Raw genomic sequence first — 144179 nt, 5'->3', positions numbered from 1 at the left:
GTTACACTCCCATTGGTTCGTTAATAGTTACCAGGCAGAACAGAAAAAGGCGGATGTCCATATATGGGTTTTCTACAAGTTTCTCAAACATTTAACAAAGTTTTTGTAACACAGTATATTTGGGTAGAAAGAACGAGTTTCATCTGGTATGGAACTGACCTTGGATGCCAGACCCACACAGGCCTGGTATCTGTATGAGAGACAAAGGCACCTAGCACAGGGCAGCACGCATCCATGCAAACACATAAGAGTTCATATAGCATGTTTTAACCCTTCACTAGGGAAATAGAAATATTCACTTTTACACTGTAACTATTATAAGGAAATTGATCATATAAAAAGTAATATTTACAAAGACAGAAGAGGTAACCCTTCAATCCCCTCTTAGAATCATGATTATTATATGACATGATTCTTGAGTGAGGCTCCTTTCTTGTTCCTCCAGTTCTTGAGATATTGGACATAATCGTCGGGTCCCTTACTATCAGAGGAGGTGACAGGACTGGTGGTTATATCATAGTACATCAGGGCCTTATCAATGCCTTTGGAGGTAAGTTTCTTTCCACAGGGGATTACACAATAAACTATAATGCCTACAAGAATTAAAGTTACAAGTATGAATATGCTTATTTGCACAATACCCTGGTGGGAAGGTTTTTAAATTTCTCCCTGTGGTGGTGTTAGATGTATAACAAGTGTAGTTTCCAGGATATATAGTTATGGTGCTTCCTGGGTTGGGATTTTTTGACAATATGGGATATTCCCTTTTCCACATTTCGCACTGACTGTCATTTGTTTTGGTGTCATTAAAAAGGCTGAAAAAAAAAACAATTTTCCTGTTCTAGGGGTATATTAAGGGGCACTGTACCTAGGTGGGGCCTAGATTTGCCACAGACATAACAGTTGCTTTTATTGTGTTTGTTAGCACTATACTTCATCCATTCCAACCAAAAATTAATGTCAGGGAAACCAGTTTCAATAGCTAGGGTGTCTTCAAAGGTAGGGTTAGTAATAGCCACCATATCTTTAGAAGTGGCAATATGGGGCTTTAAAGGTTTGTTTTGGGTTTTTATACATGTCCCACAAATAAAACATTTGCCTTGCACTATAGTACCCTGCTTGCCACCATATACCAAGTACATAAGTCTCATTGTCGCTTCTGCTAGGGTTCACTATGTTTAGTCTAAACCTGTATGAATTTGGGCCTTCATCCATCTTATGAATGGATAGTCTAGAAAGTAGGGGTACTCCATATTTGCTCCATCTATTTTTTTTGCAAATGATGGGCCATATTTCCAATCTACTCCTGTATTCCACCCCACATATTCCCAGGAATTACAATTAGATCCATAATATCTAATGTCATAGTACCATTCGTCAGTAACACAAATATATACTGTCTCAGACATTCCTGATTTCCTTCTTTGTTGTATATAACATAAAATAGTCAAGGATATATGTGGCTACGTGTGTGTTAGAGGAATTATACCACAAGGTGGGGATCCCATTAGTGTGTGTAATATCAACCTCACATATTGTGTGGTGAGTGAGGGCCAGTAGGGCTATCAAGGTAGTCCCCAGGATAAAGATAGGGGACAGGTTCCTCATCTTCTTCTGTTCTTCTTTCTTCGCTAGGTGGGAGGTCAGGGCTGTCTGCCCCGGTTCGTACCTCACTGGAATCACTTGCTTCCCTCTCTAGGTCTGGTCTAGGAACCTTTTTTACTCGGGATGCATGGATCCAGGCAGGACTTTCCTCTGTCAGGACTGCTGTTCGGGTAACTGCTACGACCTCTGTCTCTGGACCATAGGTGAAGTCTCCTGGGCTCTTGTTCCTGGGGAGCACCTTCACCACGACTCTGTCTCTGACTTTAAAGGGGTGTGTAGGTTCCTGTGGATTCAAAGGGTTTTTACAAACAACCTCATGTTCAATTTCATTCAGTTTTGTTATCAGGGACCTGACATACTCTTCTCTGATGAGTTCTAGATCTCCTTCCTGTATTACTAGTGGTTTCTTAGCCCAGGGTGTAGGAAAAGGGTCTGCCCATTAGTATTTCAAATAGGGAGTAACCTAGAGTCTTTTGTGGGGTATTCAAGATGCTGGTGTTTAGCTTTATTAGGGTTGTTCCTGAGGCAAGTGATGCATCTGCTAACATACTGGTCCACAAGTGATTTGGCATTAGTAACATAAAAATCATTGGTTAGTAGGAGGAGTGTTGTGGCTTCACCACGGTGACCAACACCACGGCACTGGGCAACGAGCAAAGGGGCACTGGACTGGGGTATACAGGGTTTCCCCTCTTTGCAGATTAATCCTGATTTAGGATTTTTTCTGCAGAATTGGGTAAGTCCAGTCGGAGAGATCAGCATTAGTCGCAGCAGCTTGAAGTTGAGTGAGCAGATGGACGTTGTCAAGGGAGGGACATGCTCTAGTGAGTGCAACGAGTTCTGCAGCTTGCGCGGACTGATAAGGTATTGGTAGGGTTTCCAACACAGTATCAGGGAGGGTGACAATGGCATAGCCAGCCTGGTATGTATTGTCATTGGGCCTACTACATGAGCCGTCAACAAAAACTACGTCTGCGCCTGGTATGGGAACGGGAGACATGTCAAGTCTGGGAGAAGTTTCAGCTTCAATGGAAGCAGCACAGTCATGTAGGTCGGGTGGTTCATCCTCGGGACCTTTCAAGCCTAAAAGGGCATTGAGAATGGGTGCAGGGCCAGAAGAACTAGCAGTGTACTTAATGGTAAGGGTAGGGTTACTCAAAAGGAGTACTTCATATCCACTAAGGCGTTGTGCTGACATGTACTGTGTGTGTAAGCCTTTAAGTATTGCCAGGACATCATGTGTGGTGTGGAGTACTGTGATGTGGCCTAAAGTGAGGGTAGTGGCCATTTCTGCAACCATTGCACAGGCTGCCAAAGCCCTGAGGCAGGCAGGCATACCTTGCACAGACACTGGCATGACTTTGGAAAAAAAATGCACGGGGCGCAACTTCCCTCCATGAAACTGTGTGAGCACCCCCGCCATGGTTTTACAATTGTCCCTTGCATATAGATGGAAAGGTAGCACATAACTGGGGAGGCCAAGTGCCGGACTTTTTATCAACATACATTTTAAACTTTCATATGCAGTTAACATTTCTTGTGACCATTGTACAGTTTTAGGCTTGTCCTTCAGTGTGGCTTGTCTCAAAATGTTATCATAATAAGAGCAATCAGATATCCACTGTCTGCAGTAATTTACCATACCCAGGAAGGACAGTAGTTCCTTCTGGGTAGTTGGGGTGACCAGGCCCAATACAGACTGTATGCGTTGTGGACTGATTTTCCTCTCTCCCTGAGTGAGCACAAAACCTAAGTAATCAACATGCTTTTTACACCATTGCATTTTTATTTTGGACACCTTGTGTCCACATTCACAAAGCCAGTTTAGTAATGAAACACCATCCTCTCGGCAGGCCTCCTCAGTTTTACTACAGAGCAGCAGATCATCTGCATACTGTAGCAGGACTGAACCATGGTGAGGTTGCCAGGGCCTCAATGTGGCCTGGAGACAACAGGTGCGTCAATAATCTGCACCAGGTAAGTTGTTTACCCTCAAAAGAAAAGGCAAAAAGTAATTGTGTCTGTGAATCTACAGGTATGCTGAAAAAAAGGCATTCTTCAAATCAATTACAGAGAAGAACGCAGCATCTGCAGGGATTGCAGAAATGAGTGAGTTTACATCTGGAACAATTGGTGCAATCGGGACAATTGGCTGATTGATCGCTCTGAGATTCTGTACAAATCTTATACTGCCATCAGCTTTGGCAACAGGGTTCACAGGAGTACAGTATGGTGATACAATATGTCTGAGAATACCCTGTTGTAAGAATTGCTGTATCACGGGGCGGAGACCTTCTATCTTTTCTGGTGAGAGGGGATACTGCATAAGTCAGAACACAAAACACTGGTTGTTGCACCGCTGTCCACTAAAAAGGGAATTTTACTTCCATTTATAATAAGTGGCAGCAGAGGTGAATCTTTACTATGACGGGAGAGTTGAATAAAGGCTGGGATACCCTCCTCCGGGCCCCGTCAGTGCGCGGGGTCTTTGGAATCTTCCCTGACTGCGGGGTTGGCTCTGTCTGTCAAAGCGTCCGGAGCTCTGATAGGCATGAGTGGGTGGGGAAATGAGTAAGCTTTCTGAGTTAAGCAAAGGTAAGCCAGCGTCATCTGTCCAGCAGTCCTTAAACCTTTTCCAAAACGCAGTAACAGACTATGAAGGTTTCTGTTTACAAGCCACAGCGACAGGCAAAAAAAAAGCACAGGCAAAGGAGCACGGGTTTTAAAGACCTCCTTCATATGTGTATAGCTGCGTCCTTTGCAAGCTTTGCGCAAATAAGATATACAGCCATCGAGGGTAATGGTGGGCTTGGGACAGTGTTTTACTATTATCTAAACTCTGGGTTATTGGTGCTATGGATAGAGCTAGTGGACGCACCCTCCAGCAGTGAAGTTGGAGGCGATCCCATCTAGTGTGAAAGGGTTACTGCTGCCAAGAGATTTGTGTCTCTGAGCGCAGGATACATTGGAATGCAAGGGGGGGAGGCGAGAGGGATTTTAAAAGATTTACAGTTCTCTGCAGTTTCGCTTCTGTGCTAAACTGACATTTTTTCTTAAATCTCCATATAGAAAGGGTAATTACTGCCTTCCCGTAGGAATGGGTCCTGTCCTGCTTTCTCTGTCCATCCCGCTAAATTATCCACCCATGGGTTAACTAAGTAATACTCTGAGGTAGAGTTGCGGGCGACATACATCTTGCATGTCTCACCAGGGAGGGGCGGGGGATAAATGACTGTCTTACTCTGACCCCCTCCCATAGTAAATGCAATCTACACCAGCTTTCTACGCAATTTCCACAACAACTTACAACAACTGTCTATGCAATATCACAACAAAAATGCAGTTTACAAAAAAAAAAAAACCTTCTATGCAATTTCACAACAAAAAATGCAATTTACAAAAACTTTCTATGCATGCATTAGCTAACACCAGTTAATTAGTCATTGACAATATCACAATATTATCTGTATAATGAGAACATGAAATCTTTTGACGGGTACGCTTACCATTCGTACAAGATGTCAGAAAAATACAGCGTTTTAAACAGGAAGCAAGAAAAGTGTTTGAGTAAAGATATCTGGCAGACGAAAACTTACCAGCCGTCTGAACCAAATATAAGAACTTATCTCACTACAACATACAAGAATATATATATAGACGATCAGATCGAGGTATAATCTACGTTATGTATAGACCCCAGGTCTATTTTTTTTTAAGTATCCCAGATACTAACGTCTTTGGAGAATTGCGCTTGGACGCCTGGTCCTTTCTCAGACGTATCTTTAAGTCCCAGACATTAAAGATTCTATGGTATCCCTGATACCTGTTTTATGCTTTTACATAAAACTTCGTAATATTAAGTCCCGGACTTAAATATTACCTTGTCACGTGTTCCCGGAACACTGACACGGATTCAGCTTCAGTGTATGACCGCAATCCTGTATGGCAAAGACAGACAATAAATTCTCTATTTTTACCATTCAGGGACGATCACTGAATTCCGGACATAGCCCCCAGCTGAAAGGATTTGCCCTTATACCTTAACCCTCGATGTGATGGCCTCTTAGACGTCTGGAGTGTAAACTTTAACCACAAGGTACATGCACAACACAAGCAGTAAAAATTCACACTGTTTATTATGAAGTTAACAAAAGTATATATGACAATGCATATGGGTGTAACTGACATGTCGTTACACTCCCATTGGTTCGTTAATAGTTACCAGGCAGAACAGAAAAAGGCGGATGTCCATATATGGGTTTTCTACAAGTTTCTCAAACATTTAACAAAGTTTTTGTAACACAGTATATTTGGGTAGAAAGAACGAGTTTCATCTGGTATGGAACTGACCTTGGATGCCAGACCCACACAGGCCTGGTATCTGTATGAGAGACAAAGGCACCTAGCACAGGGCAGCACGCATCCATGCAAACACATAAGAGTTCATATAGCATGTTTTAACCCTTCACTAGGGAAATAGAAATATTCACTTTTACACTGTAACTATTATAAGGAAATTGATCATATAAAAAGTAATATTTACAAAGACAGAAGAGGTAACCCTTCAATGCTGCTGCTCATCCCCCCCAGATAGTGTGCATGCTGCTGCTCATCCCCCCCAGATAGTGTACATGCTGCTGCTCATCCACCCCAGATAGTGTGCATGCTGCTGCTCATCCCCCCCAGATAGTGTGCATGCCTACTGCTCATCCACCCCAGATAGTGTGCATGCTGCTGCTCATCCACCCCAGATAGTGTGCATGCTGCTGCTCATCCACCCCAGATAGTGTGCATGCTGCTGCTCATCCACCCCAGATAGTGTGCATGCTGCTGCTCATTCACCCCAGATAGTGTGCATGCTGCTGCTCATCCACCCCAGATAGTGTGCATGCTGCTGCTCATCCCCCCCAGATAGTGTGCATGCTGCTGCTCATCCACCTCAGATAGTGTGCATGCTGCTGCTCATCCCCCCCAGATAGTGTGCATGCTGCTGCTCATCCCCCCCAGATAGTGTGCATGCTGCTGCTCATCCACCCCAGATAGTGTGCATGCTGCTGCTCATCCCCCCCAGATAGTGTGCATGCTGCTGCTCATCCCCCCCAGATAGTGTGCATGCTGCTGCTCATCCCCCCCAGATAGTGTGCATGCTGCTGCTCATCAACCCCAGATAGTGTGCATGCTGCTGCTCATCCCCCCCAGATAGTGTGCATGCTGCTGCTCATCCACCCCAGATAGTGTGCATGCTGCTGCTCATTCACCCCAGATAGTGTGCATGCTGCTGCTCATCCACCCCAGATAGTGTGCATGCTGCTGCTCATCCACCCCAGATAGTGTGCATGCTGCTGCTCATCCCCCCCAGATAGTGTGCATGCCTGCTGCTCATCCACCCCAGATAGTGTGCATGCCTGCTGCTCATCCCCCCCAGATAGTGTGCATGCTGCTGCTCATCCACCTCAGATAGTGTGCATGCTGCTGCTCATCCCCCCCAGATAGTGTGCATGCTGCTGCTCATCCACCCCAGATAGTGTGCATGCTGCTGCTCATCCCCCCCAGATAGTGTGCATGCTGCTGCTCATCCCCCCCCAGATAGTGTGCATGCTGCTGCTCATCCACCCCAGATAGTGTGCATGCTGCTGCTCATCCCCCCCCAGATAGTGTGCATGCTGCTGCTCATCCACCTCAGATAGTGTGCATGCTGCTGCTCATCCCCCCCCAGATAGTGTGCATGCTGCTGCTCATCCCCCCCAGATAGTGTGCATGCTGCTGCTCATCCCCCCCAGATAGTGTGCATGCTGCTGCTCATCCCCCCCAGATAGTGTGCATGCCTGCTGCTCATCCACCCCAGATAGTGTGCATGCTGCTCCTCATCCCCCCAGATAGTGTGCATGGCTGCTGCTCATCCCCCCCAGATAGTGTGCATGCTGCTGCTCATCCACCTCAGATAGTGTGCATGCTGCTGCTCATCCCCCCCAGATAGTGTGCATGCTGCTGCTCATCCCCCCCAGATAGTGTGCATGCTGCTGCTCATCCCCCCCAGATAGTGTGCATGCTGCTTCTCATCTCAGCACCCGCCCCCAAAGACTGCTGCTCTCCCCCTCTTTCCTTATCAAATGCGGACAGTGCACTGTGTAGCCTCCTCACCTGCAGGCTGCGATGCAGAGATGGGACTGAGTAGTCTGTGAAAGAGCCTGGAATGAAGAGCAGCACCGCATGTCACCCTGCAATACAGGAGCTTGGCAGTCGTGGCTACTGTAGATAAGAGTGCTGGGGGGATTGCGGTGGTTGTGAGAGGTAGGACTACGCTACCTTTTTCATGCAACTGTAACAGGCCGCCTCCTCAGGTCCCGGCGCCCCTAGGCAGCTGCCTAAAGCTGCCTAGTGGAAGCTCCGGCCCTGGGAGGAAATGTGATGACAGCCGGCGCATTGTGTCGCACAGTGGTAAACGCCACGTGGTTACATTCCTAGCCCTCGTCCTACCCACGGACTCGACTAATTGCCAGTATGTATTTAGTTATATGCTAGGCAATATTGTATTGTGTTATTATATTGTACAGTTATATTGTATCTGTTATATTGGAAACATGTATTTTGTTTGGTTATACAGGTACTGTGTTCAGTGTATGTAATTATTAACAGGAATAAGTCTAGGCCAGAGTGTTAGTAACATGGTTAAACAATTCATTGTAATGTAAGTCCCCTAGCTGTACAATCAGATGTGATTAGGAGGAGCAGGTAAGTAGTAACCAGGTTATGTATGGAGCTGCAGGTAATCTGATCCTATACACCCCATTGTGTACAGGAGCCCAGACACCTCGTCTCCACTCCTCTGTGACCTCCTCACTGACCAGCTTGTGTGATGAATAGACAGGGGAGGGTATAACAAGAGGAGTGACCTCTACTGGTGAGGGAGAGATCTGCACAGAAGGTCAGAGAGTGGATGTACCTCTGAAGCGCAGACACTGACTAGGCATTGCAGTGCCGTCAGTGGCGAGAATCTGTGGCGCAGGAAGCTGTGTGAGCTGGTATCCCAGACCAGGGGACACAGAACCACGGCCAGTGTGTAACAGCAGGAGACTGTAATCACATACTACTGTGTGGACTTAGTATGTAAGACACCATCCTGGCGTGCAATTGTTAATGTTATTGTGTACTGTGTGTGTATATTTACAATAAAGGGCATTTGCCACTTTACTAAACTCTTTGCCTGAGTGATCACTGAATCCGTATCCTCACACTCTCCACACTCCCTCTTGCTCTGCCCTCACTCTCTCTCTCTCACACACACATACTCTCCACTCACTCTCTTGCTCTGCCCTCACTCTCTCTCTCTAACACACATACTCTCCACTCACTCTCTTGCTCTGCCCTCACTCTCTCTCTCTCACACACACATACTCTCCACTCACTCTCTTGCTCTGCCCTCACTCTCTCTCTCTCACACACACATACTCTCCACTCACTCTCTTGCTCCTCTCTCGCTCTCTGAAACTCTCTCCACACTCCATCTTGCTCATCTCTCTCTCTGACACTCCTCTCTCTCTCTCTGACACACCCTCTCTTGCTCCCCCCTCTCTCAGACACTCTCTACTCTCTCTCTCTGACAAACACTCATACTCTTAGCTTCTCTCTCTCTCTCTCTCTGACACTCTTCACTTTCTCTCTGATGCTCTCTATTGCTCCCCCTGTCTCTGACATTCTCTCTCTAACACACTCTCTCTTGCTCTCCTCTTTCAATCTCTCTGACACTCTATCTCTTGCTCCTCTCTCTCTGACAATCTTTCTCTATCTGACATGCTCTCTGTTGCTCTCTCTGTCGCTCTCTTGCTCCTCTCTCTCTCTGAGTCTCTACACTCTTTCTTGCCTCTCTATCCATATTTCTCATGCTCCCCCCTCGCTCTCTGTATTGCTTCTTCCTCTCCATCTCTCTTACTCCTCAATCTCTCTGACACACTCTCTTGCTCCCCCACCCTCTCTATCCATCTCAGTCTTTCTTTCCCTGACACCCTCTCTCTCTCTTTCTCTCTCCCCTCTCTCTCTTACTCCTCTTTCTCTTGCTCCCCTTCTCTCTCCTTCAAACCCCCCTCTCTCTTTGGCTCGCTCGCTCCCTCTCTCTCTCCATGACACACTCTCTTTCTCTTGCTTCTCTCTCCCTCTCCCTGTCTCAGTGTCTCTCTCCCTGTGTTGGTCTTTCTCTCCCTGACACCTTCTGTCTGTATTCCACTCGTTCATCTCTCCCTTTCTCTCTCTTTCTCTTTCTCTCTCTCTCTCTTTTTCTTTCTCTCTCTTTCTCTGACACCCTCTCTTTGTCTCTCTCACTCCCCTTCTCTCTCTGAAACCCTCTCTCTCTTGCTATTCCCTTTCTCTTCACGTATCCCTCTCTTTCCCTGACACCCTCTCTCTCTCCCTCTCTTTCTTACTCCTCTCTCTCTTTCCCTGACACCTTTTCTCTTTCTCTGACAATCTCTTTTTCTCCATCACTCTTCTCTTTTACCCTGATAACATCTCTCTCCCTATTCTTCCCCTCTTTCTCCCCTGCTCCTCTCTTTCTCTCTCCCTGACACCCTCTTTATCTCTCTCTCACTCCCCTCACTCTCTATCCTGCCCCACTAAGGTGCATAGTAGACATCTTCATTGTCCTGGGGACTCTGCTAGCCTTAACTCAGCCCTGTACGGCTGGGCTCACAGTAGACACGAACAGAGGTTGCTTGTCTGTGGCTGATGATTGTATTATACAGCAGAGAGGACAGGCTAGCCTCAGGCAGTGCACAGTGAATAGGGCAGACCAGCAGTCACACAATGACCATTACAGAGACTGATATTCAATTAAGCTAATACTTGTTTGAGATAGATAGATAGATAGATAGATAGATAGATAGAGAGATAGATAGATAGATAGATAGATAGATAGATAGATAGATAGATAGATAGATAGATTGGGCACCATCAATTTTTTGCCTCTGGGAGACTGTGAGGAACCTACGCCACTACTTGAGCTCATATATTGTGTGTAATTTTGTCTCTCATACTAGCCAATGCCCCCTCAGCCATTTACCTCATCTCACCTCCCTGGTCTGAAGTACAGTATTGCATAAACTGCATTTTTTGGGGGGCAGACTATAGCTTGTTACATGCTAATTATACATCCTTCATGGGCTTGCAACAATAGCTCTAAAATCAGCCATTTGGAGACCCCCCTCCAGAATCCTGCATTTGCCCATGTAACTATTGTATTAGCCTGTATAATATATACTGTCATAATACGCATGTAAATACTAGATGTGCACTAGACCATTTGTAATGGTTTCAGTTCTAATTCATCATCCACATTTAGTTTTGGATTTGGATTTGAATTTGAGCTGTGACTGGTTTTGTTTTGATTTGAATTTTTTCCAAAAATGTATTTAAAAAATGCTAAAATCTCATCATTTGGGCCTTTTTTGTTTCTAGATTATTAGTAACTTCAATAAAATAAATTTCCACTCATTTACAGTCAATTTTGACCACCTCACAATTCACAATATTTTTTCATCCGCTTTAGGCCAAAGGCTGCAGCAATCCTGCATGTTACTAAGTGATAGAGCAACAGAACAAACATACGGTAGTTTATATCACATCTTAGAAACATTGCCTCACAGCAGTGGCAGAAATAAAAAGTAGAGCAGGATGGAATTGTCCTTAGGCCTTCTCACCCACCCTTATGTTGGATATTAAAAAGGACATGCATAGTTTAACAGACCAAGCACTTCAGCAACAGGGCTGCCACTTTTGTGGCTGAAGTGCTTGGTTTGTTTGGGCCCCCACAAAACAATTTTTGGAAGGACTACCTCTGATCACTAATGAAGAGGTTGATGATGAGGGTGTTAATTACAGTATAATCTTGTAAAATAAATTTCATGAACTTGTTGCAAATGACATAACATGGAGGAGATGCCTAGATGTCTAATGTCCCTAATTCTACTAACTTTAGACTGACAAATGGAGTATATGCCTTCACAAACATTGTCAAGACTTGGGAAAAAATAATTCTGCACCCCAAAAATGACTTTTTTGGTCTTATACCCAGACATCACAATGGTTTCTTTTAATCATGGGCAGGAACTGCAGCCACTGGTGGCTGATTTACCAAACAAGATCATTAACATCCTCAGTGTCAGATAGTAGTAGTACAGACATATTTCCCTCATCCTGTTCCACTTCTACATGAGCATCCTCAATTTCTATTATGTCCTCATCACTATCTGTACTTGTACTGCTCACCACATGTGCAGATGATGCAGAAATGGTGGAAGGAGGTGAAAGAGGATTCTCCATGAGGACAGTGTGAGAAATGTCAGCCACACACATACAGTAGCTAACGTTGATGTCACGACACACTCCTCAGGGATGTGTGATGTTTCTGAATGCACAGTTTGGTCTACTGCCTTAGGGGTTTTCATTTTTTTACACCTCTTCTAGACTCTGAGTGAAAAGTTCTTGCATCGATGAGAGGTAGAGGAAGATGCCTCACTGACAGTTACAGAACCACCACTGTGCCGCCAAGGCCTGACTCTTTCCTTGCCACTAAATGTGGTGAATGGCATGTTGGCAAATTTATGTTTCTGCACCAAACTTTCCCTTTATTAGAGGTGTTTTTTTCTTTATCACTCTATATTGTTTTTGTTGTTATTTTAGATACCCTCAGTTAGACCAGCTTGGTTCAAACTGTATGGAGTCACAGGGCACTGAACAAAGCACACTAGACTAAAGGGCACCAAACAGTAAAAACAATAGCACTTAAATATATATATATATATATATATATATATATATATATTATTTTTATTTTTTTAACTCACACCTTGGTTCAAACTACAAGGAGTCACGGGGCTTTGAACAAACTGCTCTGAGGTTTAAGCGCACAACACTGTACAAACAACAACAGAAGAATTTATTTATTTTCAATTCGCAGCACACTGTGCCAATTCAATGGGCTTTTGTTTTATTATGTACATGAATAATAAATACATGAGAGGACAGCACACACATATAGATTGTTTCTTTTAAAAATTGTTAAACTTTTTTTTTACTTTTCACAACTGACAAATAAAATACATACTGTAGTGCTGTGTGTAAACACACAGCCACTGTAGATGGACACAGCACAGTCCATTTAACCAACAGAGTACTGCACAGCACACAGCAGTGTGCCCCTTGTATACACTGACTATACACACAGCTCAACCAATTTACAGCAGAGTACAGCACAGCACACAGCAGTGTGCCCCTTGTATACACTGACTATACACACAGCTCAACCAATTTACAGCAGAATACAGCACAGCATACAGCAGTGTGCCCCTTGTATACACTGACTACACACACAGCTCAGCCAATTTACAGCAGAGTACTGCACAGCACACAGCAGTGTGCCCCTTGTATACACTGACTACACACACAGCTCAACCAATTTACAGCAGAGTACTGCACAACAGAGAGCAGTGTGCCCCTTGTATACACTGACTATACACACAGCTCAGCCAATTTACAGCAGAGTACTGCACAACAGAGAGCAGTGTGCCCCTTGTATACACTGACTACACACACAGCTCAGCCAATTTACAGCAGAGTACAGCACAGCATACAGCAGTGTGCCCCTTGTATACACTGACTACACACACAGCTCAGCCAATTTACAGCAGAGTACAGCACAGCATACAGCAGTGTGCCCCTTGTATACACTGACTACACACACAGCTCAGCCAATTTACAACAGAGTACTGCACAGCACACAGCAGTGTGCACCTTGTATACACTGACTATACACACAGCTCAGCCAATTTACAGCAGAGTACAGCACAGCACACAGCAGCATGCCCCTTGTATACACTGACTATACACACAGCTCAGCCAATTTACAGCAGAGTACAGCACACAGCAGTGTGACCCTTGTACACTGACTACACACACAGCTCAGCCAATTTAAAGCAAAGTACAGCACACAGCAGTGTGCTCCTTGTATACACTGACTATACACACAGCTCAGCCAATTTACAGCAGAATACAGCACAGCATACAGCAGTGTGCCCCTTGTATACACTGACTATACACACAGCTCAACCAATTTACAGCAGAATACAGCACAGCATACAGCAGTGTGCCCCTTGTATACACTGACTATACACACAGCTCAACCAATTTACAGCAGAGTACTGCACAACAGAGAGCAGTGTGCCCCTTGTATACACTGACTACACACACAGCTCAGCCAATTTACAGCAGAGTACAGCACAGCATACAGCAGTGTGCCCCTTGTATACACTGACTATACACACAGCTCAACCAATTTACAGCAGAGTACAGCACACAGCAGTGTGACCCTTGTACACTGACTATACACACAGCTCAGCCAATTTACAACAGAGTACTGCACAGCACACAGCAGTGTGCACCTTGTATACACTGACTATACACACAGCTCAGCCAATTTACAGCAGAGTACAGCACAGCACACAGCAGCATGCCCCTTGTATACACTGACTATACACACAGCTCAGCCAATTTACAGCAGAGTACAGCACACAGCAGTGTGACCCTTGTACACTGACTACACACACAGCTCAGCCAATTTAAAGCAAAGTACAGCACACAGCAGTGTGCTCCTTGTATACACTGACTATACACACAGCTCAGCCAATTTACAGCAGAGTACAGCACAGCACACAGCAGCATGCCCCTTGTATACACTGACTATACACACAGCTCAGCCAATTTACAGCAGAGTACAGCACACAGCAGCGTGCCCCTTGTATACACTGACTACACACAGCTCAAGCAATTTACAACAGAGTACAGTGCAGCATACAGCTGTGTGCCCCTTGTATACACTTACTACACACAAAGCTCAGCCAATTTACAAGAGTACTGCACAGCACACAGCAGTGTGCTCCTTGTATACACTGACTATACACACAGCTCAGCTAATTTACAACAGAGTACTGCACAGCACACAGCAGCGTGCCAGAGCAGAGTGGAACGTCCCGAGTCCCGGCCATGGCACCCTTATAAAAACCTAAAACCCACAAGAATCCGATGCCAGGAGGATGATGTTTTGCCTCGATGTGGAATACGAGCCTGGTGGGACACCCCAAGCTGCGGCTTGGGTACATTTTGGTCCTGGAAGTTTGGAGTGGTTCAGATTCCAGGTAATTCAAACTGCTCATCTCTAGCAAATACCCACATGTCATGATCTGGCTATGTTATGTTGTGTCATGTCATGCCATTCTGTATGTATTGTCACATGTCATGATCTGGCTATGTTATGTTGTGTCATGTCATGCCATTCTGTATGTATTGTCACATGTCATGATCTGGCTATGTTATGTTGTGTCATGTCATGCCATTCTGTATGTATTGTCACATGTCATGATCTGGCTATGTTATGTTGTGTCATGTCATGCCATTCTGTATGTATTGTCACATGTCATGATCTGGCTATGTTATGTTGTGTCATGTCATGCCATTCTGTATGTATTGTCACATGTCATGATCTGGCTATGTTATGTTGTGTCATGTCATGCCATTCTGTATGTATTGTCACATGTCATGATCTAGCTATGTTATGTTGTGTCATGTCACGCCATTCTGTATGTATTGTCACATGTCATGATCTGGCTATGTTATGTTGTGTTTTGTTATGGCATGCCATTCTGTATGTATTGTCACATGTTAAGTATTTGTAAATTATCATTGATTTGTCTAATGTATCCATATGTCAACCTGGGGTGGGATGTACTAAAGGGAAAATGTGGTAAAATCCCTGTTTTCGGGGGTTTTACCGCAGTTTCATATGTACTAACCCCCGGCCGCCGGGTTTTCGCCCCTGAGGGTATCACCAACTTTTGATGGCGATACCCTATAGAAGCCTATGGGCTTCTTACCAACGGCCGCCACATCCCACAACCTCCGTGATCCTGCGCTGGTCATGCTGAGCCCCCTCCCCACGGCATATCTGTGTGAAGGCAGCCCTGGTCCCAGAACCCAAATTCCTCCTCCCCTTAGGAACACTGCCGGAGGTCCTTCCAGCTGCAGGGAGAAGGAGGAGGAGCCCGAGACTCAAGTCTGCCTCCTTGCCAGTGGGAGACCCCAGGGAGGTGATGGAGATCCCGCACAACAGGTATCGCGGGGGTCTCTGTCACCGCATTGCAATGTTAATGGCTTACGTTAGCACATATGCGATTAGCATCGCTGCGGTGGATGGTGAGGGGCAGCGATGTATTTTAATACATCCCGCCCCTGGTCTGGTCAAATAGGCCAGGTTGTTTACCCTACTCAGTGCTGTCAGTTTTGCTTCATGCTGTGGATTATTTTTATTACCAGTTATTTATATAGCATCAGTCCTTGCCCCAGTGGAGCTTACAATCTTAGGACCTTATTCAGAGATGGATCACTGCATGCGCAGCCAGATCTGCGTCCATCTCCGCACATGCTAGGGGCCACGCAGCACAGGCAAAGGCTGCCCTGCATATGTGACGGGCTGCCTCCTGAAGCATCCATGATTACATTGTGGACGCATCAAATTAAGGTTGACCCCTGGCAGCCTGGCTGCGCTGTCAGGCAGTCCTCCGCCATTTTTTTAGTCGGAGCATCTGTGTGTGATGTCATGTAGCAGCCCAAAAAATGCTCCCACCCCACTGGACCTGCCACATTCTCCCCAATGCCATGTTGCCACCCCCATGAACACTCACACAAGGGATCATTTTTATTGGGGAGCCAATTAAACTACCAGTATTTTATTGGATTGTGGGAGGAAGCTGGAGTACCCAGGAAACCCACACAAGTAGGGGGAGAATATACAAACTCCACACAGTTAGGGCCATGGTGGGAATGGAACCCATGACCTCAGTGCTGTGAGGCAGTAATACTAACCATCACACCATTCGTGCTGGATCAGCTTTTCTCAATCATATTGCATCCTGGCATGCCCTGTGGTTCCTTGTGCATGCCATGTCTCCTGGATCACCATATGTATGCCATTCCCTGCATTGCTTCTGTTTCCTGTTTGACAGTGTCATACCTCCCAGCTGTCTCTAATTCAGTGTGACAGTCCACCTATTTGGACACTGTCCCACTGTCCATGGGCTACAGTGTCCAGTGATCACAAGAAGAAAGAGAGCCAGTGATCACTAAATAGATGCTGTGCTCATGTGCACAGCATCTAACAGTGCCTGGTGGTAAGTCGGGGGCTGCCCAGCTGCTCAGGAAGAGCTGGCCATGCCCCCAAAATTATGAACTGGGGGTTGTGTGGTGAGGCTTTGCCCCTCCTCCTGAGGTCCTGCCTGCTTTACCACCAGAGGGGTACCATACTTTGTATCACAAAATGATTTATTGTACTGTGTTGCTTATTTGCAGGGTATAAGGGTAGCACAGTTGTTGGTTCCCCAAAAACATGAGCAGATGGTAATGAGGTTAGCTTACACTCATCTGTGGGGTGGACATTTAGGGGAGGAGAAAACTCTCCAGTGTATACAATTAAGGTTCTTTTGGCCAGGCATTTATGCAGCATTAAAGAAATAGTGTCAAGAATGCCCAGTTTGTCAGAAGCCAGCAATCTCCATGCCTTTTGAGTGAATTGATATGGATCTTATAGGAGCAGTACAAAAATTCTGCTCATGGGCATCAATATATATTAGTAGTGGTTTACTATGCCACCAGATACCGGGAGGCTATACCACTATGTAATATGAAGTGTAGTAGTATTGTCTGGGAATTACTAATTCTATGGTCCCGGTTGGGAATACCAAAAGAGGTCCTGATGGACCAGGGTACCCCTTTTGTCTCAAAATTAATGAAAGATCTTGGTCGTCTGTTAGGGGTGGATCGAATAACTACTTCAGTTTACCACCCACAGACAGATGGCCTGGTTGAACGCTTTAACCGAACCCTTAAGCAAATGATAAAAAGGGCGGTGTCTCATGAGATGCATGATTGGGATATACAGTACTCCTACCCTATCTGATGTTTGCAGTTCAAGAGGTACCCCAAGCCTCTATGGGGTTTAGCCCCTTTGAACTTCTCTTTGGTTGACAACCCAGGGGAATTTTAGATCTGGTAAACCTAAGAGCCTAACATCGTTCAGTTTGTGCCACAATTGTATGGCTGTTTAAGGCAAATTGAGCAACTTAACAACAACCACTTGAACAGGGCTCAACAGCGTCAAAAACGTAGTTACAGTATGATGTTACTGCAGTTAGCCGGTCTTTTAAACTTGGAGATAAGATAATGGTTCTTGTACCCACCACTGAAAGTGAAATGTATACCCAGTGGAGTGGCCGTTTTGAGATCATATAGTTGGTGGGACCTATTAACTATAAGGTTCAGCAAGGGGGTAGAAGGAAGGAAATCCAAATCTACCATGTGAATTTACTAAAACCCTGGAAAGAAAGCACCCATTGACCCTCTTTAATGGCTATGAAAACCCCAGATTGTCAGATTCCTTTGGAGGTCACCTTGAATCCCAGCCAGAATGGTAGATTTAGTAGCACAGTACCAGGATGTGTTCTCGGCCATCCCAGGAAAAACCCAAATCATACATCATGATATTGTTACTCCACCCGAGGTGGTGATAAAACAGGCAATATGGGCAGCAGTAAAACATGAAGTGGAGGGAGTGCTGCGTCTAGGGGTCATAGAGGAGCCAAGCAGTGATTGGAATATTTCCATTGTCTTAGTGCCTATGCCTTCGGGAGCCATAAGATTCTGTAATGATTGAAAAAAAAATTCTCAGTTTGGCTCCTATTAGTAGAAAATGTAGCAAAAAGTCAGTATCTCAGTACTCTTCACAAGAACACACACTTACACCAGGCGCTAGTAAAATGTAAAATTACTTCATAATTAGTACTGATATAAATCAGCCGCAGGAGGGTTTATGACCTGGGGTCAGCAGGTCAATCTATATGCACCAGAAACAACTGGTGCAATAAACTGCAAACAAAAATAATTACTCTCCTGCGCTAAATTAGAATATATATTTGATATGGCTGACAATAATATCAAAACTTCTATTTATTTAGTATAATAAAGATTTTTTATTCATAAATGAAGAAATACCACAATAAAAAGCAAGACCGGTCTTAATATCATTGATAACCTTTGAATAAAAGAGTAAATATATATTTTTCGTTCTACACTAAAAGGAGGTGGACTTAAGCATAATCTGTGCACAGAATTAGATAGACTGTCTCTGTAAATATAAAACTCAGTCCATATAAAAAGTCAATGGTTAACTCGTAGCAGCTGCCAGTAGAACCCGTATAATGATTCAGTATCCGCAATTTGTTACTTTATATCATAGTTCTTTCACAAATGTAACCATCCAATATAACACATTTGGCTGTGTGAGAGCCGTTCCCAGCAGAATCTTACGTGAGGCTATGCAGTCAGCAGAACGATGATCCCAGTAACTACCATGGTGGTTTCTGGCTGTAGGGAGAGCGGCACCTGAACTGGCGCCTGCCCTGATGTATTATGTGTGGCTTTTATGCTCCCCGTATCCACACCTCTACGTGCCGTTTGCAGGCACCGCTGGGCGGCTTCTTTCCTCCCGGCAATAATACTTAGCGACAACGGAGGATTAAGAGATGATATAAAGTACGGGTCCAATTCAAGCAGGGGTCCAAATCCAAAACTACCGACGCGTTTCGCTCCTCCCACAGGGGCTTTATCAAAGACAGTCTATCTAATTCTGTGCACAGATTATGCTTAAATCCACCTCCTTTTAGTGTAGAACGAAAAATATATATTTACTCTTTTATTCGAAGGTTATTAATGATATTAAGACCGGTCTTGCTTTTTATTGTGGTATTTCTTCATTTATGAATAAAAAATCTTTATTATACTAAATAAATAGAAGTTTTGATATTATTGTCAGCCATATCATATATATCTTCTAATTTAGCGCAGTAGAGTAATGATCTCAGTACTCTTGACTTAATAAAAGGCTCCTTGAAAATTAATTTGACTGAAGCTTCCAAGGTTAAGGCACAATTTCCACCCCAGAGGGTCTCTATCAGTATAAAGGGGTGTAGTACGGCTGACCGGCGGTCTCCTGACCGCCGGTCAGCTTACCGATGCCGGGATCCCAGCAGCATACCGATGCCGGGATCCCGGCGGGTAGGGGCGAGTGCAGCAAGCCCCTTGCGGGCTCGGTGGCGACCTGCGGTTCTATTCGCACTCTATGGGTGTCGTGGACACCCACGAGTAGAAATAGTCCCTGTTGGTCGGCATGCCGACCATCGGGACAGTGACCCATCGGGCTGGTGGAGGAGGTCATGTGACTGTCGGTCAGCTGACCGGCGGTCACATGAATACCACCCAGTATAAAGTACTATACTTCAGTTTACATGGAGTGTGTGCAACTTACCAAAGTGCTATAAACAAGTTGCTCTGACCTCATAGAGAATATGTCGCCACATATTTAGATGATGTAATTTTCAGCTCTGACTGGGAGTCGCACCTTCTGAAGAAGGAAGCAGTGTTACAGTCTCTATGGTCACAGTGTTTCGCAGCTAACCCAGAGAAGTGTGCCATCGGAATGGTGGAGGTGAAGTATGTGCGTTATATTGTAGGCAGAGGGCAAGTTAAGTCTCAATCTAATAAAGTAGAAGCAGTGTTCACATGGCCTAAACCAAAATGTAAGTCACAACGCAGGACATTTCTGCTATTATCACAGAATTTTTCATGATTTTGCAACACTGCCTGAAGGCATAAAAAAAGGATGTTAAAAGTAAGCGCAAACACCATAAACAAATCCTTACATAAGAGTCCTTATGGAAAGACAGGAGTGAAATCTCAATTCTATGTATTCAGTGTTCTGAAGTCCCTTGTCCACACAGACTCAATGGGGTACATTTACTAAGATTCGTATTTTCCAAATTCATGTCCAAGTTCAATCACGAATGACATCGACAGTGTAAAATTGCAACTTTTTGAATTGATTACGATGGATTTACTAAGCTGTCGTATTCGGGTTTTTCTTTTGTTCCGATGTCGATGTCATTCGTGGTTTTTTACCTATTTTTACGGCAGTGATTAGCAAAACACTGCCGACTTTTTTTACAATCAATCTCGGCCGGATCTGTGTGATCCGTGCTGGGGTTTATTTTTTTTTTAATTAAACACTGTAAAATAATAAAAAAAGATACGTGGGGTCCCCCCTCCTAAGCATAACCAGCCTCGGGCTCTTTGAGCCGATCCTGGTTGCAAAAATATGGGGGGGAAAATGACAGGGGTTCCCCCATATTTAAGCAACCAGCATCGGGCTCTGCGCCTGGTCCTGGTCCCAAAAATACGGGGGACAAAAAGAGTAGGGGTCCCCCGTATTTTTAAAACCAGCACCGGGCTCCACTAGCTGGACAGATAATGCCACAGCCGGGGGTCACTTTTATATAGTGCCCTGCGGCCGTGGCATCAAAAATCCAACTAGTCACTCCTGGCCGGGGTACCCTGGGGGAGTGGGGACCCCTTCAATCAAGGGGTCCCCCCCCCCAGCCACCCAAGGGCCAGGGGTGAAGCCCGAGGCTGTCCCCCCCCATCCAATGGGCTGCGGATGGGGAGGCTGATAGCCTTTGTTGTAAAAGAAAAGATATTGTTTTTAGTAGCAGTACTACAAGGCCCAGCAAGCCTCCCCCGCATGCTGGTACTTGGAGAACCACAAGTACCAGCATGCGACGGAAAAACGGGCCCGCTGGTACCTGTAGTACTACTACTAAAAAAATACCCAAAAAAAGACAAGACACACACACCGTGAAAGTATAATTTTATTACATACATACACACATACATACATACTTACCTTAAGTTCCCACGCAGGTCGGTCCTCTTCTCCAGTAGAATCCAAGGGGTACCTGTTGAAGAAATTATACTCACGAGATCCAGGGGTCCAGGCTCCTCGGGAAATCCAGGGGTAATCCACGTACTTGACAAAAAAAACAAAACGGTGTCCCGACCACGAACTGAAAGGGGACCCATGTTTGCACATGGGTCACCTTTCCACGAATGCCAGAAACCCACTTTGACTTCTGTCTAAGTGGGTTTCTTCAGCCAATCAGGGAGCGCCACGTTGTAGCACTCTCCTGATCAGCTGTGTGGTCCTGTCCTCACTGACAGGCAGCACACGGCAGTGTTACAATGTAGCGCCTATGCGCTACATTGTAACCAATGATGGGAACTTTCTGCTCAGCGGTGACGTCACTTTAGGTCAACCGCAGGGCAGAAAGTTCCCATCATTGGTTACAATGTAGCGCATAGGCGCTACATTGTAACACTGCCGTGTGCTGCCTGTCAGTGAGGACAGGACCACACAGCTGATCAGGAGAGTGCTACAACGTGGCGCTCCCTGATTGGCTGAAGAAACCCACTTAGACAGAAGTCAAAGTGGGTTTCTGGCATTCGTGGAAAGGTGACCCATGTGCAAACATGGGTCCCCTTTCAGTTCGTGGTCGGGACACCGTTTTGTTTTTTTTGTCAAGTACGTGGATTACCCCTGGATTTCCCGAGGAGCCTGGACCCCTGGATCTCGTGAGTATAATTTCTTCAACAGGTACCCCTTGGATTCTACTGGAGAAGAGGACCGACCTGCGTGGGAACTTAAGGTAAGTATGTATGTATGTGTGTATGTATGTAATTAAATTATACTTTCACGGTGTGTGTGTCTTGTCTTTTTTTGGGTATTTTTTTAGTAGTAGTACTACAGGTACCAGCGGGCCCGTTTTTCCGTCGCATGCTGGTACTTGTGGTTCTCCAAGTACCAGCATGCGGGGGAGGCTTGCTGGGCCTTGTAGTACTGCTACTAAAAACAATATATTTTCTTTTACAACAAAGGCTATCAGCCTCCCCATCCGCAGCCCATTGGATGGGGGGGACAGCCTCGGGCTTCACCCCTGGCCCTTGGGTGGCTGGGGGGGGGGGACCCCTTGATTGAAGGGGTCCCCACTCCCCCAGGGTACCCCGGCCAGGAGTGACTAGTTGGATTTTTGATGCCACGGCCGCAGGGCACTATATAAAAGTGACCCCCGGCTGTGGCATTATCTGTCCAGCTAGTGGAGCCCGGTGCTGGTTTTAAAAATACGGGGGACCCCTACTCTTTTTGTCCCCCGTATTTTTGGGACCAGGACCAGGCGCAGAGCCCGATGCTGGTTGCTTAAATATGGGGGAACCCCTGTCATTTTTTCCCCCATATTTCTGCAACCAGGATCGGCTCAAAGAGCCCGAGGCTGGTTATGCTTAGGAGGGGGGACCCCACGCAATTTTTTTAAATAAAATAACAACTTTCCCACCCCTTCCCACTGATATACATGCACGGATCTCATGGATCCCTGCATGCCTATCCAATCACGGGAAAAAAAAGTAGGTCTGTTTTTTTTTAGCACTTTTTTACGAGTTGTAATTTTTCACGGCAGTGTTTGTTTGTTTTTTGCTTTGCACTTCTTAGTAAATGACCGAGATTCATACTTAAACAGCCGCGTTTTGACCGATGGTGTATTCATTCGTAATTTTTTACCTGAACTTGCAAAAAATTACGAATGCCCTCATCACTGCCGTGATTAGTGCTTAGTAAATTACCGAGATGACACTTTGATGAAAAAACGGCATCTCGGTCAAAATCGGGAGCTTAGTAAATTTCCCCCAATGATGTGAAGTAATTCTTTCTCTCAATAAAGAAGAAAAAGTCATAGTGCAGATCAGCTTGACAGGGACAACGGATTTATTTTACATAGAACACTCACAAGATTCATAATAAAACAAGCATGTAACCACTGCAAGTGGATAACAAGGGGGTGCTGATTATTAAGGAACGACAGAGTACAGTTGAATTATTAAACAATGAAATCTCTAAAATGCAATTATTGGTAACTCCATGTAGAGAATTGGAGGATTTTAAAGAAGCAGAAATTGAAATCGTGAGGAAATTAAATAAAGAGACACGGGAACTGAGGGAGAAAAAAGTAAAGAAATTCCGTAGAGATAAGGAAAGTTATAGAACTAGTGAGGAAATAAGGACTGTCCCTGAGGTTAAAATGAATGAACCCTTGGAAAAAAGGAAAACCCTTTATCCTCAGTGGAGAAAAGTGGAAAGGAAAGGGACTAATTTGAGAAAACCCTTTATTAAAGAAAACTGGAGATATAATAGAAGGGAGGAATGGAGACCGAATCGACAGTATGAAGATAGATGGGGCGAAAGAAATGAAAGAAAGAATAGGAACTACCCGTTATGGGAAGATTTTCCCACTAATAGGAATAAATTTCAACCGCTAGAAAGGGACGAGGAAGTTCACACCCCTTTTTTAGATTGGGGACCCAAGTCTGTAAGAAGGAGGTTTTAATAAGAAAGTGTAAAAGGGGAAAGAGGGCAGGAGTTAAAAATAAAAAGAAAACTAAACCGATTGATAGCAGTCAAATTGATCAGAATAATGATCAGAAATTATCTACTATGAAAATATTTAATCTTAGTAAAAGGGAGCTCTCTAAATATGAAGAAAATGTTTTAAAAAAGCGCTTAAAGTATGCCCCTACAAGTAAAAGTGATCCTTTTGAATTTTATGTAGATTTGGAAAAGTTCACTCGTAAGTTAACGATTAAAAAATTCTTTTTAAATAAAGATGGTGATAAAGCACTGGAAACTGTGAATGAAGGACCCTTAAATTCAGGTTTTAAACCCAAGTCTACTTTTTATCCCACCCATTGCAAAGGTAGCTTTATAGACTGCTTTGGTAAGATAGTAAATTAAGAGGTGGAGAATATTTTACAGAAAAAAAACAATAAAAAATGTAACCTTACGAGTAAAGAACGTCTTGCTTTGAAGTCTCTAAAAGATGACAAAGAGTTAATAATTAAACCTGCTGACAAGGGTGGAGGGGTTGTACTTATGGACAAAAGTGAATATATGGCGGAAATTGATAGACAGTTATCTACAGGTAATACATATAAAAAGTTGAAAAGTGATCCAACTATGAGAATTAAAAATGATTTACTTAACCTTACTAAGGAGGCAGTATTAAAAAGAGCTCTTAGTCAATCCGAATCAGACTTTGATGAGGGCATTCGTAATATTTTGGAAGTCCTAGGAAAAAATCACGAATCAATACACCATCGGTCAAATACGCCTGCAATTTGCTAGAAATCGGTAATTTACTAAAAAGTGCAAAACACAAACACTGCCGACAATAGCCAAACACTGCCGTGCTGAAATACAAATCGTGAAAAAGTGCTAAAAAAAACCAGACCTGCTTTTTTATCCCGTGTTTGTATAGGCATGCACGGATCCATGAGATCCGTGCATGTTTTTCAGTGGGAAGGGGGGGGAAATGTTCTAAATTTTCTGAAAAAAAATTGCGTGGAGTCCCCCCTCCTAAACCAAACCAGCCTCGGGCTCTTTGAGCCGATCCTGGTTGCAGAAATATGGGGAAAAAATGGACAGGGGTTCCCCCATATTTAAGCAACCAGCATCGGGCTCTGCGCCTGGTCCTGGTTCCAAAAATACGGGGGACAAAAAGAGTAGGGGTCCCCCGTATTTTTGAAACCAGTACCGGGCTCCACTAGCTGGACAGATAATGCCACAGCCGGGGGTCACTTTTATACAGTGCCTTGCGGCCGTGGCATCAAATATCCAACTAGTCACCCCTGGCCGGGGTACCCTGGGGGAGTGGGGACCCCTTCAATCAAGGGGTGTCCCCCCCCAGCCACCCAAGGGCCAGGGGTGAAGCCCAAGGCTGTCCCCCCCATCCAATGGGCTGCGGATGGGGGGCTGATAGCCTTTGTGATAAGTGTTTGATATTGTTTTTAGTAGCAGTACTACAAGGCCCAGCAAGCCTCCCCCGCAAGCTGGTACTTGGAGAACCACAAGTACCAGCATGCGGCGGAAAAATGGGCCCGCTGGTACCTGTAGTACTACTACTAAAAAAATACCCCAATAAAGACATTACACACACACCTTGAAAGTATAACTTTAATACATCCATCCACACCTCCATATACACATACTTACCTTATGTTCCCACGCAGGTCGGTCCTCTTCTCCAGTAGAATCCATGGTGTACCTGTAGAAAAAATTATACTCACATAATCCATGGTTGAAGGCTCCTCTGCTTGTAATCCTTTTGTAATCCACGTACTTGAAAAAATAAAAAAACGGATACCCGACCACGAACTGAAAGGGGACCCATGTTTTCACATGGGACCCCTTTCCCTGAATGCCAGAAACCCCCTCTGACTGATGTCTAAGTGGGTTTCTTCAGCCAATCAGGGAGCGCCACGTTGTGGCACCCTCCTGATCGGCTGTGTGCTCCTGTACTGTATGACAGGCGGCACACGGCAGTGTTACAATGTAGCGCCTATGCGCTCCATTGTAACCAATGGTGGGAACTTTCAGGTCAGCGGTGAGGTCACTTTCGGTCAACCGCTGACCTGAAAGTTCCCACCATTGGTTACAATGGAGCGCATAGGCGCTACATTGTAACACTGCCGTGTGCCGCCTGTCATACACTACAGGAGCACACAGCCGATCAGGAGGGTGCCACAACGTGGCACTCCCTGATTGACTGAAGAAACCCACTTAGACATCAGTCAGAGTGGGTTTCTGGCATTCGGGGAAAGGGGTCCCATGTGAAAACATGGGTCCCCTTTCAGTTCGTGGTCGGGTATCCGTTTTTTTATTTTTTCAAGTACGTGGATTACAAAAGGATTTACAGAGGAGCCGAAAACACTGGATTATGTGAGTATAATTTTTTCTACAGGTACACCATGGATTCTACTGGAGAAGAGGACCGACCTGCATGGGAACATAAGGTAAGTATGTGTATATGGAGGTGTGGATGGATGTATTAAAGTTATACTTTCAAGGTGTGTGTGTGTTGTCTTTATTGGGGTATTTTTTTAGTAGTAGTACTACAGGTACCAGCGGGCCCGTTTTTCCGCCGCATGCTGGTACTTGTGGTTCTCCAAGTACCAGCTTGCGGGGGAGGCTTGCTGGGCCTTGTAGTACTGCTACTAAAAACAATATCAATCACTTTTCACAAAGGCTATCAGCCCCCCATCCGCAGCCTATTGGATGGGGGGGACAGCCTCGGGCTTCACCCCTGGCCCTTGGGTGGCTGGGGGGGGGGACCCCTTGATTGAAGGGGTCCCCACTCCCCCAGGGTACCCCGGCCAGGGGTGACTAATTGGATATTTGATGCCACGGCCGCAAGGCACTGTATAAAAGTGACCCCCGGCTGTGGCATTGTCTGTCCAGCTAGTGGAGCCCGGTGCTGGTTTAAAAAATACGGGGGACCCCTACTCTTTTTGTCCCCCGTATTTTTGGAACCAGGATCAGGCGCAGAGCCCGATGCTGGTTGCTTAAATATGGGGGAGCCCCTGTCCATTTTTTTCCCATATTTCTGCAACCAGGATCGGCTCAAAGAGCCCGAGGCTGGTTTGCCTTAGGAGGGGGGACCCCACGCAATTTTTTTTTTACATTTAAACTTTATTTATTTTTTTAACAAAGTGCACAATGAAGCCCAGCACGGATCTCTCAGATCCGGCAGAGATTCATTGTATTAAAGTCGACAGTGTTTTACAAGTCACTCACGTAAAACACTGCCAAAAAAAACGAATGACATCGACATCGGAAAACCCGAAAATGCAGAATACGGCAGCTTAGTAAATTAGTCGTAATCAATTCAAAAAGTTGCATATTTACACTTTCGATGTCATTCGTGATTGAACTTTGACCTCAAAAGGGAAAACACGAATCTTAGTAAATTTACCCCACTGTCGGTCGCTGATACCCCTATATCCCCCCTCCCATATATATATTAAATTATATTGTAGCCAGTATGAGGTCATCCCCCCACCCTCCGCCACCTTCCCTTTCCCCTCTCCTGTGAGATTGATGTGCGCCATGAACATTGCTAAGGCTTCCAATTAATCAAACCCAAAGTGAATACTCATATGAGTTCAGTATGTGTGACTGCCGGACAGGATGGCAGCGGTCACAATACCTATGTCGGCATCCCAATCTGTGAAATCCTGACAGGGGTATACCCCTTCTCCCCTACCTCCTACCCCTCCCTTCCTGCAGAATAACTCTAATCTCCCCCATTAGTGCCTAACCCTAACCTCCCCCCAGTAGTGCCTATCCCAAACCCCCACACGCTAAACCTAACCCCCACCCCGCCCCAGCCCTAACCCGTCTAATATACTTACGGCCGGGATGCCGGCTGTTGGGATTCTGGCATCCGTCTCCTGACCATGTCGGGATTCCAGCGTCGACCTTCAGATGGGTATTGGAATTCCGTCATCGGTATTCTGGCTGCCGGGATCCTGAGAGCCGCATCCCACAGTAAGCGCTGATATGGTAGTGCTGCATGTTGGAGGATCACTCCTATAACTGAGAAGTGACACATGTGAACAGGGCGGCTGGAGGGCTGTGCTAGCAGAGTAGCTAATTACATAGAAACATCATTTGAGGACCACTTGGCCCATCTACACTCCCAACAGTGCCAGATACACATACGCATCCAGCAGTGCCAGATACACATACGCTCCCAGCAGTGCCAGATACACATACGCTCCCAGCAGTGCCAGATACACATACGCTCCCAACAGTGCCAGATACACATACGCTCCCAACAGTGCCAGATACACATACGCTCCCAACAGTGCCAGATACACATACGCTCCCAACAGTGCCAGATAAAAATATGCCCCCATTAGTACCAGATACACATACGCTCTCAGCAGTGCCAGATACACATACGCTCCCAGCAGTGCCAGATACACATACGCTCCCAGCAGTGCCAGATACACATACGCTCCCAACAGTGCCAGATACACATACGCTCCCAACAGTGCCAGATAAAAATATGCCCCCATTAGTACCAGATACACGTATGCCCCCAGAAGTGCCTGATACACATATGCCCCCAGTATTGTAGAGCCAGATAAACATATGCCCTCAGTAGTGCCAGATACATATAGACCCCAGTGGTACCAGATACATATACGCCCACAGCAGTGACAGATACACATATGCCCCTAGTAGTGCCAGATACTCCTATGCCTCCAGCATTGCCAGATACACATATGCCCCCAGCAGTGCCTGATACACATATGCCTACAGTATTGTAGAGCCAGATACACATATGCCCTCAGTAGTGCCAGATACTCATATGCCTCCAGCAGTGACAGATACACATACGCCCCCAGCAGTGCCAGATGCACATACGCTCAAAGCAGTGACAGATAAAAATATGCACCCATTAGTGCCAGATACACATATGCCCCCAGCAGTGACAGATAAAAATATGCCCCCTTTAGTACCAGATACACATATGCTCCAGTAGTGCCAGAAACACATACACTCCCAGCAGTGCCAGATACACATATGCTCCCAGCAGTGACAGATAAAAATATGCCCCCTTTAGTGCCAGATACACATATGCTCCAGTAGTGCCAGAAACACATACACTCCCAGCAGTGCCTGATACACATATACCCCCAGCAGTGCCAGAAATACATATGCCCACAGTAGTTCCAGACACAAATATGCCCCCATTAGTGCAGTGCCAGATACACATACGCCCCCAGTAGTGCCAGAAACACATACGCTCCCAGCAGTGCCAGAAACACATACGCTCAAAGCAGTGACAGATAAAAATATGCACCCATTAGTGCCAGATACACATATGCCCCCAGCAGTGACAGATAAAAATATGCCCCCTTTAGTGCCAGATACACATATGCTCCAGTAGTGCCAGAAACACATACACTCCCAGCAGTGCCTGATACACATATACCCCCAGCAGTGCCAGATACACACATGCAAATGGTAGTGCCAAATACATATACGCCCCAGTAGTGCAGTGCCAGATACACATACGCCCCCAGTAGTGCCAGAAATACATATGCCCACAGTAGTTCCAGACACAAATATGCCCCCATTAGTGCAGTGCCAGATACACATACACCCCCAGTAGTGCCAGATACACATACACCCCCAGTAGTACCAGAAACATGCCCCCCAGTAGTTACAGATACACATACGATCCCTGCAGTTCCGGATATACATATGCCCTTAATAGTGCCAGATACACATATGATCCCTGCAGTGCCAGATACACATATGATCCCTGCAGTGCCAGATACACAAATTCCCCCAAAAGTGTCACATACACATACGCCCCCAGTAGTGCAGTGCCAGATACACATACACCCCCTGTAGTCCAGTGCCAGATACACATAAGCTCCCAGCAGTGCCAGATAAAAATATGCCCCCATTAGTACCAGATACACGTATGCCCCCAGCAGTGCCTGATACACATATGCCCACAGTATTGTAGTGCCAGATTAACATATGCCCTCAGTAGTGCCAGATACACATAGACCCCAGTGGTGCCAGATACATATACGCCCACAGCAGTGACAGATACACATATGCCCCCAGTAGTGCCAGATACTCCTATGCCTCCAGCATTGCCAGATACACATATGCCCCCAGCAGTGACAGATACACATACGCCCCCAGTAGTGCCAGAAACACATACGCTCCCAGCAGTGCCAGAAACACATACGCTCAAAGCAGTGACAGATAAAAATATGCACCTATTAGTGCCAGATACACATATGCCCCCAGCAGTGACAGATAAATATATGCCCCCTTTAGTGCCAGATACACATATGCTCCAGTAGTGCCAGAAACACATACACTCCCAGCAGTGCCAGATACACATATGCTCCCAGCAGTGACAGATAAAAATATGCCCCCTTTAGTACCAGATACACATATGCTCCAGTAGTGCCAGAAACACATACACTCCCAGCAGTGCCTGATACACATATACCCCCAGCAGTGCCAGATACACACATGCACCAAGTAGTGCCAAATACATATACGCCCCAGTAGTGCAGTGCCAGATACACATACGCCCCCAGTAGTGCCAGAAATACATATGCCCACAGTAGTTCCAGACACAAATATGCCCCCATTAGTGCAGTGCCAGATACACATACACCCCCAGTAGTGCCAGATACACATACACCCCCAGTAGTACCAGAAACATGCCCCCAGTAGTTACAGATACACATACGATCCCTGCAGTTCCAGATATACATATGCCCTTAATAGTGCCAGATACACATATGATCCCTGCAGTGCCAGATACACATATGATCCCTGCAGTGCCAGATACACAAATGCCCCCAAAAGTGTCACATACACATACGCCCCCAGTAGTGCAGTGCCAGATACACATACACCCCCTGTAGTCCAGTGCCAGATACACATAAGCTCCCAGTAGTGCAGTTCCAGATACACATACTCCCCCAGCAGTTTCAGATACACATACTCCCCCAGCAGTGAAAGATACACATACGCCCCCAGCAGTGACAGATAAACATACACCCCCAGCAGTGACAGATACACATACACTCTCCGCAGTGACAGATACACATATGCTCCCAGCAGTGACAGATACTTATATGCCCCCAAAAGTGACAGCTACACATATGCCTCAAGCAGTGACAGATACACATATGCCCCCAGTAGTGCCAGATACACATATGCACCCAGCAGTTCTGGATACACATATGCTCACAGCAGTTTTAGATAAAAATATGCCCCCATTAGAGCCAGATACACAGATGCCCCCAGCAGTTCCTGATACACATATGCCCTCTGCAGTCCAGATACACATATGCCTCCAATAGTGCCAGATACTGTATACATATGCCCCCAGTAGTGCCAGATACACATTTGCCTGCAGCAATGCCAGATACACCCCCCACCCCAGAAGTGCCAGATACTCATATGCCCCAAGTAGTGCTAGATACACATATGCCCCAGTAGTGCCAGACACACACACGATCCCTGAAGTGCCAGATATACATATGCTTCCAGCAGTGCTAGATACACAAATGTCCCCAGTAGTGTCAGATACACATATGCCCCCAGTAGTGCAGTGCCAGATACACATATGCCCCCAGTAGTGCAGTGCCAGATACACATATGCTCCCAGTAGTGCAGTGCCAGATACTCATATGCCCCCAGCAGTGCAGTACCAGATACTCATATGCCCCCAGTAGTGCAGTGCCAGATACACATATGCCCCCAGTAGGGTAGTGCCAGATACACATATGCTCCCAGTAGTGCAGTGCCAGATACTCATACACCCCCAGCAGTCCCAGATACACATACACCTCCAGCAGTGCCAGATACACATACTCCTTCAGCATTTTCAGATACACATATGCCCCCAGCAGTGACAGTTACATCTACGCTCCCAGCATTTCCAGATACATATACGCTCCCAGCATTTCCAGATACACATACTCCCCCTTCAGTTTCAGATACACATACGCCCCCAGCAGTGCTAGATACACATATGCCCCCAGCAGTGCCAAATACAGCTACTCTCCCAGCAGTGCCAGATATACATACACTCAGCAGAGTCAGATACACATATACTCCCAGCAGTGTCAGATACACATATGCTCCCAGCATTGCCAGAATTACATATGCCCCTAGCAGTGAGAGAAACACATACACCCCCAGAAGTGACAGATACACATACGCTCTCAGCAGTGCTAGGTACACATATGCCCCCAGAAGTGACAGATGCACATACGCTCCCAGCAGTGCTAGATAGACATATTCTCCTAGCAGTGACAGATGCACATATGCTCCCAGCAGTACTAGATACACATACCCCTCAGCAGTGCCATATACACATATGCCCCCAGTAGTAACAGAAACACGTATACTCCCAACAGTGTCAGATCCACATATGCCCCCAGCAGTGACAGATACACATATGCCTCCAGCAGTGACAGATACACATATATCCCCAGCAGTGACAGCTACACATATGCCTCCAGCAGTGCTAGATACACATATGCCCCCAGCAGTGACAGATACACATTTATCCCCAGCAGTGACAGCTACACATATGCCTCCAGCAGTGCTAGATACACATATGCCCCCAGCAGTGACAGCTACACATATATCCCCAGCAGTGACAGCTACACATATGCCTCCAGCAGTGACAGATACACATATATCCCCAGCAGTGACAGCTACACATACGCCCCCAGCAGTGACAGCTACACATATATCCCCAGCAGTGACAGATACACATACATCCCCAGCAGTGACAGCTACACATATGCCTCCAGCAGTGACAGCTACACATATGCCTCCAGCAGTGACAGATACACATATATCCCCAGCAGTGACAGCTACACATATGCCTCCAGCAGTGACAGATACACATATATCCCCAGCAGTGACAGCTACACATATATCCCCAGCAGTGACAGCTACACATATATCCCTAGCAGTGACAGATACACATATGCCTCCAGCAGTGACAGATACACATACCCCTCAGCAGTGCCATATACACATATGCCCCCAGTAGTGCCAGATACAAGTATACTCCCAACAGTGTCAGATCCACATAAGCCCCCAGCAGTGACAGATACACATACACCCCCAGCAGTGACAGCTACACATACGTTCTCAGCAATGACAGATACACATATGCTCACAGCAATGCCAGAAATACATATGCCCCTAGCAGTGACAGATACACATACACCCCCAGCAGTGACAGATACACATACGCTCTCAGCAGTGACAGATGCACATACGCCCCCCAGCAGTGACAGATACATATATGCTTCCAGCAGTGCTGGATACACATACCCCTCAGCAGTGCCATATACACATATGCCCCCAGCAGTGACAGATACACATATGCCCCCAGCAGTGCCAGATACTGTACACATATACTCCCAACAGTGCCAGATCCACATATGCCCCCAGCAGTGACAGCTATACATATGCCTCCAGCAGTGACAGATACACATACATCCCCAGCAGTGACAGATACACATATGCCTCCAGCAGTGACAGATACACATATATCCCCAGCAGTGACAGCTACACATATGCCTCCAGCAGTGCTAGATACACATATGCCCCCAGCAGTGACAGATACACATATATCCCCAGCAGTGACAGCTACACATATGCCTCCAGCAGTGCTAGATACACATATGCCCCCAGCAGTGACAGCTACACCTATATCCCCAGCAGTGACAGCTACACATATGCCTCCAGCAGTGACAGATACACATATATCCCCAGCAGTGACAGCTACACATACGCCCCCAGCAGTGACAGCTACACATATATCCCCAGCAGTGACAGATACACATATATCCCCAACAGTGACAGCTACACATATGCCTCAAGCAGTCACAGATACACATATATCCCCAGCAGTGACAGCTACACATATATCCCTAGCAGTGACAGATACACATATGCCTCCAGCAGTGACAGATACACATACATCCCCAGCAGTGACAGCTACACATATGCCTCCAGCAGTGACAGATACACATATATTCCCAGCAGTGACAGATACACATATGCCTCCAGCAGTGACAGATACACATATATCCCCAGCAGTGACAGCTACACATATGCCTCCAGCAGTGACAGATACACATATATCCCCAGCCATGACAGCTACACATACGCCCCCAGCAGTGACAGCTACACATATATCCCCAGCAGTGACAGATACACATATATCCCCAACAGTGACAGCTACACATATGCCTCCAGCAGTGACAGATACACATATATCCCCAGCAGTGACAGCTACACATATATCCCTAGCAGTGACAGATACACATATGCCTCCAGCAGTGACAGATACACATACATCCCCAGCAGTGACAGCTACACATATGCCTCCAGCAGTGACAGATACACATATATTCCCAGCAGTGACAGATACACATATGCCTCCAGCAGTGACAGATACACATATATCCCCAGCAGTGACAGCTACACATATGCCTCCAGCAGTGACAGATACACATATATCCCCAGCAGTGACAGCTACACATATGCCCCCAGCAGTGAGAGAAACACATACACCCCCAGAAGTGACAGATACACATATATCCCCAGCAGTGAGAGAAACACATACACCCCCAGAAGTGACAGATGCACATACGCTCCCAGCAGTGCTAAATAGACATATTCTCATAGCAGTGACAGATGCACATATGCTCCCAGCAGTACTAGATACACATACCCCTCAGCAGTGCCATATACACATATGCCCCCAGTAGTGCCAGATACACGTATACTCCCAACAGTGTCAGATCCACATATGCCCCCAGCAGTGACAGATACACATACACCCCCAGCAGTGACAGCTACACATACGTTCTCAGCAATGACAGATACACATATGCTCACAGCAATGCCAGAAATACATATGCCCCTAGCAGTGACAGATACACATACACCCCCAGCAGTGACAGATACACATACGCTCTCAGCAGTGACAGATGCACATACGCCCCCAGCAGTGACAGATACATATATGCTTCCAGCAGTGCTGGATACACATACCCCTCAGCAGTGCCATATACACATATGCCCCCAGCAGTGACAGATACACATATGCCCCCAGCAGTGCCAGATACTGTACACATATACTCCCAACAGTGCCAGATCCACATATGCCCCCAGCAGTGACAGCTATACATATGCCTCCAGCAGTGACAGATACACATATATCCCCAGCAGTGACAGATACACATATGCCTCCAGCAGTGACAGATACACATATATCCCCAGCAGTGACAGCTACACATATGCCTCCAGCAGTGCTAGATACACATATGCCCCCAGCAGTGACAGATACACATATATCCCCAGCAGTGACAGCTACACATATGCCTCCAGCAGTGCTAGATACACATATGCCCCCAGCAGTGACAGCTACACATATATCCCCAGCAGTGACAGCTACACATATGCCTCCAGCTGTGACAGATACACATATATCCCCAGCAGTGACAGCTACACATACGCCCCCAGCAGTGACAGCTACACATATATCCCCAGCAGTGACAGATATACATATATCCCCAACAGTGACAGCTACACATATGCCTCCAGCAGTCACAGATACACATATATCCCCAGCAGTGACAGCTACACATATATCCCTAGCAGTGACAGATACACATATGCCTCCAGCAGTGACAGATACACATACATCCCCAGCAGTGACAGCTACACATATGCCTCCAGCAGTGACAGATACACATATATTCCCAGCAGTGACAGATACACATATGCCTCCAGCAGTGACAGATACACATATATCCCCAGCAGTGACAGCTACACATATGCCTCCAGCAGTGACAGATACACATATATCCCCAGCAGTGACAGCTACACATACGCCCCCAGCAGTGACAGCTACACATATATCCCCAGCAGTGACAGATACACATATATCCCCAACAGTGACAGCTACACATATGCCTCCAGCAGTGACAGATACACATATATCCCCAGCAGTGACAGCTACACATATATCCCTAGCAGTGACAGATACACATATGCCTCCAGCAGTGACAGATACACATACATCCCCAGCAGTGACAGCTACACATATGCCTCCAGCAGTGACAGATACACATATATTCCCAGCAGTGACAGATACACATATGCCTCCAGCAGTGACAGATACACATATATCACCAGCAGTGACAGCTACACATATGCCTCCAGCAGTGACAGATACACATATATCCCCAGCAGTGACAGCTACACATATGCCCCCAGCAGTGAGAGAAACACATACACCCCCAGATGTGACAGATACACATATATCCCCAGCAGTGAGAGAAACACATACACCCCCAGAAGTGACAGATGCACATACGCTCCCAGCAGTGCTAGATAGACATATTCTCCTAGCAGTGACAGATGCACATATGCTCCCAGCAGTACTAGATACACATACCCCTCAGCAGTGCCATATACACATATGCCCCCAGTAGTGCCAGATACACGTATACTCCCAACAGTGTCAGATCCACATATGCCCCCAGCAGTGACAGATACACATACACCCCCAGCAGTGACAGCTACACATACGTTCTCAGCAATAACAGATACACATATGCTCACAGCAATGCCAGAAATACATATGCCCCTAGCAGTGACAGATACACATACACCCCCAGCAGTGACAGATACACATACGCTCTCAGCAGTGACAGATGCACATACGCCCCCAGCAGTGACAGATACATATATGCTTCCAGCAGTGCTGGATACACATACCCCTCAGCAGTGCCATATACACATATGCCCCCAGCAGTGATAGATACACATATGCCCTCAGCAGTGCCAGATACTGTACACATATACTCCCAACAGTGCCAGATACACATATGCCCCCAGCAGTGACAGCTACACATATGCCTCCAGCAGTGACAGATACACATATATCCCCAGCAGTGACAGATACACATATGCCTCCAGCAGTGACAGATACACATATATCCCCAGCAGTGACAGCTACACATATGCCTCCAGCAGTGCTAGATACACATATGCCCCCAGCAGTGACAGATACACATATATCCCCAGCAGTGACAGCTACACATATGCCTCCAGCAGTGCTAGTTACACATATGCCCCCAGCAGTGACAGCTACACATATATCCCCAGCAGTGACAGCTACACATATGCCCCCAGCAGTGACAGATACACATATATCCCCAGCAGTGACAGCTACACATACGCCCCCAGCAGTGACAGATACACATATATCCCCTGCAGTGACAGCTGCACATATGCCTCCAGCAGTGACAGATACACATATATCCCCAGCAGTGACAGCTACACATATATCCCCAGCAGTGACAGCTACACATATATCCCTAGCAGTGACAGATACACATATGCCTCCAGCAGTGACAGATACACATACATCCCCAGCAGTGACAGCTACACATATGCCTCCAGCAGTGACAGATACACATATATCCCCAGCAGTGACAGATACACATATGCCTCCAGCAGTGACAGATACACATATATCCCCAGCAGTGACAGCTACACATATGCCTCCAGCAGTGACAGATACACATATATCCCCAGCAGTGACAGCTACACATATATCCCCAGCAGTGACAGCTACACATATGCCCCCAGCAGTGAGAGAAACACATACACCCCCAGAAGTGACAGATACACATATATCCCCAGCAGTGAGAGAAACACATACACCCCCAGAAGTGACAGATGCACATACGCTCCCAGCAGTGCTAGATAGACATATTCTCCTAGCAGTGACAGATGCACATATGCTCCCAGCAGTTCTAGATACACATACCCCTCAGCAGTGCCATATACACATATGCCCCCAGTAGTGCCAGATACACGTATACTCCCAACAGTGTCAGATCCACATATGCCCCCAGCAGTGACAGATACACATACACCCCCAGCAGTGACAGCTACACATACGTTCTCAGCAATGACAGATACACATATGCTCACAGCAATGCCAGAAATAAATATGCCCCTAGCAGTGAAAGATACACATACACCCCCAGCAGTGACAGATACACATACGCTCTCAGCAGTGACAGATGCACATACGCCCCCAGCAGTGACAGATACATATATGCTTCCAGCAGTGCTGGATACACATACCCCTCAGCAGTGCCATATACACATATGCCCCCAGCAGTGACAGATACACATATACCCCCAGCAGTGCCAGATACTGCACACATATACTCCCAACAGTGCCAGATCCACATATGCCCCCAGCAGTGACAGCTATACATATGCCTCCAGCAGTGACAGATACACATACATCCCCAGCAGTGACAGATACACATATGCCTCCAGCAGTGACAGATACACATACATCCCCAGCAGTGACAGCTACACATATGCCTCCAGCAGTGCTAGATACACATATGCCCCCAGCAGTGACAGATACACATATATCCCCAGCAGTGACAGCTACACATTTGCCTCCAGCAGTCACAGATACACATATATCCCCAGCAGTGACAGCTACACATATGCCTCCAGCAGTGACAGATACACATATATCCCCAGCAGTGACAGCTACACATATATCCCCAGCAGTGACAGCTACACATATATCCCCAGCAGTGAGAGAAACACATACACCCCCAGAAGTGACAGATGCACTTACGCTCCCAGCAGTGCTAGATAGACATATTCTCCTAGCAGTGACAGATGCACATATGCTCCCAGCAGTACTAGATACACATACCCATCAGCAGTGCCATATACACATATGCCCCCAGTAGTGCCAGATACACGTATACTACCAACAGTGTCAGATCCACATATGCCCCCAGCAGTGACAGATACACATACACCCCCAGCAGTGACAGCTACACATACGTTCTCAGCAATGACAGATACACATATGCTCACAGCAATGCCAGAAATACATATGCCCCTAGCAGTGAGAGAAACATATACACCCCCAGAAGTGACAGATACACATACGCTCCCAGCAGTGCTAGATACACATATGCCCCTAGCAGTGACAGATACACATACACCCCCAGCAGTGATAGATACTCATACGCTCTCAGCAGTGACAGATGCACATACGCCCCCAGCAGTGACAGATACATATATGCTTCCAGCAGTGCTGGATACACATACCCCTCAGCAGTGCCATATACACATATGCCCCCAGCAGTGACAGATACACATATGCCCCCAGCAGTGCCAGATACTGTACACATATACTCCCAACAGTGCCAGATCCACATATGCCCCCAGCAGTGACAGCTATAAATATGCCTCCAGCAGTGACAGATACACATACATCCCCAGCAGTGACAGATACACATATGCCTCCAGCAGTGACAGATACACATACATCCCCAGCAGTGACAGCTACACAAATGCCTCCTGCAGTGACAGATACACATATATCCCCAGCAGTGACAGCTACACATATATCCCCAGCAGTGACAGCTACACATATATCCCCAGCAGTGACAGCTACACATACATCCCCAGCAGTGACAGATACACATATATCCCCAGCAGTGTCAGATACACATATACTCCCAGCAGTGTCAGATACACATATACTCCCAGCAGTGTCAGATACACATATGCTCCCAGCAATACCAGAATTATATATGCCCCTAGCAGTAGGAGAAACACATACACCCCCAGAAGTGACAGATAAACATATGCTCCCAGAATTGCTAGATACACATACGCTCTCAGCAGTGCTAGGTACACATATGCCCCTAGCAGTGACAGATGCACATACGCCCCCAGCAGTGACAGATACATATATGCTTCCAGCAGTGCTGGATACACATACCCCTCAGCAGTGCCATATACACATATGCCCCCAGCAGTGCCAGATACTGTACACATATACTCCCAACAGTGCCAGATCCACATATGCTACCAGCAGTGACAGATACACATATGCCTCCAGCACTGCCAGATACTCATATGCCCCCAGCAGTGACAGCTATACATATGCCTCCAGCAGTGACAGATACACATATGCCTCCAGCAGTGACAGATACAAATACATCCCCAGCAGTGACAGCTACACATATGCCTCCAGCAGTGACAGATACACATATATCCCCAGCAGTGACAGCTACACATATATCCCCAGCAGTGACAGATACACATATGCCTCCAGCAGTGACAGCTACACATATGCCTCCAGCAGTGACAGCTACACATACGCCTCCAGCAGTGACAGCTACACATATGCCTCCAGCAGTGACAGATACACATATATCCCCAGCAGTGACAGATACATATATGCCTCCAGCAGTGACAGCTACACATATGCCTCCAGCAGTGACAGCTACACATATGCCTCCAGCAGTGACAGCTACACATATGCCTCCAGCAGTGACAGATACACATATATCCCCAGCAGTGACAGCTACACATACATCCCCAGCAGTGACAGCTACACATATGCCTCCGGCAGTGACAGATACACATATGCCTCCAGCAGTGACAGCTACACATATATCCCCAGCAGTGACAGCTACACATATATCCCCAGCAGTGACAGATACACATATGCCTCCAGCAGTGACAGCTACACATATATCCCCAGCAGTGACAGATACACATATGCCTCCAGCAGTGACAGATACACATACATCCCCAGCAGTGACAGATACACATATATCCCCAGCAGTGACAGCTACACATATGCCTCCAGCAGTGACAGATACACATATATCCCCAGCAGTGACAGATACACATATATCCCCAGCAGTGACAGTTACACATATGCCTCCAGCAGTGACAGATACTCATACGCCCCCAGCAGTGACAGATACACATATATCCCCAGCAGTGACAGCTACACATATGCCTCCAGCAGTGACAGATACACATATATCCCCAGCAGTGACAGCTACACATATATCCCTAGCAGTGACAGATACACATATGCCTCCAGCAGTGACAGATACACATACATCCCCAGCAGTGACAGCTACACATATGCCTCCAGCAGTGACAGATACACATATATTCCCAGCAGTGACAGATACACATATGCCTCCAGCAGTGACAGATACACATATATCCCCAGCAGTGACAGCTACACATATGCCTCCAGCAGTGACAGATACACATATATCCCCAGCAGTGACAGCTACACATATGCCCCCAGCAGTGAGAGAAACACATACACCCCCAGAAGTGACAGATACACATATATCCCCAGCAGTGAGAGAAACACATACACCCCCAGAAGTGACAGATGCACATACGCTCCCAGCAGTGCTAAATAGACATATTCTCATAGCAGTGACAGATGCACATATGCTCCCAGCAGTACTAGATACACATACCCCTCAGCAGTGCCATATACACATATGCCCCCAGTAGTGCCAGATACACGTATACTCCCAACAGTGTCAGATCCACATATGCCCCCAGCAGTGACAGATACACATACACCCCCAGCAGTGACAGCTACACATACGTTCTCAGCAATGACAGATACACATATGCTCACAGCAATGCCAGAAATACATATGCCCCTAGCAGTGACAGATACACATACACCCCCAGCAGTGACAGATACACATACGCTCTCAGCAGTGACAGATGCACATACGCCCCCAGCAGTGACAGATACATATATGCTTCCAGCAGTGCTGGATACACATACCCCTCAGCAGTGCCATATACACATATGCCCCCAGCAGTGACAGATACACATATGCCCCCAGCAGTGCCAGATACTGTACACATATACTCCCAACAGTGCCAGATCCACATATGCCCCCAGCAGTGACAGCTATACATATGCCTCCAGCAGTGACAGATACACATATATCCCCAGCAGTGACAGATACACATATGCCTCCAGCAGTGACAGATACACATATATCCCCAGCAGTGACAGCTACACATATGCCTCCAGCAGTGCTAGATACACATATGCCCCCAGCAGTGACAGATACACATATATCCCCAGCAGTGACAGCTACACATATGCCTCCAGCAGTGCTAGATACACATATGCCCCCAGCAGTGACAGCTACACATATATCCCCAGCAGTGACAGCTACACATATGCCTCCAGCTGTGACAGATACACATATATCCCCAGCAGTGACAGCTACACATACGCCCCCAGCAGTGACAGCTACACATATATCCCCAGCAGTGACAGATATACATATATCCCCAACAGTGACAGCTACACATATGCCTCCAGCAGTCACAGATACACATATATCCCCAGCAGTGACAGCTACACATATATCCCTAGCAGTGACAGATACACATATGCCTCCAGCAGTGACAGATACACATACATCCCCAGCAGTGACAGCTACACATATGCCTCCAGCAGTGACAGATACACATATATTCCCAGCAGTGACAGATACACATATGCCTCCAGCAGTGACAGATACACATATATCCCCAGCAGTGACAGCTACACATATGCCTCCAGCAGTGACAGATACACATATATCCCCAGCAGTGACAGCTACACATACGCCCCCAGCAGTGACAGCTACACATATATCCCCAGCAGTGACAGATACACATATATCCCCAACAGTGACAGCTACACATATGCCTCCAGCAGTGACAGATACACATATATCCCCAGCAGTGACAGCTACACATATATCCCTAGCAGTGACAGATACACATATGCCTCCAGCAGTGACAGATACACATACATCCCCAGCAGTGACAGCTACACATATGCCTCCAGCAGTGACAGATACACATATATTCCCAGCAGTGACAGATACACATATGCCTCCAGCAGTGACAGATACACATATATCACCAGCAGTGACAGCTACACATATGCCTCCAGCAGTGACAGATACACATATATCCCCAGCAGTGACAGCTACACATATGCCCCCAGCAGTGAGAGAAACACATACACCCCCAGATGTGACAGATACACATATATCCCCAGCAGTGAGAGAAACACATACACCCCCAGAAGTGACAGATGCACATACGCTCCCAGCAGTGCTAGATAGACATATTCTCCTAGCAGTGACAGATGCACATATGCTCCCAGCAGTACTAGATACACATACCCCTCAGCAGTGCCATATACACATATGCCCCCAGTAGTGCCAGATACACGTATACTCCCAACAGTGTCAGATCCACATATGCCCCCAGCAGTGACAGATACACATACACCCCCAGCAGTGACAGCTACACATACGTTCTCAGCAATAACAGATACACATATGCTCACAGCAATGCCAGAAATACATATGCCCCTAGCAGTGACAGATACACATACACCCCCAGCAGTGACAGATACACATACGCTCTCAGCAGTGACAGATGCACATACGCCCCCAGCAGTGACAGATACATATATGCTTCCAGCAGTGCTGGATACACATACCCCTCAGCAGTGCCATATACACATATGCCCCCAGCAGTGATAGATACACATATGCCCTCAGCAGTGCCAGATACTGTACACATATACTCCCAACAGTGCCAGATACACATATGCCCCCAGCAGTGACAGCTACACATATGCCTCCAGCAGTGACAGATACACATATATCCCCAGCAGTGACAGATACACATATGCCTCCAGCAGTGACAGATACACATATATCCCCAGCAGTGACAGCTACACATATGCCTCCAGCAGTGCTAGATACACATATGCCCCCAGCAGTGACAGATACACATATATCCCCAGCAGTGACAGCTACACATATGCCTCCAGCAGTGCTAGTTACACATATGCCCCCAGCAGTGACAGCTACACATATATCCCCAGCAGTGACAGCTACACATATGCCCCCAGCAGTGACAGATACACATATATCCCCAGCAGTGACAGCTACACATACGCCCCCAGCAGTGACAGATACACATATATCCCCTGCAGTGACAGCTGCACATATGCCTCCAGCAGTGACAGATACACATATATCCCCAGCAGTGACAGCTACACATATATCCCCAGCAGTGACAGCTACACATATATCCCTAGCAGTGACAGATACACATATGCCTCCAGCAGTGACAGATACACATACATCCCCAGCAGTGACAGCTACACATATGCCTCCAGCAGTGACAGATACACATATATCCCCAGCAGTGACAGATACACATATGCCTCCAGCAGTGACAGATACACATATATCCCCAGCAGTGACAGCTACACATATGCCTCCAGCAGTGACAGATACACATATATCCCCAGCAGTGACAGCTACACATATATCCCCAGCAGTGACAGCTACACATATGCCCCCAGCAGTGAGAGAAACACATACACCCCCAGAAGTGACAGATACACATATATCCCCAGCAGTGAGAGAAACACATACACCCCCAGAAGTGACAGATGCACATACGCTCCCAGCAGTGCTAGATAGACATATTCTCCTAGCAGTGACAGATGCACATATGCTCCCAGCAGTTCTAGATACACATACCCCTCAGCAGTGCCATATACACATATGCCCCCAGTAGTGCCAGATACACGTATACTCCCAACAGTGTCAGATCCACATATGCCCCCAGCAGTGACAGATACACATACACCCCCAGCAGTGACAGCTACACATACGTTCTCAGCAATGACAGATACACATATGCTCACAGCAATGCCAGAAATAAATATGCCCCTAGCAGTGAAAGATACACATACACCCCCAGCAGTGACAGATACACATACGCTCTCAGCAGTGACAGATGCACATACGCCCCCAGCAGTGACAGATACATATATGCTTCCAGCAGTGCTGGATACACATACCCCTCAGCAGTGCCATATACACATATGCCCCCAGCAGTGACAGATACACATATACCCCCAGCAGTGCCAGATACTGCACACATATACTCCCAACAGTGCCAGATCCACATATGCCCCCAGCAGTGACAGCTATACATATGCCTCCAGCAGTGACAGATACACATACATCCCCAGCAGTGACAGATACACATATGCCTCCAGCAGTGACAGATACACATACATCCCCAGCAGTGACAGCTACACATATGCCTCCAGCAGTGCTAGATACACATATGCCCCCAGCAGTGACAGATACACATATATCCCCAGCAGTGACAGCTACACATTTGCCTCCAGCAGTCACAGATACACATATATCCCCAGCAGTGACAGCTACACATATGCCTCCAGCAGTGACAGATACACATATATCCCCAGCAGTGACAGCTACACATATATCCCCAGCAGTGACAGCTACACATATATCCCCAGCAGTGAGAGAAACACATACACCCCCAGAAGTGACAGATGCACTTACGCTCCCAGCAGTGCTAGATAGACATATTCTCCTAGCAGTGACAGATGCACATATGCTCCCAGCAGTACTAGATACACATACCCATCAGCAGTGCCATATACACATATGCCCCCAGTAGTGCCAGATACACGTATACTACCAACAGTGTCAGATCCACATATGCCCCCAGCAGTGACAGATACACATACACCCCCAGCAGTGACAGCTACACATACGTTCTCAGCAATGACAGATACACATATGCTCACAGCAATGCCAGAAATACATATGCCCCTAGCAGTGAGAGAAACATATACACCCCCAGAAGTGACAGATACACATACGCTCCCAGCAGTGCTAGATACACATATGCCCCTAGCAGTGACAGATACACATACACCCCCAGCAGTGATAGATACTCATACGCTCTCAGCAGTGACAGATGCACATACGCCCCCAGCAGTGACAGATACATATATGCTTCCAGCAGTGCTGGATACACATACCCCTCAGCAGTGCCATATACACATATGCCCCCAGCAGTGACAGATACACATATGCCCCCAGCAGTGCCAGATACTGTACACATATACTCCCAACAGTGCCAGATCCACATATGCCCCCAGCAGTGACAGCTATAAATATGCCTCCAGCAGTGACAGATACACATACATCCCCAGCAGTGACAGATACACATATGCCTCCAGCAGTGACAGATACACATACATCCCCAGCAGTGACAGCTACACAAATGCCTCCTGCAGTGACAGATACACATATATCCCCAGCAGTGACAGCTACACATATATCCCCAGCAGTGACAGCTACACATATATCCCCAGCAGTGACAGCTACACATACATCCCCAGCAGTGACAGATACACATATATCCCCAGCAGTGTCAGATACACATATACTCCCAGCAGTGTCAGATACACATATACTCCCAGCAGTGTCAGATACACATATGCTCCCAGCAATACCAGAATTATATATGCCCCTAGCAGTAGGAGAAACACATACACCCCCAGAAGTGACAGATAAACATATGCTCCCAGAATTGCTAGATACACATACGCTCTCAGCAGTGCTAGGTACACATATGCCCCTAGCAGTGACAGATGCACATACGCCCCCAGCAGTGACAGATACATATATGCTTCCAGCAGTGCTGGATACACATACCCCTCAGCAGTGCCATATACACATATGCCCCCAGCAGTGCCAGATACTGTACACATATACTCCCAACAGTGCCAGATCCACATATGCTACCAGCAGTGACAGATACACATATGCCTCCAGCACTGCCAGATACTCATATGCCCCCAGCAGTGACAGCTATACATATGCCTCCAGCAGTGACAGATACACATATGCCTCCAGCAGTGACAGATACAAATACATCCCCAGCAGTGACAGCTACACATATGCCTCCAGCAGTGACAGATACACATATATCCCCAGCAGTGACAGCTACACATATATCCCCAGCAGTGACAGATACACATATGCCTCCAGCAGTGACAGCTACACATATGCCTCCAGCAGTGACAGCTACACATACGCCTCCAGCAGTGACAGCTACACATATGCCTCCAGCAGTGACAGATACACATATATCCCCAGCAGTGACAGATACATATATGCCTCCAGCAGTGACAGCTACACATATGCCTCCAGCAGTGACAGCTACACATATGCCTCCAGCAGTGACAGCTACACATATGCCTCCAGCAGTGACAGATACACATATATCCCCAGCAGTGACAGCTACACATACATCCCCAGCAGTGACAGCTACACATATGCCTCCAGCAGTGACAGATACACATATGCCTCCAGCAGTGACAGCTACACATATATCCCCAGCAGTGACAGCTACACATATATCCCCAGCAGTGACAGATACACATATGCCTCCAGCAGTGACAGCTACACATATATCCCCAGCAGTGACAGATACACATATGCCTCCAGCAGTGACAGATACACATACATCCCCAGCAGTGACAGATACACATATATCCCCAGCAGTGACAGCTACACATATGCCTCCAGCAGTGACAGATACACATATATCCCCAGCAGTGACAGATACACATATATCCCCAGCAGTGACAGTTACACATATGCCTCCAGCAGTGACAGATACTCATACGCCCCCAGCAGTGACAGATACACATATATCCCCAGCAGTGACAGCTACACATATGCCTCCAGCAGTGACAGATACACATATATCCCCAGCAGTGACAGCTACACATATATCCCTAGCAGTGACAGATACACATATGCCTCCAGCAGTGACAGCTACACATATGCCTCCAGCAGTGACCGCTACACATATGCTGCCAGCAGTGACAGATACACATATATCCCCAGCAGTGACAGCTACACATATATCCCCAGCAGTGACAGATACACATATGCCTCCAGCAGTGACAGCTACACATATATCCCCAGCAGTGACAGATACACACACATCCCCAGCAGTGACAGCTACACATATGCTGCCAGCAGTGACAGATACACATATATCCCCAACAGTGACAGCTACACATATATCCCCAGCAGTGACAGCTACACATATGCCTCCAGCAGTGACAGCTACACATATGCCTCCAGCAGTGACAGATACACATATATCCCCAGCAGTTACAGCTACACATATATCCCTAGCAGTGACAGATACACATATGCCTCCAGCAGTGACAGCTACACATATATCCCCAGCAGTGACAGATACACATATATCCCCAGCAGTGACAGATACACATACATCCCCAGCAGTGACAGATACACATACATCCCCAGCAGTGACAGATACTCATACGCCCCCAGCAGTGACAGATACACATATGCCTCCAGCAGTGACAGATACACATACATCCCCAGCAGTGACAGATACACATATGCCTCCAGCAGTGACAGCTACACATATGCAGCCAGCAGTGACAGCTACACATATGGCTCCAGCAGTGACAGATACACATATATCCCCAGCAGTGACAGATACACATATATACCCAGCAGTGACAGATACACATATGCCTCCAGCAGTGACAGATACACATATGCCCCCAGCAGTGACAGCTACACATATGCCTCCAGCAGTGACAGATACACATATGCCTCCAGCAGTGACAGATACACATATGCCTCCAGCAGTGACAGATACACATATACCTCCAGCAGTGACAGATACACATATGCCTCCAGCAGTGAAAGATACACATACATCCCCAGCAGTGACAGCTACACATATGCCTCCAGCAGTGACAGATACACATATGCCCCCAGCAGTGACAACTACACATAAACCCCCAGCAGTGACAGCTACACATATGCCTCCAGTAGTGACAGATACACATATATCCCAAGCAGTGACAGCTACACATATGCCCCCAGCAGTGACAGATACACATATATCCCCAGCAGTGACAGCTACACATATGCCCCCAGCAGTGACAGATACACATACATCCCCAGCAGTGACAGCTACACATATGCCTCCAGCAGTGACAGATACACATATGCCCCCAGCAGTGACAGCTACACATATGCCTCCAGCAGTGACAGATACACATATGCTTCCAGCAGTGACAGATACACATATGCCTCCAGCAGTGACAGATACACATATGCCTCCAGCAGTGACAGATACACATACATCCCCAGCAGTGACAGCTACACATATGCCTCCAGCAGTGACAGATACACATATGCCCCCAGCAGTGACAGCTACACATATGCCCCCAGCAGTGACAGCTACACATATGCCTCCAGTAGTGACAGATACACATATATCCCAAGCAGTGACAGCTACACATATGCCCCCAGCAGTGACAGATACACATATATCCCCAGCAGTGACAGCTACATATATGCCTCCAGCAGTGACAGATACACATATATCCCCAGCAGTGACAGATACACATACATCCCCAGCAGTGACAGCTACACATATGCCTCCAGCAGTGACAGATACACATATATCCCCAACAGTGACAGATACACATACATCCCCAGCAGTGACAGCTACACATATGCCTCCAGCAGTGACAGATACACATATATCCCCAGCAGTGACAGCTACACATATGTCTCCAGCAGTGACAGATACACATATATCCCCAGCAGTGACAGCTACACATATGCCTCCAGCAGTGACAGATACACATATATCCCCAGCAGTGACAGCTACACATATGCCTCCAGCAGTGACAGATACACATATATCCCCAGCAGTGACAGCTACACATATATCCCCAGCAGTGACAGCTACACATATGCCCCCAGCAGTGAGAGAAACACATACACCCCCAGAAGTGACAGATACACATATATCCCCAGCAGTGAGAGAAACACATACACCCCCAGAAGTGACAGATGCACATACGCTCCCAGCAGTGCTAGATAGACATATTCTCCTAGCAGTGACAGATGCACATATGCTCCCAGCAGTACTAGATACACATACCCCTCAGCAGTGCCATATACACATATGCCCCCAGTAGTGCCAGATACACGTTTACTCCCAACAGTGTCAGATCCACATATGCCACCAGCAGTGACAGATACACATACACCCCCAGCAGTGACAGCTACACATACGTTCTCAGCAATGACAGATACACATATGCTCACAGCAATGCCAGAAATACATATGCCCCTAGCAGTGACAGATACACATACACCCCCAGCAGTGACAGATACACATACGCTCTCAGCAGTGACAGATGCACATACGCCCCCAGCAGTGACAGATACATATATGCTTCCAGCAGTGCTGGATACACATACCCCTCAGCAGTGCCATATACACATATGCCCCCAGCAGTGACAGATACACATATGCCCCCAGCAGTGCCAGATACTGTACACATATACTCCCAACAGTGCCAGATCCACATATGCCCCCAGCAGTGACAGCTATACATATGCCTCCAGCAGTGACAGATACACATACATCCCCAGCAGTGACAGATACACATATGCCTCCAGCAGTGACAGATACACATACATCCCCAGCAGTGACAGCTACACATATGCCTCCAGCAGTGACAGATACACATATATCCCCAGCAGTGACAGATACACATATATCCCCAGCAGTGACAGTTACACATATGCCTCCAGCAGTGACAGATACTCATACGCCCCCAGCAGTGACAGATACACATATATCCCCAGCAGTGACAGCTACACATATGCCTCCAGCAGTGACAGATACACATATATCCCCAGCAGTGACAGCTACACATATATCCCTAGCAGTGACAGATACACATATGCCTCCAGCAGTGACAGCTACACATATGCCTCCAGCAGTAACAGATACACATATATCCCCAGCAGTGACAGCTACACATATGCCTCCAGCAGTGACAGCTACACATATGCTGCCAGCAGTGACAGATACACATATATCCCCAGCAGTGACAGCTACACATATATCCCCAGCAGTGACAGATACACATATGCCTCCAGCAGTGACAGCTACACATATATCCCCAGCAGTGACAGATACACACACATCCCCAGCAGTGACAGCTACACATATGCTGCCAGCAGTGACAGATACACATATATCCCCAACAGTGACAGCTACACATATATCCCCAGCAGTGACAGCTACACATATGCCTCCAGCAGTGACAGCTACACATATGCCTCCAGCAGTGACAGATACACATATATCCCCAGCAGTTACAGCTACACATATATCCCTAGCAGTGACAGATACACATATGCCTCCAGCAGTGACAGCTACACATATATCCCCAGCAGTGACAGATACACATATATCCCCAGCAGTGACAGATACACATACATCCCCAGCAGTGACAGATACACATACATCCCCAGCAGTGACAGATACTCATACGCCCCCAGCAGTGACAGATACACATATGCCTCCAGCAGTGACAGATACACATACATCCCCAGCAGTGACAGATACACATATGCCTCCAGCAGTGACAGCTACACATATGCAGCCAGCAGTGACAGCTACACATATGGCTCCAGCAGTGACAGATACACATATATCCCCAGCAGTGACAGATACACATATATACCCAGCAGTGACAGATACACATATGCCTCCAGCAGTGACAGATACACATATGCCCCCAGCAGTGACAGCTACACATATGCCTCCAGCAGTGACAGATACACATATGCCTCCAGCAGTGACAGATACACATATGCCTCCAGCAGTGACAGATACACATATACCTCCAGCAGTGACAGATACACATATGCCTCCAGCAGTGAAAGATACACATACATCCCCAGCAGTGACAGCTACACATATGCCCCCAGCAGTGACAGATACACATATATCCCCAGCAGTGACAGCTACACATATGCCCCCAGCAGTGACAGATACACATATATCCCCAGCAGTGACAGCTACATATATGCCTCCAGCAGTGACAGATACACATATGCCTCCAGCAGTGACAGATACACATATGCCTCCAGCAGTGACAGATACACATATACCTCCAGCAGTGACAGATACACATATGCCTCCAGTAGTGACAGATACACATATATCCCAAGCAGTGACAGCTACACATATGCCCCCAGCAGTGACAGATACACATATATCCCCAGCAGTGACAGCTACATATATGCCTCCAGCAGTGACAGATACACATATATCCCCAGCAGTGACAGATACACATACATCCCCAGCAGTGACAGCTACACATATGCCTCCAGCAGTGACAGATACACATATATCCCCAACAGTGACAGATACACATACATCCCCAGCAGTGACAGCTACACATATGCCTCCAGCAGTGACAGATACACATATATCCCCAGCAGTGACAGCTACACATATGTCTCCAGCAGTGACAGATACACATATATCCCCAGCAGTGACAGCTACACATATGCCTCCAGCAGTGACAGATACACATATATCCCCAGCAGTGACAGCTACACATATGCCTCCAGCAGTGACAGATACACATATATCCCCAGCAGTGACAGCTACACATATATCCCCAGCAGTGACAGCTACACATATGCCCCCAGCAGTGAGAGAAACACATACACCCCCAGAAGTGACAGATACACATATATCCCCAGCAGTGAGAGAAACACATACACCCCCAGAAGTGACAGATGCACATACGCTCCCAGCAGTGCTAGATAGACATATTCTCCTAGCAGTGACAGATGCACATATGCTCCCAGCAGTACTAGATACACATACCCCTCAGCAGTGCCATATACACATATGCCCCCAGTAGTGCCAGATACACGTTTACTCCCAACAGTGTCAGATCCACATATGCCACCAGCAGTGACAGATACACATACACCCCCAGCAGTGACAGCTACACATACGTTCTCAGCAATGACAGATACACATATGCTCACAGCAATGCCAGAAATACATATGCCCCTAGCAGTGACAGATACACATACACCCCCAGCAGTGACAGATACACATACGCTCTCAGCAGTGACAGATGCACATACGCCCCCAGCAGTGACAGATACATATATGCTTCCAGCAGTGCTGGATACACATACCCCTCAGCAGTGCCATATACACATATGCCCCCAGCAGTGACAGATACACATATGCCCCCAGCAGTGCCAGATACTGTACACATATACTCCCAACAGTGCCAGATCCACATATGCCCCCAGCAGTGACAGCTATACATATGCCTCCAGCAGTGACAGATACACATACATCCCCAGCAGTGACAGATACACATATGCCTCCAGCAGTGACAGATACACATACATCCCCAGCAGTGACAGCTACACATATGCCTCCAGCAGTGCTAGATACACATATGCCCCCAGCAGTGACAGATACACATATATCCCCAGCAGTGACAGCTACACATAAGCCTCCAGCAGTGACAGATACACATATATCCCCAGCAGTGACAGCTACACATATGCCTCCAGCAGTGACAGATACACATATATCCCCAGCAGTGACAGCTACACATATATCCCCAGCAGTGACAGCTACACATATATCCCCAGCAGTGAGAGAAACACATACACCCCCAGAAGTGACAGATGCACATACGCTCCCAGCAGTGCTAGATAGACATACTCTCCTAGCAGTGACAGATGCACATATGCTCCCAGCAGTACTAGATACACATATCCCTCAGCAGTGCCATATACACATATGCCCCCAGTAGTGCCAGATACACGTATACTCCCAACAGTGTCAGATCCACATATGCCCCCAGCAGTGACAGATACACATACACCCCCAGCAGTGACAGCTACACATACGTTCTCAGCAATGACAGATACACATATGCTCACAGCAATACCAGAAATACATATGCCCCTAGCAGTGAGAGAAACATATACACCCCCAGAAGTGACAGATACACATACGCTCCCAGCAGTGCTAGATACACATATGCCCCTAGCAGTGACAGATACACATACACCCCCAGCAGTGACAGATACACATACGCTCTCAGCAGTGACAGATGCACATACGACCCCAGCAGTGACAGATACATATATGCTTCCAGCAGTGCTGGATACACATACCCCTCAGCAGTGCCATATACACATATGCCCCCAGTAGAGCCAGATACACGTATACTCCCAACAGTGTCAGATCCACATATGCCACCAGCAGTGACAGATACACATACACCCCCAGCAGTGACAGCTACACATACGTTCTCAGCAATGACAGATACACATATGCTCACAGCAATGCCAGAAATACATATGCCCCTAGCAGTGACAGATACACATACACCCCCAGTAGTGACAGATACACATACGCTCTCAGCAGTGACAGATGCACATACGCCCCCAGCAGTGACAGATACATATATGCTTCCAGCAGTGCTGGATACGCATACCCCTCAGCAGTGCCATATACACATATGCCCCCAGCAGTGACAGATACACATATGCCCCCAGCAGTGCCAGATACTGTACACATATACTCCCAACAGTGCCAGATCCACATATGCCCCCAGCAGTGACAGCTATACATATGCCTCCAGCAGTGACAGATACACATACATCCCCAGCAGTGACAGATACACATATGCCTCCAGCAGTGACAGATACACATACATCCCCAGCAGTGACAGCTACACATATGCCTCCAGCAGTGCTAGATACACATATGCCCCCAGCAGTGACAGATACACATATATCCCCAGCAGTGACAGCTACACATATGCCTCCAGCAGTGACAGATACACATATATCCCCAGCAGTGACAGCTACACATATGCCTCCAGCAGTGACAGATACACATATATCCCCAGCAGTGACAGCTACACATATATCCCCAGCAGTGACAGCTACACATATATCCCCAGCAGTGAGAGAAACACATACACCCCCAGAAGTGACAGATGCACATACGCTCCCAGCAGTGCTAGATAGACATACTCTCCTAGCAGTGACAGATGCACATATGCTCCCAGCAGTACTAGATACACATATCCCTCAGCAGTGCCATATACACATATGCCCCCAGTAGTGCCAGATACACGTATACTCCCAACAGTGTCAGATCCACATATGCCCCCAGCAGTGACAGATACACATACACCCCCAGCAGTGACAGCTACACATACGTTCTCAGCAATGACAGATACACATATGCTCACAGCAATACCAGAAATACATATGCCCCTAGCAGTGAGAGAAACATATACACCCCCAGAAGTGACAGATACACATACGCTCCCAGCAGTGCTAGATACACATATGCCCCTAGCAGTGACAGATACACATACACCCCCAGCAGTGACAGATACACATACGCTCTCAGCAGTGACAGATGCACATACGACCCCAGCAGTGACAGATACATATATGCTTCCAGCAGTGCTAGATACACATACCTCTCAGCAGTGCCATATACACATATGCCCCCAGTAGTGCCAGATACACGTATACTCCCAACAGTGTCAGATCCACATATGCCACCAGCAGTGACAGATACACATACACCCCCAGCAGTGACAGCTACACATACGTTCTCAGCAATGACAGATACACATATGCTCACAGCAATGCCAGAAATACATATGCCCCTAGCAGTGACAGATACACATACACCCCCAGCAGTGACAGATACACATACGCTCTCAGCAGTGACAGATGCACATACGCCCCCAGCAGTGACAGATACATATATGCTTCCAGCAGTGCTGGATACACATACCCCTCAGCAGTGCCATATACACATATGCCCCCAGCAGTGACAGATACACATATGCCCCCAGCAGTGCCAGATACTGTACACATATACTCCCAACAGTGCCAGATCCACATATGCCCCCAGCAGTGACAGCTATACATATGCCTCCAGCAGTGACAGATACACATAATTCCCCAGCAGTGACAGATACACATATGCCCCCAGCAGTGACAGATACACATATATCCCCAGCAGTGACAGCTACACATATGCCTCCAGCAGTGACAGATACACATATATCCCCAGCAGTGACAGCTACACATATGCCTCCAGCAGTGACAGATACACATATATCCCCAGCAGTGACAGCTACACATATATACCCAGCAGTGACAGCTACACATATATCCCCAGCAGTGAGAGAAACACATACACCCCCAGAAGTGACAGATGCACATACGCTCCCAGCAGTGCTAGATAGACATACTCTCCTAGCAGTGACAGATGCACATATGCTCCCAGCAGTACTAGATACACATACCCCTCAGCAGTGCCATATACACATATGCCCCCAGTAGTGCCAGATACACATACACCCCCAGCAGTGACAGCTACACATACGTTCTCAGCAATGACAGATACACATATGCTCACAGCAATGCCAGAAATACATATGCCCCTAGCAGTGAGAGAAACATATACACCCCCAGAAGTGACAGATACACATACGCTCCCAGCAGTGCTAGATACACATATGCCCCTAGCAGTGACAGATACACATACACCCCCAGCAGTGACAGATACACATACGCTCTCAGCAGTGACAGATGCACATACGCCCCCAGCAGTGACAGATACATATATGCTTCCAGCAGTGCTGGATACACATACCCCTCAGCAGTGCCATATACACATATGCCCCCAGCAGTGACAGATACACATATGCCCCCAGCAGTGCCAGATACTGTACACATATACTCCCAACAGTGCCAGATCCACATATGCCCCTAGCAGTGACAGCTATACATATGCCTCCAGCAGTGACAGATACACATACATCTCCAGCAGTGACAGATACACATATGCCTCCAGCAGTGACAGATACACATACATCCCCAGCAGTGACAGCTACACATATGCCTCCTGCAGTGACAGATACATATATATCCCCAGCAGTGACAGCTACACATATATCCCCAGCAGTGACAGCTACACATATATCCCCAGCAGTGACAGATACATATACACTCCCAGCAGTGCCAGATACATATACACTCCCAGCAGTGCCAGATACACATACGCCCCAGCAGTGTCAGATACACATATACTCCCAGCAGTGTCAGATAAACATATACTCCCAGCAGTGTCAGATACACATATACTCCCAGCAGTGTCAGATACACATATGCTCCCAGCAATGCCAGAATTACATATGCCCCTAGCAGTGAGAGAAACACATACACCCCCAGAAGTGACAGATACACATATGCTCCCAGCAGTGCTAGATACACATACGCTCTCAGCAGTGCTAGGTACACATATGCCCCTAGCAGTGACAGATGCACATACGCCCCCAGCAGTGACAGATACATATATGCTTCCAGCAGTGCTGGATACACATACCCCTCAGCAGTGCCATATACACATATGCCCCCAGCAGTGCCAGATACTGTACACATATACTCCCAACAGTGCCAGATCCACATATGCCCCCAGCAGTGACAGATACACATATGCCTCCAGCACTGCCAGATACTCATACGCCCCCAGCAGTGACAGCTATACATATGCCTCCAGCAGTAACAGATACACATATGCCTCCAGCAGTGACAGATACACATACATCCCCAGCAGTGACAGCTACACATATGCCTCCAGCAGTGACAGATACACATATATCCCCAGCAGTGACAGCTACACATATATCCCCAGCAGTGACAGATACACATATGCCTCCAGCAGTGACAGCTACACATATGCCTCCAGCAGTGCCAGCTACACATACGCCTCCAGCAGTGACAGCTACACATATGCCTCCAGCAGTGACAGATACACATATGCCTCCAGCACTGCCAGATACTCATACGCCCCCAGCAGTGACAGCTATACATATGCCTCCAGCAGTGACAGATACACATATGCCTCCAGCAGTGACAGATACACATACATCCCCAGCAGTGACAGCTACACATATGCCTCCAGCAGTGACAGATACACATATATCCCCAGCAGTGACAGCTACACATATATCCCCAGCAGTGACAGATACACATATGCCTCCAGCAGTGCCAGCTACACATACGCCTCCAGCAGTGACAGCTACACATATGCCTCCAGCAGTGACAGATACACATATGTACACAGCAGTGACAGATACACATATGCCTCCAGCAGTGACAGCTACACATATATCCCCAGCAGTGACAGATACACATATGCCTCCAGCAGTGACAGATACACATATATCCCCAGCAGTGACAGATACACATATGCCTCCAGCAGTGACAGCTACACATATGCCTCCAGCAGTGACAGCTACACATATGCCTCCAGCAGTGACAGCTACACATACATCCCCAGCAGTGACAGCTACACATATGCCTCCAGCAGTGACAGCTACACATATGCCTCCAGCAGTGACAGATACACATATGCCTCCAGCAGTGACAGCTACACATATATCCCCAGCAGTGACAGCTACACATATATCCCCAGCAGTGACAGATACACATATGCCTCCAGCAGTGACAGCTACACATATATCCCCAGCAGTGACAGCTACACATATGCCTCCAGCAGTGACAGATACGCATACGCCCCCAGCAGTGACAGATACACATATATCCCCAGCAGTGACAGATACACATATGCCTCAGCAGTGACAGCTACACATATATCCCCAGCAGTGACAGATACACATATGCCTCCAGCAGTGACAGCTACACATATATCCCCAGCAGTGACAGTTACACATATGCCTCCAGCAGTGACAGATACGCATACGCCCCCAGCAGTGACAGATACACATATATCCCCAGCAGTGACAGATACACATATGCCTCAGCAGTGACAGCTACACATATGCCTCCAGCAGTGACAGATACACATATATCCCCAGCAGTGACAGCTACACATATGCTGCCAGCAGTGACAGATACACATATATCCCCAGCAGTGACAGCTACACATATGCTGCCAGCAGTGACAGATACACATATATCCCCAGCAGTGACAGCTACACATATGCCTCCAGCAGTGACAGCTACACATATGCCTCCAGCAGTGACAGATACACATATATCCCCAGCAGTGACAGCTACACATATGCTGCCAGCAGTGACAGATACACATATATCCCCAGCAGTGACAGCTACACATATATCCCCTGCAGTGACAGATACACATATGCCTCCAGCAGTGACAGCTACACATATATCCCCAGCAGTGACAGCTACACATATGCTGCCAGCAGTGACAGATACACATATATCCCCAGCAGTGACAGCTACACATATGCTGCCAGCAGTGACAGATACACATATATCCCCAGCAGTGACAGCTACACATATGCCTCCAGCAGTGACAGCTACACATATGCCTCCAGCAGTGACAGATACACATATATCCCCAGCAGTGACAGCTACACATATATCCCTAGCAGTAACAGATACACATATGCCTCCAGCAGTGACAGCTACACATATATCCCCAGCAGTGACAGATACACATATATCCCCAGCAGTGACAGATACACATACATCCCCAGCAGTGACAGATACACATATGCCTCCAGCAGTGACAGATACTCATACGCCTCCAGCAGTGACAGATACACATATATCCCCAGCAGTGACAGCTACACATATGCCTCCAGCAGTGACAGATACACATATATCCCCAGCAGTGACAGCTACACATATGCCCCCAGCAGTGACAGATACACATATATCCCCAGCAGTGACAGCTACACATATGCCTCCAGCAGTGACAGATACACATATGCCTCCAGCAGTGACAGCTACACATATGTACCCAGCAGTGACAGCTACACATATGCCTCCAGCAGTGACAGCTACACATATATCCCCAGCAGTGACAGCTACACATATATCCCCAGCAGTGACAGCTACACATATATCCCCAGCAGTGACAGATACACATATGCCTCCAGCAGTGACAGATACACATATGCCTCCAGCAGTGACAGCTACACATATGTACCCAGCAGTGACAGCTACACATATGCCTCCAGCAGTGACAGATACACATATATCCCCAGCAGTGACAGATACACATATATCCCCAGCAGTGACAGATACACATATATCCCCAGCAGTGACAGATACACATATGCCTCCAGCAGTGACAGATACACATATGCCCCCAGCAGTGACAGCTACACATATGCCTCCAGCAGTGACAGATACACATATGCCTCCAGCAGTGACAGATACACATATGCTTCCAGCAGTGACAGATACACATATGCCTCCAGCAGTGACAGATACACATATGCCTCCAGCAGTGACAGATACACATACATCCCCAGCAGTGACAGCTACACATATGCCTCCAGCAGTGACAGATACACATATATCCCCAGCAGTGACAGCTACACATATATCCCCAGCAGTGACAGCTACACATATATCCCCAGCAGTGACAGATACACATATGCCTCCAGCAGTGACAGCTACACATATATACCCAGCAGTGACAGATACACATATATCCCCAGCAGTGACAGATACACATACATCCCCAGCAGAGACAGACACACATATGCCTCCAGCAGTGACAGATACTCATACGCCCCCAGCAGTGACAGATACACATATGCCTCCAGCAGTGACAGATACTCATACGCCCCCAGCAGTGACAGATACACATATGCCTCCAGCAGTGACAGATACTCATACGCCCCCAGCAGTGACAGAATCACATATATCCCCAGCAGTGACAGATACACATACATCCCCAGCAGTGACAGACACACATATGCCTCCAGCAGTGACAGATACACATATGCCTCCAGCAGTGACAGATACACATACATCCCCAGCAGTGACAGCTACATATATGCCTCCAGCAGTGACAGATACACATATGCCTCCAGCAGTGACAGCTACACATATGCACCCAGCAGTGACAGCTACACATATGCCTCCAGCAGTGACAGATACACATATATCCCCAGCAGTGACAGATACACATATGCCTCCAGCGGTGACAGATACACATATGCCCCCAGCAGTGACAGCTACACATATGCCTCCAGCAGTGACAGATACACATAAGCCTCCAGCAGTGACAGATACACATATGCCTCCAGCAGTGACAGATACACATATGCCTCCAGCAGTGACAGATACACATATGCCTCCAGCAGTGACAGATACACATACATCCCCAGCAGTGACAGCTACACATATGCCTCCAGCAGTGACAGAAATACATATGCCCCCAGCAGTGACAGCTACACATATGCCCCCAGCAGTGACAGCTACACATATGCCTCCAGTAGTGACAGATACACATATATCCCCAGCAGTGACAGCTACACATATGCCCCCAGCAGTGACAGATACACATATATCCCCAGCAGTGACAGCTACACATATGCCTCCAGCAGTGACAGATACACATATATCCCCAGCAGTGACAGATACACATACATCCCCAGCAGTGACAGCTACACATATGCCTCCAGCAGTGACAGATACACATATATCCCCAGCAGTGACAGATACACATACATCCCCAGCAGTGACAGCTACACATACGCCTCCAGCAGTGACAGATACACATATATCCCCAGCAGTGACAGCTACACATATGCCTCCAGCAGTGACAGATACACATATATCCCCAGCAGTGACAGCTACACATATGCCTCCAGCAGTGACAGATACACATATATCCCCAGCAGTGACAGCTACACATATGCCTCCAGCAGTGACAGATACACATATATCCCCAGCAGTGACAGCTACACATATATCCCCAGCAGTGACAGCTACACATATATCCCCAGCAGTGACAGATACACATATGCCTCCAGCAGTGACAGCTACACATATGCCTCCAGCAGTGACAGCTACACATACGCCTCCAGCAGTGACAGCTACACACTTGCCTCCAGCAGTGACAGATACACATATATCCCCAGCAGTGACAGCTACACATATATCCCCAGCAGTGACAGATACACATATGCCTCCAGCAGTGACAGCTACACATATGCCTCCAGCAGTGACAGCTACACATATGCCTCCAGCAGTGACAGCTACACATATGCCTCCAGCAGTGACAGATACACATATATCCCCAGCAGTGACAGCTACACATATATCCCCAGCAGTGACAGATACACATATATCCCCAGCAGTGACAGCTATACATATGCCTCCAGCAGTGACAGATACACATACATCCCCAGCAGTGACAGCTACACATATGCCTCCAGCAGTGACAGATATACATATGCCCCCAGCAGTGACAGCTACACATATGCCCCCAGCAGTGACAGCTACACATATGCCTCCAGTAGTGACAGATACACATATATCCCCAGCAGTGACAGCTACACATATGCCTCCAGCAGTGACAGATACATATATACTCCCAACAGTGCCAGATCCACATATGCCCCCAGCAGTGACAGCTATACATATTCCTCCAGCAGTGACAGATACACATACATCCCCAGCAGTGACAGATACACATATGCCTCCAGCAGTGACAGATACCCATACATCCCCAGCAGTGACAGCTACACATATGCCTCCAGCAGTGCTAGATACACATATGCCCCCAGCAGTGACAGATACACATATATCCCCAGCAGTGACAGCTACACATATGCCTCCAGCAGTGACAGATACACATATATCCCCAGCAGTGACAGCTACACATATTCCTTCAGCAGTGACAGATACACATATATCCCCAGCAGTGACAGCTACACATATATCCCCAGCAGTGACAGCTACACATATATCCCCAGCAGTGACAGCTACACATATATCCCCAGCAGTGAGAGAAACACATACACCCCCAGCAGTGACAGATGCACATACGCTCCCAGCAGTGCTAGATAGACATACTCTCCTAGCAGTGACAGATGCACATATGCTCCCAGCAGTACTAGATACACATACCCCTCAGCAGTGCCATATACACATATGCCCCCAGTAGTGCCAGATACACGTATACTCCCAACAGTGTCAGATCCACATATGCCCCCAGCAGTGACAGATACACATACACCCCCAGCAGTGACAGCTACACATACGTTCTCAGCAATGACAGATACACATATCCTCATAGCAATGCCAGAAATACATATGCCCCTAGCAGTGAGAGAAACATATACACCCCCAGAAGTGACAGATACACATACGCTCTCAGCAGTGACAGATGCACATACGCCCCCAGCAGTGACAGATACATATATGCTTCCAGCAGTGCTGGATACACATACCCCTCAGCAGTGCCATATACACATATGCCCCCAGCAGTGACAGATACACATATGCCCCCAGCAGTGCCAGATACTGTACACATATACTCCCAACAGTGCCAGATCCACATATGCCCCCAGCAGTGACAGCTATACATATGCCTCCAGCAGTGACAGATACACATACATCCCCAGCAGTGACAGATACACATATGCCTCCAGCAGTGACAGATACACATACATCCCCAGCAGTGACAGCTACACATATGCCTCCTGCAGTGACAGATACACATATATCCCCAGCAGTGACAGATACACATACATCCCCAGCAGTGACAGCTACACATATGCAACCAGCAGTGACAGATACACATATATCCCCAGCAGTGACAGATACACATACATCCCCAGCAGTGACAGCTACACATACGCCTCCAGCAGTGACAGATACACATATATCCCCAGCAGTGACAGCTACACATATATTCCCAGCAGTGACAGATACACATATGCCTCCAGCAGTGACAGCTACACATATGCCTCCAGCAGTGACAGCTACACATACGCCTCCAGCAGTGACAGCTACACATATGCCTCCAGCAGTGACAGATACACATATATCCCCAGCAGTGACAGCTACACATATATCCCCAGCAGTGACAGATACACATATATCCCCAGCAGTGACAGCTATACATATGCCTCCAGCAGTGACAGATACACATACATCCCCAGCAGTGACAGCTACACATATATCCCCAGCAGTGACAGATACACATATGCTTCCAGCAGTGCTGGATACACATACCCCTCAGCAGTGCCATATACACATATGCCCCCAGCAGTGACAGATACACATATGCCCCAAGCAGTGCCAGATACTGTACACATATACTCCCAACAGTGCCAGATCCACATATGCCCCCAGCAGTGACAGCTATACATATGCCTCCAGCAGTGACAGATACACATACATCCCCAGCAGTGACAGATACACATATGCCTCCAGCAGTGCTAGATACACATATGCCCCCAGCAGTGACAGATACACATATATCCCCAGCAGTGACAGCTACACATATGCCTCCAGCAGTGACAGATACACATATATCCCCAGCAGTGACAGCTACACATATTCCTTCAGCAGTGACAGATACACATATATCCCCAGCAGTGACAGCTACACATATATCCCCAGCAGTGACAGCTACACATATATCCCCAGCAGTGAGAGAAACACATACACCCCCAGAAGTGACAGATGCACATACGCTCCCAGCAGTGCTAGATAGACATATTCTCCTAGCAGTGACAGATGCACATATGCTCCCAGCAGTACTAGATACACATACCCCTCAGCAGTGCCATATACACATATGCCCCCCGTAGTGCCAGATACACGTATACTCCCAACAGTGTCAGATCCACATATGCCCCCAGCAGTGACAGATACACATACACCCCCAGCAATGACAGCTACACATACGTTCTCAGCAATGACAGATACACATATGCTCACAGCAATGCCAGAAATACATATGCCCCTAGCAGTGAGAGAAACATATACACCCCCAGAAGTGACAGATACACATACGCTCTCAGCAGTGACAGATGCACATACGCCCCCAGCAGTGACAGATACATATATGCTTCCAGCAGTGCTGGATACACATACCCCTCAGCAGTGCCATATACACATATGCCCCCAGCAGTGACAGATACACATATGCCCCCAGCAGTGCCAGATACTGTACACATATACTCCCAACAGTGCCAGATCCACATATGCCCCCAGCAGTGACAGCTATACATATGCCTCCAGCAGTGACAGATACACATACATCCCCAGCAGTGACAGATACACATATGCCTCCAGCAGTGACAGATACACATACATCCCCAGCAGTGACAGCTACACATATGCCTCCTGCAGTGACAGATACACATATATCACCAGCAGTGACAGCTACACATATATCCCCAGCAGTGACAGCTACACATATATCCCCAGCAGTGACAGATACATATACACTCCCAGCAGTGCCAGATACATATACACTCCCAGCAGTGCCAGATACACATACGCCCCAGCAGTGTCAGATACACATATACTCCCAGCAGTGTCAGATACACATATACTCCCAGCAGTGTCAGATACACATATGCTCCCAGCAATGCCAGAATTACATATGCCCCTAGCAGTGAGAGAAACACATACACCCCCAGAAGTGACAGATACACATATGCTCCCAGCAGTGCTAGATACCCATACGCTCTCAGCAGTGCTAGAAACACATACATCCCTAGCAGTGACAGATGCACATACGCCCCCAGCAGTGACAGATACATATATGCTTCCAGCAGTGCTGGATACACATACTCCTCAGCAGTGCCATATACACATATGCCCCCAGCAGTGCCAGATACTGTACACATATACTCCCAACAGTGCCAGATCCACATATGCCCCCAGCAGTGACAGATACACATATGCCTCCAGCACTGCCAGATACTCATACGCCCCCAGCAGTGACAGCTATACATATGCCTCCAGCAGTGACAGATACACATATGCCTCCAGCAGTGACAGATACACATACATCCCCAGCAGTGACAGCTACACATATGCCTCCAGCAGTGACAGATACACATATATCCCCAGCAGTGACAGAAACACATATATCCCCAGCAGTGACAGATACACATATGCCTCCAGCAGTGACAGATACACATATATCCCCAGCAGTGACAGCTACACATATATCCCCAGCAGTGACAGATACACATATGCCTCCAGCAGTGACAGATACACATATATCCCCAGCAGTGACAGCTACACATATATCCCCAGCAGTGACAGATACACATATGCCTCCAGCAGTGACAGCTACACATATATCCCCATCAGTGACAGTTACACATATGCCTCCAGCAGTGACAGATACTCATACGCCCCCAGCAGTGACAGATACACATATATCCCCAGCAGTGACAGCTACACATATATCCCCAGCAGTGACAGATACACATATATCCCCAGCAGTGACAGCTACACATATGCCTCCAGCAGTGACAGATACACATATGCCTCCAGCAGTGACAGCTACACATATATCCCCAGCAGTGACAGTTACACATATGCCTCCAGCAGTGACAGATACTCATACGCCCCCAGCAGTGACAGATACACATATATCCCCAGCAGTGACAGTTACACATATGCCTCCAGCAGTGACAGATACACATATATCCCCAGCAGTGACAGCTACACATATATCCCTAGCAGTGACAGATACACATATGCCTCCAGCAGTGACAGCTACACATATATCCCCAGCAGTGACAGATACACATATATCCCCAGCAGTGACAAATACACATACATCCCCAGCAGTGACGGATACACATATGCCTCCAGCAGTGACAGATACTCATACGCCCCCAGCAGTGACAGATACAAATATGCCTCCAGCAGTGACAGATACTCATACGCCCCCAGCAGTGACAGATACACATATATCCCCAGCAGTGACAGATACACATATGCCTCCAGTAGTGACAGATACACATACATCCCCAGCAGTGACAGCTACACATATATCCCCAGCAGTGACAGCTACACATATGCCTCCAGCAGTGACAGCTACACATATGCCTCCAGCAGTGACAGCTACACATATGCCTCCAGCAGTGACAGATACACATATATCCCCAGCAGTGACAGATACACATATGCCTCCAGTAGTGACAGATACACATACATCCCCAGCAGTGACAGCTACACATATATCCCCAGCAGTGACAGATACACATATGCCTCCAGCAGTGACAGCTACACATATGCACCCAGCAGTGACAGCTACACATATGCCTCCTGCAGTGACAGATACACATATGCCTCCAGCAGTGACAGATACACATATATCCCCAGCAGTGACAGATACACATATGCTTCCAGCAGTGACAGATACACATATGCCTCCAGCAGTGACAGATACACATAAGCCTCCAGCAGTGACAGATACACATATATCCCCAGCAGTGACAGCTACACATATATCCCCAGCAGTGACAGATACACATACATCCCCAGCAGTGACAGCTACACATATGCCTCCAGCAGTGACAGATACACATATGCCTCCAGCAGTGACAGCTACACATACATCCCCAGCAGTGACAGCTACACATATGCCTCCAGCAGTGACAGATACACATATGCCTCCAGCAGTGACAGATACACATATATCCCCAGCAGTGACAGATACACATATGCTTCCAGCAGTGACAGATACACATATGCCTCCAGCAGTGACAGATACACATAAGCCTCCAGCAGTGACAGATACACATATATCCCCAGCAGTGACAGCTACACATATATCCCTAGCAGTGACAGATACACATATGCCTCCAGCAGTGACAGCTACACATATATCCCCAGCAGTGACAGATACACATACATCCCCAGCAGTGACAGCTACACATATGCTGCCAGCAGTGACATATACATATATATCCCCAGCAGTGACAGCTACACATATATCCCAAGCAGTGACAGCTACACATATGCCTCCAGCAGTGACAGCTACACATATGCCTCCAGCAGTGACAGATACACATATATCCCCAGCAGTGACAGCTACACATATGCCCCCAGCAGTGACAGATACACATATATCCCCAGCAGTGACAGCTACACATATGCCTCCAGCAGTGACAGATACACATATGCCCCCAGCAGTGACAGATACACATATGCCTCCAGCAGTGACAGCTACACATATATCCCCAGCAGTGACAGATACACATATATCCCCAGCAGTGACAGCTACACATAAATCCCTAGCAGTGACAGATACACATATGCCTCCAGCAGTGACAGCTACACATATATCCCCAGCAGTGACTGATACACATATATCCCCAGCAGTGACAGATACACATATGCCTCCAGCAGTGACAGCTACACATACGCCTCCAGCAGTGACAGCTACACATATGCCTCCAGCAGTGACAGATACACATATATCCCCAGCAGTGACAGATACACATATGCCTCCAGCAGTGACAGATACTCATACGCCCCCAGCATTGACAGATACACATATGCCTCCAGCAGTGACAGATACTCATACGCCCCCAGCAGTGACAGATACACATATATCCCCAGCAGTGACAGATACACATATGCCTCCAGCAGTGACAGATACACATACATCCCCAGCAGTGACAGCTACACATATGCCTCCAGCAGTGACAGATACACATATGCCTCCAGCAGTGACAGCTACATATATCCCCAGCAGTGACAGATACACATATATCCCCAGCAGTGACAGATACACATATATCCCCAGCAGTGACAGATACACATATGCCTCCAGCAGTGACAGCACACATATGCCCCCAGCAGTAACAGCTACACATATGCCTCCAGCAGTGACAGATACACATATGCCTCCAGCAGTGACAGATACACATATGCCTCCAGCAGTGACAGATACACATATGCCTCCAGCAGTGACAGATACACATACATCCCCAGCAGTGACAGCTACACATATGCCTCCAGCAGTGACAGATACACATATGCCCCCAGCAGTGACAGCTACACATATGCCCCCAGCAGTGACAGCTACACATATGCCCCCAGCAGTGACAGATACACATATGCCTCCAGCAGTGACAGATACACATATATCCCCAGCAGTGACAGCTACACATATGCCCCCAGCAGTGACAGATACACATATATCCCCAGCAGTGACAGATACACATACATCCCCAGCAGTGACAGCTACACATATGCCTCCAGCAGTGACAGATACACATATATCCCCAGCAGTGACAGATACACATACATCCCCAGCAGTGACAGCTACACATACACCTCCAGCAGTGACAGATACACATATATCCCCAGCAGTGACAGCTACACATATGCCTCCAGCAGTGACATATACACATATATCCCCAGCAGTGACAGCTACACATATGTCTCCAGCAGTGACAGATACACATATATACCCAGCAGTGACAGCTACACATATGCCTCCAGCAGTGACAGATACACATATATCCCCAGCAGTGACAGCTACACATATATCCCCAGCAGTGACAGCTACACATATATCCCCAGCAGTGACAGATACACATATGCCTCCAGCAGTGACAGCTACACATATGCCTCCAGCAGTGACAGCTACACATACGCCTCCAGCAGTGACAGCTACACACATGCCTCCAGCAGTGACAGATACACATATATCCCCAGCAGTGACAGCTACACATATATCCCCAGCAGTGACAGATACACATATGCCTCCAGCAGTGACAGCTACACATATGCCTCCAGCAGTGACAGCTACACATACGCCTCCAGCAGTGACAGCTACACATATGCCTCCAGCAGTGACAGATACACATATATCCCCATCAGTGACAGCTACACATATATCCCCAGCAGTGACAGATACACATATATCCCCAGCAGTGACAGCTATACATATGCCTCCAGCAGTGACAGATACACATACACATACATCCCCAGCAGTGACAGCTACACATATGCCTCCAGCAGTGACAGATACACATATATCCCCAGCAGTGACAGCTATACATATGCCTCCAGCAATGACAGATACAAATACATCCCCAACAGTGACAGCTACACATATGCCTCCAGCAGTGACAGCTACACATATATCCCCAGCAGTGACAGCTACACATATATCCCCAGCAGTGACAGATACACATATATCCCCAGCAGTGACAGCTACACATATACCTCCAGCAGTGACAGATACACATATATCCCCAGCAGTGACAGCTACACATATGCCTCCAGCAGTGACAGATACACATATATCCCCAGCAGTGACAGCTACACATATGCCTCCAGCAGTGACAGATACACATATGCCTCCAGCAGTGACAGATACACATATGCCTCCAGCAGTGACAGCTACACATATGCCTCCAGCAGTGCCAGATACACATATGCCTCCAGCAGTGACAGATACACATATATCCCCAGCAGTGACAGCTACACATATGCCTCCAGCAGTGACAGATACACATATATACCAAGCAGTGACAGCTACACTTATGCCTCCAGCAGAGACAGATACACATATGCCTCCAGCAGTGAAAGCTACACATATGCCTCCAGCAGTGCCAGATACACATATGCCTCCAGCAGTGACAGATACACATATATCCCCAGCAGTGACAGCTACACATATATCCCCAGCAGTGACAGCTACACATATATCCCCAGCAGTGACAGATACACATATATCCCCAGCAGTGACAGCTACACATATACCTCCAGCAGTGACAGATACACATATATCCCCAGCAGTGACAGCTACACATATGCCTCCAGCAGTGACAGATACACATATATCCCCAGCAGTGACAGCTACACATATGCCTCCAGCAGTGACAGATACACATATGCCTCCAGCAGTGACAGATACACATATGCCTCCAGCAGTGACAGCTACACATATGCCTCCAGCAGTGCCAGATACACATATGCCTCCAGCAGTGACAGATACACATATATCCCCAGCAGTGACAGCTACACATATGCCTCCAGCAGTGACAGATACACATATATCCCCAGCAGTGACAGCTACACTTATGCCTCCAGCAGTGACAGATACACATATGCCTCCAGCAGTGAAAGCTACACATATGCCTCCAGCAGTGCCAGATACACATATGCCTCCAGCAGTGACAGATACACATATATCCCCAGCAGTGACAGCTACACATATATTCCCAGCAGTGACAGATACACATATGCCTCCAGCAGTGACAGATACACATATATCCCCAGCAGTGACAGCTACACATATATCCCCAGCAGTGACAGCTACACATATGCCTCCAGCAGTGACAGCTACACATATGCCTCCAGCAGTGACAGCTACATATATATCCCCAGCAGTGACAGATACACATATATCCCCAGCAGTGACAGCTACACATATATCCCCAGCAGTGACAGCTACACATATGCCTCCAGCAGTGACAGATACACATATGCCTCCAGCAGTGACAGATACACATATGCCTCCAGCAGTGACAGATACACATATGCCTCCAGCAGTGACAGATACACATATGCCTCCAGCAGTGACAGATACACATATATCCCCAGCAGTGACAGATACACATATGCCTCCAGCAGTGACAGATACACATATATCCCCAGCAGTGACAGATACACATATGCCTCCAGCAGTGAAAGATACACATATATCCCCAGCAGTGACAGATACACATATGCCTCCAGCAGTGACAGATACACATATATCCCCAGCAGTGACAGCTACACATATATTCCCAGCAGTGACAGCTACACATATGCCCCCAGCAGTGACAGCTACACATATGCCTCCAGCAGTGACAGATACACATATATCCCCAGCAGTGACAGCTACACATATGCCTCCAGCAGTGACAGCTACACATATGCCTCCAGCAGTGACAGCTACATATATATCCCCAGCAGTGACAGATACACATATGCCTCCAGCAGTGACAGATACACATATATCCCCAGCAGTGACAGCTACACATATATCCCCAGCAGTGACAGCTACACATATATCCCCAGCAGTGACAGATACACATATGCCTCCAGCAGTGACAGCTACACATATGCCTCCAGCAGTGACAGCTACACATACGCCTCCAGCAGTGACAGCTACACACATGCCTCCAGCAGTGACAGATACACATATATCCCCAGCAGTGACAGCTACACATATATCCCCAGCAGTGACAGATACACATATGCCTCCAGCAGTGACAGCTACACATATGCCTCCAGCAGTGACAGCTACACATACGCCTCCAGCAGTGACAGCTACACATATGCCTCCAGCAGTGACAGATACACATATATCCCCATCAGTGAAAGCTACACATATATCCCCAGCAGTGACAGATACACATATATCCCCAGCAGTGACAGCTATACATATGCCTCCAGCAGTGACAGATACAAATACATCCCCAGCAGTGACAGCTACACATATGCCTCCAGCAGTGACAGCTACACATATATCCCCAGCAGTGACAGCTACACATATATCCCCAGCAGTGACAGATACACATATATCCCCAGCAGTGACAGCTACACATATACCTCCAGCAGTGACAGATACACATATATCCCCAGCAGTGACAGCTACACATATGCCTCCAGCAGTGACAGATACACATATATCCCCAGCAGTGACAGCTACACATATGCCTCCAGCAGTGACAGATACACATATGCCTCCAGCAGTGACAGATACACATATATCCCCAGCAGTGACAGATACACATATGCTTCCAGCAGTGACAGATACACATATGCCTCCAGCAGTGACAGATACACATAAGCCTCCAGCAGTGACAGATACACATATATCCCCAGCAGTGACAGCTACACATATATCCCCAGCAGTGACAGATACACATACATCCCCAGCAGTGACAGCTACACATATGCCTCCAGCAGTGACAGATACACATATGCCTCCAGCAGTGACAGCTACACATACATCCCCAGCAGTGACAGCTACACATATGCCTCCAGCAGTGACAGATACACATATGCCTCCAGCAGTGACAGATACACATATATCCCCAGCAGTGACAGATACACATATGCTTCCAGCAGTGACAGATACACATATGCCTCCAGCAGTGACAGATACACATAAGCCTCCAGCAGTGACAGATACACATATATCCCCAGCAGTGACAGCTACACATATATCCCCAGCAGTGACAGATACACATATGCCTCCAGCAGTGACAGCTACACATATATCCCCAGCAGTGACAGATACACATACATCCCCAGCAGTGACAGCTACACATATGCTGCCAGCAGTGACATATACATATATATCCCCAGCAGTGACAGCTACACATATATCCCAAGCAGTGACAGCTACACATATGCCTCCAGCAGTGACAGCTACACATATGCCTCCAGCAGTGACAGATACACATATATCCCCAGCAGTGACAGCTACACATATGCCCCCAGCAGTGACAGATACACATATATCCCCAGCAGTGACAGCTACACATATGCCTCCAGCAGTGACAGATACACATATGCCCCCAGCAGTGACAGATACACATATGCCTCCAGCAGTGACAGCTACACATATATCCCCAGCAGTGACAGATACACATATATCCCCAGCAGTGACAGCTACACATAAATCCCTAGCAGTGACAGATACACATATGCCTCCAGCAGTGACAGCTACACATATATCCCCAGCAGTGACTGATACACATATATCCCCAGCAGTGACAGATACACATATGCCTCCAGCAGTGACAGCTACACATACGCCTCCAGCAGTGACAGCTACACATATGCCTCCAGCAGTGACTGATACACATATATCCCCAGCAGTGACAGATACACATATGCCTCCAGCAGTGACAGATACTCATACGCCCCCAGCATTGACAGATACACATATGCCTCCAGCAGTGACAGATACTCATACGCCCCCAGCAGTGACAGATACACATATATCCCCAGCAGTGACAGATACACATATGCCTCCAGCAGTGACAGATACACATACATCCCCAGCAGTGACAGCTACACATATGCCTCCAGCAGTGACAGATACACATATGCCTCCAGCAGTGACAGCTACATATATCCCCAGCAGTGACAGATACACATATATCCCCAGCAGTGACAGATACACATATATCCCCAGCAGTGACAGATACACATATGCCTCCAGCAGTGACAGCACACATATGCCCCCAGCAGTGACAGCTACACATATGCCTCCAGCAGTGACAGATACACATATGCCTCCAGCAGTGACAGATACACATATGCCTCCAGCAGTGACAGATACACATATGCCTCCAGCAGTGACAGATACACATACATCCCCAGCAGTGACAGCTACACATATGCCTCCAGCAGTGACAGATACACATATGCCCCCAGCAGTGACAGCTACACATATGCCCCCAGCAGTGACAGCTACACATATGCCTCCAGCAGTGACAGATACACATATATCCCCAGCAGTGACAGCTACACATATGCCCCCAGCAGTGACAGATACACATATATCCCCAGCAGTGACAGCTACACATATGCCTCCAGCAGTGACAGATACACATATATCCCCAGCAGTGACAGATACACATACATCCCCAGCAGTGACAGCTACACATATGCCTCCAGCAGTGACAGATACACATATATCCCCAGCAGTGACAGATACACATACATCCCCAGCAGTGACAGCTACACATACATCTCCAGCAGTGACAGATACACATATATCCCCAGCAGTGACAGCTACACATATGCCTCCAGCAGTGACATATACACATATATCCCCAGCAGTGACAGCTACACATATGTCTCCAGCAGTGACAGATACACATATATACCCAGCAGTGACAGCTACACATATGCCTCCAGCAGTGACAGATACACATATATCCCCAGCAGTGACAGCTACACATATATCCCCAGCAGTGACAGCTACACATATATCCCCAGCAGTGACAGATACACATATGCCTCCAGCAGTGACAGCTACACATATGCCTCCAGCAGTGACAGCTACACATACGCCTCCAGCAGTGACAGCTACACACATGCCTCCAGCAGTGACAGATACACATATATCCCCAGCAGTGACAGCTACACATATATCCCCAGCAGTGACAGATACACATATGCCTCCAGCAGTGACAGCTACACATATGCCTCCAGCAGTGACAGCTACACATACGCCTCCAGCAGTGACAGCTACACATATGCCTCCAGCAGTGACAGATACACATATATCCCCATCAGTGACAGCTACACATATATCCCCAGCAGTGACAGATACACATATATCCCCAGCAGTGACAGCTATACATATGCCTCCAGCAGTGACAGATACACATACACATACATCCCCAGCAGTGACAGCTACACATATGCCTCCAGCAGTGACAGATACACATATATCCCCAGCAGTGACAGCTATACATATGCCTCCAGCAGTGACAGATACAAATACATCCCCAGCAGTGACAGCTACACATATGCCTCCAGCAGTGACAGCTACACATATATCCCCAGCAGTGACAGCTACACATATATCCCCAGCAGTGACAGATACACATATATCCCCAGCAGTGACAGCTACACATATACCTCCAGCAGTGACAGATACACATATATCCCCAGCAGTGACAGCTACACATATGCCTCCAGCAGTGACAGATACACATATATCCCCAGCAGTGACAGCTACACATATGCCTCCAGCAGTGACAGATACACATATGCCTCCAGCAGTGACAGATACACATATGCCTCCAGCAGTGACAGCTACACATATGCCTCCAGCAGTGCCAGATACACATATGCCTCCAGCAGTGACAGATACACATATATCCCCAGCAGTGACAGCTACACATATGCCTCCAGCAGTGACAGATACACATATATCCCCAGCAGTGACAGCTACACTTATGCCTCCAGCAGTGACAGATACACATATGCCTCCAGCAGTGAAAGCTACACATATGCCTCCAGCAGTGCCAGATACACATATGCCTCCAGCAGTGACAGATACACATATATCCCCAGCAGTGACAGCTACACATATATTCCCAGCAGTGACAGATACACATATGCCCCCAGCAGTGACAGCAGCAGTGACAGATACACATATATCCCCAGCAGTGACAGCTACACATATGCCTCCAGCAGTGACAGCTACACATATGCCTCCAGCAGTGACAGCTACATATATATCCCCAGCAGTGACAGATACACATATATCCCCAGCAGTGACAGCTACACATATATCCCCAGCAGTGACAGATATACATATGCCTCCAGCAGTGACAGATACACATATGCCTCCAGCAGTGACAGATACACATATGCCTCCAGCAGTGACAGATACACATATATCCCCAGCAGTGACAGATACACATATGCCTCCAGCAGTGAAAGATACACATATATCCCCAGCAGTGACAGATACACATATGCCTCCAGCAGTGAAAGATACACATATATCCCCAGCAGTGACAGATACACATATGCCTCCAGCAGTGACAGATACACATATATCCCCAGCAGTGACAGCTACACATATATTCCCAGCAGTGACAGCTACACATATGCCCCCAGCAGTGACAGCTACACATATGCCTCCAGCAGTGACAGATACACATATATCCCCAGCAGTGACAGCTACACATATGCCTCCAGCAGTGACAGCTACACATATGCCTCCAGCAGTGACAGCTACATATATATCCCCAGCAGTGACAGATACACATATGCCTCCAGCAGTGACAGATACACATATATCCCCAGCAGTGACAGCTACACATATATCCCCAGCAGTGACAGCTACACATATATCCCCAGCAGTGACAGATACACATATGCCTCCAGCAGTGACAGCTACACATATGCCTCCAGCAGTGACAGCTACACATACGCCTCCAGCAGTGACAGCTACACACATGCCTCCAGCAGTGACAGATACACATATATCCCCAGCAGTGACAGCTACACATATATCCCCAGCAGTGACAGATACACATATGCCTCCAGCAGTGACAGCTACACATATGCCTCCAGCAGTGACAGCTACACATACGCCTCCAGCAGTGACAGCTACACATATGCCTCCAGCAGTGACAGATACACATATGCCTCCAGCAGTGACAGATACACATATGCCTCCAGCAGTGACAGATACACATATGCCTCCAGCAGTGACAGATACACATATATCCCCAGCAGTGACAGATACACATATGCCTCCAGCAGTGACAGATACACATATATCCCCAGCAGTGACAGATACACATATGCCTCCAGCAGTGAAAGATACACATATATCCCCAGCAGTGACAGATACACATATGCCTCCAGCAGTGACAGATACACATATATCCCCAGCAGTGACAGCTACACATATATTCCCAGCAGTGACAGCTACACATATGCCCCCAGCAGTGACAGCTACACATATGCCTCCAGCAGTGACAGATACACATATATCCCCAGCAGTGACAGCTACACATATGCCTCCAGCAGTGACAGCTACACATATGCCTCCAGCAGTGACAGCTACATATATATCCCCAGCAGTGACAGATACACATATGCCTCCAGCAGTGACAGATACACATATGCCCCCAGCAGTGACAGCTACATATATATCCCCAGCAATGACAGCTACACATATGCCTCCAGCAGTGACAGATACACATATATCCCCAGCAGTGACAGCTACACATATGCCTGCAGCAGTGACAGATACACATATATCCCCAGCAGTGACAGATACACATATGCCTCCAGCAGTGACAGATACACATATGCCTCCAGCAGTGACAGCTACACATATATCCCCAGCAGTGACAGATACACATATGCCCCCAGCAGTGACAGATACACATATATCCCCAGCAGTGACAGCTACACATACATCCCCAGCAGTGACAGCTACACATACGCCCCCAGCAGTGACAGCTACACATATATCCCCAGCAGTGACAGATACACATATATCCCCAGCAGTGACAGCTACACATACATCCCCAGCAGTGACAGCTACACATACGCCCCCAGCAGTGACAGCTACACATATATCCCCAGCAGTGACAGATACACATATATCCCCAGCAGTGACAGATACACATATGCCTCCAGCAGTGACAGATACACATAAATCCCCAGCAGTGACAGCTACACATATGCCTCCAGCAGTGACAGCTACACATATGCCTCCAGCAGTGACAGCTACACATATGCCCCCAGCAGTGACAGCTACACATATGCCTCCAGCAGTGACAGATACACATATATCCCCAGCAGTGACAGCTACACATATGCCTCCAGCAGTGACAGCTACACATATGCCTCCAGCAGTGACAGCTACATATATATCCCCAGCAGTGACAGATACACATATGCCTCCAGCAGTGACAGATACACATATGCCCCCAGCAGTGACAGCTACATATATATCCCCAGCAATGACAGCTACACATATGCCTCCAGCAGTGACAGATACACATATATCCCCAGCAGTGACAGCTACACATATGCCTGCAGCAGTGACAGATACACATATATCCCCAGCAGTGACAGATACACATATGCCTCCAGCAGTGACAGATACACATATGCCTCCAGCAGTGACAGCTACACATATATCCCCAGCAGTGACAGATACACATATGCCCCCAGCAGTGACAGATACACATATATCCCCAGCAGTGACAGCTACACATACATCCCCAGCAGTGACAGCTACACATACGCCCCCAGCAGTGACAGCTACACATATATCCCCAGCAGTGACAGATACACATATATCCCCAGCAGTGACAGCTACACATACATCCCCAGCAGTGACAGCTACACATACGCCCCCAGCAGTGACAGCTACACATATATCCCCAGCAGTGACAGATACACATATATCCCCAGCAGTGACAGATACACATATGCCTCCAGCAGTGACAGATACACATAAATCCCCAGCAGTGACAGCTACACATATGCCTCCAGCAGTGACAGATACACATATATCCCCAGCAGTGACAGCTACACATATGCCTCCAGCAGTGACAGCTACACATACTTCCCCAGCAGTGACATATAAGCAGCAATTGTGTATCTGTCACTGCTGGGGGCATATGTGGATCTGGCACTGTTGGGAGTATATGTGTACAGTATCTGGCACTGCTGGGGGCATATGTGTATATGTAGCTGTCACTGCTGGGGATGTATGTGCATCTATCTATATACAGTATATATATATTTATATATATATATATATATATATATATAGACAAAGTCCAAAAAATAAGCCCTCTCCAAGTCACTTTTGAATTTTGCTTAGAACATTTTATACCATACTCACAGTACCGATAAATGCAAGGCTTCACAGGGTTTGCATACAGACATTGTGCAACGTTTCGGTTAATGAATAACCTTTGTCAAGCTTTTCAACATTATAAGCCAACAGCAGTAGCAGCAAAGCAGAGTTAGTGCAGCGGAATTAGCATACCTGTTCCACAAGAGCCTCTTAAGTACCCCCGCATGTGTGTGCCGCGCGGCCATGGCGTGCGTTCCATTCGCACAGGCGAGCGCTCCATTGAGCGGATTTCCGCGGGAGCGCATCACTTCTGCTTCCGCTCAAAATACACTACAAACGGCAATGGAACGCATAAGGGTTCCACCGCAAATCATCCCCCCAGATCCGGATGTCAACAATACATTAATCAGTGGGGAACGCACATGCGTTCGACACACCCGGATCACGCTCAATACCAACTGATAATTTACTATTATATATTTGGAAGGAGATTATATTGAAAAGTTTTTCTTAATACACGCAAATATTCACACCAGCAACGGAGCATCAAGAGGCTACTTGTATTATAACCGAAGGCTATAAGAACATCATTATTGTGTTGTCTAAATACAGTGTACAAAAAACAAACATACATGAAAAACACAGTATTATACCAAAGATAGAAAATATCTATAGACATATGAAAAAATTAAAAACAAATGTGGTGGAGCTAATCATACTGGTTTAACCCAGAACATATTTCGAAACTAGCTGCTCGTTCAGACCCCTAGGGGCTATTGTGTCCAACCTAAATATCCACTCAGCCTCTCGTTTATGTAATTCTAAGACCCGATCACCACCTCTTATTGATGGCGGTATCCAATCAATGATTCTACAGCGGAGAGTCGGTATTTGATGCCCTAGTTTCATCCAATGTCTTGCCACTGGTTTATCCGAAATTCCCGTCTCAATTTCCTGACGGATCGTAATTCTGTGATTGGCCATTCGATCTCTAAAACGCCTTTTTGTAAGGCCTTATTCATTAACCGAAACGTTGCACAATGGGGGTCATTCCGAGTTGTTCGCACAGATATTGAGCACTGATGAGTATACTAGAACTGACACAGAGCAGCAAGATACAGCACTGGACTATTGTACTGTAGTATTATATACTGGTCACCACAATGCAGCACTGATACTGAGCACAGATATTGAGCACTGATGAGTATACTAGAACTGACATGGAGCAGCAAGATACAGCACTGGACTATTGTACTGTAGTATTATATACTGGTCACCACAATGCAGCACTGATACTGAGCACAGATATTGAGCACTGATAAGGATACTAGAACTGACATGGAGCAGCAAGATACAGCAATGGACTATTGTACTGTAGTATTATATACTTGTCACCACAATGCAGCACTGATACTGAGCACAGATATTGAGCACTGATGAGTATACTAGAACTGACATGGAGCAGCAAGATACAGCAATGGACTATTGTACTGTAGTATTATATACTTGTCACCACAATGCAGCACTGATACTGAGCACAGATATTGAGCACTGATGAGTATACTAGAACTGACACAGAGCAGCAAGATACAGCACTGGACAATTGTACTGTAGTATTATATACTGGTCACCACAATGCAGCACTGATACTGAGCACAGATATTGAGCTGATATTGAGCTGATGATATTGGGCTTTTCAGGCAGAGAACGTAGCCACGTCCTCTCCGCTCAATCTACAATGCACGAGTGAAAATGGCGGCGACGCGCTGCTCTTTATATGGAATACGAATCTCGCGAGAATCCGACAGCGGGATGATGACGTTCGGGCACGTTCTGGTTAACCGAGCAAGGCGGGAAGATCCGGGGCTGCCTCGGAACTGTGTAAAATGGGTGAAGTTCGGGGGGGTTCGGATCCTTAGGAACCGAACCCGCTCATCTCTAATAATAAGTCCCTTACAGTGTTGCTGTGTTGTGCTGCATCAGACCAGTGGTAGTGTCTTGGCAATCAGTCATTCCAGTGACGAGGCAGTCACAATGGTATACGCGAGAATACGACAGCGAGATGATGATGTTTTTCCCCGTTCGGGTTTTGTGAGTAAGGCGGGAAGAACCGAGGCTGCTTCGGACCCGGTAAACCACGTGAAGTTCAGGGGGGTTCGGATCTCGACGAACTGAACCCACTCATCTCTAATATATATATATATATATATATATAAAATATAAAAAATATAAAATCACGGTATAAACAATAGGCCTGATTCAGGAATTAGCAGAATTCGCAGTCTTTTTGTTTGCATGCTGGGCGCCGCCCATCGCAGGGTAACACCGCCCAGCATGCTGCCTGCTGCCTCCCCACTTGATAAAGCAGAAATTGCAATCGCATCGCAATTTCTGCTTCATGGACTTTGTAGTTGCCTTCTGCCGCTGCAGCTAGGCTCCGCCCGCAGGAGACCCGCCGCCATGTTTCTGATCATGGCAGCTGCGTGAGACGTCACACAGCCGCCGCGATCACATCCACACCACGCCTCCCATCTCAGCGATGCTGCCCCCATTTGGCTGCCTCCAGCCCCGCAATGCTCCATCTCCGCCTAGGAAACCGAGCGTTGCCACCCCCACCCCCCCACGCGCGTCCCACAAAAGCCTATGTCTGTCAATCAATGTGGGCGCATGCGCAGGTCGGGGGCTATGCATTCACCGGCATCTTTTTTGTCTTTTTCTTTTGCACTTGGATCGCATTTTGCCATCCAACCTGAATTAGGCCCAATGTTCAATATCAGGCATTTGGGGAAATTTCATCCCAATAATAATCTTCAATAAACTGTATGATTGACAGGCATTGCACCGATCATTTCCCCCCGCATGGCCCCTCTGAGAACGCAGCCCACAAAGAAATGGGAGAGCCTGCAGCCGCTGCCCACTGCTCACTCCGCGATAATGAACGCAACTGCCCAGCCGCCTGAAAACCTGTGACAGGCCCCGCCCCTCTACATGAGTGGGAGTGGTTACAAATCCCAGGGCCCACTGGTGAATTCCCCGGTCCCCCGGCAGGTCATACGAGAACCTTTGATAGATAATACTATTATTTTCTGTTCCATGTTGTGCTGTGCTGTGGTGAAAGATGAACATAAATATCGGGGTATGGCCCTCATTCCGAGTTGTTCGCTCGCAAGCTGCTTTTAGCAGCTTTACACACGCTAAGCCGCCGCCTACTGGGAGTGAATCTTAGCTTATCAAAATTGCGAACGAAAGATTCTCAAAATTGCGACCACACACCTCTTAGCAGTTTCTGAGTAGCTCCAGACTTACTCGGCATCTGCGATCAGTTCAGTGCTTGTCGTTCCTGGTTTGACGTCACAAACACACCCAGCGTACGCCCAGACACTCCTCCGTTTCTCCAGCCACTCCCGCGTTTCTCCCGGAAACGGCAGCGTTTTTTCGCACACACCCATAAAACGGCCTGTTTCCGCCCAGAAACACCAACTTCCTGTCAATCACATTACGATCACCAGAACGAAGAAAAAACCTCGTAATGCCGTGAGTAAAATTCCTAACTGCATGCGCAGTAGCGACTAATCGCTCCGTTGCGGAAAAAAAAACAACGAGCTAACAACTCGGAATGACCCCCAATGTTCTGCATTTTCCAACAGATAAAATGAATTCAAGCAAAGCGCTGGTTCTGATGTTAGGTAAGAATGTTACCATGCAATGATCGCCCCCTTGTGGCAAAACTAAAAAATAAAAATCATATATAAAGAACCATATCTAATCGTGAGAGCAAAGAATCAAATATTTTTGTGTTCTATGCAGAATTCCTGTTGTCATGTGTGCTGTCTACGGCACAGGTCAGAATAAATGGACACTGTCATCAGTCCATCATTATTCACAGATTCTAATAGTAGCACGTCTGCCCTATAAAGTCTCCGATTAGGCCCCTCCTCTCCGGCGGTGCAGTAGATGTTGGCATCTGACAACAAGGGGTGATCTGTCCATATACATCCAGGGGCTATGCCCCAATGTTAAAAAACCCAGTATACATCTAGGTGCTGGTGTGTCTGACTCCTATCAGCATCAGTCTAGGGCTGCTCTGTCTGTTGTCTAGGGGTGCTCTGTCCACCTAGGGCTGCTCTGTCCACCTAGGGCTGCTCTGTCTGTCATCTAGGGGTGATCTGTCCACCTAGGGGTGATCTGTCTGTCATCTAGGGGTGCTCTGTCCACCTAGGGGTGCTCTGTCTCGTCTAGGGGTGCTCTGTCTGTTGTCTAGGGGTGATCTGTCCACCTAGGGGTGATCTGTCTGTCATCTAGGGGTGCTCTGTCCACCTAGGGGTGCTCTGTCTCGTCTAGGGGTGCTCTGTCTGTTGTCTAGGGGTGATCTGTCCACCTAGGGATGATCAGTCTGTCGTCTAGGGGTGATCTGTCCACCTAGGGGTGATCTGTCTGTCATCTAGGGGTGCTCTGTCCACCTAGGGGTGATCTGTCTGTCGTCTAGGGGTGCTCTGTCCACCTAGGGGTGCTCTGTCTGTCGTCTAGGGGTGCTCTGTCCACCTAGGGGTGCTATGTCTGTCGTCTAGGGGTGATCTGTCCACCTAGGGGTGATCTGTCTGTCGTCTAGGGGTGATCTGTCCACCTAGGGCTGCTCTGTCTGTCGTCTAGGGGTGCTCTGTCTGTCGTCTAGGGGTGCTCTGTCCACCTAGGGCTGCTCTGTCTGTCGTCTAGGGGTGATCTGTCCACCTAGGGGTGCTCTGTCTGTCTTCTAGGGGTGCTCTGTCCACCTAGGGGTGATCTGTCTGTCGTCTAGGGGTGCTCTGTCCACCTAGGGGTGCTCTGTCTGTCGTCTAGGGGTGCTCTGTCCACCTAGGGGTGCTCTGTCTGTCGTCTAGGGGTGCTCTGTCCACCTAGGGGTGCTATGTCTGTCGTCTAGGGCTGCTCTGTCCACCTAGGGGTGCTCTGTCTGTCATCTAGGGGTGCTCTGTCCACCTAGGGGTGCTCTGTCTGTCGTCTAGGGGTGCTCTGTCCACCTAGGGGTGCTATGTCTGTCGTCTAGGGGTGATCTGTCCACCTAGGGGTGATCTGTCTGTCGTCTAGGGGTGATCTGTCTGTCGTCTAGGGGTGATCTGTCCACCTAGGGCTGCTCTGTCTGTCGTCTAGGGGTGCTCTGTCTGTCGTCTAGGGGTGCTCTGTCCACCTAGGGCTGCTCTGTCTGTCGTCTAGGGGTGATCTGTCCACCTAGGGGTGCTCTGTCTGTCTTCTAGGGGTGCTCTGTCCACCTAGGGGTGCTCTGTCTGTCGTCTAGGGGTGCTCTGTCCACCTAGGGGTGCTCTGTCTGTCTTCTAGGGGTGCTCTGTCCACCTAGGGCTGCTGTGTCTGTCTTCTAGGGGTGCTCTGTCCACCTAGGGGTGCTATGTCTGTCGTCTAGGGGTGCTCTGTCCACCTAGGGATGATCTGTCGGTCATCTAGGGGTGATCTGTCCACCTAGGGCTGCTCTGTCCACCTAGGGGTGATCTGTCTGTCATCTAGGGGTGCTCTGTCCACCTAGGGCTGCTCTGTCCACCTAGGGGTGATCTGTCTGTTGTCTAGGGGTGCTCTGTCCACCTAGGGGTGCTATGTCTGTCGTCTAGGGCTGCTCTGTCCACCTAGGGATGATCTGTCTGTCATCTAGGGGTGATCTGTCCACCTAGGGGTGCTCTGTCTGTCTTCTAGGGGTGCTCTGTCCACCTAGGGGTGATCTGTCTGTCATCTAGGGGTGCTCTGTCCACCTAGGGCTGCTCTGTCCACCTAGGGGTGATCTGTCTGTTGTCTAGGGGTGCTCTGTCCACCTAGGGGTGCTATGTCTGTCGTCTAGGGGTGCTCTGTCCACCTAGGGATGATCAGTCTGTCATCTAGGGGTGATCTGTCCACCTAGGGGTGCTATGTCTGTCGTCTAGGGGTAATCTATCCACCTAGGGGTGCTATGTCTGTCGTCTAGGGCTGCTCTGTCCACCTAGGGGTGATCTGTCTGTCGTCTAGGGGTGATCTGTCTGTCGTCTAGGGGTGATCTGTCTGTCGTCTAGGGGTAATCTATCCACCTAGGGGTGATCTGTCTGTCGTCTAGGGGTGATCTGTCCACCTAGGGGTGCTCTGTCTGTCATCTAGGGGTGCTCTGTCCACCTAGGGGTGCTCTGTCTGTCGTCTAGGGGTGATCTGTCTGTCGTCTAGGGGTGATCTGTCCACCTAGGGGTGATCTGCATTATAAAGTGAGGCTTGGCTTATTAAGTGAGTTAGAATACAGCAACAGGTGAGTTTTATAATACACCAAGTAACACACAATTTTGCAATACCATTAACATCTGATACAATGTTTGGCCTTGTGCAGTGCAATGGATGTAAAGCATTTGTTTGGAAAGAGGCAGCGTGGAGACTCAGCTGCTGTCCAATCTGTGAGCAATTTTCTCTGCTGAAGGAGGAGATAGCAAAACTGCATGCTGAGATTTGTAGGATGTCTGTGTCTTTGAAGCCTCCACTGCCTCAGAGAGCCACCAGAAGACATTCTGCCTGGACTACTGTGGGCTCTCAAGGGCAGAGATTTCCAGAGGGACACAGACACCTCCCGAAAGCGGTGACACTGCAAAACTCGTATGCTACTCTTGCAGGGCTGGAAGATACAACTAATAGAGGCACTACAGAACAGGAGGATATGGGGACTTCTACCAACTATAGGAACAGGAAATGGAACAGGAAAATTGCATCTCCAAAAAGGACTGCACTTCTCTTGGGAGATTCCATTATTAGAGGAATACATCTGGAAAATGCAAATGAAGTAGAGAAAGAAGTAAGGTGCTTACCTGGAGCCACAGCTCCAAGGGATAAAGAGCGCATGCTAAGAATTGTAAAGGCAGCAAGAAAAGATGGGGAGGTGGATGTCATTGTCCACCTAGGGACAAATGACCTGGAAAATGCTGAACTCATGGCTGTAAAAGATGAATTTAGGAAGTTAGGGACTGCTCTGAAGCAGGTGGCACCACTGTATCTTTTTCAGAAGTATTGCCAGTACACAGAGGGGAAGACAGAACTCATTGCATCAGAAACTTCAATGTTTGGCTAAGGACATGGTGCAATGAGGAGAGATTTGGATTTATAGGCCACAGTCACACCATCTGGCAAGATAGGAGCTTATACAAAAGTGACGGTCTGCACCCATCTTCAAGGGGAACGAGAATACTAACTGAACAGTTTGGAAGTTTCATCAAGAACTATTTAAACTAACAGAGGGGGGCAGTGAACCAAACAAGAATAAAGAAATCTGCTCCCCCAACACAGAGGTATTGTTTCTGCAGGCAAAGGGAATAGGAAGCATATCCACAGCAACAGAAGATAATTCAGATCAAAACCAAATAAAAATAGGCAGAGAGAAGAACATAGCTAGGAACAGAAAAAGCACAAACAAAACTCTAAAAGCTATGTGTGCAAATGCTAGGAGCTTAGGAAATAAAATCCCAGAACTAACTGCAATAATGACAAGGGATGATCTAGACATTGTGGCAATTACAGAGTCATGGTACAATGAAAATCATGACTGGGACATAGCTATACCGGGATATACTTTATTTAGGAAGGACAGAATTGGAAAAATCGGAGGAGGGGTAGCAATGTATGTAAAAAATGCCATAAATACTACATTAATACAAAGTATTGAAGAAAAAACTGAGGCCCTTTGGGTGACCATAGAAACAGGGTAAAAGTTGATTATTCGGAAGGGAAGAGGAACTTGACAGGAACCTGTTGCAGGACATAACTAAAATGGCATTAAAAGGAGAGGTAATAATCATGGGAGACTTTAATCTTCCTGATGTAAACTGGGAGGTGTCTGTTGCTAGTTCCACTAGAAGTAGGAACATTTTAAATTCCCTTCAGGGAGCATCCCTCCACCAATTGGTGAGGGAGCCCACTCGGAAAGACGCAATATTAGACTTAATACTTACAAATGGAGACAGATTATCGGACGTAAAAGTGGGTGTAAACCTGGGATCCAGTGATCATCAAGCAGTATGGTTCAGCATTAAGACAGAGACTGACTCGTCCCATACAAAAACAAAGGTGTTGGATTTTAGGAAGGCTGATTTTGTAGGGATGGGAAAATGTGTAAGCGATTCTTTGGCAGAGTGGAGGAACTTGGAAACAGTGCAGGAGAGGTGGGAAACATTAAAAAGTGCAATATTGAAGGCAACAGACCTTTGTATCAAAACTGTTAGGAAAAACACAAGGAAAAGGAAGCCAGTGTGGTTTGCAAAAGAAGTAGCAAATATTGTGAGAGCAAAAAAGATGGCTTTTAGGAAATATAAGCAGACACAAAATAATGAAGACAAAAAGATATATCTTGTTAGACAGAAGGAGACAAAGAAGGTAATCAGATGTGCAAAGGCACAAGCTAAGGAGAAATTGGCCCAGTCAGTGGGTAAAGGAGGCAAAACTTTTTTTAGGTATATAAGCGAAAGGAGAAAAACAAAAGGCGGAATTATAAAACTAAAGACGGACACTGGGAGTCTTGTTGAAGGAGACAATTTAATAGCAGATCATCTTAATGATTATTTTTGCTCAGTATTTACTACTGAAAGAGAGGGGAAGGGGCCACAGTTAAGTTGCAGGGATATTCAGGAAAATGAAACAAGTACATTTACAGAGGAGAAGGTCCTAACAGAACTCTCAAAGCTGAAAGTGGACAAATCTATGGGGCCAGATGGGATACATCCAAGGATACTAAAAGAACTTAAAGAGGTGCTGGTAGCACCATTGACAGAATTATTCAACCAGTCATTAGCTACAGGAGTAATTCCAGGGGACTGGAAAAGAGCAAACGTAGTCCCACTGCACAAAAGTGGAAGCAAGGAAGAGGCAAACAACTACAGACCAGTGAGTCTTACATCAGTAGTAGGGAAATTGATGGAAACACTCTTAAAAGAGTTGTAGATTATCTCAAATCCGGCAATTTACTGGATCCCAAACAGCATGGATTCACTGGGGGGAGATCATGTCAAACAAATCTTATTGACTTTTTTGATTGTGTGACTAAAGTGATGGATAAAGGTGGAACCATGGATATAGCTTATCTAGACTTTAGCAAGGCTTATGACACAGTTCCACATCGCAGACTGCTAAATAAACTTGAAAGTTTGGGATTGGATATCAGGATTATTGAATGGATAAGATCTTGGTTGAAGGATAGAAAACAGAGAGTTGTGGTAAATGGAGTGCATTCACAGGAGGGAAATGTTACCAGTGGAGTACCCCAGGGATCTGTACTTGGACCAGTGCTTTTTAATATCTTTATTGGTGACATTGCAAATGGCATTAAAGGGAAAGTATGCCTTTTTGCAGATGACACAAAGGTATGCAACAGGGAAGACACACCAGGTGGGGTAAAACAAATGATTGAGGATCTAGGTAGACTAGAGGAATGGTCAAGAGTCTGGCAATTACAGTTTAATGCCAACAAATGCAAAATCATGCACTTGGGTCTCAAAAATCCTAAAGCTAAATACAGTATTAATGGCACTATACTGGAAACTACTGAGGAGGAAAGGGATCTAGGAGTCACTATTTCAGATGACTTAAAGGCAGGTAAGCAATGTAACAAGGCAATGAGGAAGGCTAGTCAGATGCTTGGCAGCATTGGGAGAGGAATCAGCAGCAGAAAGAAAGAAGTTATAATGCCACTGTATAGGTCATTGGTACGGCCTCATCTAGAATACTGTATTCAGTTCTGGAGGCCATATCTTCAAAAGGATATTAATACATTAGAAACTGTACAAAGGAGGGCAGCTAAAATGGTGCATGGCCTACATCACAAAACATACCCAGAAAGACTAAGAAATCTCAATATGTATAGTTTGGAGCAGAGAAGGGAAAGGGGGGACATGATAGAAACTTTCAAATATATCAAGGGTTTTAACAAAGTCCAGGAGGGAAACATTCTCCAAATGAAGAGAAGCAATAGGACACGAGGACATGCACTGAGACTGGAGGGGGGGAGGTTCAGGAGAAATTTACGGAAAAATTATTTCACAGAAAGGGTAGTGGACAAGTGGAATAGCCTCCCATCAGAGGTGGTAGAGGCTAAGACAGTAGAGCAATTTAAACATGCATGGGATAGACATAAGGATATCCTTACAAAGAAATAAGGATCAAATAAGGTTAGAGATAAAAATAATATAAAAAAAAAAAAAGGGGCAGACTAGATGGGCCAAGTGGTTCTTATCTGCCGACAAATTCTATGTTTCTATGTTTCTATCTGTCTGTCGTCTAGGGGTGCTCTGTCCACCTAGGGGTGATCTGTCTGTCGTCTAGGGGTGATCTGTCTGTCGTCTAGGGGTGATCTGTCCACCTAGGGCTGCTCTGTCTGTCATCTAGGGGTGATCTGTCCACCTAGGGGTGATCTGTCTGTCGTCTAGGGCTGCTCTGTCCACCTAGGGGTGATCTGTCTGTCGTCTAGGGCTGCTCTGTCCACCTAGGGGTGCTCTGTCTGTTGTCTAGGGCTGCTCTGTCCACCTAGAGGTGCTCTGTCTGTCGTCTAGGGGTGCTCTGTCCACCTAGGGCTGCTCTGTCCACCTAGGGGTGATCTGTCTGTCATCGAGGGCTGCTCTGTCCACCTAACGGTGATCTGTCTGTCGTCTAGGGCTACTCTGTCCACCTAGGGGTGCTCTGTCTGTTGTCTAGGGGTGCTCTGTCCACCTAGGGGTGATCTGTCTGTCGTCTAGGGGTGCTCTGTCCACCTAGGGCTGCTCTGTCCACCTAGGGGTGATCTGTCTGTTGTCTAGGGCTGCTCTGTCCACCTAGGGGTGATCTGTCTGTCGTCTAGGGCTGATCTGTCCACCTAGGGCTGCTCTGTCCACCTAGGGGTGATCTGTCTATTGTCTAGGGCTGCTCTGTCCACCTAGGGGTGATCTGTCTGTCATCTAGGGCTGCTCTGTCCACCTAAGGGTGATCTGTCTGTCGTCTAGGGCTGCTCTGTCCACCTAGGGGTGCTCTGTCTGTTGTCTAGGGGTGCTCTGTCCACCTAGGGGTGATCTGTCTGTCATCTAGGGGTGCTCTGTCCACCTAGGGCTGCTCTGTCCACCTAGGGGTGATCTGTCTGTTGTCTAGGGGTGCTCTGTCCACCTAGGGGTGATCTGTCTGTTGTCTAGGGGTGCTCTGTCCACCTAGGGGTGATCTGTCTGTCGTCTAGGGGTGCTCTGTCCACCTAGGGCTGCTCTGTCCACCTAGGGGTGATCTGTCTGTTGTCTAGGGCTGCTCTGTCCACCTAGGGGTGATCTGTCTGTCGTCTAGGGCTGCTCTGTCTACCTAGGGATGCTCTGTCTGTTGTCTAGGGGTGCTCTGTCCACCTAGGGGTGATCTGTCTGTCGTCTAGTGCTGCTCTGTCCACCTAGGGGTGATCTGTCTGTCGTCTAGGGGTGCTCTGTCCACCTAGGGCTGCTCTGTCCACCTAGGGGTGATCTGTCTGTCATCTAGGGCAGCTCTGCCCACCTAAGGGTGATCTGTCTGTCGTCTAGGGCTGCTCTGCCCACCTAGGGGTGATCTGTCTGTCGTCTAGGGGTGCTCTGTTCACCTAGGGCTGCTCTGTCCACCTAGGGGTGATCTGTCTGTTGTCTAGGGCTGCTCTGTCCACCTAGGGGTGCTTTGTCTGCTATCTAATGGTGCTCTGTCCACCTAGGGGTGATCTGTCTGTCGTCTAGGGCTGCTCTGTCCACCTAGGGCTGCTCTGTCTACCTAGGGCTGCTCTGTCCACCTAGGGGTGATCTGTCTGTCGTCTAGGGCTGCTCTGTCCACCTAGGGGTGATCTTTCTGTCGTCTATGGGTGCTCTGTCCACCTAGTGCTGCTCTGTCCACCTAGGGGTGATCTGTCTGTCGTCTAGGGGTGCTCTGTCCACCTAGGGCTGCTCTGTCCACCTAGGGGTGATCTGTCTGTCATCTAGGGCTGCTCTGTCCACCTAGGGGTGCTCTGTCTGTTTTCTAGGGGTGCTCTGTCCACCTAGGGGTGATCTGTCTGTCGTCTAGGGGTGCTCTGTCCACCTAGGGCTGCTCTGTCCACCTAGGGGTGATCTGTCTGTTGTCTAGGGCTGCTCTGTCCACCTAGGGGTGCTCTGTCTGTCGTTTAGGGCTGCTCTGTCTACCTAGGGGTGCTCTGTCTGTTGTCTAGGGGTGCTCTGTCCACCTAGGGGTGATCTGTCCATCTGTCCAGAGGCTCCTCCCCTGTGTAAAATGAAAATAATAAATTAAAATATTTTTTGTTTGTTTGTGCTGTACCCCAGTGTACTATACAATTTTTATTTTATTTTTATAATTTCTGTGACACTGCTGGTCAGACCGCAGTATATTATTATGTCGTACTCATAGTCTCATACATGTATTGTGCGACACTGTTGGTGAAGGAGGTACCACAGTAATATATTTTTTTGGACTCATCTCATACACGTATTGTGACACTGTAGGTCAGGGATGGGGAACCTTCAGCCCTCCAGCTGTTGTTGAACTACACATCCAAGCATGCCCTGCAACAGTTTTAGCATGGCCAAATAGCAAAATTGTAGCAAGGCATGCTGGTAGTTCAACAACAGCTGGAGGGCCGAAGGTTCCCCATCCCTGCTGCAGGTGGTACATTTTTGGTACAAATTGTGCTGTATGCTGTACCCCACTTGGTTTGTGTTTGTTGATAGATATGGAGAGTAGAGGCATACACGGGGCATGTAATATCAAAGAAAAGTACAAGTCGGATTAGTACAATAATATAACCAATAAAAGGCCCCAATGATTAATTAAAATCAAACAAATTAAATTTAGTTACTAATCAATCCTTCCTTCCACTATATACACACGCTACCCCACTATATACACACGCTACCCCACTATATACACACACGCTACCCCATTATATACACACACGCTACCCCACTATATACACACACGCTACCCCACTATATACACACGCTACCTCCCCTGGGCCCCGATCTAGTTACCCATAAATATCTGCATTAGACCATTTTTGCTGATTTTGGGTTCCTTTTTTTTTTTTTTTTACAAAAACATTTAAAATCACATGATTTCGAATGTTTTGTTCCTAGAGTATTATTAACCCCCAATAATATTAATTTTCAGGCAATTTTGACCACAGTACAAACAATAAAAAAATATATATTGTACAATATATATTTTTAGATGCTGTAATCATCTGTACATATACTTTTCAGCCTCAATGTAGGATCAGTTCCTGAAAGTTATGTTTGACCTGGAGAAGGTTCTGCTTCATCCAGCTTTGCTCAAGGTACAGTATGTAGTATCATGTATATGTTTATGACCAATATACACACGTAATTTTTGTATTAATTCAACATATTTCTACTTTATTGCAGACATTGTGGCAGATATGGAGTGCAATTGTGTTAATTCCTGGATGCGGCTCCCTTATATGGAATCCAAAACCTGTAAGATCCGATGTTGTCAAAATTGACTGGAAATGAATGAGACTGAGGTTAATAAAACTGTAGGAACAAAAACACCCCCACATTCTGTGATTTTAGCTGTTTTTATTAGAGATGAGCGGGTTCGGTTCTCAGAGAAATGAACCCTACCGAACTTCACCATTCGAGTCCAGTTCCGAGCCAGGCTCGGGTTTTCCCGCCTGCCTCAGAAACCTGAACGAGGCAAAACATCATCATCCCGCTGTCGGATTCTTGCGGGATTTGGATTCCATATAAGGAGCCGCGCGTCCCCACCATTTTCACTCCGTCATTGGAGAGTGTAGAGAGAGGACGTGTCTCCGTTCTCTCAGTGTCCTCAGTGTCCATGGCTTGTGCTGAATCTGTCCAGTCACAGTGCTTGTGTCCTCTGCTGCCATATGTCCAGTGCTGCTGTATAATAAGTAGAGATGTGCACCAGAATTTTTTTGGGTTTTGTGTTTTGGTTTTGGATTCGGTTCCGCAGCCGTGTCTTGGATTCGGACACGTTTTGGCAAAACCTCCCTGAAATTTTTTTGGCGGATTCGGGTGTGTTTTGGAATTGGGTGTTTTTTTTTTCAAAACCCCCTGAAAAACAGCTTAAATCATAGAATTTGGGGGTCATTTTGATCCTATGGTATTATTAACCTCAATAACCATAATTTCCACTCATTTCCAGTCTATTCTGAACACCTCACATCTCACAATACTATTTTTAGTCCTAAAATTTGCACAGAGGTTGCTGGATGGCTAAGCTAAGCGACACAAGTGGCCGACACAAACACCTGGCCCATCTAGGAGTGGCACTGCAGTGTCAGACAGGATGGCACTTAAAAAAATAGTCCCCAAACAGCACATGATGCAAAGAAAAGAGAAAAAGAGGCGCACCAAGGTCGCTGGAAGGCTAAGCTAAGCGACACAAACACCTTAATATCACAGGAATTATTTGTTCTAATCAATGTTCTTATTGGTCCAAATCACTGGAAGAAAATGACAAAATCACTGGAATTATTCGTAAACATTTGTAGAAAGTAGTTGCTTTCTGATTACAGAAATGCTCAGAAATTCCTGCGAATCCACAATCCCTTTCCAGAGGAAAAAGAATTGAGAAACCGTTGTTTGAGAACGTTTGTTCTCTTTTCCTTACAAAGGAACAAACCACTTTCCAAAAAGACTGACGTTTTTGGGATTATGGCGACATAATGTTTTTGAATATAAATCCTAAAGCAGGTGGTGTATTAGAGCAAGAGAGTGCAAGAGACCAGCCATGCAGTTTCTGAAATATTATGACAAAATGTTACTGTATTTCATAAGCACTCATTCCTAACTCTGCTAAGTACTGTTTGATATACTGTATCTGGCTTCCATGAGGTAGTTGTCCATTATTTCAGCTTCCATTGACCTTTTTGAAAGCGGTAGAAGTTATCGATTCTTTTTTATTTTTTTTATTTTCCCCTATTTTTTATTTTCTCCTGCATAGCCCAGTAAAATGTTGCAATGTTAAGTATTGACTTGTGCCTTCTGGGGGTCCACTTCTTTACGAGCAGGGTCCTCTTCCCTCATGTGCTTATCCTTTGTCTTACTTTAATAATCTTCAACTGTACCACATTGTCAGAGACTGGGTGAGTGTCAGAGACTTGGTGCAGAATCTGGAATTTGGGATCAATGTCAGGGACCGGTTAAATGTCAGAGACTTGGTGCAGAATCTGGAACGTGGAGTCAGGTACCAAGTAGTTGACGTTACCCAGAACAGAGGCGCGGAGTCTAACACGCTGGGAGGTTTTCACCAGGGAACCCCACAAGGGGATATGGGCTTCGCAGCTCCCGACGTGCAGGTCGTGGCCCCCTGTCTGGGTCACTTGATACCTGAACTGGACTAGAATTATGTCAGAGTTGTTGTATGATAGTCCAGATGTATGTGACAAACCACAGGGGTATGCAGGAACAAGCAGGAACTGGAAAACGTGGCGGGGTGCACACAGCCAAATGGTATACTGGGGCCGTGGAGATGGGACAACAGCAGGAACTCTAGGAGAGACACAGGAGGTAGCGGCACATGGACGGACTGGGGTGCAGACACTTGGAGACAGGGTAACGGTAGTCGGCAGACTAAGTTCGTCAGCAAGATGGTGAAGCTGGAATTCAATGCAGGAACAAGGCAAAACCCATTGGACAGATAGCTGGAACCAGAGACATGAACCATGGAGCTGAACACAGGAAGCATGAGCTATAACTGGCAATTCATCTTGGGATTGAGAGGCTTAAAAGAACAAGCTGGACCAATTAGCTGAGAGCACCAGACAGGCCCCCCCAGTAATTGATATATCATGCAGCTGCAGTGCACACTGAGCAGGCTGATAGACTGAATAGTAGGATTCAGGTAACCAGCTGTAATTACCGAATGCAGACACCTGTGGAGTCAGTTGCTGAATGCAGGAGCTGAGGCAGTGGGAGAGAACTATGCAGGACCTAGCTGTGACCTGTAGTTCCACAAACTGAAGCAGAGGTAAGTCATAAGAATAACCAGCAAAACATGAGTAATATTAGTTAATGAGTTACTCCACATAAGCTGTGCAGCTAGTATCCTAATTATCAGGAACAACCTGAAATACAAAGGAGAGAGAGAGAGCAGCTGCATCCAGGTGCTTGATCAATGCTGAAAGCTGAACTGACAGATTTGCTGATGCTGCACATGACAGTACCCACCCCTTCCTTCAACGGTGTACTCCGGACACCCTACCTCGGTCAAGGGGAACTGAAAGCAACAAGAACATGGATAGCAAGACAACTTAATGTCTCCGACGAGATTTCTTCTTCTTTTTCCCAGGTTGGTTAGGTCTAAATACAGTAATTCCAAATATGTTATCCGAACTTAAGGTACCTTCAACCAGAGGGATTTCATCTGTTTCAGAATCATAATCTGAGTTAGAGTCCGCAGATAATGGAAGGATTATGGTTTTCTCCTTTGGAATAGATGGTACAGAAGAAGTAACATTGCAAGATTTAGCATATACAGGACTCATGACTGACTGCATGGAGACTGGATATTGTGGGTCATGCTTATTCATAACTTCACAGGACGGAGACAGAGAGGCATAGCCAGCAGTTAATATCCGGACTTGTGGTTTAGGTGAAGATGGCACTGAGCTGTGAACAACCTGAGACCGACAATCCTTAGACACTTGGTTCTTAGAAACTTGATTTTTCTTGTTAGAACCTGAATCCTTGCTCAAAGACCTAGAACTCTCAGGGGATTCAGAAGGTACTAACTCAGGACCACCAAACTTCCTGATCACCGCCCGGCTGAAGGTATCCACGTTCTGCAGAACAGGATCACTGGACTCTATTAACTGGTTAGCCCATTTTCTTGCCTTCCCTCTGAAAGACATAGGAATTAGTAACACAATCTCTGCCAGAGAGGTACAGAGTGGAGCAGTCTCCATAATCTGTAGCATTAATTTGTGATACTGCTCCAGTTTTCCATAGAAGAGAGCTGGATCTGGATCTTGGTCTCTAGGAGGAGTCTGTGAACTTTGTGGTTGGGGTTTCTTCACAGATTTTACAGGGTTGGAAGCAAGATCAGATTTTTTTTCAGAAGTCCTCTCTAAGGACAAAGCATGAACCACCCCTCATGGGGTCACGGTTGGAATTCTCCCTTCAAGGGACTCGACAACATTAACTCCTCCCAGGGTCCTGACTGAAATGCCTCCCTCTGGAGTCACAACAGGAATTTCCTCTCCTGAAATCTCAATAGGACTTTTCTCTTCAAGGCTCTCAACTGGAATTCTCTCTTCAGAGATCTTGGCTGGAATTATTCCTTCAGAAGAATCAACTTGAATCTCCCCTGCAGGGGTCACGACAGGAAGGACCTTTTTAAGGGTTACTACTTGAATGCTCTTTTCAGAGTTCTGGACAGATAATTCCCCTTCGAAGGTCTCCGCTGGAATCACCACTTTTGAGGTCTCGGATATAATTTCCCCTGCTGAGGTCATGACAGGAGCTACTTCTTCAAGGGTCATGACTAGAATCCTCTTTTCAGAGGCCTCAACTGGAGTCACCCTTTCATGGATTTCAGGTAGATCTGATGCACTCTCAGGAACTGATGAATCCAATGCTCCTTCTAGGACTATGCAATCATATGCCCCCCCAGGGGCTCCAGGCTTGGATGCTCCTTCTTGAGTCCTAACATCATACCCCATGCCTGAGGTCGGTAGAGTGGACTCTTTTCTTGGGGTCCATACATGAGATTCCTCTCCTGGGGTCAGCACCTGGCACAACTTTTCTGGAGTCTGGACATCAAATATCCCCTCTGGAGTCCTAACATTGGACTTCCCTTCCAGAGTCAAAATATCGGCTACCCCTCCTAGGGTCAAGCCATAAGCAGAAACATCGAGCACTTCTCCTAAGGCCTGGATATCGACTTCCCCTCCAGGGATCAAATCATTGATCATGAAGTTAGATGCCTCACTTGAGGATAAAGAAAGGGGTTTATCTTCTGAGGCAGGAACATAGCTCTCCCCATCTGGGGTCTGAACATCGGACGGGACATCAGATACTTCCTCTAGGGCTGGACACTCGTAGGCCCCTCCTGGGACTGGACACTCAGAGGCCCCTCCTGGGGCTGGACACTCAGAGGCCCCTCCTGGGGCTGAACACTCAGAGGCCCCTCCTGGGGCTGGACACTCAGAGGCCCCTCCTGGGGCTGGAGTGTTGGATGTACTTCCTAGGACTGAAGAACCAGGGTTTACCCAGGAATAGAAGGATTCACAAACCCTCAATTGGTTCCCAAGTCTTAACTTGGGGCTTTGGGTCAAAGGACCCCAGTTGTAGGCTGGACTTTCTTTTAGGGAACCTTTGGCACCTTTATTGAAAGTTGGGGATTCTGAGTTGACTGTTTGAGATGACTTATCGGCCTGGACCTTAAATAATTGAGAGTTGTCACTTTTTTCCTGACCTGCGGAGGGAGCAGTCCTTTATGAAGTGACTTGCGTTCCTGCAATATAAGCAAAGCAAGAGCTCCTTTCGTCGCTGGCGCTCAGCCTCTGAAAGTTTTGGGCGCCGAAAACTCTGGAATCTTCTTTCCATCACCTCTGGAGGAGTCACCCCGCAACTAGGGGAACCAGAGTCGGCAGCCTCCTCTGCTTCCTAAGAACAGAAGCGACTCTCACGGCATCCGAAGAACTTCCAATAATTTCTGAAAGTAAACCGTTAATTTCAGAACATGGTTTAAACAACTGTTGTAAAAGAGACTGCAACATCCTCAGTTGTTCAGGACTCCCACTGCTGGCAAACTGAGGAGACAATGAACAGTCATCTTGAGAGGTGCCCTATACTCCTTGTCCACATGACTGACAAAGATTGAAGTTGATAGAAATTTTTTTGCTTGCAGGAATCTGTTGCTGCAGAGCATCTACACTAATTGAGAGCCCTAGAAAGGCTTGTGACAAAAGGTTAAGCATGTCTTCACAGACTTTCACTTTGCTGTGCAGAATCTAACCGGATTCAATTTCTGGATTCTGACTTGAAGTGGAAAACTGGACTGGATTAGACATGGCTGGATTTGGATGTATCCCACTTGCTATTCAGTAATTGGTCAGTTATAATGTAAGAGACTGTGTGAGTGCCAGAGACTTGGTGCAGAATCTGGAATTTGGGATCAATGTCAGGGACCGGTTGAATGTCAGAGACTTGGTGCAGAATCTGGAACGTGGGGTCAGGTACCAAGTAGTTGATGTTACCCAGAACAGAGGCGCGGAGTCTAACACATGGGAGGTTTTAACCAGGGAACCCCGCAAGGGGATATGGGCTTCATGGCTCCCGACGTGCAGGTCGTGGCCCCCTGTCTGGGTCACTTGATACCTGAACTGGACTAGAATTATGTCAGAGTTGTTGTATGATAGTCCAGATGTATGTGACAAACCGCAGGGGTACGCAGTAACAAACAGGAACTGGAGAAGGTGGCAGGGTGCACACAGCCAGATGGTACACTGGGGCCATGGAGATGGGACAACAGCAGGAACTCTAGGAGAGACACAGGAGGTAGCGGTACACGGACGGACTGGGGTGCAGACACTTGGAGACAGGGTAACGGTAGTCGACAGACTAAGTTCATCAGCAAGATGGTGAAGCTGGTATTCAATGCAGGAACAAGGCAAAACCCATTGGACAGATAGCTGGAACCAGAGACATGAACCATGGAGCTGAACACAGGAAGCATGAGCTATAACTGGCAATTCATCTTGGGATTGAGAGGCTTAAAAGAACAAGCTGGACCAATTAGCTGAGAGCACCAGACAGGCCCCCCCAGTAATTGATATATCATGCAGCTGCAGTGCACACTGAGCAGGCTGACAGACTGAATAGTAGGATTCAGGTAACCAGCTGTAATTACCGAATGCAGACACCTGTGGAGTCAGTTGCTGAATGCAGGAGCTGAGGCAGTGGGAGAGAACTATGCAGGACCTAGCTGTGACCTGTAGTTTCACATACTGAAGCAGAGGTAAGTCATAAGAATAACCAGCAAAACATGAGTAATATTAGTTAATGAGTTACTCCACATAAGCTGTGCAGCTAGTATCCTAATTACCAGGAACAACCTGAAATACAAAGAGAGAGCAGCAGCTGCATCCAGGTGCTTGATCAATGCTGAAAGCTGAACTGACAGATTTGCTGATGCTGCACATGACACACATCCAGCAGTCTTCTGCCACCTGATACTTATTCCAGTGTCATCTGCTGATGTAACTATGTGTATTTACCCTGTACTTGTCCTATACTGTCATCAACTGTAAGTTGCTATTTTCCTGTTTGATTATTTATATGCTCTGTAATTGGGCGCTGCAGAACCCTTGTGGCACCATATAAATAAAGGATAATAATAATAATAATAATAATAATATAGGGTGTATAATCCCTAGGTGTATCTCACACATCACACAGTACAGTATATAGGGTGTATAATCCCCAGGTGTATCTCACACATCGCTCAGTACAGATTACAGGATGTATAATCACCAGGTGTATAACACACGTCGCACAGTACAGTATACATACTGGTCACAGCAATGCAGCAGATATTGAGCACTGATCAGGATACTAGAAGTGACACAGAGCTGCAAGATACAGCAATGGCCTACTGTACTGTGCTATATATGTATACTGTTGGTCACCAAAATGCTGCACTGTCCTACTATATACTGCTCACAATAATGCAGCACAGATATGGAATGGATACTTGCAGTGACACAGAGCTGCAAGATACAGCAATGGCCTACTGTACAACTATATACTGTTGGTCACCAAAATGCTGCACTGTAATACTATATATACTGCTCACAAAAATGCAGCACAGATATGGAATGGATACTTGCAGTGACACAGAGCTGCAAGATACTACAGCAATGGCCTACTGTACTGTACTATATGTATACTGCTGGTCACCAAAATGCTGCACTGTAATAATTATAATACTATATACTACTCACGAAATGCAGCACAGATATGGAATGGAAACTTGCAGTGACACTGAGCTGCAAGATACTACAGCAATGGCCTAATGTACTGTACTACCATATACTGTTGGTCACCAAAATGAAGCACACTGAGCACAGATATTTGCAGCACACTGAGCACAGATATTTGCAGCACACTGAGCACAGACATGGAGCTTTTCAGGCAGAGAACGTAGCCACGTCCTCTCCGTTCAATCTCCAATGCACGAGTGACAATGGCGGCGACGCGCTGCTCCTTATATAGAATACGAATCTCGCGAGAATCCGACAGCGGGATGATGACGTTCGGGCACGTTCTGGTTAACCGAGCAAGGCGGGAAGATCCGGCGCTGCCTCGGAACTGTGTAAAATGGGTGAAGTTCGGGGGGGTTCGGATCCCTAGGAACCGAACCCGCTCATCTCTAATAATAAGTCCCTTACAGTGTTGTTGTGTTGTGCTGCATCAGACCAGTGGTAGTGTCCTGACCATCAGCCATCAGTCATTCCTGTGCCACATATCTCCTATATATTTGCCCAAGTCTGTGACTCTGTGCACGAAACGCTGGGCGGAGTCACAGGCACAGATCTGGCCAGGAACAGTCCCCTCCCTCTCTCCGCCCAGTCCCCTCCCCATCTCCGCCCAGTCCCCTGTCTCCCTTCTCCCCGTACACTCTCTCTGGTGACACCGCAGCCGCTGACTGTGAGCGGAACTCACACTACCCGCCTCACAGACTAGCGGCTGCTGCAGAGTTCAGGGGGACATGCTGACCACTGGCAGCTGCTCTCGCTCCCTCTCCCACCCGCGGCAACCACCCGTCACTTACCCGCGGTCGCGGGTGAAAAGGGGGCGTGTCTTCGTGGAAGGGGGCGTGGCTTCGCGTCTTGACCCCCGTTTTCGGCACAACTCGCCCCCCCTCCCACCCGCGGCAACCACCCGCATCTGCCTCCCACCCGCAGCATCCACCCGACACTTACCCGCGGTCGCGGGTGAAAAGGGGGCGTGGCTTCGCATCCCGACCCCCCCCGTTTTCGGCACATTGTGGGTCGGGGCATACGGCCTTCACCCGGACACTGCTGAATCTGCAGTGCTGGCTTCTGCACTGTGACAGGAGCCGGCACTTTGGTGTCACCCCTCAGAGGGTAACACCCGGGTGCGGCCCGCACCCACGTTGTGGCGCCACTGCTCCCGCCCCCACCCGTAGCACAAACACCCACCGCATCCACCCACCACCTGCGGCACTCCCGTCCCCTCCCCCACCCAGAGCACTAACACCCGCGCCACCCACCCGAGGAACTCCCGCCCCCTCCCCCACCGGTAGCACCAACACCCGAGGCAAACCAACCGCATTCGCCCCCCACCCGCGGCACTCCCACCCGCAGCACCAACACTCGCGACACCCACGGCATCCACCCACCACCCGTGGCACTCCACCCCCTCCCCCACCCGCAGCACCAACACCCGCTCCACCCGTGGCACTCTGCCCCCTCCCCCACCCACAGCACCAACACCCGCTGGTCCCCCTGCGGCACCCAACGCATCCCCCACATCCGCTCCCACCCGCGGCACTCACGCCCCCACCCGTAGCTCCCACACCTGCAGCACCCCCCACCCCTCCCCCACCCGCTGCAGCTGCACAAACCGCCCTACCCCAACTGCGGTATCCCTGCACCGGCACCCTCCCCCACCCACTGCAGCAGCACACCTGGCCCACTACAACCGCCGTAACCCCACACCCACCACTCACTCATCCACAGCGCCCACGGACCCCCTCCCCCATCCGTGCCATCCCCGCACCCGCCCCTCCCCTAGTAACCGCACATCCACATCACCTACCCCATCCAGATCACGTACCCCACCCGCAACACCCCCGCCACTCCCACAACCACAGCACCTACCCGCCCGCATTATCTACAGGCACCCTCCACATCTCCACATCTGCGGACCTCCCACACCTGCCCCTCCCCCACCCGCAACACCTCTGGACCACCACCCGAACCACCTCCGGACTCCCTCACCCATCCACAGCTCCCCCGCATCCACCCCTCCCCCATCCACAACATCTACATCCCCCATCCGTGCCATCCCACACCTCCCCCACCCACAGCACTTCTGAAACCCATCACCTAAGCTCACCCCCCCAGCACCTCCAAACGCACACCCCTACATCGCCCCTCCCACACACACATCACCTCCATACCCCCTCCTTCATCCACAGTCCCCCTCCCCCACCCCTCCCCCACCAACAGCAACTACACTCCCCATCCGCGCCCCCTCTACACCTCCCCCTCCCCCACCCACAGAACCTCTGCACCCTTTACGCCATCCATGCCCCTGCACCCACCCCTCCGCCACCCACAACACCTCTGGACCCCCTCCCACACCCAACCCTCCACCACACGTAGCACCTCGAATCACCATCCACAGCCGCTACAAGTGATTCCCACGGATAGGAACCTCACTGAACCCACCCCCTTTCCAAACCCCCCAAACTTTTGTGAGTATAGTTGCTAGCAATGGACATTGGATTAATTAGAAACACTAATACTGTGGCCATTATGTGTATAAGCAACACTGCTACCTGTGCCCATTGTGTATAAGTGGCGCTGCTACCTGTGCACACTGTGTGTATAAGCGGCTTTGCTACCTGTGGGTATTGTGTGTATACGCCGCTCTGCTACCTGTGGGTATTGTGTGTACACGTGGCTCTGCTACCTGTGCCCTTTGTGTGTATAAGCACCTCTGCTACCTGTGGGCACTGTGTATAAGCGCCTCTGCTACCTGGGGGTATTGTGTGTATAAGCGGCTCAGCTAGCTGTGGGCACTGTGTGTATAAGCGTCTCTGCCCCCTGTGGGTATTGTGTGTATAAGCGGTTCTGCTACCTGTGGGTAATGTGTGTACATGTGGCTCTGCTACCTGTGCCCATTGTGTGTATAAGCCCCTCTGCTACCTGTGGTCACTGTGTGTATAAGCGCCTCTGCCCCTGTGGGTATTGTGTGTATAAGCGGTTCTGCTACCTGTGGGTAATGTGTGTATAAGTGGCTCTGCTACCTGTGGGTATTGTGTGTATAAGCGGTTCTGCTACCTGTGGGTATTGTGTGTATAAGCGGCTCTGCTACCTGTGGGCATTGTGTGTATAAGCGGCTCTGCTACCTGTGGCCACTGTGTGTATAAGCACCTCTGCTACCTGTGGGTATTGTGTGTATAAGCGGCTCTGCTACCTGTGGCCATTGTGTGTATAAGCGGCTCTGCTACCTGTGAGTATTGTGTGTATAAGCGCCTCTGCTACCTGTGGGCACTGTGTGTATAAGCCCCTCTGCTACCTGTGGGCACTGTGTGTATAAGCGCCTCTGCCCCCTGTGGGTATTGTGTGTATAAGCGGCTCTGCTACCTGTGGGCACTGTGTGTATAAGCGCCTCTGCCCCCTGTGGGTATTGTGTGTATAAGCGGTTCTGCTACCTGTGGGTATTGTGTGTATAAGCGGTTCTGCTACCTGTGGGTATTGTGTGTATAAGCGGCTCTGCTATCTGTGGGCACTGTGTGTATAAGCGCCTCTGCTCCCTGTGGGTATTGTGTGTGTATAAGCGGTTCTGCTACCTGTGGGTATTGTGTGTATAAGCGGTTCTGCTACCTGTGAGTATTGTGTGTATAAGCGGCTCTGCTATCTGTGGGCACTGTGTGTATAAGCGCCTCTGCCCCCTGTGGGTATTGTGTGTATAAGCGGCTCTGCTACCTGTGGCCACTGTGTGTATAAGCGGCTCTGCTACCTGTGGCCATTGTGTGTATAAGCGGTTCTGCTACCTGTGGGTATTGAGTGTATAAGCGGCTCTGCTACCTGTGGCCATTGTGTGTATAAGCGGCTCTGCTACCTGTGGCCACAGCACCTTCGTATCTTATCTACAGTGCATTGCTGTTACTCATCTGGTACTTCATAATGCAGACACTAACAATATATACTACACTCTACACTATGTTATTCATTGTGCCCTGCGGCCACTCTGCACGCCCTCACAAAGGCCTACGCCCCCTTGACAATCGCACGCCCTCCCCCCTTACAATATTTACCCACTGCCATAAAAAAAAAAACAGGTAATACTCCATATAATAACAATTATAGCACAGCTGAAGCCCGTGCACGGGATAATGAATCGTAGCCCCTTGCAACGGTATTTTCTGTCTAACACCTTCCCTCTCTTTATCCTCTCCCTACCACCCTGCCTCTCCCTATCCTTTACCAATCGCACAGCGTTTCTGTACATTCCCTTTCTCTCCCCCTACGCCTCTCTATCTTATCTCAATCGGAACCCATTTCTGTATGCCCTCTATACTGCCCTGCATTTCTGATTCTGTTATCTACCGCCCTGCGTATGTTCAAAGGCGTGCAGAGGTTAACGGGGCGTAGCCCCTAACGACGGTGTGAAGAGCGCCCGTAGGGCGCGATGAATCACCTAGTTGTGTTCTATAACTCCAGAAACCTAATGTTACACAAACATTTGGAGGATAAAATAGGGAAAGATCAAGAACCACTTCCTCCTAGTGCTGCAGCTGCTGCCACTAGCCATGACATAAACGTCATCTGCCAAGGCCGATGCCCAATGTGATAGTAGAGGGCATGTAAAATCCAAAAAGCCAAAGTTCAGTAAAAAGACCCCAAAAAAAGAAATGTCAATGGTCTGAGGAGGAATGTAAACCTGCCAATATGCCTTTTATGACCCGGAGTGGCAAGGAACGGCTGAGGCCCTGGCCTATGTTCATGACTAGTGGTTCATCTTCACATTACGATGGAAGCCCTCATCCTCCCGCTAGAAAAATCAAAAGAGTTAAGCTGGAAAAAGCACAGTAAAGAACTGTGCGTTCTGAGATGCTATCACAAATCCCCAGGGAGAGTCCAAGTGTGTCGGCGGTTGCGATGCCTGACCTTCCCAACACTGGACGGGAAGAGGTGGCTCCTTCCACCATTTGCACACCCCCTGCAAGTGCTGGAAGGAGCACCCACAGTCCAGTTCCTGATATTCAAATTGAAGATATCACTGTTGAAGTACACCAGGATGAGGATATGGGTGTTGCTGGCGCTGAGGAGGAAGTTGACGATGAGGATTCTGATGGTGATGTGGTTTGTTTAAGTCAGGCACCGGGGGAGACACCTGTTGTCTGTGGGATGAATAAGCCCATTGTGACGCCTGGGCAAAATACCAAAAAAGCCACCTGTTCGGTGTGGAATTATTTCTCCACAAATCCAGACAACAGGTGACAAGTCATCTGTTGCCTCTGTCAAACTGTAATAAGTAGGGGTAAGGATGTTAACTACCTAGGAACATCCTCCCTTATACGTCACCTGCAGCGCATTCATCAGAAGTCAGTGTCAAGTTGTGAAACTTTGGGTAAGAGTGTAAGCAGTTCACTAACACCTAAATCCCTTCTTCCTCCTGTACCCAAGCTCCTGCAAGCCACACCACCAACTCCCTCAACAACAAGTTCCTCCTCAGTCAGGAACGTCAGTAGTCCTGCAGGCCATGTTACTGTCAAGACTGAGGAGTCCACTCCTAACCGGGATTCCTCCGGAAGATCCTTGAGTGGTATGCCTGCTGTTGCTGCCGCTGCTGCTGTTGTTGCTGCTGGGAGTAGATCGTCATCCCAGAGGGGAAGTCGGAAGACCACTTGTACTACTTCCAGTAAGCAATTGACTGTCCAACAGTCTGAGGAAGATGAAATATAACAGCAGTCATCCTGTTGCAAAGCAGATAACTGAGGCCTTGACAACTATGTTGGTGTAAGACGTGCGTCCAGTATCCGCCATTAGTTCAGAGAATTTTTGAGGTACTGTGTCCCCGGTTTAAAATCCCATCTAGGTTCCACTTCTCTAGGTAGGCGATACCAAGAATGTACACAGACATCAGAAAAAGAGTCACCAGTGTCCTACAAAATGCGGTTGTATCCTTTGTCCACTTAACCACGGACATGTGGACAAGTGGTACATGGCAGACTAAGGACTATATGACTGTAACAGCCCACTGGGTAGATGTATGGCCTCCCGCAGCAACAACAGCAGCGCACCAGTAGCAGCATCTCGCAAACGCCAACTCGTTCCTAGGAAGGCTACGCTTTGTATCACCGCTTTCCATAAAAGGCACACAGCTGAAAACCTCTTACGGAAACTGAGGAAGATCATCGCAGAATGGCTTACCCCAACTGGACTCTCCACCAATATTGTGCGTGCATTACATCTGGGCAAATTCCAGCACGTCCCATGTTTTGCACATACAATTAATTTGGTGGTGCAGAATTTTTGGAAAAATGACGGGTGTGCAGGAGATGTTATCAGTGGCCCGAAAAATTGCGGGCCACTTTCGGCATTCCGGCACAGCGTGCCGAAGACTGGAGCGCCAGCAAACACGCCTGAACCTACCCTGCCATCAACTGAAGCAAGAGGTGGTAACGAGGTGGAATTTAACCCTCTATATGCTTCAGAGGATGGAGGAGCAGCAAAAGGCCATTCAAGCCTATACATCTGCCTACGATATAGGCAAAGGAGGTGGAATGCAACTGACTCAAGCGCAGTGGAGAATGATTTCTGTCTTGTGCAAGTTCTCCAACCCTTCGAACTTGCCACACGGGAAGTCAGTTCAGACACTGCCAGCCTGAGTCAGGTCATTCCCCTCATCAGGCTTTTGCAGACGCAGCTGGAGAAATTGAAGGAGGAGCTAAAACAGAGCGATTCTGCAAAGTATGTGGGACTTGTGGATGGAGCCCTTCATTCGCTTTGCCAGGATTCAAGTGTGGTCAATCTGTGGAAATCAGAGCACTACATTTTGGCCACCGTGCTCGATCCTAGGTTTAAAGCCTATGTTGTATCTTTGCAGAGGTGCAAAGACCTGCTGATGAGTAAATTGTCAACTCAAGTGGAACGTGACCCATCAACAGCTCGTCCTTCAATTTCTGCTGCCACTGGGGCTGCAAGGAAAAGGATAAGATTTCCTAGCCCACTCGCTGGTGGTGATGCAGGGCAGTCAGGAGCAAAAGCTGACATCTGGTCCAGACTGAAGGACCTGCCAACGATTACTGACATGTCATCTACTGTCACTGCATATGATTCTGTCACCATTGAAATAATGGTGGAGGATTATATGAGTGACAGCATCCAAGTAGGCACGTCACACAGTCCGTACTTATACTGGCAGGAAAAAGAGGCAATTTGGAGGCCCTTGCACAAACTGGCTTTATTTTACCTAAGTTGCCCCCCCCCCCCCCCTCCGGTGTGTACTCCGAAAGAGTGTTTAGTGCAGCCGGTAACCTTGTCAGCAATCGGCGTAGGAGGTTACTTCCACTAAATGTGGAGAAGATGATGTTCATCAAAATGAATTATAATCAATTCCTCCGTGGAGACATTCACCAGCAGCAATTGCCTCCACAAAGTACACAGGGAGCTGAGATGGTGGATTCCAGTGGGGACGAATTGATAATCTGTGAGGAGGGGGATGTACACGGTGATGAATCGGAGGATGATGATGAGGTGGACATCTTGCCTCCGTAGAGCCAGTTTGTGCAAGGAGAGATTGATTGCTTCTTTTTTGGTGGGGGCCCAAACCAACCAGTCATTTCAGTCACAGTCGTGTGGCAGACCCTGTCACTGAAATGATGGGTTTGTTAAAGTGTGCATGTCCTGTTTATACAACATAAGGGTGGGTGGGAGGGTCCAAGGACAATTCCATCTTGCACCTCTTTTTCTTCTTTGCATCATGTGCTGTTTGGGGACTATTTTTTTGAAGTGCCATCCTGCGTGACACTGCAGTGCCACTCCTAGATGGGCCAGGCGGTTGTGCCGCACACTTGTGCCGCTTAGCTTAGTCATCCAGCGACCTCGGTGCAACCTTTAAGCCTAAAAACAATATTGTGAGGTGTTCAGAATAGATTTAATAATAAATTATAATAATAAATTAATGTTATTGAGGTAAATAATACCGTAGGATCAAAATTACCCCTAAATTCTGTGATTTTAGCTGTTTTTATGATTTTTTTAAAAATCACCCAGATTCAAAACCAAAACACGAAAGTGGAATTAGAACCAAAACCAAAATAAAAAACACAAAAAGTGCCAGCAGCACATCTCTAGTTTTTATATAAAAAAGAGAGAAAAAAAAGATTCAAAACACGTACAGATTTGGGCCAGTGCACATCTCTACTTTGTCCGTGTCTGAAACCAATTCCTCTGTGGTTAAAGTCACAGTCCAGCATATCTAGTAGGCGGCAGCTTTTCTCTGATTCTTCAACGCATGTGAGGTGCAAAACGGAAATAAAAATACAGTACGCTACTTCTCCCGGAGCATGTCAGTCGCGGCGGGCACATTGCACCATATGGTATCTGTATGAGTACTGCACCCGGCAGAGTGAAGGGCAGAATCTGCCAGGACTAGTAATAATTCAGGGTTATTGGGGGACAGAGGTTTCACCTGCTGCTTACGAGGAGCGAGGCATTCAGTGAACTGGTTAATGTTTCCTTTGCCTTATAGTAACATCATCCCGTCCTCTGTAGTAGAGTTTTCATGTTTTCTTATTAGGCAGATGATGCAGAAAATGTGTTTTAATTAGAGATGAGCGCCTGAAATTTTTCGGGTTTTGTGTTTTGGTTTTGGGTTCGGTTCCGCGGCCGTGTTTTGGGTTCGACCGCGTTTTGGCAAAACCTCACCGAATTTTTTTTGTCGGATTCGGGTGTGTTTTGGATTCGGGTGTTTTTTTAAAAAAACACTAAAAAACAGCTTAAATCATAGAATTTGGGGGTCATTTTGATCCCATATTATTATTAACCTCAAAAACCATAATTTCCACTCATTTTCAGTCTATTCTGAATACCTCACACCTCACAATATTATTTTTAGTCCTAAAATTTGCACCAAGGTCGCTGGATGACTAAGCTAAGCGACACTAGTGGCCGACACAAACACCTGGCCCATCTAGGAGTGGCACTGCAGTGTCACGCAGGATGTCCCTTCCAAAAAACCCTCCCCAATCAGCACATGACGCAAAGAAAAAAAGAGGCGCAATGAGGTAGCTGACTGTGTGAGTAAGATTAGCGACCCTAGTGGCCGACACAAACACCGGGCCCATTTAGGAGTGGCACTGCAGTGTCACGCAGGATGTCCCTTCCAAAAAACCCTCCCCAATCAGCACATGACGCAAAGAAAAAAAGAGGCGCAATGAGGTAGCTGACTGTGTGAGTAAGATTAGCGACCCTAGTGGCCGACACAAACACCGGGCCCATTTAGGAGTGGCACTGCAGTGTCACGCAGGATGTCCCTTCCAAAAAAACCTCCCCAATCAGCACATGACGCAAAGAAAAAAAAAGGCGCAATGAGGTAGCTGACTGTGTGAGTAAGATTAGCGACCCTAGTGGCCGACACAAACACCGGGCCCATTTAGGAGTGGCACTGCAGTGTCACGCAGGATGTCCCTTCCAAAAAACCCTCCCCAATCAGCACATGACGCAAAGAAAAAAAGAGGCGCAATGAGGTAGCTGACTGTGTGAGTAAGATTAGCGACCCTAGTGGCCGACACAAACACCGGGCCCATTTAGGAGTGGCACTGCAGTGTCACGCAGGATGTCCCTTCCAAAAAACCCTCCCCAAACAGCACATGACGCAAAGAAAAATAAAAGAAAAAAGAGGTGCAAGATGGAATTGTCCTTGGGCCCTCCCACCCACCCTTATGTTGTATAAACAGGACATGCACACTTTAACCAACCCATCATTTCAGTGACAGGGTCTGCCACACGACTGTGACTGATATGACGGGTTGGTTTGGACCCCCCCAAAAAAGAATCAATTAATCTCTCCTTGCACAAACTGGCTCTACAGAGGCAAGATGTCCACCTCATCTTCACCCTCCGATATATCACCGTGTACATCCCCCTCCTCACAGATTATCAATTCGTCCCCACTGGAATCCACCATCTCAGCTCCCTGTGTACTTTGTGGAGGCAATTGCTGCTGGTCAATGTCTCCGCGGAGGAATTGATTATAATTCATTTTAATGAACATCATCTTCTCCACATTTTCTGGATGTAACCTCGTACGCCGATTGCTGACAAGGTGAGCGGCGGCACTAAACACTCTTTCGGAGTACACACTTGTGGGAGGGCAACTTAGGTAGAATAAAGCCAGTTTGTGCAATGGCCTCCAAATTGCCTCTTTTTCCTGCCAGTATAAGTATGGACTGTGTGACGTGCCTACTTGGATGCGGTCACTCATATAATCCTCCACCATTCTTTCAATGGTGAGAGAATCATATGCAGTGACAGTAGACGACATGTCCGTAATCGTTGTCAGGTCCTTCAGTCCGGACCAGATGTCAGCATCAGCAGTCGCTCCAGACTGCCCTGCATCACCGCCAGCGGGTGGGCTCGGAATTCTGAGCCTTTTCCTCGCACCCCCAGTTGCGGGAGAATGTGAAGGAGGAGATGTTGACAGGTCGCGTTCCGCTTGACTTGACAATTTTCTCACCAGCAGGTCTTTCAACCCCAGCAGACTTGTGTCTGCCGGAAAGAGAGATCCAAGGTAGGCTTTAAATCTAGGATCGAGCACGGTGGCCAAAATGTAGTGCTCTGATTTCAACAGATTGACCACCCGTGAATCCTTGTTAAGCGAATTAAGGGCTCCATCCACAAGTCCCACATGCCTAGCGGAATCGCTCCGTGTTAGCTCCTTCTTCAATGTCTCCAGCTTCTTCTGCAAAAGCCTGATGAGGGGAATGACCTGACTCAGGCTGGCAGTGTCTGAACTGACTTCACGTGTGGCAAGTTCAAAGGGCATCAGAACCTTGCACAACGTTGAAATCATTCTCCACTGCGCTTGAGACAGGTGCATTCCACCTCCTATATCGTGCTCAATTGTATAGGCTTGAATGGCCTTTTGCTGCTCCTCCAACCTCTGAAGCATATAGAGGGTTGAATTCCACCTCGTTACCACTTCTTGCTTCAGATGATGGCAGGGCAGGTTCAGTAGTTTTTGGTGGTGCTCCAGTCTTCTGTACGTGGTGCCTGTACGCCGAAAGTGTCCCGCAATTTTTCTGGCCACCGACAGCATCTCTTGCACGCCCCTGTCGTTTTTTAAATAATTCTGCACCACCAAATTCAAGGTATGTGCAAAACATGGGACGTGCTGGAATTTGCCCATATTTAATGCACACACAATATTGCTGGCGTTGTCCGATGCCACAAATCCACAGGAGAGTCCAATTGGGGTAAGCCATTCCGCGATGATCTTCCTCAGTTGCCGTAAGAGGTTTTCAGCTGTGTGCGTATTCTGGAAACCGGTGATACAAAGCATAGCCTGCCTAGGAAAGAGTTGGCGTTTGCGAGATGCTGCTACTGGTGCCGCCGCTGCTGTTCTTGCGGCGGGAGTCCATACATCTACCCAGTGGGCTGTCACAGTCATATAGTCCTGACCCTGCCCTGCTCCACTTGTCCACATGTCCGTGGTTAAGTGGACATTGGGTACAACTGCATTTTTTAGGACACTGGTGAGTCTTTTTCTGAGGTCCGTGTACATTCTCGGTATCGCCTGCCTAGAGAAGTGGAACCTAGATGGTATTTGGTAACGGGGGCACACTGCCTCAATAAATTGTCTAGTTCCCTGTGAACTAATGGCGGATACCGGACGCACGTCTAACACCAACATCGTTGTCAAGGCCTCAGTTATCCGCTTTGCAGCAGGATGACTGCTGTGATATTTCATCTTCCTCGCAAAGGACTGTTGAACAGTCAATTGCTTACTGGAAGTAGTACAAGTGGGCTTACGACTTCCCCTCTGGGATGACCATCGACTCCCAGCAGCAACAACAGCAGCGCCAGCAGCAGTAGGCGTTACACGCAAGGATGCATCGGAGGAATCCCAGGCAGGAGAGGACTCGTCAGAATTGCCAGTGACATTGCCTGCAGGACTATTGGCATTCCTGGGGAAGGAGGAAATTGACACTGAGGGAGTTGGTGGGGTGGTTTGCGTGAGCTTGGTTACAAGAGGAAGGGATTTACTGGTCAGTGGACTGCTTCCGCTGTCACCCAAAGTTTTTGAACTTGTCACTGACTTATTATGAATGCGCTGCAGGTGACGTATAAGGGAGGATGTTCCGAGGTGGTTAACGTCCTTACCCCTACTTATTACAGCTTGACAAAGGGAACACACGGCTTGACACCTGTTGTCCACATTTCTGTTGAAATAGTTCCACACCGAAGAGCTGATTTTTTTGGTATTTTCACCAGGCATGTCAACGGCCATATTCCTCCCACGGACAACAGGTGTCTCCCCGGGTGCCTGACTTAAACAAACCACCTCACCATCAGAATCCTCCTGGTCAATTTCCTCCCCAGCGCCAGCAACACCCATATCCTCCTCATCCTGGTGTACTTCAACACTGACATCTTCAATCTGACTATCAGGAACTGGACTGCGGGTGCTCCTTCCAGCACTTGCAGGGGGCGTGCAAATGGTGGAAGGCGCATGCTCTTCACGTCCAGTGTTGGGAAGGTCAGGCATCGCAACCGACACAATTGGACTCTCCTTGTGGATTTGGGATTTCGAAGAACGCACAGTTCTTTGCGGTGCTACTGCTTTTGCCAGCTTGAGTCTTTTCATTTTTCTAGCAAAAGGCTGAGTGCCTCCATCCTCATGTGAAGCTGAACCACTAGCCATGAACATAGGCCAGGGCCTCAGCCGTTCCTTGCCACTCCGTGTGGTAAATGGCATATTGGCAAGTTTACGCTTCTCCTCCGACAATTTTATTTTAGGTTTTGGAGTCCTTTTTTTACTGATATTTGGTGTTTTGGATTTGACATGCTCTGTACTATGACATTGGGCATCGGCCTTGGCAGACGACGTTGCAGGCATTTCATCGTCTCGGCCATGACTAGTGGCAGCAGCTTCAGCACGAGGTGGAAGTGGATCTTGATCTTTCCCTAATTTTGGAACCTCAACATTTTTGTTCTCCATATTTTAATAGGCACAACTAAAAGGCACCTCAGGTAAACAATGGAGATGGATGGATACTAGTATACAATTATGGACGGACTGCCGAGTGCCGACACAGAGGTAGCTACAGCCGTGAACTACCGTACTGTGTCTGCTGCTAATATAGACTGGTTGATAAAGAGATGTCGTAGTATGTATGTATGAAGAAGAAAGAAAAAAAAACCACGGTTAGGTGGTATACAATTATGGACGGACTGCCGAGTGCCGACACAGAGGTAGCCACAGCCGTGAACTACCGTACTGTACTGTGTCTGCTGCTAATATAGACTGGTTGATAAAGAGATGTCGTAGTATGTATGTATGAAGAAGAAAGAAAAAAAAACCACGGGTAGGTGGTATACAATTATGGACGGACTGCCGAGTGCCGACACAGAGGTAGCCACAGCCGTGAACTACCGTACTGTACTGTGTCTGCTGCTAATATAGACTGGTTGATAAAGAGATGTCGTAGTATGTATGTATGAAGAAGAAAGAAAAAAAAACCACGGTTAGGTGGTATACAATTATGGACGGACTGCCGAGTGCCGACACAGAGGTAGCCACAGCCGTGAACTACCGTACTGTACTGTGTCTGCTGCTAATATAGACTGGTTGATAAAGAGATGTCGTAGTATGTATGTATGAAGAAGAAAGAAAAAAAAACCACGGGTAGGTGGTATACAATTATGGACGGACTGCCGAGTGCCGACACAGAGGTAGCCACAGCCGTGAACTACCGTACTGTACTGTGTCTGCTGCTAATATAGACTGGTTGATAAAGAGATGTCGTAGTATGTATGTATGAAGAAGAAAGAAAAAAAAACCACGGTTAGGTGGTATACAATTATGGACGGACTGCCGAGTGCCGACACAGAGGTAGCCACAGCCGTGAACTACCGTACTGTACTGTGTCTGCTGCTAATATAGACTGGTTGATAAAGAGATGTCGTAGTATGTATGTATAAAGAAGAAAGAAAAAAAAACCACGGTTAGGTGGTATACAATTATGGACGGACTGCCGAGTGCCGACACAGAGGTAGCCACAGCCGTGAACTACCGTACTGTACTGTGTCTGCTGCTAATATAGACTGGTTGATAAAGAGATGTCGTAGTATGTATGTATGAAGAAGAAAAAAAAAAAAACCACGGTTAGGTGGTATACAATTATGGACGGACTGCCGAGTGCCGACACAGAGGTAGCTACAGCCATGAACTACCGTACTGTGTCTGCTGCTAATATAGACTGGTTGATAAAGAGATGTAGTAGTATGTATGTATAAAGAAGAAAGAAAAAAAAAACACGGGTAGGTGGTATACAATTATGGATGGACTGCCGAGTGCCGACACAGAGGTAGCTACAGCCGTGAACTACCGTACTGTGTCTGCTGCGACTGGATGATAAATAATGATATAAAAAATATATATATATCACTACTGCAGCCGGACAGGTATATATATTATATAATGACGGACCTGCTGGACACTGTCTGTCAGCAGAATGAGTTTTTTATAGAATAAAAAAAAAACACCACACAAGTGAAGTCACACGACGAGTGTTTAACTTTTTCAGGCAATCACAATATAGTATACTACTAACTATACTGGTGGTCAGTGTGGTCAGGTCACTGGTCAGTCACACTGGCAGTGGCACTCCTGCAGCAAAAGTGTGCACTGTTTAATTTTAATATAATATGTACTCCTGGCTCCTGCTATAACCTATAACTGGCACTGCAGTGCTCCCCAGTCTCCCCCACAATTATAAGCTGTGTGAGCTGAGCACAGTCAGATATATAATATATACATAGATGATGCAGCACACTGGGCTGAGCAGTGCACACAGATATGGTATGTGACTGTCTTGTACTCCTGGCTCCTGCTATAACCTATAACTGGCACTGCAGTGCTCCCCAGTCTCCCCCACAATTATAAGCTGTGTGAGCTGAGCACAGTCAGATATATAATATATACATAGATGATGCAGGCATGCAGCACACTGGGCTGAGCAGTGCACACAGATATGGTATGTGACTGAGTCACTGTGTGTACCGTTTTTTTCAGGCAGAGAACGGATATATTAAATAAAACAACTGCACTGCTGGTGGTCACTGTGGTCAGTCACTAAACTCTGCACTCTCTTCTACAGTATCAGCCTCAGGTCAATCTCTCTATCTCTCTCCTAATCTAAATGGAGAGGACGCCAGCCACGTCCTCTCCCTATCAATCTCAATGCACGTGTGAAAATGGCGGCGACGCGCGGCTCCTTATATAGAATCCGAGTCTCGCGAGAATCCGACAGCGTCATGATGACGTTCGGGCGCGCTCGGGTTAACCGAGCAAGGCGGGAAGATCCGAGTCGCTCGGACCCGTGAAAAAAAACATGAAGTTCGTGCGGGTTCGGATTCAGAGAAACCGAACCCGCTCATCTCTGGTTTTAATCTCAGGAATAATCTGATAACACTTACAGGGTTCATTTACTGTGAAAGTCTCTATCTGTTGCACACAGACCTTACAGCAATATAGAGAATTGTCATTGTGGGGACTCAGTATGATATACCAGCAGCTGGGAGGCCGGCTGTCAGTGTACCGACAGTGTATGCGGGCAGCGGGGCGAGCGTTAGAATGCCCCGTGCGCTACACTCGCCACAGGTTATATTCTGCCTCTATGGGTGTTGTAGACACTCATGGAGAGAGAATAGCCTGTGTCGCCGGTATTCCAGCGTCGGTGTTTCAGCGCTTCTCGGAATTCTGGCATCTGTATTGTCGTCGCTAGAAGCCCAGACTGGCGGTATGCTAGCCGCTTCCCATTGCTGGACTTGAAAGGCCTCAGTTTAGTAAACAAATCATAACAATACACTATAAGGGTTATATTTACTAAGGTGTGAGTTTTTTAAAAGTGGATATGTTTCCTATAGCAACCAAGCAGATTCCACTTAACATTTATCCAGCAGCATCTAGAATATAATAGCTAGCATATGATTGGTTGCTATGGGCGACATCGACACTTTTTAAAAACTCACTCCTTTAAATGGGTTGACAAAATAATAATTCCCCCTATCCTGCACAGAGCATGCATTGTAGTTCCAGTGTTTGCCTCCAGGTGTCAGTATTCAGTCATTAAAATCAGAACAGCATTAAAACTTTATACAATTATTATAACCACACAGTCCTATTAACCCTAACCTTGCCAGTCACAATGCATTTCTCCAGGCTGGACGTGGCAGAATGTTTCTACAGACAACCGGTGCAAGGCTGCAGTCTGACGCTGATGATGGAAGAATGTCACGTACACAATAATGGTATATAAGTGCGTATATGCCCGTTACAGTATAGTATAGGGCATTGTACTAGCTAATGACAATGAGTTGCCATTAGCCAGGGGGTGGGCTGACAGGGCATCACTGAGAGGTACATTTACAAAGCACCATCTTCATTCCAGTTTGCAAACATGGTTGTAGTTTCCATCCTGGTAATTTCCTAAACACAAAATATGGCAAATACCGTAGAACTGAAAAACGCGGGAGTGCAGCGATATATGAACAAATACCCCATAGGCCAAACTCAGGAGGACTTTCCATAGGCACCACTGCAACACGGAGAGTTACCAAGATGTGTTTCTGCAACCGCGAATCGGCTGAAATAGACGCTCCTGAGCAGCGCGTTTGGAGGAGGCTGCGCGGAGTAGTGACATCCCTGCAGAACCTCTCGCTGTAAAAGGTAAAGAAATAGTTAAAATAAAAAACGCACTGCATGGGGTCCCCCCAACTAAGCATAATCAGGTCGGGCTCTTGGAGACGGTCCTAGTTCTAAAAATACAGGGGAAAATTGCATGTGGTCCCCCTGTACTTAAAGAACCAGCACCCCGCTCTTGGACCGGTCCTGGTTTCAAAAATATGGGGGGAAAGAACGTAGGGGACCAGCATATTTTTAAAACCAGTATCAGGCTTCACTAGCCAGAGGTAATGCCACAGCCGGGGGGGCACATTTATACTGGTCCCTGCTGCCATAGCATTACCCCCCAGCTAGTTAGCCCTGCCCGGGGTTCCCTGGGGGAAGGGAGATACTACCAATAAAAGGGATCCCCCCTCCAGGGCACACAGGGCCAGGGCTGAGGCCTGGGGCAATAGGTGGCAAGTTCATAGCATTTCAGTGTAAAAATAAGAATTGATATTGTATTTTACCTGTGGAACTACAAATTACAGCAAGCCTTCCATGCATGCTGGTATTTGGAGTACCACAAGTACCAGCATGCAGGGCATTAAAAGGCCCTCTGGTACCTGTAGTCCCACCAGTAAAACAAAAAGTACAATAAAGACAGAACACGGACACCGTACAAAGTACAACTTTAATAAAACAACCTTGCACACTCTCACTCACACTTGCATACATACACACAGTCACAAATACTTACCTACCATCCCCCACAGTGTTCCGGTCCCCCTCTCCAGTAGTAATTCATACGCAACCTGTAAAAAAAAATAGTTCACTACGTTCCTGAGTTCCACTGGCATCGCCCCTGTCTCCTGCCGCCTAGGTCTGTGTCTCTGCTTCCTCACGATGCCGGATCGTGGCCCCTCAGGTACACACACACACACACACACACACACACACACACACACACTCTTACTTACTCACTCACACTCTCTCACTCATGTGAAAAAAAGGGGGACTCTGCTGATGTAATGTGTAAAAAAAGGGGGACCCTGCTGATGTAATATGCAAAACAAGGGGGGACTCTGCTGCCTAATGTGTAAAAAAGGGGTACTCGGCTGATGTAATGTGTAAAAAAAGGGGGACCCTGCTGATGTAATATGTAAAACAAGGGGGGACTCTGCTGCTTAATGTGTAAAAAAGGGGTACTCGGCTGATGTAATGTTTAAAAAAAAGGGGGTCTCTGCCTTCTTAATGTGTAAAAAGGGGGACTCTGCTACTGTAATGTGTAAAAAATGGGGACTCTGCCTAATGTGTAAAAAAGGGGACTTCAGATGGGCAAGTCTCCCAGCCGGACGGCATGTGCCTCCACCCCCCGTCCCGGAGGGTACAGCCGGAACATTGGCACATATGCTCTGAGTGTATGTTTAGTCTTGTGACGGAACGTGGCCATGCCAGCGTCGCGTCGCATATTTTTTGGCCAGCCTGGTCCTGCGCTTCAGTAGTGATGGCAGAATGCCAGAGATAACTGTATTTTATCCTGTATAACACCCAACTGTTATTCGTATCTGAGCTGTATACCCCATACTATTGTATGTAGTGGACATATGTATTTAGGTAATTGTCCCTTTTCTATATATGGTTGTGACTCTCAGTGAATATCTTTCTAGCCCTGATTTGCTCCCTACACAATGTCTATGAAATGTATATGTGTGATTGTATTGTATTGTATTGTATTGCACTAATGGAGGTAAGTGCTTGGTGTCAGGTGGGTGCCCAGCTGTCACGATCCGGGTATCTGGACGCCATTTCTTACCCATCAGATGCCTCCTAAGGCTGGCTCAGCGCTCCAGGACCGGATCCCATCTGTTATCCTTATGTGTACATTCCTGTATCCTCTCCTGTCACTCTGGGACGCTGTCACAGTAAACGCCATATTACACCTGGCATGGCGTCTCCCGCGGCCTCCGCCGCCGTCCCTGAACTACTGCATGCAGAGTGTCTGAGTGGCGATTACGTCAGCCGCGGCCTCCGCTGTGTCCGCGTGGTTGGATGTGCATCTGTCAGCCTGACGCCTCCTGTCTCCGGTGGCCGGCGCCGCCATTACTGTTTTCATTACCACATGGATTACAAACCAAACTTCCCTCCAAGTGTCTGCATGGGCGCAGCCATCTTGGATTCTGTCAGCTGATCATTTCCACCAATCTGTTCTCAGTATTGATAATCTGCATAATTGCCTAGCCAATCCCTTCCTTGCTGCAGGTATAAATACACTGTGCCTGAGCAAGGAAGGCGTCAGTGCTTTGGTTGTCAAACCTAGTTCCTGTTTGTCTCTCTCCTGTGATTGTCTTCCAGGTTCCAGCTCCTGTCTCAAGACTTCCACCATAGAGACCCGCACCAGCATTCCACCTGCGGTGTAGCCTGACTCTCCAATCCATTGTGGATTCATCTGTTTCCAGCTACAACATTACCTGCTTCCAGCTCAGCTTCCAGCAGAGTACAGCTTCCCTTAAAGGGCCGGTGTCCTTTCTACACTTTACCACTCTCCACCGGTATTATTATTTCTCCGCTCTCAAGTTCTACATTTCAGTTCATATTTCATCGCTCCCAAGTTCATTTATTATTTAACTGGTTCCAGCCAGTATCCACTCCGTGCTAACAACAGTCTGGTGCCAGCCAGTATCCACAGCAGCTGTTTTATCTTCAGCAACCCAGCTTTTCCTGGAACACCAGCTGGCACAATCCTGGGTTATCTCCATTGCTACAGTCGGGCCTGGTAAGGACTTTCCATCTAGAAGATCATAAGAACTATCTCACACTACCAGTGCCCTGTGGCTCCTGCCATCCTGTAGTACCCAGGAACTGTATTTATTCTTTGCTGACTTTTACGTTTTCTTTTACTGCTGCTGTGTTGCGGAGTTGTCATAATAAACATCATTGACTTTTATCCAAGTTGTCGTGGTCACGCCTTCGGGCAGTTATTATTCATGTTACTTACATGTCCAGGGGTCTGATACAACCTCCCAGGTTCCGGTACATCTCAGCCCCTACAACTGAGGCTGCCTCCCGTCAGCTCAGGCCCTCAGTTGTGACACCAGCCAGGTAAACGGTCAAGGACATCTGGCTATGTGATGTACCAAAAGTGCAGGGCTGACCCCCCCCCCCCCCCTCTGTCACAGCCCCCCTTCACAGGAAGCATCACTTAGCTGAGGAGGCTGTGACATCACAAATGACTATACGGGGTTAACTTCCACTCAGGTTATGGCCTCAGGGCAGCCAACCTGCCTATCTCCATAATTAGTGCCCATTGTTCTGGATGGCCTTCCAGTAGACTTAGTGACTCCAAAGCCACAGGGGGCCACCTGGTGTCCCTGGACACGTTCAAATATTAGGATTGAAAATCCCTCCAATCAGGGCACCCTGCCGCATCACCAGGTGAGCAAGGCAGCATGGGAGTTTAGGAGGTTTCAAAAAGGCTTGCAGAGAGATTGGAGGGGCATTCTGACTAAGGAAACGCAGGCTGTTGCCAGGAGTCGAGAGATCCTGTCAGCCCGTTTGTCTGGAGACCTGGCTTTGTGGAGAGGGTCCAGTCTACACAGTTAAGCGTTAGCTCCATCGGGAGCTGTCCCAGGTGTGTGACTGGCGTGCCGGCTGGAGTCGGGATACTGGTCAGCACACCCTACCTCTGCATGGTAGAGGACCATCAGGCCATGCGGCCGGGATCAGCAAACCAGTATCCGCAAGGAGTCACCAAACGCAAGTATTCCCTGAGGTGGCTAGTGACTGTGTAGGGGCAGGAGTTGTTGCTTTGTGAGGTTCTTTCTGTGATATAATCTTAATCGTAATCATTATTAATGCTACCTGTATATACTGTACAAAGTGTGTTACGGATTTTCCTGTATAATTAGTGTTTATGAAATAAAGGTACCGTTGTACCTTGCTATTGCGTTCTTACTGTGTGATCTTGGGAACTCGGTAGCGACCTCGGGGCGCAGTGCAGAGCTTTAAACGCTGCCTTTCTCAAGGCAGAGATAGCAAAAGGCGAGAATAATGCACACATGAACCCGGGGTCCTCACAAATGGTGGCAGCAGTGGGATCACACAGTCCTGACGTACAGGCAGAGCCAGGGGTCCGTATCGGTATATATGGCCAAGCTCTGAAGGCACAATAGCCCGTAACCCAGTAGTATAGAACCACACAGAGGAGAGCTCTTGTAAACCTAGCAGGGATGCCAGGGAGAAGTAAATGGATCATGTGTGAGGGCATTAAGCGAGGGCAAAATTCCGCTTAAGTGTCCGCTTGTCCAGGGGGACATTCCCTGCAAGCGAGGGAGCAGCAGAGTGTGCTGTAGCCCAGAAACGGAGGCTGAAGTGAGGGGGTCCAGCAAGTGAGGCTGACCGAGCCCTACTAGTGCAGCCCGTTGGAAGAATGGCGCCGGGAAAGAAGCGCCTTCGGAGAGGCAAGAAGTGCCCAAAGTCTCCCTGAGCAGGAGAACTCGTGGATGAGGGATCATCATGGAGTCGGCTGGCTGAGGAATGGGACCTGAGGAGTCCATCCACAAAGATGCAGCCCTTCTGGGAGCACTGGGAGGCAGCGTGCCTGTGGACTAGCTTGTGTACCAGAGCTACCACAGAGGAGAAAGTTGCCTACCTGACAGAGGAATTTCTGCAGTATGAAAGTGATGCTGCTGTGGACAATCTGCTAGGAACTCTGGAGTGGAGAGCATTAGTTACAGAAGTGAGTAACTCCATGTCGCAGATAATGCAGAGAAGCCGGATCGCTGAGGCCAGCGCGCCAGCACCGGGTGATCTGGCTCCTGGGAAGGAGCCAGCGAAGAGAACCCAGAGGGAGGAGGAGTTGATGGTGCCATCTGGGTGGACGACCGAGGGGTCCACCGCAGAGGAAATGTGGCGTGCAGAATCGGGAGATCCGTTAACACGAATGAGTCTAGAGGACCTAAGTGCAGAATGGAAGCTACAATGCAGCACCCCCACCGAAGGCCGCTCACACCGCACCCTTATCCGATGGGTGTATGAGCAACAGGATGACCCACTACATGCATTCAGTGTGTACAGGAAATGGGTCCTGTGTCCAGGAGAACTGAGAAGTGTCTGGGAGCAGCTGCAGTGTCTCCTGCAATGCTTTGAGGATGCGGAGGAGGTCGCAGCGGCACAGGGACAGTAGAGATGAGCGCCGGAAATTTTTCGGGTTTTGTGTTTTGGTTTTGGGTTCGGTTCCGCGGCCGTGTTTTGGGTTCGACCGCGTTTTGGCAAAACCTCACCGAATTTTTTTTGTCGGATTCGGGTGTGTTTTGGATTCGGGTGTTTTTTTAAAAAAAACCTAAAAAACAGCTTAAATCATAGAATTTGGGGGTAATTTTGATCCCAAAGTATTATTAACCTCAAAAAACATAATTTACACTCATTTTCAGCCTATTCTGAACACATCACACCTCACAATATTATTTTTAGTCCTAAAATTTGCACCGAGGTCGCTGTGTGAGTAAGATAAGCGACCCTAGTGGCCGACACAAACACCGGGCCCATCTAGGAGTGGCACTGCAGTGTCACGCAGGATGGCCCTTCCAAAAAACCCTCCCCAAACAGCACATGACGCAAAGAAAAAAAGAGGCGCAATGAGGTAGCTGACTGTGTGAGTAAGATTAGCGACCCTAGTGGCCGACACAAACACCGGGCACATCTAGGAGTGGCACTGCAGTGTCACGCAGGATGTCCCTTCCAAAAAACCCTCCCCAAACAGCACATGACGCAAAGAAAAAAGAGGCGCAATGAGGTAGCTGTGTGAGTAAGATTAGCGACCCTAGTGGCCGACACAAACACCGGGCCCATCTAGGAGTGGCACTGCAGTGTCACGCAGGATGTCCCTTCCAAAAAACCCTCCCCAATCAGCACATGATGCAAAGAAAAAGAAAAGAAAAAAGAGGTGCAAGATGGAATTATCCTTGGGCCCTCCCACCCACCCTTATGTTGTATAAACAAAACAGGACATGCACACTTTAACCAACCCATCATTTCAGTGACAGGGTCTGCCACACGACTGTGACTGATATGACGGGTTGGTTTGGACCCCCCCCAAAAAAGAAGCAATTAATCTCTCCTTGCACAAACTGGCTCTACAGAGGCAAGATGTCCACCTCATCTTCACCCTCCGATATATCACCGTGTACATCCCCCTCCTCACAGATTATCAATTCGTCCCCACTGGAATCCACCATCTCAGCTCCCTGTGTACTTTGTGGAGGCAATTGCTGCTGGTCAATGTCTCCGCGGAGGAATTGATTATAATTCATTTTAATGAACATCATCTTCTCCACATTTTCTGGATGTAACCTCGTACGCCGATTGCTGACAAGGTGAGCGGCGGCACTAAACACTCTTTCGGAGTACACACTTGTGGGAGGGCAACTTAGGTAGAATAAAGCCAGTTTGTGCAAGGGCCTCCAAATTGCCTCTTTTTCCTGCCAGTATAAGTACGGACTGTGTGACGTGCCTACTTGGATGCGGTCACTCATATAATCCTCCACCATTCTATCAATGTTGAGAGAATCATATGCAGTGACAGTAGACGACATGTCCGTAATCGTTGTCAGGTCCTTCAGTCCGGACCAGATGTCAGCATCAGCAGTCGCTCCAGACTGCCCTGCATCACCGCCAGCGGGTGGGCTCGGAATTCTGAGCCTTTTCCTCGCACCCCCAGTTGCGGGAGAATGTGAAGGAGGAGATGTTGACAGGTCGCGTTCCGCTTGACTTGACAATTTTGTCACCAGCAGGTCTTTCAACCCCAGCAGACCTGTGTCTGCCGGAAAGAGAGATCCAAGGTAGGCTTTAAATCTAGGATCGAGCACGGTGGCCAAAATGTAGTGCTCTGATTTCAACAGATTGACCACCCGTGAATCCTTGTTAAGCGAATTAAGGGCTGCATCCACAAGTCCCACATGCCTAGCGGAATCGCTCCGTGTTAGCTCCTTCTTCAATGCCTCCAGCTTCTTCTGCAAAAGCCTGATGAGGGGAATGACCTGACTCAGGCTGGCAGTGTCTGAACTGACTTCACGTGTGGCAAGTTCAAAGGGCATCAGAACCTTGCACAACGTTGAAATCATTCTCCACTGCACTTGAGACAGGTGCATTCCATCTCCTATATCGTGCTCAATTGTATAGGCTTGAATGGCCTTTTGCTGCTCCTCCAACCTCTGAAGCATATAGAGGGTTGAATTCCACCTCGTTACCACTTCTTGCTTCAGATGATGGCAGGGCAGGTTCAGTAGTTTTTGGTGGTGCTCCAGTCTTCTGTACGTGGTGCCTGTACGCCGAAAGTGTCCCGCAATTTTTCTGGCCACCGACAGCATCTCTTGCACGCCCCTGTCGTTTTTTAAAAAATTCTGCACCACCAAATTCAAGGTATGTGCAAAACATGGGACGTGCTGGAATTTGCCCATATTTAATGCACACACAATATTGCTGGCGTTGTCCGATGCCACAAATCCACAGGAGAGTCCAATTGGGGTAAGCCATTCCGCGATGATCTTCCTCAGTTGCCGTAAGAGGTTTTCAGCTGTGTGCGTATTCTGGAAAGCGGTGATACAAAGCGTAGCCTGCCTAGGAAAGAGTTGGCGTTTGCGAGATGCTGCTACTGGTGCCGCCGCTGCTGTTCTTGCGGCGGGAGTCCATACATCTACCCAGTGGGCTGTCACAGTCATATAGTCCTGACCCTGCCCTGCTCCACTTGTCCACATGTCCGTGGTTAAGTGGACATTGGGTACAACTGCATTTTTTAGGACACTGGTGAGTCTTTTTCTGACGTCCGTGTACATTCTCGGTATCGCCTGCCTAGAGAAGTGGAACCTAGATGGTATTTGGTAACGGGGGCACACTGCCTCAATAAATTGTCTAGTTCCCTGTGAACTAACGGCGGATACCGGACGCACGTCTAACACCAACATAGTTGTCAAGGACTCAGTTATCCGCTTTGCAGTAGGATGACTGCTGTGATATTTCATCTTCCTCGCAAAGGACTGTTGAACAGTCAATTGCTTACTGGAAGTAGTACAAGTGGGCTTACGACTTCCCCTCTGGGATGACCATCGACTCCCAGCGGCAACAACAGCAGCGCCAGCAGCAGTAGGCGTTACACGCAAGGATGCATCGGAGGAATCCCAGGCAGGAGAGGACTCGTCAGACTTGCCAGTGACATGGACTGCAGGACTATTGGCATTCCTGGGGAAGGAGGAAATTGACACTGAGGGAGTTGGTGGGGTGGTTTGCGTGAGCTTGGTTACAAGAGGAAGGGATTTACTGGTCAGTGGACTGCTTCCGCTGTCACCCAAAGTTTTTGAACTTGTCACTGACTTATTATGAATGCGCTGCAGGTGACGTATAAGGGAGGATGTTCCGAGGTGGTTAACGTCCTTACCCCTACTTATTACAGCTTGACAAAGGGAACACACGGCTTGACACCTGTTGTCCGCATTTCTGGTGAAATACCTCCACACCGAAGAGCTGATTTTTTTGGTATTTTCACCTGGCATGTCAACGGCCATATTCCTCCCACGGACAACAGGTGTCTCCCCGGGTGCCTGACTTAAACAAACCACCTCACCATCAGAATCCTCCTGGTCAATTTCCTCCCCAGCGCCAGCAACACCCATATCCTCCTCATCCTGGTGTACTTCAACACTGACATCTTCAATCTGACTATCAGGAACTGGACTGCGGGTGCTCCTTCCAGCACTTGCAGGGGGCATGCAAATAGTGGAAGGCGCATGCTCTTCACGTCCAGTGTTGGGAAAGTCAGGCATCGCAAACGACACAATTGGACTCTCCTTGTGGATTTGGGATTTCAAAGAACGCACAGTTCTTTGCGGTGCTTTTGCCAGCTTGAGTCTTTTCAGTTTTCTAGCGAGAGGCTGAGTGCTTCCATCCTCATGTGAAGCTGAACCACTAGCCATGAACATAGGCCAGGGCCTCAGCCGTTCCTTGCCACTCCGTGTGGTAAATGGCATATTGGCAAGTTTACGCTTCTCCTCCGACAATTTTATTTTAGGTTTTGGAGTCCTTTTTTTTCTGATATTTGGTGTTTTGGATTTGACATGCTCTGTACTATGACATTGGGCATCGGCCTTGGCAGACGACGTTGCTGGCATTTCATCGTCTCGGCCATGACTAGTGGCAGCAGCTTCAGCACGAGGTGGAAGTGGATCTTGATCTTTCCCTAATTTTGGAACCTCAACTTTTTTGTTCTCCATATTTTATAGGCAGAACTAAAAGGCACCTCAGGTAAACAATGGAGATGGATGGATTGGATACTAGTATACAATTATGGACGGACTGCCACGGTTAGGTGGTATAAAAAAACCACGGTTAGGTGGTATATATTATAATAATAATACAATTATGGATGGACGGACTGCCTGCCGACTGCCGACACAGAGGTAGCCACAGCCGTGAACTACCGCACTGTACACTGGTTGATAAAGAGATAGTAGTATACTCGTAACAACTAGTATGACACTATGACGACGGTATAAAGAATGAAAAAAAAACCACGGTTAGGTGGTATATATTATAATAATAATACAATTATGGATGGACGGACTGCCTGCCGACTGCCGACACAGAGGTAGCCACAGCCGTGAACTACCGCACTGTACACTGGTTGATAAAGAGATAGTAGTATACTCGTAACAACTAGTATGACACTATGACGACGGTATAAAGAATGAAAAAAAAACCACGGTTAGGTGGTATATATTATAATAATAATACAATTATGGATGGACGGACTGCCTGCCGACTGCCGACACAGAGGTAGCCACAGCCGTGAACTACCGCACTGTACACTGGTTGATAAAGAGATAGTAGTATACTCGTAACAACTAGTATGACACTATGACGACGGTATAAAGAATGAAAAAAAAACCACGGTTAGGTGGTATATATTATAATAATAATACAATTATGGATGGACGGACTGCCTGCCGACTGCCGACACAGAGGTAGCCACAGCCGTGAACTACCGCACTGTACACTGGTTGATAAAGAGATAGTAGTATACTCGTAACAATTAGGATGACACTATGACGGTATAAAGAATGAAAAAAAAAACACGGTTAGGTGGTAGGTATATAATAATAAATAATACAATTCTGGTCGGACGGACTGCCTGCCGTGTGCCGACACAGAGGTAGCCACAGCCGTGAACTACCGCACTGTACACTGGTTGATAAAGAGATAGTAGTATACTCGTAACAATTAGGATGACACTATGACGGTATAAAGAATGAAAAAAAAACCACGGTTAGGTGGTAGGTATATAATAATAAATAATACAATTCTGGTCGGACGGACTGCCTGCCGTGTGCCGACACAGAGGTAGCCACAGCCGTGAACTACCGCACTGTACACTGGTTGATAAAGAGATAGTAGTATACTCGTAACAATTAGGATGACACTATGACGGTATAAAGAATGAAAAAAAAACCACGGTTAGGTGGTAGGTATATAATAATAAATAATACAATTCTGGTCGGACGGACTGCCTGCCGTGTGCCGACACAGAGGTAGCCACAGCCGTGAACTACCGCACTGTACACTGGTTGATAAAGAGATAGTAGTATACTCGTAACAATTAGGATGACACTATGACGGTATAAAGAATGAAAAAAAAACCACGGTTAGGTGGTAGGTATATAATAATAAATAATACAATTCTGGTCGGACGGACTGCCTGCCGTGTGCCGACACAGAGGTAGCCACAGCCGTGAACTACCGCACTGTACTGTGTCTGCTGCTAATATAGACTGGTTGATATTTAAAGAGATATTAGTAGTATACAACAATACTATACTGGTGGTCAGGCACTGGTCACCACTCCTGCAGCAAAAGTGTGCACTGTTAATTAATATAATTGTACTCCTGGCTCCTGCTAACAACCTGCAGTGCTCCCCAGTCTCCCCCACAATTAATTATAAGCTTTTAATTTATACATTGATGACTGTGCAGCACACTGGGCTGAGCTGAGTGCACACAGACTGAGTCACACTGTGTGACTGACTGTGCTGTGTATCGTTTTTTTTTTCAGGCAGAGAACGGATATAGCAGAGAGAAGTGAACGGATATATTATATTAAATAAAAGTTAACTAGCAACTGCACTGGTCACTGACTGTGGTAAACTAACTCTGTCTGCGACTCTGCACAATTTCTCTCTATCTAATCTATCTATCTCTATTCTAATGGAGAGGACGCCAGACACGTCCTCTCCCTATCAATCTCAATGCACGAGTGAAAATGGCGGCGACGCGCGGCTCCTTATATAGAATCCGAGTCTCGCGATAGAATCCGAGCCTCGCGAGAATCCGACAGCGTCATGATGACGTTCGGGCGCGCTCGGGTTAACCGAGCAAGGCGGGAAGATCCGAGTCGCTCGGACCCGTGGAAAAAAAAGTGAAGTTCGTGCGGGTTCGGATTCAAAGAAACCGAACCCGCTCATCTCTAAGGGACAGTTGAATTCCCCAGACTGGCTGGACCAGTGTCGCAGGGGGCAATCTGAGGAGCGCCGTCTGCTACAGCTTATGCACACTAAGAAAGCGGCAGAACTAGACCCCCCACTGACGCAAGGAGAAATAGCAGAACTGTTCCCATTTAGTGAATTGGAAAATGAGGAGCTAGCTGTGGAGTGTCCCTGCCGTGTGACACCAGGGCCCCGTGACTCGGAAGGAGCCCTAACATCAGAGACTGGGGCTGGGGCAGATAAAAGTCTGGGAGAGGATATTAATTCGCCCTACACGGTGCCGGAGAGTATGGTGGAGCTGAACGCCGTGACCCTGCAGGACGGACCGATGCACCCAGAGCATGCAATGGATGAAGCAGAGCCAGGGTCCAGGGTGAGTGCGGCACCAGAATATAGCCCCATAGCAGACCAGAGCCCAGAGAATGTGCCTGTTATTGCAGAGACTCCAGCGCCAGAGACAGAAGAGGCAGAGGGCTTCTGCCTGCAGCTGTTACAAGCTGTCGCCCCAGGTACTAGGCTGGGAGAGAAGGAGATGGAGGTGCCCCGTGTGTACTCTGCCCCCCTAACACCCCAGGAGGATTCTGCGGTATTGTTCACATTTAGCGAGTCAGACACTGAGGAGCTGAAATCAGAGGCATGGTATGTACCCGGGGAGCTACAAGAGACATGGGTACCAGAGGTGGCTAATACAAGATCGGAGCAGGAAGTGGATGGTAAGAGGCACAGCGCACAATCCCCCTGCCTCTCAGAGGAGGACTCCTCACTACCCAGCACTGCACCAGAGAGAGAAGGGGAGGACACACCTGGAGGCGGCCGGAAGGTGTCAGTAGTACCGATGTACCGTGTCGTCCCACTAGTCCCTATGCCAGTCAGGCTGGGGAAGCCGGGTGAGCTGGAGAAGATGGAAGGTCCCCCTGGTGAGACCCTACAGTTGTTGTTTAAGGGGGTAGGGGAGGTGCTAGGCCCAAGTGAGGGATTTGGGGAGGCTTTTGAGGGGGGAGCACGTGGAGAATTGCTGATATTCCCTGCTCCTCTGCAGCCATTGTCCCCCTTGTTGCCCAGTGTGGGAGGAGCCCACCCCCCACTGCCTGTGACGGGTGGCAGGGGGTTGCGGATTATGCTCAGACCCTGGGAGGTGGGTGAGCAGGAAGAGATGGAGAGTTGCCCAGGTGAGACCCAGCGATTGTTGTTTAAGGGGTCAGTAAATGTAAGCCCCTGGAAGGGAGTAGAGGCTTTTGAGGGGGGAGCATGGGGAGATGCATTGTTAATACCCACAGCTCCCCTGCAGCCGACGTCTGCACTGTCGTTAAGAGCAGAAGGAGAGTCCCCGGCCAAGTTCCCTGATGCTGGTCTGCCTGCGCAGATTGGGCCCCTCCCAGTGGCGCCAGAGGTGAATGGAGGGCGATCACCCATAAAGGAAAGACAATTTCCCCAGGAAGGAGACAAACCCAGTACCTGGGATACTGGAGGTTGTGCTAAGAACTGTGAACTGTGGAGCCCAGACCCAGAGGACACTTTGAGCCCACGGTTGCTGAACGTAGGAGTTCCAGGTGTAAACCTTACCCAGGGCCACTGGTTGGCTGTGGTCACTGAATCGCAGTGGCTGAAAAAAAATGGAGAGGTGTGTGACGGAACGTGGCCATGCCAGCGTCGCGTCGCATATTTTTGGGCCAGCCTGGTCCTGCGCTTCAGTAGTGATGGCAGAATGCCAGAGATAACTGTATTTTATCCTGTATAACACCCAACTGTTATTCGTATCTGAGCTGTATACCCCATACTATTGTATGTAGTGGACATATGTATTTAGGTAATTGTCCCTTTTCTTTATATGGTTGTGACTCTCAGTGAATATCTTTCTAGTCCTGATTTGCTCCCTACACAATGCCTATGAAATGTATATGTGTGATTGTATTGTATTGTATTGCACTAATGGAGGTAAGTGCTTGGTGTCAGGTGGGTGCCCAGCCAGGTAAACGGTCAAGGACATCTGGCTATGTGATGTACCAAAAGTGCAGGGCTGACCCCCCCCTCTGTCACAGCCCCCCCTTCACAGGAAGCATCACTTAGCTGAGGAGGCTGTGACATCACAAATGACTACACAGGGTTAACTTCCACTCAGGTTATGGCCTCAGGGCAGCCAACCTGCCTATCTCCATAATTAGTGCCCATTGTTCTGGATGGCCTGCCAGTAGACTTAGTGACTCCAAAGCCACAGGTGGCCACCTGGTATTCCTGCTGGACACGTTTAAATATTAGGATTGAAAATCCCTCCAATCAGGGCACCCTGCCGCATCACCAGGTGAGCAAGGCAGCATGGGAGTTTAGTAGAGATGAGCGGGTTCGGTTTCTCTGAATCCGAACCCGCCAGAACTTCATGTTTTTTTTCACGGGTCCGAGCGACTCGGATCTTCCCGCCTAGCTCGGTTAACCCGAGCGCGCCCGAACGTCATCATGACGCTGTCGGATTCTCGCGAGGCTCGGATTCTATCGCGAGACTCGGATTCTATATAAGGAGCCGCGCGTCGCCGCCATTTTCACACGTGCATTGAGATTGATAGGGAGAGGACGTGGCTGGCGTCCTCTCCGTTTAGAATAGATTAGAGAGACACTTGATTTACTAATTTTGGGGAGCATTAGGAGTACTCAGTACAGTGCAGAGTTTTGCTGATAGTGACCAGTGACCACCAGTTTTATTTATAATCCGTTCTCTGCCTGAAAAAAGCGATACACAGCACACAGTGACTCAGTCACATACCATATCTGTGTGCACTGCTCAGGCTCAGGCCAGTGTGCTGCATCATCTATTATCTATATATAATATTATATATATCTGTCTGACTGCTCAGCTCACACAGCTTATAATTGTGGGGGAGACTGGGGAGCACTACTGCAGTGCCAGTTATAGGTTATAGCAGGAGCCAGGAGTACATAATATTATATTAAAATTAAACAGTGCACACTTTTGCTGCAGGAGTGCCACTGCCAGTGTGACTAGTGACCAGTGACCTGACCACCAGTATATATAATGTTAGTAGTATACTATCTCTTTATCAACCAGTCTATATTAGCAGCAGACACAGTACAGTGCGGTAGTTCACGGCTGTGGCTACCTCTGTGTCGGCACTCGGCAGCCCGTCCATAATTGTATATACCACCTAACCGTGGTTTTTTTTTCTTTCTTTATACATACATACTAGTTACGAGTATACTATCTCTTTATCAACCAGTCTATATATTAGCAGCAGACACAGTACAGTGCGGTAGTTCACGGCTGTGGCTACCTCTGTGTCGGCACTCGGCAGCCCGTCCATAATTGTATATACCACCTAACCGTGGTTTTTTTTTCTTTCTTTATACATACATACTAGTTACGAGTATACTATCTCTTTATCAACCAGTCTATATTAGCAGCAGACACAGTACAGTGCGGTAGTTCACGGCTGTGGCTACCTCTGTGTCGGCACTCGGCAGCCCGTCCATAATTGTATATACCACCTAACCGTGGTTTTTTTTTCTTTCTTTATACATACATACTAGTTACGAGTATACTATCTCTTTATCAACCAGTCTATATATTAGCAGCAGACACAGTACAGTGCGGTAGTTCACGGCTGTGGCTACCTCTGTGTCGGCACTCGACAGCCCGTCCATAATTGTATATACCACCTAACCGTGGTTTTTTTTTCTTTCTTTATACATACATACTAGTTACGAGTATACTATCTCTTTATCAACCAGTCTAAATATTAGCAGCAGACACAGTACAGTGCGGTAGTTCACGGCTGTGGCTACCTCTGTGTGGGCACTCGGCAGCCCGTCCATAATTGTATATACCACCTAACCGTGGTTTTTTTTTCTTTCTTTATACATACATACTAGTTACGAGTATACTATCTCTTTATCAACCAGTCTATATATTAGCAGCAGACACAGTACAGTGCGGAAGTTCACGGCTGTGGCTACCTCTGTGTCGGCACTCGACAGCCCGTCCATAATTGTATATACCACCTAACCGTGGTTTTTTTTTCTTTCTTTATACATACATACTAGTTACGAGTATACTATCTCTTTATCAACCAGTCTATATATTAGCAGCAGACACAGTACAGTGCGGTAGTTCACGGCTGTGGCTACCTCTGTGTCGGCACTCGGCAGCCCGTCCATAATTGTATATACCACCTAACCGTGGTTTTTTTTTCTTTCTTTATACATACATACTAGTTACGAGTATACTATCTCTTTATCAACCAGTCTATATATTAGCAGCAGACACAGTACAGTGCGGTAGTTCACGGCTGTGGCTACCTCTGTGTCGGCACTCGGCAGCCCGTCCATAATTGTATACTAGTATCCAATCCATCCATCTCCATTGTTTACCTGAGGTGCCTTTTAGTTGTGCCTATTAAAATATGGAGAACAAAAATGTTGTGGTTCCAAAATTAGGGAAAGATCAAGATCCACTTCCACCTCGTGCTGAAGCTGCTGCCACTAGTCATGGCCGAGACGATGAAATGCCAGCAACGTCGTCTGCCAAGGCCGATGCCCAATGTCATAGTACAGAGCATGTCAAATCCAAAACACCAAATATCAGTAAAAAAAGGACTCCAAAACCTAAAATAAAATTGTCGGAGGAGAAGCGTAAACTTGCCAATATGCCATTTACCACACGGAGTGGCAAGGAACGGCGGAGGCCCTGGCCTATGTTCATGGCTAGTGGTTCAGCTTCACATGAGGATGGAAGCACTCAGCCTCTCGCTAGAAAAATGAAAAGACTCAAGCTGGCAAAAGCAGCACAGCAAAGAACTGTGCATTCTTCGAAATCCCAAATCCACAAGGAGAGTCCAATTGTGTCGGTTGCGATGCCTGACCTTCCCAACACTGGACGTGAAGAGCATGCGCCTTCCACCATTTGCACGCCCCCTGCAAGTGCTGGAAGGAGCACCCGCAGTCCAGTTCCTGATAGTCAGATTGAAGATGTCAGTGTTGAAGTACACCAGGATGAGGAGGATATGGGTGTTGCTGGCGCTGGGGAGGAAATTGACCAGGAGGATTCTGATGGTGAGGTGGTTTGTTTAAGTCAGGCACCCGGGGAGACACCTGTTGTCCGTGGGAGGAATATGGCCGTTGACATGCCAGGTGAAAATACCAAAAAAATCAGCTCTTCGGTGTGGAGGTATTTCAACAGAAATGCGGACAACAGGTGTCAAGCCGTGTGTTCCCTTTGTCAAGCTGTAATAAGTAGGGGTAAGGACGTTAACCACCTCGGAACATCCTCCCTTATACGTCACCTGCAGCGCATTCATAATAAGTCAGTGACAAGTTCAAAAACTTTGGGTGACAGCGGAAGCAGTCCACTGACCAGTAAATCCCTTCCTCTTGTAACCAAGCTCACGCAAACCACCCCACCAACTCCCTCAGTGTCAATTTCCTCCTTCCCCAGGAATGCCAATAGTCCTGCAGGCCATGTCACTGGCAATTCTGACGAGTCCTCTCCTGCCTGGGATTCCTCCGATGCATCCTTGCGTGTAATGCCTACTGCTGCTGGCGCTGCTGTTGTTGCCGCTGGGAGTCGATGGTCATCCCAGAGGGGAAGTCGTAAGCCCACTTGTACTACTTCCAGTAAGCAATTGACTGTTCAACAGTCCTTTGCGAGGAAGATGAAATATCACAGCAGTCATCCTACTGCAAAGCGGATAACTGAGGCCTTGGCATCCTGGGTGGTGAGAAACGTGGTTCCGGTATCCATCATTACTGCAGAGCCAACTAGAGACTTGTTGGAGGTACTGTGTCCCCGGTACCAAATACCATCTAGGTTCCATTTCTCTAGGCAGGCGATACCGAAAATGTACACAGACCTCAGAAAAAGAGTCACCAGTGTCCTAAAAAATGCAGCTGTACCCAATGTCCACTTAACCACGGACATGTGGACAAGTGGAGCAGGGCAGGGTCAGGACTATATGACTGTGACAGCCCACTGGGTAGATGTATGGACTCCCGCCGCAAGAACAGCAGCGGCGGCACCAGTAGCAGCATCTCGCAAACGCCAACTCTTTCCTAGGCAGGCTACGCTTTGTATCACCGCTTTCCAGAATACGCACACAGCTGAAAACCTCTTACGGCAACTGAGGAAGATCATCGCGGAATGGCTTACCCCAATTGGACTCTCCTGTGGATTTGTGGCATCGGACAACGCCAGCAATATTGTGTGTGCATTAAATCTGGGCCAATTCCAGCACGTCCCATGTTTTGCACATACCTTGAATTTGGTGGTGCAGAATTTTTTAAAAAACGACAGGGGCGTGCAAGAGATGCTGTCGGTGGCCAGAAGAATTGCGGGACACTTTCGGCGTACAGGCACCACGTACAGAAGACTGGAGCACCACCAAAAACTACTGAACCTGCCCTGCCATCATCTGAAGCAAGAAGTGGTAACGAGGTGGAATTCAACCCTCTATATGCTTCAGAGGTTGGAGGAGCAGCAAAAGGCCATTCAAGCCTATACAATTGAGCACGATATAGTAGGTGGAATGCACCTGTCTCAAGTGCAGTGGAGAATGATTTCAACGTTGTGCAAGGTTCTGATGCCCTTTGAACTTGCCACACGTGAAGTCAGTTCAGACACTGCCAGCCTGAGTCAGGTCATTCCCCTCATCAGGCTTTTGCAGAAGAAGCTGGAGGCATTGAAGAAGGAGCTAAAAGGGAGCGATTCCGCTAGGCATGTGGGACTTGTGGATGCAGCCCTTAATTCGCTTAACAAGGATTCACGGGTGGTCAATCTGTTGAAATCAGAGCACTACATTTTGGCCACCGTGCTCGATCCTAGATTTAAAGCCTACCTTGGATCTCTCTTTCCGGCAGACACAGGTCTGCTGGGGTTGAAAGACCTGCTGGTGACAAAATTGTCAAGTCAAGCGGAATGCGACCTGTCAACATCTCCTCCTTCACATTCTCCCGCAACTGGGGGTGCGAGGAAAAGGCTCAGAATTCCGAGCCCACCCGCTGGCGGTGATGCAGGGCAGTCTGGAGCGACTGCTGATGCTGACATCTGGTCCGGACTGAAGGACCTGACAACGATTACGGACATGTCGTCTACTGTCACTGCATATGATTCTCTCAACATTGATAGAATGGTGGAGGATTATATGAGTGACCGCATCCAAGTAGGCACGTCACACAGTCCGTACTTATACTGGCAGGAAAAAGAGGCAATTTGGAGGCCCTTGCACAAACTGGCTTTATTCTACCTAAGTTGCCCTCCCACAAGTGTGTACTCCGAAAGAGTGTTTAGTGCCGCCGCTCACCTTGTCAGCAATCGGCGTACGAGGTTACATCCAGAAAATGTGGAGAAGATGATGTTCATTAAAATGAATTATAATCAATTCCTCCGCGGAGACATTGACCAGCAGCAATTGCCTCCACAAAGTACACAGGGAGCTGAGATGGTGGATTCCAGTGGGGACGAATTGATAATCTGTGAGGAGGGGGATGTACACGGTGATATATCGGAGGATGATGATGAGGTGGACATCTTGCCTCTGTAGAGCCAGTTTGTGCAAGGAGAGATTAATTGCTTCTTTTTTGGGGGGGGTCCAAACCCACCCGTCATATCAGTCACAGTCGTGTGGCAGACCCTGTCACTGAAATGATGGGTTGGTTAAAGTGTGCATGTCCTGTTTTGTTTATACAACATAAGGGTGGGTGGGAGGGCCCAAGGACAATTCCATCTTGCACCTCTTTTTTCTTTTCTTTTTCTTTGCATCATGTGCTGATTGGGGAGGGTTTTTTGGAAGGGACATCCTGCGTGACACTGCAGTGCCACTCCTAGATGGGCCCGGTGTTTGTGTCGGCCACTAGGGTCGCTAATCTTACTCACACAGTCAGCTACCTCATTGCGCCTCTTTTTTTCTTTGCGTCATGTGCTGTTTGGGGAGGGTTTTTTGGAAGGGACATCCTGCGTGACACTGCAGTGCCACTCCTAGATGGGCCCGGTGTTTGTGTCGGCCACTAGGGTCGCTAATCTTACTCACACAGCTACCTCATTGCGCCTCTTTTTTTCTTTGCGTCATGTGCTGTTTGGGGAGGGTTTTTTGGAAGGGACATCCTGCGTGACACTGCAGTGCCACTCCTAGATGGGCCCGGTGTTTGTGTCGGCCACTAGGGTCGCTTATCTTACTCACACAGCGACCTCGGTGCAAATTTTAGGACTAAAAATAATATTGTGAGGTGTGAGGTATTCAGAATAGACTGAAAATGAGTGTAAATTATGGTTTTTGAGGTTAATAATACTTTGGGATCAAAATGACCCCCAAATTCTATGATTTAAGCTGTTTTTTAGTGTTTTTTTAAAAAAACACCCGAATCCAAAACACACCCGAATCCGACAAAAAAAATTCGGTGAGGTTTTGCCAAAACGCGTTCGAACCCAAAACACGGCCGCGGAACCGAACCCAAAACCAAAACACAAAACCCGAAAAATTTCAGGCGCTCATCTCTAATCCAGATATCACAGGATTGAAAGCCGGTGATAATGAACATAGAATTGCTCTGTTTGCAGATGACCTCCTGGCCGGTCGTTACAAACCCTGCTGTATCATTACCCAATCTTATGACAGAATTTTCACGTTTTGGGGCATTATCTAATTTCAAGATTAATTATACTAAATCAACGTCTCTTAATGTCTCCCTCCCTGTTGACTTAAGGGGGTACACACGGAGAGATCTGACTAGATTGCTTAGATTTTAAGCACGGATCTGCCGTGTGTATGCCCCCTAGCGATAGGGCCGTACATCACTATCGCCGGTGCTAGATTGAGCCTGCATGCAGGCCAATCTAGCGTGTCGTTCAATTCACCGTTGTGTGAAGTGAGCGCCCCCGTCCGCCCCCCCATCGCGCTGTGCTGAGCGTGGGGAGAGATGTGTGCTGAGAGGTCTGTGTTTAGATCGCTCAGCACACATCTCTCCCGTCAGTTCCGCCCTTTAGCCTCCTCTCTGGGTGCCGCGTTCCCCTTCACCTGGCATCCCACTCATATTAAATATTTAGGCATTTTAATCCCCTCCTTTCTCTCTACTACAGTAACTTTAAACCATCTCCCTTACTACGGAAGCTGCGTGGGGAAATGACGCAGGGCTTACGCAGAAATTTTCCTGGTTAGGCTATATGAACATTGTAAAAATGATTATACTGCCGAGGCTGTTGTATCTTTTTCAGACTATCCCCTTGAAGCTTCCCCCTCAGTTTCTCGTAGACACACATAAGGCAATTAGCCGATTTGTTTGGGGTGGCAGGAAACCCAGGTTCAAGCATTGCTATTTCTTTTATAAAAAAGCCCAAGGAGGCCAACAGTTACCTATGATATCGGCATATTATCAGGCCACGATTTTACACAGGATCCTGGATTGGTCAAGACCTGGTACCAGCTCTAAACAATGGGTAGACTTGGAGAGAGAGTCCTCGGGTTTACATTTGCAGGCAGTACCCTGGTTTCAGACCATTAACCGCTTTCCGCATTTGACGGTTGGACCCACTTTGGCTCTCTGGAAACTAGTGTGCTATAAATAAATTGGGTCTTTCTTCTCCAAATTCCCTGCTTCATCCATTTCTTAACAACCCATTGTTTGTGCCGGGTATTAGGGGAGGTGCGGCCGTCGGATGAAGGTTAGCGGGCTTGACTAGGATAACACATTTGCTCTCGGAGGGAAGGTTAAAATAAGAATTTACTTACCGATAATTCTATTTCTCGTAGTCCGTAGTGGATGCTGGGACTCCGTCAGGACCATGGGGAATAGCGGCTCCGCAGGAGACAGGGCACAAAATTTTAAAGTTTGACCACTAGGTGGTGTGTACTGGCTCCTCCCCCTATGACCCTCCTCCAAGCCTCAGTTAGGATACTGTGCCCGGACGAGCGTACACAATAAGGAAGGATTTTGAATCCCGGGTAAGACTCATACCAGCCACACCAATCACACCGTACAACTTGTGATCTGAACCCAGTTAACAGTATGATAACGTAGGAGCCTCTGAAAAGATGGCTCACAACAATAAACAACCCGATTTTTTTGTAACAATAACTATGTACAAGTATTGCAGACAATCCGCACTTGGGATGGGCGCCCAGCATCCACTACGGACTACGAGAAATAGAATTATCGGTAAGTAAATTCTTATTTTCTCTGACGTCCTAGTGGATGCTGGGACTCCGTCAGGACCATGGGGATTATACCAAAGCTCCCAAACGGGCGGGAGAGTGCGGATGACTCTGCAGCACCGAATGAGAGAACTCCAGGTCCTCCTTAGCCAAGGTATCAAATTCGTAGAATTTTACAAACGTGTTCTCCCCTGACCACGTAGCTGCTCGGCAGAGTTGTAATGCCGAGACCCCTCGGGCAGCCGCCCAAGATGAGCCCACCTTCCTTGTGGAGTGGGCCTTGACAGATTTAGGCTGTGGCAAGCTTGCCACAGAATGTGCCAGTTGAATTGTGCTACAAATCCAACGAGCAATCGTCTGCTTAGAAGCAGGAGCACCCAGCTTGTTGGGTGCATATAGTATAAACAGCGAGTCAGATTTTCTGACTCCAGCCGTCCTTGAAATATATATTTTCAATGCTCTGACAACGTCCAGCAACTTGGAATCCTCCAAATCGCTAGTAGCCGCAGGCACCACAATAGGCTGGTTCAGGTGAAACGCTGATACCACCTTAGGCAGAAAATGAGGACGCGTCCTCAATTCTGCCCTGTCCGAATGGAAAATCAGATATGGGCTTTTATATGATAAAGCTGCCAATTCTGACACTCTCCTGGCTGAAGCCAGGGCCAGTAGCATGGTTACTTTCCATGTAAGATATTTAAAATCTACCGATTTGAGTGGCTCAAACCAATGGGATTTGAGAAAATCCAAAACTACATTGAGATCCCACGGTGCCACTGGGGGCACAACCGGGGGCTGTATATGTAGTACTCCTTTTACAAAAGTCTGAACTTCAGGAACTGAAGCCAATTCTTTCTGGAAGAATATCGACAGGGCCGAAATTTGAACCTTAATGGACCCTAATTTGAGGCCCATAGACACTCCTGTTTGCAGGAAATGTAGGAATCGACCCAGTTGAAATTCCTCTGTCGGGGCCTTCCTGGCCTCACACCATGCAACATATTTTCTCCAAATGCGGTGATAATGTTGTGCAGTCACCTCCTTCCTGGCTTTGACCAGGGTAGGGATGACCTCTTCCGGAATGCCTTTTTCCCTTAGGATCCGGCGTTCAACCGCCATGCCGTCAAACGCAGCCGCGGTAAGTCTTGTGACAATGCTAAGTTCCTTTGTCGTATAACAACCCTTTATGAAGCTATGAACACTGTACGCTGTTTACTTAAGAAGTACCGTAATGGTACACTAGTTGCGTAACGATCGCTCAGCCGTAGGCGAGACGCTCAAGCGTCACGTTCGCTCACGGCCCAGCGATCACAGGACACGTTATTGGTTATGTCTAGGGTAATGATTCGCTATGGCGTAGCTTACGCTCGAGACCACGAGGAGGTCACCAGCGATGCAGACGCTCACAACACTATACCTTTATGATAAAACCTTATACCAATGAAATACACTGAATACCTTAATGTGAGTACAGGGTGTAAGTGCAACCTTGTGTAACCTGACTAACTACAAAGCTGCTTGAGCGTCACCGACGCTCAAGTGAACACTTAACACTATAGGAAATACACAGATGCTGGTTTAGGTTCCAAAGCCTATTAACTGTATTATATCTAATATACTTGTAAAAGGGGATAACAGTACAAATGATACACTACAATATAACAGAGACTTCCTAACCACAGAACTAAACAATAAATACAATAAGACAATACTACACTGACCTAAATGCAATACAATACAATGCTATAATACTATGAGAGATATAAGGGAAAAGAGGAGAGAGAGAGATAGAGAGAGAGAGAGAGAGAAATTGGCTCACAGAAAGACAATGATAACGGAGAGAAACTTACGCACAAAGGGTATGATCGCCTGCGCCTCGATATCCAGCTCCCGGCTATCAGCAGATAACCGTTGATGAGAGAGTGAGAGCTGGATGTGGTCGGCCTGCCTATTTATGCCCCACACACAATGCAATCTCCTGGTCCTACAATCCCATTGTCCATTGGCCGAAGGAATTCGGCCCTGCATCATAACAAAAGGTCATAGGGTGATTCATACAGGTGGGCTGTGACGATTTCCAACAGCTTAGGTGGGTGGGAAACTGGGTTTCCCGCCGCATACCTGAGTATGTGTAATTAATAGAAATGGACATAAACTTCTTATGTCCATAACTATTCGCACGAGCGATTAATACGCTCCAAACCAACACCGGAATATTGCTAATTAAATACTCTTCCGATGGGTACCAAACACTGCTGTATGATTCCTGTTAGACCCTTCGTACGATATAAAGAGGGATTCCTCAGCTCTGGGACATTGTATTTTAACCAAACTTTCAGAATCTATCAAAGGGACCATGATCTATAAACTACATTAATTGTGAAAATATGTAACGAATGAGTCGCACGCTACGACTATATAAACTCTACCGTAAATACGCATACCGCGCCTGCGAGTGCACGCTATTGCGGGTATGCGCCTCCACGGGAGAGCGTACGCACGCGCAGCGCGGACCAGTGTGCGGTGCAAATATGGCAACGTGCATTGAGACATTTTTCTGACTTTGACAGTCCACCCTTTGGCAGTCAATAATAACTGCCATAAAACATTTAAGGAGAAAAATGTAAGTCAGGGGTTAATTGATTTCCATGGTTGGGTGAGGGAGGAGAGAGGAGAAGGTGTGAAGAGGGTATGACCTAGTGAGATAGCAGAAGCATGTGTGTATGAATCCATGTTTGGGGGGTCATGTATCATCGTGCCGTACGTGTTGTAAATCAAGCTTCGAGGTATTGCGAAGTATACATTTGAATTCCTTCTTATCCTGTGGTACAGGTCTGTGGATGGGCTGTCAAACTTTACCGAGCTCATTTCGGCTGTGGTTGTAACAAAATGGGGATGCACATTTTAGTTGATGATACATGAATGGGGGAGGTATGTGGTTGCTGATATCTGTGCCTGTATTCCCTATCGTCTATGTGTGTCGTTACCTGAGGGTTGTAGAGATGAAGATAAAGAACACTTACGAAAAATGCAATGATATTCTATGTCAGGGAAATGTACATCTGTTGTTGAAGTTGTGTTCGGTATCTGTTGAGAGTCGTCTTCTTTGCGCTGTTTTGCTCCTTAGGCATGAGCAACAAGCTTTGTCAGTGCCATCAGATTTACAAAAATGTTGGGCTAGCGTGAGTTTAAAAAAATACTAGGGAAACTGGGGATCCATGGCAAAGTTCATCAAGTGTCCATATTTAAAGTTGTCAAATCTTCTTCTTTGGTCAATCCGTTGTCTGTATACATCTCGTCTCGTCAGCTTCCTCGTCCAAGGGGGTCTTTGTATCTTGGAGAAAAGCAGAAAAACAGGTGAAAGAAACGGACCGTATAATCGCATTTTCATCACATCCTGGTTTCTATCATTGGGTCATAAATCAAATCCAGGTTAATTACGGTTTCCTCACTCCTCAAGCTCATCACTTTTGTACTTTGTTTGCACCTCATTAAAGCCTGCCCGCACCTAAATATCAATCCAATCGATATAACGACACCCAAGATACATAGTAGAAACTTTCCAACATCCATTATGACTCCTTGAGCCCAGTCTCCCAAACCGGAGAACCAATTTCGCGGGTTCAACCATGACACCCAACCAGTCAGCTCATCACCTACAGCAGCAAGGGTGAGATTGTGTTTTCGACGAAATTCCCACTTCAATTGGAGAATATCGTCCATCTTTTGGTCTATGACCTCTACCGGATCCTCGGTGCTATTCGTGATATACGTGCAACACTTTATGCCGTACTGTGTTGCTAATGTAACACAATATCCGCCTGTTACTGCTGTAAGATAATTAAGAACCATCCTATGCTGAACTAGTTCTGTTTTGTAAGCTTGAAGTTCTCTTCCAGTGTATCTAAACGTGTCATCATACATTTCAGTGATATTATCTAACAAATTGGCGAGTGCGGAAATGTATCTATAATTCATCACTCCCCGAGCGGTACGAGTGAAATCTAACGCTACCAGAACCTGAATCCCGGTGGATTCATGGATAAGATCAGAGGCCGGATGCTCTAACCTTTCTGACAGTTGTCTTTTAACTCGGTGCTCGTAATGAGTGTGAGTATAAGGAGCTTGGGCACCACGGTGTATGTCCTTCATTTTGTCATGTGTAACAGTCATCACTTCAGGCAATACTTTTCCAATGTAACACAATCCTTCAGAGTTTGGGGCAAGCCACTTGTACGCCTTTCTCCCGCATATGAAATATGCATCATCGGGGAGAACATAAGGGACGGAGAAGGACATGACCATGTTACAAACCTTCCAGGTGAAATCTCCTGACCCTAATTCTTCCATCTGCCTAATGCACGTATCGGTTTGTACGATATGTGCACAGTATCCTGGTGATACCTCTCCAACTCTAGTAATCCTATTTCCTAAGGTATATCGATACCGGAAAGATTTTCCTCTACTAGCTATGTGGCGTACGAGCTCTGTATCTGTAGGCATTCTATCTGCTCTGTGTGAAAAGGTCATGGTAAGGTTGCTCCATGACACTTCCCAATTTCCCGGTTTTCTGGGATTGGAGATGTTAAAACATATGAGGGACCTATCCACATGGTATTGGTGGAGCTTCAAACTAGGAGGGCTGGAGATGTTAAACCTCCGGTCCACCGGTCTCCCACCACTTAGCTCAAGTACCTCCCCTAACGTTAAAGGAAATGGTACTAGCCCTGATTTGCTGTGACCCTGAGGTACTTGAGAGCATACCCAACAATCTGTTTGGTTTAACACGTTACCCACTAAGGAGTGATAGTCACTCAATGGATGCCGGTCTATATGGATATTAAAACTAGATTGGCATTTCTTTATGCATCCATCTTCAACCAGATTATCACAGAGCCTACAGATACAATTTTCTTCAGCTAACAATCCATCACAATTTCTTCTATCGGATCGTTTTCTGATACTCGCCTTTGCTTGTTGGTTTGGTTGATCTTGGAAAACTACGCCTCCATCATCATAATCGGAACCCATTCCAGAACCTCTTTCGACCTCTATGGTACTCTCGCCGGAACAGACTGCTCTGGTCAACATCATGGTTAACATCAAAATCCGGATCACAGTCTCTTGGGGCAAGTCCATCTTTGAGGAGGAAATAGAGAAGAATGAGAAGGGGGAAAAAAGAAATTTCAAGGAAGAGGGGATGGGAAGTGGAGAAAAACAATAAAAGGGAGAAGGGAGTCGACAACTGCTTTCGGTCTTCAAGGCTCAGGTGCCGCCTCAGTCCTCCTGGAACAGACACTCCAGTGATACAACCTCTACCGTCTGTTCCTTATCACGGGACTTCTCTGGATCAGCAACCTTTTTGCAGTGGGATGAATGGACCCAAGTCTCTCTCTCAGCAACCTTCAATGCTGTGGTGCTAGTCAATAAGACCTGGTATGGTCCTTCCCATCTATCAATAAGACAACCTGAGCGTAGAAAATTTCGTATCATTACATAATCCCCAGGTTCAATGTCATGACAATTACTATCTGGTAAATCAGGAATCACCAACTTCAGATTATCATTTTGATTCCTCAACTGTTTACTCATGTTAATTAAGTATTTTACAGTTACTTCATTGTTACATTTCAAATCATCCTGAGGGTTAATCATGACATGCGGTTGTCGACCAAACAAGATTTCAAAAGGGGACAGATTAAGAGGGGACCTGGGAGTGGTTCTGATGCTATACAAAACAATGGGTAAAGCTTCTGGCCACGTCAATCCTGTCTCTGCCATTACTTTACTCAATTTATTTTTAATAGTGCTGTTCACTCTTTCGACCTTCGCACTCGCCTGTGGACGGTACGGAGTGTGCAGCTTGCTATCAATACCCATCAATTTACACATTCCTTGAAAGACATCACCTGTAAAATGGGTACCCCTATCACTTTCAATGATTCTAGGGATACCATATCTACATACAAATTCCTGCACAATTTTCTTAGCTGTAAACATAGCGGTATTTGTAGCTGCTGGAAAAGCCTCGACCCAATTCGAGAAAACATCT

This window comes from Pseudophryne corroboree, chromosome 10 (assembly GCF_028390025.1).
Source record: "Pseudophryne corroboree isolate aPseCor3 chromosome 10, aPseCor3.hap2, whole genome shotgun sequence".
NCBI lineage: Eukaryota > Metazoa > Chordata > Amphibia > Anura > Myobatrachidae > Pseudophryne > Pseudophryne corroboree.
The sequence above is the reverse complement of the archived record's forward strand: the minus strand, read 5'-3'. Positions refer to the sequence as shown.